The sequence below is a fragment of the Balaenoptera acutorostrata genome, chromosome 12 (assembly GCF_949987535.1).
Source record: "Balaenoptera acutorostrata chromosome 12, mBalAcu1.1, whole genome shotgun sequence".
NCBI lineage: Eukaryota > Metazoa > Chordata > Mammalia > Artiodactyla > Balaenopteridae > Balaenoptera > Balaenoptera acutorostrata.
This window is the reverse complement of record NC_080075.1, coordinates 6353284-6466119: the sequence shown is the minus strand read 5'-3', so window position 1 is coordinate 6466119 and position 112836 is coordinate 6353284. Positions and strand designations below refer to the sequence as shown.

Below are 112836 nucleotides of genomic sequence, written 5' to 3'. Positions count from 1 at the left end.
CATGCATTGGGAGCAAAAGGGGTGTGGTAATCTGTGACACAGAGCGGCCACAGGATTACTCAAGAGAGCACTGGTGGTAGTGTGATGGGCAGATAGAGGACAAGGCATGGAGGGCCGTTGCTGCTGTTAAACACTGATTGCTATGACAGTGATGTTAATTACAAAGAGTGTAGAGCGAGATGGCTGTTTCTGACTGCCTGAAGAGTTTTTTTTTTTTTAAATAAGCATGAAGTTTTAAATTTCAATCTCAAGATACAGATATGGTGACATTCAGAGAATCCTTTATAGGGTACAGCTGCAGGACACACAAGGGTCATCTTCAGATCCTAAATATAATTGTTCAGGTTACAAAGTTGTTGCAAAGTTGGGTTGTTGTTTTTTTTTACTGAAGTATAGTTGATTTATGATATTGTATTAGTTTCAGGTGTACAGCACAGTGATTCAGATAGATAGATATGTCCATTCTTTTTCAGATTCTTTTCCCTTTATTGCAAAGTTTAAGTGTTCAACCTCAGCAAATTCTCTTGCTAAGATTAGGACACTGACCAAGAAGGAGCAGGACCATAGATTGTGATGGGAATATTTGTGTGGACACAAAGTGATAATTATGCCAAAGTGATGCCATAGAGGTGTTAGCTAACGCTACAATGGCCATCATATTGCAGTATAAATGTATCACATCAGTATGTTGTACACCATAAGCTTACACAGTGTTTTATGTCAATTATATCTCAATTTTTTAAAAAGTTGAATGCAGAAACTCAAAGAAATGAAGAGGAGACAGAGAACAACAGAATTAGAGCATAAATTGACAAAATTATCCAAAACATTATCAACAAAAGTTATTAAAACAAATGTGTAACAGAGGGACTTCCATGGTGGTCCAGTGGGTAAGATTCTGCACGCCCAATGCAGGGGGCCTGGGTTCGATCCCTGGTCAGGGAACTAGATCCCGCGTGCATGCCGCAACTAAGAGTTTGCGTGACGCAACTAAGTAGTCCTCATGCCGCAACTAAAAGATCCCAGATGCCACAACTAAAGATCCTGCATGCTGCAACAAAGATCCCACATGCCTCAGTGAAGATCCCACATGCCGCAACTAAGACCCGGTGCAGCCAAAATAAATAAATATATATATATATATATATATATATTTTTTTTAATGTGTAATAGAGAAAACAGATAAACCCAAAAGTTGGATATTGAAAAATTAATACAGTCTCTAGAAAGACTGATGAATAGAAAGAGAAAGAAAGAGGGATGGGGGGAAGATTCAAAATAGAGCTTCATAAATGCAAATAAAAAACATAATTGTAGATTCTAGAGATGCTGAACAAACAATACTAATGTATTATTAAATTTTTTTAAAAAGCTGAGCTCCCGAACCCCAAGCTTCCCCTGCCTACAGAAGCAGCCCCTTTTCCCCTGTTTAAGGAAATTAGCAATCACTCACAAGAAGACCTTTCACCTGGGGCCTTTGTCTCCCATTTGGATGCCCATTCTCAAAACCTGCCCACACTGCACCTCATTGGCTCCAGGCCCATAGCAAGAATAAACTCCCAGCTGAGCCCAGAAGAAAACTGCAAGGTCTGCTGGGGACGAGGTGGAGGTAGATTATACACCAAGGAAGTTGGAATATCTTGCCCATGTGTATTGAGAGGAAGCTGAGGGTCATGTATGGGAATGGAATCTACAGTGTTACACCAAGAGGGATGAAATGTAAGGTTGGATTCAGCAAGATTTACGAATGTATATACACTCACTCGGGACTCCTGATGTAATGTGTTATATTCAGCACATCTGAGTGGCTCTAAGGTTTGATTCCTTGGTTTATTGAAGCCTGGATTTAACAATGGCCTAAATTCAATGAGGATGAGATGCTAAAACTTCTCTGGCATATTGTAGACTAAGGAAAGGGTTTGAAGGCTTAGGAGATTAGAATGTTTGAGTTGATATATTATATGCAACCTACTCAACCAACACCCCACAAGCATACCATACCCCTGGCCATCAAGACCACCACCCTACAACCACAACATGCATCTTCATCAAGACATTGAGAAATGTGGGAAACTTCTTCTAGTAATGGCAGTTAAAGACCAATCCTCCTGCCAAAAACCGCCATAAAAGCTGGACAAAGTATTGTTTTTAAATCTGTTTCTTCAAGTCATGAGAGAACTACTGTGGCAGCAAGGACTTGAGGTGGCAAGAATGTGAGGAGGTGAGCCAGACATATGATCAAGTTCTTCCCCTCTAAGTGTTTGCAGATTCCAAGTGGCAGCTTGGAGACTAAGAAGCCAAGCACACCTTCTGGACATTTACAGGGCCAGAGAGATAAAAACTGGAGTTAGGATCCCCAAAGCATTACATCCTCAGAGTAGAGAAGAGCCAGAAGAAGACAACCCTTCACAAAAACTAGACCTGCCCAGCCCACAAGCATCCCAATGCCTGATTCAAACGCCTCCCCCAACCCTAATGACCCACCAAGAGCAAAAGTAAATTCTCCCAACAGATGATAGCACCATCCAAAGACTCACTTTTTTTCCATGGTCTTTCATACTCCATATTCAGCATCAATACGTTACCAGGCATAAGAGGAAACAATGACTAAAAATCAAGAGAAAATAACAAAATCTATTAGTAACAAATTCACGAAATAGCCAGATATTGGAGTTACCAGATACAGAGTAGAATATATGTAAATAATAAGTTCAAGAATTGCAATGAAAATATAAATAATTTCAGCAAAGAAGTGGAGATATATATAGATAGATAGATAGATACACACACACACACACACACACACACACACAGGTCAAATAGAAATCCTAGAATGGAACAATACAATACCTGAAACTGAGAACTCCACACATGGGTATAACAGTAGATCACACAAAGTGCATTGGTGAACTGGAATATTAAAAGAAAACAGCCAGAGATTTCTCCCAAGAAGATGTGCAAATAGACAATAAGCACATGAAAAGATGCTTACCATCATTAGCCATCAGGGAAATGCACATCAAACTACAGTGAGATACCGCATTGCACTCACTAGGACGGCTGCAATTAAAAGAAGAAAAAACATAGACAATAACAAGTGTTGGTGACACAGGAACTGTCATACATTGCTGTTGAAAATGTAAATGGTGTAGCCACTTTGAGAAACAGTTTGAAAGTTCCTCAAAAAGTTAAACATGAAGTTACTATTGACCCAGCAATTCTACTCCTAGGTATATATACCCAAGAGAATGAAAACATTGAAGACCTATGTTCTGGATTCCCCGAGTGGTCCAGTGGTTAAGAATCCGTCTTGCAATGCAGGGGATGCCGGTTCAATCCCTGGTTGGGGAACTAAGATCCCCCATGCCACGGGGTATTACTAATCCCGCACGCCACAACTACTGAGCCCGTGCTCTGGAGCCCACTTAGCACAACTAGAGAGAAGCCTGCGCACCACAACGAAGAGCCCACTAAGACCCAACGCAGCCAATAAATAAATAAATAAATAATTTTTTAAAAAGAAAGAAAACCTATGTTCACACAAAAATTTACATGAAGGTTCATAGCAACATTACTCATAATAGTTAAAAAGTGGAAACAAACCAAATGTCCAACAGCTGATGAATAGGTACACAAAATCTGTTATATCCAAACAACAGAGTATTATTCAGCCATGAATGAAGTACTGGCATATGCCTCAATGCAACATGGATGAATCTTGAAAACCACTATACAAAATGAAAACCAGACACGAAGAAGCACATATTATATGATTCCATTTATATGAAATGTCCGGAATAGGCAAATCCATAGAAATGGAAAGTGGATTAGTGGCTGCCATGGGCTGAGGGGAGGGATGAATGGGAGAAATTAAGAGTAACTGCTTTATGGGTACAGGGTTTCCTTTGGAGTGATGAAAATGTTTTGGAAAATGGGGTGATGCTGGCCCAACATTGTGAATATACTGAAAACCACTGAATCGTACACTTTAAAAGACAACTTGTAGAAAATGGATAGTAATACAAACAATTCTTGTCCAAAGCAATGCAAATAAACTTCAGTCCATTGAGATATCCCCTCTAGGATATTAATCAGTTTTGCATGTTAGCAAATTCACTTCAGCATTCTTGACTAATATCTGCGTCTGTACCTATTTCAAATTCTCCTTTCAACTAGTCTTAACATCTTACTGGTTTCATCATTAATTAATGAGTTGAATAAAATTGTTGGTCTGTGTTCATTTTATGTTTGCAATAAGAAGTATGCTTTTAACTTTTTGAAAATTATACTTTAGCAATTAGAAGAAGGGGAACGTGATTGCTAGATGCTGAAATTATTTCCCTATAGTAGAAAGATGGAAAATGGAGAGAGACGTTAAGAGAAGAGGAACTTCAAAGATACTTGTGCTCCCCTACACAGGATACAAACACCCCACTAAATATACTCCCTGGCCTTAAGAAAAGATGCTAGTCCCTTAGTCTAACACCCTTGGCAAAGCATATCTGTAGATGCAGGCCTGGTCTCTGACACATGTCTCTGCTCTGAGAGCACCCAAACCCCAGTGGCCGTCCCCTCCGCTCTGACTGGCCATCTGACAAAACATGGGAACACCGGCACAGAAGCGTGCCCTGCTGTGCAATGATGGGCATTAAGAAATGAAAGCACACCACTCATCAAAACTTCATCACCACGATTTGCTTAGATTTAGGGTTAGGTTATGTTTAGAGCTAGGGTTTTGTCAGGTGGCTGACCAAATTGGCCACAGGTTTGCTAAGAAACACTAAAAGCCTCTTCTCCAGGAGTGGAGGGAAGCTGCATGTACAAGTCCGTCTATGTCATCATTGCTTGTACTTGGGGTTGGCTCTGGGCTGGGAATCCTCTCTAGACCCCCAGCCCTGACTCCTATGTCCCTGCCAAGACTGCCATGTCAGTTTCCTTCTGACCTCCTCTCTTTCCCCTTGATCTTCCCTTCACACATGCAATGGATAAATACTGAAAACGAAAGAGGAATTGGAAATGAAAAACTGAATATTTCAAGGCTTAGACCTGAAGCACTGAGGAAATCCTAAGAGAACATGTTTGGTTTCTGTTCACAACCATGCTATTTAATTCTTCATGAAATTGCCAGTTTTGTTATCTATAATCCTCCATTAGTTTCCTATTAGATACTAAATGTAATAGTTTAAAATTTTTAATCCTAAACAATATATGTTTGTGAAATTATTGATTTTCTTTTGAACAGTACTTCAGGTCCTCCTATTTGGCTTGACTGTTGGCTCACATATTTAGTTTTATGACTTCTCCAAATCACGACCTTGTTTCCTCTTAGATCAGGAATCCTGTGAAGGGTGGCCCTGTCCTTTAGGGCATGGATTCTGTTTCCACTCCTGACTGCCCATTTGATCTTAACATGCAGTGAAAGTGCCCCCTGTGCTTGTCCGCATATTCCTATACCACTGCCTTCCGCCCCGTGGGCTCAAAGCCCTGCTCACAATCAGTCACAGAACAAGTTCTAGATCAGTTAAGTCAAAAAACATTCAGTGAGAATGTTCAACAGGCTAGCGCTGTCTGAAATTCCTGGGATGCAAAGATGAATGAATTTAATATCTGCCTCCATATCTTACCAAGGGGACATTCCCCCAAGGGAGAAAGAACACAGAAGGAGGACCGCTATGCATTAAGTACAGTGCTTGCTGTATTTCCAATATCACTCATGTTTCACAATAAATTTGAAAAGAAAGTAAAATCAGTCCCATTTTACAGATGAGGAAAATCAGGCCCATAGAAAAATTTAGTACTTGCCAATAGCACGCATCTGGTAGATGGCAGAACCAGCATTTGTTCCTAGGCTTTTCTGAATCACAAACAAACACTTTCTCTGTTAATGTGCACTTAGTTGATTTCAGTCTGATTCATAGAAGAGTAACATCACTTTTTTTTCCTTACCATTACTTTCAATGAAGATTAGAGCCATCACCCGAGTTCCATGGGCTTCAAAGAAGGCAGACCTGGATTCCAAATTCTGCTTCCCCACTTCCCAGTCGTGAGACCACAGGCAAGTTCCTTAACCTCTTACAGTTTCCATTTCTTGATTAGAATATGCGCGTCTCACTGAGATGTTACAAGGCCTAAATGAGGTAAGCTAAGTCTCACACCTACCACAGGTCTTGCCCCATGTGCATCTTCCAAATGGCAAGTGTTATAATCACCTCTGGGTTAATCCCACCCTGGCCCTGGCCACACGGGCGACATCCCTTTTCTCTGCCTGCAGTTCTGAAGGTGCTTTCAGGTGGTGAAGACATTCTCTCAAGCACAGGGGAGCATAGAACAGCAGAGCCCACTGGACTCATTTTTCACTTTTAAATCCAGGAAAGGAGGTTAGTAAGTCACAAATCATGACCTATCCACACGAACAACTATTGAAAACAGACCTTAGTCAGCGTGGTCATACGTAACTGGTAGATTCTTTTTTGGTAAATGTCAGTAGCCACCACTGGTTTGTCAGGGCTGAAGGTCCCCCTACCCCCCACCCCCAGCCCCATACACTTAACAAAAGGTAATTTGTTTGAATGGAAGCAACTCACAGACCAAACGCAAACATGTATTGAACATAAAAAGAAAGCCCAATATAGTCCTACACCGTGTTTTGGGGTTTTTTTTGTTTTCTGGGTTTTTTTGGCTGTGTTGGGTCTTCGTTGCTGTGTGCAGGCTTTCTCTAGTTGTGGCGAGGGAGGGCTACTCTTCGTTGCGGTGCACGGGCTTCTCACCGCGATGGCTTCTCTTGTTGCGGAGCACGGGCTCCAGGCACTCGGGCTTCAGTAGTTGTGGCGCGCGGGCTCTAGAGCGCAGGCTCAGTAGTTGTGGCGCACGGGCTTAGTTGCCCTGCGGCATGTGGGATCTTCCCGGACCAGGGCTCGAACCCATGTCCCCTGCATTGGCAGGCGGATTCTTAACCACTGTGCCACCAGGGAAGCCCCTACACTGTGTTGTTTTTTGTTTTTTTTTTTTCTAAACTGAGCTGTCAGAATACTATCTGGTTTTGAAGGGTTATTATAGTGGCTTTGTGCATGTTTCCCTCTGTGAAGGGACAAACACTAGGTGTAAATATCCAAACTCTGTTGGCAGTTTTACATTTATGGGATCCCTATAATGGCATTTTACAAGTTTTATAGCTCTTCTATCAGTTTTTTTTTGTTTGTTTTTTATTTATGGCTGTGTTGGGTCTTCGTTTCTGTGCGAGGGCTTTCTCTAGTTGTGGCAAGTGGAGGCCACTCTTCATCATGGTGCGCAGGCCTCTCACTATCACGGCCTCTCTTGTTGCGGAACACAGGCTCCAGACGCGCAGGCTCAGTAGTTGTGGCTCACGGGCCTAGTTGCTCCGCGGCATGTGGGATCTTCCCAGACCAGGGCTCGAACCCGTGTCCCCTGCATTAGCAGGCAGATTCTCAACCACTGCGCCACCAGGGAAGCCCAACACTGTGTTTTTTAAGCTCCGTAAGTCTCAGGTCTCACCGCACCTGGCATTATATGTTAATGTCAAGACAAAAACACAACCATGTCCCAGAAGTAATTTCCTGGTTGGCATCAGGCAACCAGAATCCTCTGAGTCAGAAGTTGGACATAGGACCATTCAGTTCGAGCCTTAGATACCATTTCAGGGATGAGAGGTGAAGGGCTTGCTAAATTTTAGCCAACCCATCTCTCAAACGAAACGAATGTCAACAATAAAATCACTTTTCTAACACCCATTGGACCAATTAACAAATTCTCTGTTGTGGATTAGAGAGAAAGACAGCTGGAGTGCGGGCATTTGATTATATGCTCCCTAGCCACCCCTAGAGTGTGTATTTGTGCTTAGAATTAGGGTGTCTGATGCTGTATCTAGAGTGAGGATTAAAATATACATATATATATATATTTTCAAGGTAAGTTACTGCCAACACTACAACCACTGTCTGCCCTCCAAGAATCACAGGACTCTACGGATCTGTGGCTTAGTTAGAATACGGCCATCAGGACTTCGCTGGCGGTCCAGTGGTTAAGACTCCGTGCTTCCAATGCAGGGGGCTTGGGTTCGATCCCTGGTCGGGGAACTAAGATCCCTCATGCTGCGCTGCGTGGCCAAATAAATAAATAAATTAAATTAAATTAAAGCAGCAGTTAAAAAAAAAAAAAAGAATGTAGCCATTAAAAGCGCCCTCTTCAGGGACTGGTGCAGCGGGAGGGTCCTGGCATCCCCTTCTAGACTCTAGGACAGTTCATCTAACCTCTGCTTGCATTTTTCCCCCTATGTCTGTACTTACATAAAGAATGTTAACATGTTTGGAAAGAGTCCAACCAAATACAGCTCACGTCCATCTCGTTAGAAATTCCCCTCGTAGGGACTGTGCAGCCTCAACCAGATCAGACTCTTCTCCCTGGAAAAACAAGGCACAAGAATGAGGCCAAAAGAGACAGGAGAACTAGGGAGGGAAAAGTAAATCTTATGTTCTTAGCTCTTTTTGCATTTCAAAAAAAAAGTTATAATCGGAGAAATTGTATCAAATGGCAGTGCTTGTGAATCTGCACATGTGCCAACGAAAATTACACAGTTAGGAAGTGTACAAAGGAGCTATGTCCTGTTCCAGATTCTTTCCCTACTTTGCAACTGGTTTGTTTCATTTCTTTATGAGACAGAGAACCTATACTAATAACCCCCACAAAATAGATGGTCCTTTCATTTACACCACAATAGTATTAAATCAAAGGACAAAGCCTTGAAACACTCTAATGAGCTCTGAAAGATTGCTGATCTACATCTGATATATACTCTGTCTTCTATTTCAATAATAAGCTTCTTAGTAGAAAGAGGCTTTTGATAAATTAGAAGAATCTCCAAAAACTAGAATCCTCCCAAGGTACAAATTATACTGTTCTTGCTGAGTCCCCAGGATTTGGCTTAAAAATGTTTTCTTTGCATATTCATCCACCACTGGACCAATAAGAGTAGGGGTCCTTCTCATATCCTGGCATGATTTCTGATTGTTACTCACTAGATTACATTATGAATCCCCCTCTTTCACTTCATCACCACTATTGATGTTAACAAGGCCCCACTTTCAATGAAAGCTAAAATTTAAGGATTCCATTTAAAGGGAATAGGCCAACAAGCAAAAAAAGACCTTTGCTGAGGCACATAATCCTGCTATTTCAGAGGACCCAGGGTAAAAATAAGACCCTAAAACCTTCCAAGGAGGAGAAACAGATCACAAACAAAAGAGGAGGAATCAGAGCAACATTACACTCCTCAACCACAACACTGGAAGCTGGCAGACAGTGGAACAAAACCTTCAGAAATCTGAGAGAATGATTTTAGACTAGGAATATTATACCCAGCCAAACTATGAATCAAGTATAGTGTGTTAATCCAGTAAAGACATGCTCAGATATTTCAAAAGCTTTGCTTGCCAAATATACTTTATCAGGAAATACTGAAAATTGTGAAAAGAGGGAGGAAATGGGAGCCCGGAAGTAGAAAACTCAACAGAGGGGAGTCAAAGGGAACTCTCCGGACAAGGGTCAAGGTGGTCTCAGCACAGCAGTCCTGCATGGTGCAGGCAGCCTGAGGCAGCAGGACACTTACGAACCTAAGGACCGTCTGATTGAAAGGGACTGGGTTGAGTGGAACTTGATGACTCTGGCAGAGGGTTTGAGAAAGAATTTACATTGAACACCTAGAAAACTCAGCCAATTTCTTAAAATTAATTTGTATTGGAGTATAGTTGCTTTACAACGTTGTGTTAGTTTCTACTGTGCAGCAAAATGAATCAACTATACATATATCCCCTTTTTATTGGATTTCCTTCCCATTTATGTCACCACAGTGTGTTAGGTAGAGTTCCCTGTGCTATACAGCAGGTTCTCATTAGTTTCTATGTTATACATAGTATCAATAGTGTATATGTGCCAATCCCAATCTCCCAATTCCTCCCACCACCCTTTTCTCCTTAGGCTAATTTTTTAAATGAAGAAATGTTTAACACAAGGGGGATTAAGTTTTACAAAGAGAGAGATGTAATCATATATAATTATGGCTTGGCTGTGATTAATTTAATTAAAATAACATACTATATATAATAATATATAATATATATGATTAATATATTCTTGATTATATACATTTTTTTAAAAATTTTATTTATTTATTTTTGGCTGCGTTGGGTCTTTGTTGCTGTGCGCGGACTTCCTCTAGTTGCGGTGAGCGGGGTCTACTCTTCGTTGCAGTGCACGGGCTTCTCATTGCGGTGACTTCTCTTGTTATGGAGTATGGGCTCTAGGTGCACGGGCTTCAGTAGTTGTGGCTTGCGGGCTCCAGAGCGCAGGCTCAGTAGTTGTGGTGCACGGGCTTAGTTGCTCCACGGCATGTGGGATCTTCCCGGACCAGGGCTCGAACCCGTGTCCCCTGCATTGGCAGGCGGATTCTTAACCACTGCGCCACCAGGGAATTCCCTCTTGATTATATATTAAAATAACATGCTTATATTATACTTTAGTATTAATTTAATCAAAATAACATAATCACTGAGTGTTGATTTTAATGAAATATAATATGGCTGCGGTGGGAGGACGTGGGGCCAGTGTAGAGTATTGTGGAAAGGGAAGGGTAGAAAAACTTCTCATCTTTCATGATAGGAAGTGAATTGATAATATATACATTAAAAATAAAGAATTAGTAATATAAGCCTATTATTTAAAAATAGGGATGTCTGGGTGTCCACAGAGCTCATGGTCACCATCTCATTTTTGTTTCATAATATACACTGGATTCATACCACAGGAGTGCAGTTGTAACCTGAGATTAGAGACTACCAGAGGCGGGTGAACAAGTCTACCCTGGTGTAAAGGTCACCTTGTTTCAAGTAAATGAACTCATTGATTATTTCATGAAATCTTCAAACCCTGTTGAGCTGTACTCAATGTATATAATCTTAATTTATTTCTAGAGATTATCTGTTATTTTCATTTGTTGCCAGATTTATTTTCTCACATCATTTTTGTATTCCTTTACTCATCTGCAAATTTCACTGTGATCTTTTAAAAAATATGGAGGGGTTTCCCTGAGGAAATATCTGGGCTGTGTTTTTGTTTTGTTTTTATTTGAGGTTAGGAAATAAATTACAAATTATATTGCAAAAAAAATTAAAAATAAAATAAAAATTAAAATAGGGATGTAAATAGCAGAAGAAAGTGCAAAAAGAGTTGAAAGAGGTTGTCTCTGGGGAGTAGCCATGACGGGTGGGGGGATGGAGCATGGGGGGATGTTGTTATAAGTTTAAAGAAAGATATGTCTTATAAAATTATGTATTCTGTTAAATATAGTTTGTTTTAATTTTAAGGAATGAGCAGGAGTTAGAGAATGGGTAGAATGAATTTAGGAAAATCACATTTAGAGATAGGAATGATTAATTTAATTCCTGATGGCTGAGGCCAATAATATCCTCAGTTTACCAAGACAAATAGCCAACCTTAAATGATCTATTTCCATTGCTGAGAACATGGGAAGATAAGCAACCAAAATCCACAGATTCCTCCCCGTCACCTAGTAACGACAAGGAAGCACCTCTGGCAGCACTGATGCCCATTTCTTAAGTTAGTGCACCCACAAACCCTATCCCAAGGGACTGGGCATTGTTTTAGATGCTTGGAAATGAGCCAAAGACATTACCAGGGGTTCCTTCTTTTCAGCACACTAGCCTTGGCATTTCCTTGTTTTATAAGTCCATAGGAACAGAGGTTAACTTGTAGATTTTTCTCTAGTGGAAATGCAAATTAATTTCTCTCCCATGGAACAGACAACCCCAAAGGCTATGGCTTATGGCCCTGTTGGACATTATCCAGTTCTGTATCTAAACTAGCAATGTATTAACTTGCCGATATAGGCTTCGTTTGGCAAATGCTTGTAGCATCTGATTAGCCACAACAGCTTAATTGTTCCCTCATTAACTGAGTTGACTAAATCTTTGACATTTTCATTTTATATTTGCATGAGAGTAATGATGTTACCTTTCGGAAAATTATACTTTAGCAAAGACTAAAATGAAACCTATAGAAACATTTTAAAAGCTCCTCTTCTGAAATTATAAAGGATTAAGACACATGTTAAAAGACGCTCAACGTATTAGTAAAAAAGTGAAATGCAGATTAACTTGACATGTTTATTCCCATCAGATTGGCAAACATTCCCATGTGTCAACATCAAGTGTAGGGAGATAGGTCCTCTCATACATAGCTGGTGAGATTACAAATGGATGAAGTCACTTTGGAGACCAATTTGGCAATATCTATTAAAATTTAATATGGGAAAAATAAATAAATAAAAAATAAAATTCCTGTTCTTGGAACAAGCCCTTCAAACCCATACTTACAAAAATCAACATTTCTTTTAAAAGCAACTAAGTAGATAGAACTGATGGGGTTTTATCTTCTTTGGTCTTCTGATTGGAGGTAACTGCTAGACTCAGTCAACCAAACACAAGTATTTCCAGGGAGAGCCTTCTAGACTCATAGGGTGGGCCCAGTCTTCACAGACATGACAAAATAAATGGGACTAAGACAAAATCTTTTTCAAAATGAAGCTTGGAGGCAGTGATTTCTCTTAGAGTCTAGAGGAAGACAAAATTATGCTCTGGTTGGTAGGAGAAGCTTTTCCCCAAGCAGGTGCCCCTGGAGCTGGGACTTTGAAAGGCAGGATGGGGAGAGGAAGGCACAGAGTGGGCAGAGCCAGGAGGCCTGGCTGAGGAAGGCCTGTGGAGGAGGGAGAGCTTGAGGGCCGGAGAAGGAGATGGCTATTCCTCCATCCACTCACTTGCTCACTGGCAATGTATTACCTCATTCCGTTCATTCATTATCTTTTCGTGTATCTTAGTCTATTCGGGCTGCTCTAACAAAAATACCATAGACTGGGAGGCTAATTAACAACAGAAATGTTATTTCTCACAGCTCTGGAGGCTGGGCAGTCCAAGATGATGATGCCTACAGATTTGGAGGATTGGAGTCCTGCTTCGTAGATGGCAGTCTTTTCACTGTGTTCTCACTTGGCAGAAAGAGCAAGGGGGTTTCCTGGGGTCTCTTTTGTAAGGTCACTAATCCCATTCATGAGGGCTCTACCTTCATGACCTGATCACCTCCCAAAGGCCCCACCTCCTAAAAGCAACACATTGGGGAATAGGTGTCAACATATGAATAGGGGGGTGGGGGGGCAACAGAAACATTCAGTCTATAGCATTGTGTTTTTGAATTAGATTGCAAGTTCCTTTGTATTACCGTAATTATTCTTATGGGATAAACAAAGATTGAAAAAACATACAAAGCCCTGCTTTGCTAGGGCTGCCGTAACAAGATACCACAGACAGGTGGCTTTGAAACAGGAGCGAAGGGGTCAGAACACAACCTTTAAAAGAATGACATAGCCCTTGAGGATACAGCAAAAACTGGTTAGAACCAACTAGGTCCAAGATGGCGGGAGGTTCGACTTCCAGTAGACTATGAGCCTCACTATACGCTCACTCTAATATTATACATCAGCTAAATGACACACCCACAGGCGCCATGACAGCTCAGAGGCTGACCATAAAAGGCCAAAAAGTGGGCGGTGGCCCAATTCCTGGAAATCTCCACCCCTTCCCCAAAATAGTTGGAATAATCCCCCCCACTCATTAGCCTATGAAATTACCCAGTCCATAAGAACTAACCACCCCATATTTCAGGGCCTCTCGCCTTCTGAGACAGACCGCATTCTGTCTCTGGCATGTGTCTCTCTCTAAATAAATCCACTTCTTACCTATCACTTTGTCTCTCACTGAATTCTTTCTGCAATGAGACATCAAGAACCTGAGCTTCATTAAGTCCTGAGGCCAGGTGTGCGATCTCAATGAAAACACGGTGGGTTCAGGTCCCAATCTGGGTTCTGGCCAGGTTTGAGTCCCGGCCCATGGGTTCAAGTCACAATCTGAGTTGTGCGTTTTCAGCTTAACCAACATAAATTTTTTTTCTCACGGTTCTGGGGCTGGAAGTCCAAGATCAAGGTGCTTGGAAGTTTGGTTTCTGGTGAGATTTCTCCCTTGAGTTGCAGGTGGCCACCTTCCCGCTCTGTCCTCAGATGGCCCTTTCCCTGTGGGCTCGCATCCCTGGTGTCCCTTCCTTTTCTTATAAGGATGCCAGTCATATTGGGTTAGGGCCCAATCATATGATGTCATTTAACCTTAATTACCTCTTTAAAAGTGCTGTCTCCAAATACAGTCACATTCTGAGGTGTAGCAGGGGTCAGGACTTCAACATATGAATTTCGGGGGTACACACTTCCATCCATAACACATGGTAAAAACAGTACAAAAAGATACACATTGAAAAATACATCTCGCATCCACCCTGCCTTCAGTCCTGTGTCCTCAAATGCACGTTATCATTCAGATTTTACATGCCTCTGAATGTAAGTTTTTTTTGTTTGTTTGTTTTTCTTTTGGCTGCGTTGAGTCTTCGTTGCTGCGCGTGGGCTTTCTATAGTGGTGAGCGGGGGCTACTCTTCGTTGCGGTGCTCGGGCTTCTCATTGCGGTGGCTTCTCTTGTTGTGGAGCACAGGCTCTAGGTGCGCGGGCTTCAGTACTTGTGGCACACAGGCTCAGTAGTTGTGGCGCACGGGCTTAGTTGCTCCACAGCATGTGTGATCTTCCCCAACCAGGGATCGAACCTGTGTCCCCTGCATTGGCAGGCGGATTCTTAACCACTGCGCCACCAGGGAAGTCCCTGAATGTGAATTCTTTGAAGGCTGAGACCATGTGATGTAATCTCTACAAAAAGGAGCAGTGGGCCACATGCTCAGGCCTGCAGACGGAGGTGAGCATCAGACCTTATAGGCCAGCACCGCCCTCTGACCTCTGCCCTCTTCAGAACGCATGGAGGAGGGGAGAGAGGAGCACATGCTGTCTGCTGATAACACACCTCTGGGTGCAGTTCTAGACAAAGGAGAAAATTGGGAAGGAACCATCATCCTACAGAACTCACAGGGAAGGGGGAGAAAGACCAGTGAAGCAAAAACAACAACAACAACAACAACAAAAAACAAAAATGAAATTAACTGGCCTGGAGATTTTCCAAAGTATTTTAACCTGGACAAAATAATATGTTGGCTACTGTATTTACATTTTGAAAATTCCTTTAATTTATATGTCTGCATAAATGTTTTTAGTTTTTTTAAAACAGCTTTATGAGATGTAATTCACACATCATAACATTTACCTGTTAAAGTATACAATCCAGGGACTTCTCTAGTGGTCCAGTGGTTAAGACTCCGCACTCCCAATGCAGGGGGCCTGGATTTGATCCCTGGTTAGTGAACTAGATCTCGCACACGGCAACGAAGATCCCACGTGCCACAACTAAGACCCAGCGCAGCCAAATAAATAAATAGATAGATAGATAAATAAATATTTTAAAAAGCATACAATCCAGGGGACTTCCCTGGTAGTGCAGTGGTTAAGAATCCGCCTGCTAATGCAGGGGACACGGGTTCGATCCCTGGTTGGGGAAGATCCCACATGCCACGGAGCAACTAAGCCCGTGCACCGCAACTACTAAGCCTGTGCTCTAGAGCTCACGAGCCACAGCTACTGAAGCCCGTGAGCCCAGAGCCCGTGCTCTGCAAACAAGAGAAGCCACCACAATGAGAAGCCTGTGCACCGCAACGAAGAGTAGACCCCACTCGCCGCAACTAGGGAAAGCCCGCGCACAGCAACGAAGACCCAATACAGCCAAAAAATTAAAAAATAATAAATAAAATTAAATTTTTAAAAAAAGTATACAATCCAGGGACTTCCCTGGGTCCAGTGGTTAAGACTCCGTGCTTCCACTGCACAGGTTCGATCCCTGGTGGGGGAACTAAGATCCCACATGCCGTGTGGTGTGGCAAAAAAAAAAAAAAAAAAAAATTTAAAGTATACAATCCAGTGGTTTTTAGTAGATTCACAAGGTTGTACAACCTTCAGTGCTATCTAATTCCAGAACATTTTAATCAGATATGCTAAAAGAAAACCAGTACCCGTTAGAGTAATTCCCATTCCCCATTCCTCCCAGCCCCTGGCAAACACCAATCTGCTTTCTATAGATTTGCCTATTCCAGACATTTCATAAAAATGGAATCATACAATATGATGCCTTTTGTGTCTGGCTTCTTTCAATTAGCGTGATATTTCCAAGACTCATCCACGTTGCAGCACGTGTCAGTACTTCATTCCTTTCTATGGCTGAATGTTATTCCATTATATGGATTGACCACATTTTGTTTATGCATTCATCAGTTTATGGACATTTGGGTTGTTTCCGCTTTTTAGCTATCATGAATAGTGCTTCTGTGCACATTCACGTACAAGTTTTTTTCGTGGACATATGTTTTCAGTTCTCTTGGTATATACCTAGGAGTAGAAATGCTGGGTCAAATGGAAACTCTGTTTGACTTTTTCAGGAACTGCCAAACTGCTCAGCTGCATTATTTTACATCTCTACCAACAGTGTATGACGGTTCCAATTTCTCTGCATCTAACACTTATTCTCTTTTTCTTTTTAACATCTTTATTGGAGTATAATTGCTTTACAATGTTTTGTTAGTTTCTGCTGTATAACAAAGTGAATCAGCTATATGTATACATATATCCCCATATCCCCTCCCTCTTGCGTCTCCCTCCCACTCTCCCTATCCCACCCCTCTAGGTGGTCACACAGCACCGAGCTGATCTCCCTGTGCGATGCAGCTGCTTCCCACTAGCTATCTATTTTATTGTCTTTTTGATTGTAGCTATCCTAGTCATTGTGAAGTGGTATCTCCTGGTTTTGATTTACATTTTCCTAATGGCTAATGAGGTTGAGCCTCTTTTCAAGTGCTTCTTGGTCATTTGTATATTTTCTTTAGACAACTATCTATTCAGAGCCATTGCCCATTTTTAAATTAGGCTGTCTTTTTATTTCTTTCTTCTTTTTTTTTTTTTTTTGATGTGGACCTTTTTTTTTTTTAAGTCTTTATTGAATTTATTACAATATTGCTTCTGTTTTATGTTTTGGTTTTTTGGCCACAAGTCATGTGGGATCTTAGCTCCCCAACCAGGGATCGAACACGCACCCCTTGCATTGGAAGGCGAAGTCTTAACCACTGGACTGCCAGGGAAGTCCCTGTCTTTATATTTGAGTTGTAATCGTTCTATATACTCTAGGTCGAAGTCTGTTTTAGTCTGCTCAGGCGGCCAAAACAGGATACCGTAAAATGGGTGGCTTAAACAATAGGAATTTATTTTCGCACAGTTCTGGAGGCTGGGAGTCCAAGATCAGGATGCCAGCTGGGTTGGTTTCTGGTGAGACCTCTCTCCTTGGCTTGCAGACAGTGTCCTCACGTGCCCTTTCTTCTGTGGATACACATCTCTGGTGTCTCTTCCTCTTCTTATGAAAACATCAATCATGCTGGATTAGGGCCCACCCTTCTGATCTCATTTAACCATAATTACCTCTTTAAAGGCCCCATCTCAAATACAGTCACATTGGGGGTTTGGGCTTCAAAATACGAATTTTTGTGGGAGTTTGAGATTAGCAGAGGCAAACTATTATATATAGGATGGATAAACAACTGTCCATCTGTATATGGTCCTACTGTATATCACAGGGAACTATATCCTGTGATAAACCATAATTGAAAGGAATAAGAAAAAGTGTATATATATGTAGAACTGAGTCACCTTGCTGAACAGCAGAAATTAAACACAACATTGTAAATCAACTATGCTTTTTTTAAAATAAAATTTTTAAAAATATATGAAGTATTGGAGAACACAATTCAGTCCATGACAAAGTCCCTTATCAGAGGTATGATTTGCAAAAGTTTTCTCCCATTGTGAGTGCCTTTTCACTTTTTTCATGATGTCCTTTGAAGGACAAAAGTTTTTGGGGGATTTTTTAATGAATTTTTATTATGTCCAGTTTACCTATTTTCTCTTTTTTGTTGCTTATACTATTGGTGTCATATATAAGAAACCACTGCCTAATCAAAGGTCATAAAGATTTATACCTCTGTGGGCTTCTAAGAGTTCTATAATTTTAACACTTAGATTTATGGTTTGGCTCCATTTTTAGTTAATTTTTGCATATGGTGTGGGTTAGGTGTCCAGCTTCATTCTTTTGCATGTAGATATCCAATTGTCCCAGAACTAGTGGTGGTAAAGACTATTCTTTCCCCATTGAATTGTCTTGACACGCTTGTTGAAAATCAATTGACCATAAAAGTAAGAGTTTATTTTGGGACTTTCAGTTCTATTCCATGGATTTATATGGTTACTTTTACACGAGTACTACACAGTCTTGATCATTGTAGGTATGTAGTAGATCTTGAAATAGGAAAGTGTGAGTCCTCCAACTTTACTCTTTTTTTTTAAGATTGTTTTTGCTACTTTGGGTCTCTTGCATTTATGAAGGAATTTGAGATCAGCATGTCAATTTCTGCAGAAAAACAGCTGGGATTTTGATAGGAATTGCCTTGAATCAGTAGGTGACTTTGGGTACTATTGCCATCTTAATAGTAAGTTTTCCAATCCATAAACATGAGATGTCCTTCCCCTTATTTCCATCTTTAATTTCTTTGAACAATCTTTGTAGTTTTCAGTATACAAATCTTGCGCTTCTTTTGTGAAACTTATTCCTAAGTATTTTATTGTTTTAGATGCTATCCTAAATGGAATTTGCATAAACATTTTTTAATAGAGTTATATTGCTGAATGTTTATGAGAAACAGTTACAATTTTAAAAGAAAAACAGTTCCCTTATAGTGGTGATCATTAAAACTTCCCTACCAAATCTCCCCATTAGCTTTTCATCACTTCACTTTCATTTTCCTTTCCTTTCTGCCCACACCTTTGCCTGAATACCTTACTCAAGACACATATAAACAAGCTTGAACCAACCTCTCAAAAGTGAACAAAAGACAAGGGAAAAGGAATAAAGAAGGAGACCAGCTGTCTGTTTGCTTAACCACTGCTTCCAGTGGAGGCCTTTCCCCTTAGCTTTGTGCACACCAATTATGTTGCATCCCAAGCTTCTTTCTGGACAAAAAGATTATGGGAAAAATATTGCCTAAACACAGAAACATGCTTGCAGAAGTCAAGGACTTTCTGGGATTCGCATTAACGCTGGATTGTCCTGGTGATTGTTAATAACAGCCGAGGCTGACCTCAGGCATAGGAGAGAAGGCTGCCATCCATGTAGCCCGTTTTCAAGGACTTAAAGCAGGGCTCCCCAACCCTCGGGCCACAGACTGCTCCTGGTCTGTGGCCTGTTAGGAACCGGGCCGCACAGCAGGAGGTGAGCGGCCGGTGAGCGAGCGAAGCTTCATCTGTATTTACAGCCGCTCCCCATCGCTCGCATTACCACCTGAGCTCCGCCTCCTGTCAGCATTATGGTGAGTTGTATAATATAATTATTTCATTATATATTACTATGTAATAATAATAGAAATAAAGTGCACAATAAATGTAATGCGCTTGAATCATCCCAAAACCGTCCCCCCACCCCACCACAGTCTGTGGAAAAATTGTCTTCCATGAAGCCAGTCCCTGATGCCAAAAATGTTGGGGACCACTGACTTAAAGGACTCCCTCCTTGGTCATTTATACCCTTTCCCTGATAGAACTTGCTACATTCAGACCCCAACTGCTGGAATAAGAGGTTCATTCTTTTGGCTTGAGACATTAGGGTTAAAAAGCTATTACCTCAGGGATGGGTCATTTACTAAGTGCTTTATGCCCATGTGTATTTGCCCCTCAGATCAGGTCTCTAGAGCGTGATCTGATAGAGAGAAGGGCAGGAGGTATCCACCAGTGAGCAGGGCAAGGTGCACTGTGATAGAGCAAAAGCTCTTGTTTTCTCTGAAACACCTTGTCTGATCCTGGCTGTAACTCATGTATCAGATCAGGCTCAAGGTACAGAGGGCAGTGCAAGGACTCGATTTAAATCACTGGATCCAGCCTCCTCATCCTCATAATTCGCTATTGATGAGCAACACTTCTAATCAGAGCTGAGTGTCTGCAGTCTGGCCTTTCTTGGTCCCCATCCCTACCCCAGGTGTGTTGATTACAAAGAAACCACAAAACATCCTAACAAGGAGAGAGGAGAGAAACAAAGTTAGACAATCCACAACCTGGGCTTTCTTCTGATATATGAGGGCTGACTACCTTAAAAGAGTCAGGCTGGATTTACTGGAGTTTTATATTGGATCCCAGGTGTCGGTACTATAAATGCAGCCACTTACCCATATTCTAAACTGAAAGGTCACATGCCCCTCAATAATGTGCAATTTGGAAATAACATCTAGATGTGACCCCATGCCTGTCCAAGGTGTCATTATTTTGATACATTCACCAAAATTTTGGCACTCAAAATTTATCTCCAACAACTTTCCTTCAGGAAGAGGCCAGGCAAGCTTGTGGTTAAGGGAAAAGCAGAAACTCCCTTAAAAAAAATGCTCTAGGCTTGAAGTGTCAAGATTTTTTCCTAGTGCCACCTCAAATGAGATGTATGTGTTGGTCTTGTCCCCTGGCCCATCCCTCTAAGGAGTCCTGCCCAGGATGTTCCTGGGAACTCTTGTGTAGAGAGTATATTTGTAGTTTTCATTACCAGGAAGCCATCCTCTTTCATTACCACGAGGATATCCACGAGGCATTGTCTTCTTGGACAATCGCAAAAATAACATTTTAGTATTACTCATGGGAAAGCTATCTGTTGAGTGTTGTTTCTTTAACTGGACATTTAGCAAAATTGATCCCAACACCCTCACAGAAGAAGTACGTGGCTTTAAAAGCAGAGCCACAGGGCTTCCCTGGTGGCACAGTGGTTAAGAATCCACCTGCCAATGCAGGGGACATGGGTTCGATCCCTAGTACGGGAAGATCCCACATACCATGGAGCAACTAATCCCATGTGCCACAACTACTGAGCCTGCGCTCTAGAGCCCGTGAGCCACAACTGCTGAGCCTGTGTGCCACAACTACTGAAGCCCACGCACCTAGAGCCTGTGTTCCACAACAAGAGAAGCCACCGCAATGAGAAGCCCGCGCATTGCAACGAAGAGTAGCCCCCACTACTTGCTACACCTAGAGAAAGCCCGTGCAGCAACGAAGACCCAATGCAGCCAAAAATAAATAAATAAAATAAATAACTTTATTTTAAAAAATAAATAAAGTAGAGCCACAGACATATACCCAGAGAAAACTCTAATTGGAAAAGATAAATGCACCCCAATGTTCATAGCAGCACTATTTACAACAGCCAAGACATGGAAGCAACCTAGATATCCCTCAACGGATGAATGGATAAAGAAGATGTGATATATATACAATGGAATATTACTTAGCCATAAAAAAGAAGGAAATAATGCCATTTGCAGCAACTTGGGTAGACCTAGAGATTATCATACTAGCTGAAGTCAGAGAAAGATAAATATCATATGGTATCACTTATATGTGGAATCTTAAAAAATGATATAAATGAACTTATTTACAGAACAGAAACAGACATAGAAAACAAACTTATGGTTATCAAAGGGGAAAGGGGGTGGGGGAGGGATAAATTAGGAGCTTGGGATTAACAGATACGCACTACTGTATATAAGATAGATTAACAACAAGAACCTACTGTATAGCACAGGGAGCTATACAGTATATATACTGTATACATATATATACATATACATATGTATATATGTACATATGTATATGTATGTACATATGTACATATATATATGTATAACTGAATCACTGTGCTGTATACCTAACACGATATTGTACATCAACTGTATTTCAATTAAAAAAAAAAAATCAGTCTGAAAAAAAAAAAGCAGAGCCACAGGAAGCTCACAGTTGATCCAAAGAAATAAACTTCAAACATGGCCCCAGAGCTTTGATTCACTGCTCTAGCATCCCTGGGAGATGAGGCACGGGCAGTCCTCTCGGAGGTAAAGTCTGGTCCTCTAGGGAGGCTTGAGGAATCGGAGGGGTCCTGGACATGTGGGAGGTGAGCTGAACGCTGGGACCCGGTTTTCCTCTCAGATGCCCCTATTTTTCAAGCCGTCATCATCTCCAGGGGCAGAGACTGTTGGCTGTCCACCAAAATCCAGTCTTCTTTCCTCCTGGACTCAAGGCTAGAGCACCTTTCTCAGCCTCCCACGTAGCCTGGAGTGGCCATGAAACTAAGTGCTCACCAGCAGAAGTGAGAAGTGACAGCGCCACCCAGGCCTGGTCTGTAAAGCCGCCCTGAGCTCTTCTCCATGCCCTTTGCCCCCTGACCTCTAGCTGGATGGTACCACCCAGGGCCTCTTTGGAAGCCAGGTGGAAGTGGCAGGCGACCTCAGCCCAGGCCCCTGAGTGAGGCAGAGCCCCTGCTGACCCTGCGTAGGACTATTAGAGAGAAAGGCGTTTCTCCCCTGATCCACGGCATGTCAGGGCCCCTTGGTCACAGCAGGTTAGCCTTTTAGTCAAGTCAAGGGCATCCTCTTCGTCGCTCACTTCCGTGGTTTACCCTCCTCCTAACCCCCTCCCCTCTCTGCCATGTGAGGCCCTCGTCCTTTCTGATCTGGACTGTAACAGCGGCCTCCTCGCTGGGAGGTAAAGGCGGCGTGGAGGCCACACCGGGACGCGGAGGCCTGCACACACGGGCCGGCCGGCCCTCACCCTGCTGCTTCCTCAGCCAGAAATGCCCACCTCTCCCCAGCTGTGGCCAGAGCTGCTCCAGGTGTTTGCTCAAAACCCTCCACGCCCCACGCCCCACCTCTGTAGCGGGAGTGGACATAAATCTTTAAGTTAAAGGGTCCAGAGATAAGAAAGGAAGCTACAAACAAAAAAACAGATGGAAGCAGCTGGGACAAAGATGGTGATGAATCTGACCTCCAACAGACCCTGAGTCTCATTATACGCTGACTTTACCATATTTGCATATTAAATGACACACCTGCCAGCGGCCAGGACCAGACATTAAGGGCCAAGAAAGGATAAAAAGAGGGTGACACCCCACTCCCTCGGGAGAAGCCCCGCCCCTTCCCCATAGACTAATGCATAGGCCTCCCCATCATCAGCCTCACTCCTCCTCTCTTTGTCTTTAAAATTAAATCCCTCTCCCCACATGGGAGAGAAATTGATCTGGGAACTTAGTTCCCGCTTCTCCAGTCTTTGGCCACTGAATACAGCTTGTGCTGCGTTGATCTCAGCTTCGGCTTCGTTATTGGCTGCTCGAAGCCGAATGGAACAGGAACCAGAGAGCCTGGCCAGGCTGGGGGCCAAGCTGGGTCCATAGGACTTAATTCCGTAACCCAACCTTCATCTCCTCTACATCTGGCAAACTCCTACTCATCCTCGCGTTATGGACGCCTTCCCAGGTATCCCATAACTCTACCACGTGGCTCTCGCTGTTCTGTCAGCTCCAGAAGGCAGGTCTGTGTGCTGGACACTCCTCTCCCCGGTGCCTTGCCCAGTGGCCACCCACTGCGGGTGTTTGACACATGAACCAGTGAATGAGTGACAGTTTCTAAGCCCCCTGGGGCCCTCTCTCTCCCCCTATTGGATGCTGCCATCAGAAAAGCCAAGGTTCTTTCCCCCAGAGTCAAGTGCTCAGACACTGAGGCACAACAATAGGATTAGGAAAGCTTCACGGGCAGGGCTGTCAAGCCACCAAGTTCCCCCTCGGCGTCCTCCTCACTTCCCCCTCTGGTCTCAGTTCCCTTGGCTCCTGGTGCACTTGGAGAAACAAGAGGGAGGGAAGGGCAGCCTGACTTCCCAGAGGTCTGAAACATGGGGTACTTTCCACTCTGTCAGGGGTGGTGGTCTCCCTATGCAGGAAGCCATAAACCGTCAGGATGTCCCTCCTGTCCAACTGAAACAGGAGGGAAGGGGACAGGGCACAGCCTTTAAAAGATTGACATAGCTGTTGAGGACACAACAAATACTGGTTAGAACCTGCCAGGCCCAAGATGGTGGAAGGTTTGGCATCCAGTAGACTTTGAGCCTCATTATATGCTCATTGTAATACATTAGCTAGGGGGCTGCCCTGGTGGCGCAGTGGTTGAGAATCCACCTGCCAGTGCAGGGGACACGGGTTTGAGCCCTGGTTCGGGAAGATCCCACATGCTGCACAGCAACTAAGCCCATGCTCCACAACTACTGAGCCTGTGCTCTAGAGCCCACGAGCCACAGCTACTGAGCCCACGTGCCACAACTACTGAAGCCCGTGCACCACAACTACTGAGCCCGTGTGCCTAGAGCCCGTGCTCTGCAACAAGAGAAGCCACCGCAATGAGAAGCCCGCACACCGCAACAAAGAGTAGCCCCCACTCGCCACAACTAGAGAAAGCCCGCGTGCAGCAACGAAGACCCAACGCAGCCAAAAAAAAAAAAAAAAGGAACCTCCATACTGTTCTCCATAGTGGCTGTATCAATTTACATTCCCACCAACGGTGCAAGAGTGTTCCCTTTTCTCCACACCCTCTCCAGCATTTATTGTTTCTAGATTTTTTTATTATGGCCATTCTGACCGGTGTGAGATGATAACTCATTGTAGTTTTGATTTGCATTTCTCTAATGATTAATGATGTTGAGCATTCTTTCATGTGTTTGTTGGCAATCTGTATATCTTCTTTGGAGAAATGTCTGTTTAGGTCTTCTGCCCATTTTTGGATTGGATTGTTTGTTTTTTTGTTATTGAGCTGCATGAGCTGCTTGTAAATTTTGGAGATTAATCCTTTGTCAGTTGCTTCATTTGCAAATATTTTCTCCCATTCTGAGGGTTGTCTTTTCGTCTTGTTTATGGTTTCCTTTGCTGTGCAAAAGCTTCTAAGTTTCATTAGGTCCCATTTGTTTATTTTTGTTTTTATTTCCATTTCTCTAGGAGCTGGGCCAAAAAGGATCTTGCTGTGATTTATGTCATAGAGTGTTCAGCCTATGTTTTCCTCTAAGAGTTTGATAGTGTCTGGCCTTACATTTAGGTCTTTAATCCATTTTGAGTTTATTTTTGTGTATGGTGTTAGGGAGTGTTCTAATTTCATACTTTTATATGTACCTGTTCAGTTTTCCCAGCACCACTTATTGAAGAGGCTGTCTTTTCTCCACTGTATATGCTTGCCTCCTTTATCAAAGATAAGGTGACCATATGTGCATGGGTTTACCTCTGGGCTTTCTATCCTGTTCCATTGATCTATATTTCTGTTTTTGTGCCAGTACCATACTGTCTTGATTACTGTAGCTTTGTAGTATAGTCTGAAGTCAGGGAGCCTGATTCCTCCAGCTCCATTTTTCATTCTCAAGATTGCTTTGGCTATTTGGAGAACTACCATACGACCCAGCAATCCCACTACTGGGCATATACCCTGAGAAAACCATAATTCAAAAAGAGTCATGTACCAAAATGTTCATTGCAGCTCTATTTACAATAGCCAGGACATGGAAGCAACCTAAGTGTCCATCATCGGATGAATGGATAAAGAAGATGTGGCACATATATACAATGGAATATTACTCAGCCATAAAAAGAAACGAAATTGAGTTATTTGTAGTGAGGTGGATGGAGTTAGAGTCTGTCATACAGAGTGAAGTAAGTCAGAAAGAGAAAAACAAATACAGTATGCCAGCACATATATATGGAATCTAAGGAAAAAAAAAAAAAAAAGGTCATGAAGAACCTAGTGGTAAGATGGGAATAAAGACACAGACCTACTAGAGAATGGACTTGAGGATGTGGGGAGGGGGAAGGGTAAGCTGTGACAAAGTGAGAGAGTGGCATGGACATATATACACTACCAAACGTAAAATAGATAGCCAGTGGGAAGCAACCGCATAGCACAGGGAGATCAGCTCGGTGCTTTGTGACCACCTAGAGGGGTGGGATAGGGAGGGTGGGAGAGAGGGAGACGCAAGAGGAGGAGATATGGGGATATATGTATATGTATAGCTGATTCACTTTGTTATACAGCAGAAACTAACACACCATTGTAAAGCAATTACACTCCAATAAAGTTGTTAAAAAAACCAAAACAACAACAACAACAAAAATACACTAGCTAAACGACACACCCACAGGTGCCATGACAGCTCAGAGGCTGACCATAAAAGGCCAAAAAGTGGGCGGTGGCCCAATTCCTGGAAATTTCTGCCCCTTCCCCAAAATAGTTGGAATAATCCTCCCACTCATGAGCCTATCAAGTAACCCAGCCCATAAAAACTAGCCACCCCATGCTTCAGGACCTCTCGCCTTCTGAGATGGCCCACACTCTGCCTGTGGAGTGTGCTTCTCCCAGGGCCACTCTCTCTTTCCAAGATGACCCCATACCCTGGGGCTGCTCTCGCCTTTTGAGACGGTCTGCATTCTGTCTACGGAATGTGTATCTCTCTAAATAAATCCACTTCTTTTTTTTCTTTTTTTAAAATTTATTTTGGCTGCGCCAGGTCTTAGTTGAGGCATGTGGGATCTTTAGCTATGGCATGCGGGCTTCTTAGTTGCGGCATGCTTGTGGGATCTGGTTCCCTGACCAGGGATCGAACCCAGGCCCCCCCACCCCGCACTGGGAGCATGGAGTCTTTTACCCAGTGGACCACCAGGGAATCCCCTAAATAAATCCACTTCTTACCTATCACTTTGCCTCTTGCTGAATTCCTTCTGGGCTGAGACATCAAGAACCTGAACTTCACTAAGTCCTGAGACCAGGTGTGTGGTCTCAAAGACAGTGGGTTCAAGTCCCAGCCTGAGCTAGCTGTTCGGTTGCACAGCTGTTCAGCCCCACGGGCACAGGTGGGGCAGGTACTTCCCCAGCTCCGCCTCCAGCCTCTGCGGAGGTAACAGTACTGTGAGCTGAGGGGCTGCCATGGTGACCAGGAGTCTGAGAAGAGCCCCGTGGTCCTCACCACTGCACCTGTACGGGAGGCCACAGTGACAGGCTGCTGGGGCCGAGGAAGGACCAGACCCACCTTATTCCGGCAGCATCCCCCATGCTGAGCTGAGAAACTCCTGACCCCAGAGTCTCCACTCTGGGGAGGATGGTCAGTGATGGCTTTATCTGGGAGAGGAGGGGACACGATCTGGCCTGCTCAGGAAAGCAGTGGAGAGAAACAGGGAAGGCAGGCACTTCACGTGGCTCCAACCTACTGACCTACTCGTCAGAAACGCCCCCCCACCAGGATCATTGAGAGATGGAGGCCGTTCCCTCTTCTTTGACCTCACGGATTTTTTTTTCTGTTCTGTAATAGCGAGAAGTTTTGATGATGTGAAACTGCCCATAAGTCATTTTTTGCCAGGTCCCGTGGTTATGCTGATCATTTGTGGGTTTGCAACAAACGACCAGAAAGAAGTAGTTCAACAAACACAACTCACTGAACGTTAAGCTTTTCTTTTATGGAAAAGAAATACAGCAAAATCTAAGTACTAGCTTTCTAAACTATCCATGTGAGCGAGTCATTTACAAATAGGATTCAGATTGTAGAAATGACCTAGAGTTTTCCCCAGTGAGTCAGCTTATGTTTATGTAAAGGATGGGAAGGGCAGACTCGGGGCTGGGAATCCAGAAACGCGGGCTCCAGCTCAGCGCAGCTCTGCCACCTGTTCTGACTACCAGGAGCCTGTGTCTTCCGCCAGGTTGTTTGCTTCTCTGTTTATCTAGGGCCCTTCGGGTTCTGCAGCCTGTGTTGTCCCCTTGCAGGAGATGTGGGACCCCAGCCCAGTTGGGTACAGAAGGAGGCATCCAGCGATGCTGTCCAATGTCTTAAAATTACTGTCATAATGCGTTTAAATTCTTTGGGGGAAAAATATTTCTAAGACCTGGTCTTTGCACTCTGATTTCTTGTGAAAGTACTCCTGGACCTCCTTTCCCCATCTCCTGACCTTCAAGTATTTCAGTAGTTTCCCCAGCTCTCCTTTCCTCCGGAATTTTTCTGAAAAGTCTTAAATTTGAATTTCACGGTCAGTTGAAGGTTACGTGCAGGATTATCTTACGGCCTTTCTTTGGCTGGTGCTTAATTCTGTTTTGGAGAAAAACTACCCTTCCCCGTTTCCCCCGCCGCACAACACAGCAGACAAAAGCCATTTGCAGAATCATCAACTTTTAATGATTCTGCTGAAATTGGCCTCCTCAGAGGCGGCGATCATGGCGAATGCGTGTCTGCTTTGAGATTCCCAGCCGGGGCCCCAAGGCAGCTCGGGTTCTTACCTGGCCCCTTTATCAAATCTGGCCATCAGATACCATCGGATTGATTTCACCTGGGGCTCTCGAACGGAGGGAGGAAGCAATCAGAACGGCTTGGCTGAGGGTTTAGGGTGAGCTGAGAGGGGCAGGGCCTGCATGCGCTTCCAGGGCCATTGAAATGGTTTGAGTCCTAGAAAGAAATGTTAGGAGCTCCAAAATGTGAAGAGAAAATGACGGAGTCAGATCGATGTTAACGTTTCTAACACCAAATCGTAAAGTCTTTAACATTTTTTGTAGCAACGTGCACTTAGCGTGGAATATGGGCTACCCGACAGAATGTTCCGGATGTGGTGTGGCGGAGGGAACCCCGGCCTGGGCAGCGGGAAGGCAGCCAGGGCCCTGGAGGCGTCCAGGGCTGCTTTTGGCCCCTGGAGGAGGCTGAGCCAGGCCGGACTAGGGCGTGGCAGGCGAGGCGCCCAGGACTCACACACTAGACCAAGGTCTTCCTCCTGGGTGTGGCCCTGCTCTTCCACGAACCTGCTTGCCTCCTACAAGTGTGCACCCCAGGCACCCCCGTCTCAGTCCTGGGTCAGCTTGGGGTTCCGTGACACACGCCTGGATCCTTGGTATAAAGTCCCCCTTTGTGCTTAATCCAGCTTGAATTGGTTTTTGTTACTTGTAAACGAAACTCTGAAGGCAAGAATCCGGAGCCCCTTGGCCGCCCCCCTTTCCCTTTCCGCAACAGGGCAATCTAGTTTGTTGATTAAAGAGAGCAATAAAATATCAAAGCCTTTAAACCGACCTCCACAGGTTTAGGGTATCTACTTGAAGAGCGCTTTTGCTGTAATTATCCAAATAAGTAATTTGTTGCCTATTATATAAGTTTGTAGTTATTATGTTTGTCATTTAGGGTCTGTCTCTTTCTGCTGGGTTCCATGCAAGGTAGGGTAGGGATCTCTGTTTTCATCACTTTTCTATCAAGTGTCTGGCAGGGGCTCTATATATCTCAGAGGAATGATAAGCACCGTCTTGCTGCAAACACCCTTCATAGGAGTCCTGCTATTAGAAATAACCCTGCTAGGTCACTATCAATTCAATTCTTTACCTTACCTCCAAAGGGATGGATGAGGAAAAGCTAGGATGGATGAGGAAAAGCTAGGATGGATGAGGAAGAGTCTTCACAGGTCATTTGATCTGGTGTCATTTTATAGATGAAGGAAAACAGGCCCAATGGCCTGAACCAAGTCTCACAACCACAGAGCAACAGCCCAGGATTAGAGCTTGGGTCTCCCTGCTCGGCTATCTTTCTGCTACAGCAAATACCCTCTCATTCTTGGTCCTTGTGGGTGAGACATCGGCCAAGGGCTGCTTTTCCCTCTACTTCCTAATGATGAACATGCCACAGGGCACAAAGGTAACCAGATGGGAGACAGTTCAGCTTTCCTGCCCCCAAAGCACCAGCGAAACAGAAGCTGCAGACCCAAGAACTGTGGCAATCCGTTATCTTTCTACTCTAATCTTTAGAACAGGGGTTATTGGACTAGCCTGAAGTTGTATCTTGGACCCGAGAAGAGGGGACAGCCCAGGCAGTTTCTAAGATGAGTCACACTGTTTTTCTGAGCCCTGATTTTCCAGATTCAACCGCTTCCTTGATGAAATAATCAACCTCCAAATTGCTTTGCCCTGGCCATCAAGATAACGCCCAGGAGAAAACCGGATCCCCTTTTGACAGATAACAGAATAAATGACCATGAATATTCAGTGGTACACAGCATGCTGAAACCCCTGTGGTTTAGCACGGGAAAAATAAAAACAAATCCAGGAAATGCTGGTGGTATGTGTCCAACTCCTGAGGCTGCCCAGCAGATAGATCATTGGGAAGAATTCAGGAGTGGAGTGGTTAGGTGAATGTATCAGGACAATTCAGCCATGTGTCTCATTAACAGACCAAAGAGTGAGTCTGCTCACCAAGGCTGCAGTGAGAAAGTGCAATGCTCTGCTGAATTGTGATCAGCTCAGAGTATTTCCATTTTATTTCTCACCCATGATTTATAATAGCTGAAAGCATAGCAATGTACCTACGGTGGTCAAGGTATTAAAAGAAGTTAGAAATAAGGTGTAGCAATAAGATGAAAACTCTGATAATCTGGCATGAAATTAATTCTATACATGTATTTTTTTTCTTAATATCCAAAAACTGGGAAAAGCTAGATGCTTGGCATTTGGAGAACTCTGGAAATGGAGAAGAACCAGTCCCAGATGCCAGAAGACGGATGGTTACTCTGGAAATGTACAACTGGGGTACAGTTGGAGAGGTTTTGCTTTGAAAAACAAAAACTCCCTTGGTTTATCACTACCAGGGGGTGAATTTTCTTTCACAGAAGTCCGTTCCACAGTCCTTGTGATCTGAGATAGCTGGGCAAGACAAACGCTAGCTGTGGTTACCCTTGGCTGGCGAATAATTTGGCATCCCTTCAAACTGACATTCTTTAAATATTTTTTCAACATTTTCTTAGTTGGGGCAGAAAGAACAGATTGTCTACTAAGGAAACCTGTATACCTCTTTCTTTATGTTCAGAAGAAAGGATTTATTCTATGCCTGTGAAAGACAAAAACGCACCGGATAATTAAGGAGATGATTTTATTTGGGCTATTGCAAGAGAAAGAACATAATTAATGAGGAACGTCTCGATGTAAAGGAAGGGGGCCTGGTTTTATAGAGGCAGGAGGACCAGGAGGTAATCCACCAGGCCTCTAGCATCCAGAGAGCGGACAGCAGATCTTATCTAAGTCAAGTGGAGAAGCCAGGTTCTTTGCAATTAAGGTCAGCTGTTTCCCAGAGCACAAGAAAGTGGGGTGGGGGAGATTTCGGGATGCAAAGGGGTGGGTTTTTTTTTTCCATTGCTTTTTTTTCCAGGAGCACATGGCTCCGGTCAAGCCAAACATCACCATGGGGCTTCCCTGGTGGCGCAGTGGTTGAGAATCTGCCTGCCAACGCAGGGGACACAGGTTCGAGCCCTGGTCTGGGAAGATCCCACATGCCGCGGAGCAACTGAGCCCGTCAGCCACGATTACTGAGCCTGCGCGTCTGGAGCCTGTGCTCCACAACAAGAGAGGCCGCGATAATGAGAGGCCCGCGCACCATGATGAAGAGTGGCCCCCACTTGCCGCAACTGGAGAAAGCCCTCGCACAGAAACGAAGACCCAACACAGCCAAAAATAAATAAATAAATAAATAAATAAATAAATAAATAATAAATACATAAATAAAAACTAGTAAATTGGCCACATAAGATCTTTAAAAAAAAAAAAATCACCATGCCCTAAACGACAACATCTGAATTTTTTTAGAATTGTCTTTCATGTCACCGTTTTCCCTGATATTTATAACTGGGCAGCGTAAATCACTCACACTCACAAAGACCTGCTCAAATCATCTTTCATGTGCTTTCTTCTGGCTTGTGTGTGGCCAACCCTGCCCTACTTTTCTGAACTTCTTGTTCCCCAGTTTTCTTTTGCTATTTTCTCAATCTGGCAATTGTGTGGCGAAACTATTCAAGAGTTTACAATGTAGATAATAAAAGGAATCACTCGTGTCCAGTTACCAGCAGTGGACATTAGGCATTATCTTAGGTGACCATCATCCGGTTGGTGTGAGGTTCAGGGCTGGGTCTGTGCAGGTCTGTTCAGGACGATTGTATACAGCACGGTACAAAAGCGCTCTGTAGAAATATGTTGGCACTGCTGAGGAATGGTGGCTGTTTGATTGGTTTTTTTTGTTTGCTTTTTCCCCCAGTGAGGATATTTTACATTTTGCCAGTTATGTGAAGAGTCCTGTGTGCAAGCTGGCATTGATGGGCACCCTACTTCCCATTTATTCTAATGATTTCTTAAATTATTATTGAGATGTAATTCACCAATCATAAAATTCATCCTTCTAAAGTGTATAATTGAATGATTTTTAGTATATTCACAGGGCTGTACAACTACCACTACCATCTAATTCCAGAAGATTTTTAAATACCTCAAAAAGAAGCCCATGCCCATTTTTTAAAAAAATATTTACTTATTTATTTAGGCTGCGCCGGGTCTTAGTTGCGGCATGCGGAATCCTTAGTTGCGGCATGTGGGATCTAGTTCCTCAACCAGGGATCGAACCTGGGCCCCCTGCATTGGGAGCGTGGAGTCTTACCCACTGGACCACCAGGGAAGCCCTGAAGCCCATAGCCATTTACAGCCATTCCCCATTGCTCCCTGTCCCCAGCTCCTGGCAACCTTTAATCTATTTTCCGTCTCTATCCATTTGCCTCTTCTGGACATTTCATGTGAACGCAATCATAGAATATACGGCTTCTTTTTGTGTGTGTGACTTCTTTCACTTGCCATAACATTTCAAGTTTCATCCGTGTTGTGGCATGTATCAGTACTTCATTTCTTTTTATTGCTAAGTAATATTTCATTGTACGGATATACCACATTTTATTTATCCATTCATTGGTTGATGGACATTTGGATTGTTTCCAACTTTTAGCTATTATGAATAAGACTGTTATGAACATTTCTGTACAAGTGTTGGCTTAGACATATGTTTTCATTTCTCTTGGGTGTATACCTAGGAGTAGCATTTCTGAGTCATGTGGTAATTCTATGGTTAGCTTTTTGAGGAAGTGCCAAACTGTTTCCCAAAGCGGCTCTACTGTTTTACATTCCCATCAGCAATGCAGCAGGGCTCTGATTTCTCCACATCCTTGCCAACATTTGTCACTGTCCATCCTCTTTAGCACGGACACCCTAATGTGTGTGAAGTGGCATCTCACTGTGGTTTTGATTTGCATTTCCTCATGACTTGAGCATCTTTTTCTGTGCTTCTTGGCCATTTGTATATCTTCTTTGGAGAAAAACGATTCTCATTTCTTACTTGGGTTATCTTTTGACTGCTGAGTTGTAAGAGTTCTTTATGTATTCTGGATACTAATCCCTTATCAGATAGATAATTTGCAAATACTTTCTCTCATGCTGTGGGTTGTCTTTTCACTTTCTTGACAGTGTTCTTTGAAGCACAATAGATTTTAATGTGGATGAATTTCAGTTTATTTTTTGCTTTTCTTGCTTGTGCTTCAAATGATATTTTAGTACCACTTAGAGCTTCTTGCCCCAGGCAGCTGGCTGACTTGATCTGCTCCAGGCTAGGGCCTTGAAAACTTTAGAAAACACCATTATGCAATGTATATTGCTGTAATTACAGTGTTTCTCCTCAAAGATGGCATTGATGACAGCATCCAAATCCCTGAGCATCAGCTCAGAAACCTCCAAAAACACACACCGTGGGGCAAAGTGGTGCCAACTCTTCCTGTTTGAAATTTCCAAAGACCTTCACCATTTTCAATTCTCTAATTCAGTATTTCCCCAAGTGAATTTTTTGGAAAGTTCTTCCCACAAGACACCTGCAGAAAAAGGGCCCTAGGGTCCAAGAGGGCTTGCCAAGCCTCTCTGGAAGATTCACAATACGTGTTAGGAAAATAAAGTCTCTGAGAAGTTCGGCAATGAATAAACAAGTCTAAACCAACGTTCCTCAAATTATTTGAGCAAGATACTGTTACAGACAAGGAACTTAACACGTTTTTGAACAAGTGCACATTTGAATGGTCAGGAAAGGATAGGCTATCAGAGGGAACTCTAATGACCTAACACAATGCAAGTCTATTAGTAGTCATGTCAGAGTGCAATGTGGATCCCAGGGCCCTCCACCACACTACAGTCACACCATCTGGAACACGTCGCCTCCAAAATAGTCAGGGAAGAGAGAGAGTGTAGAAGCTGTGTGGGAGATGTTTATGGGCTGGACCTAGACGTTGCCCACACTCCCTTGGCCAGAATAGTCTCATTTCTCAAGATGCATTCTGGCCTCTCTGTGCACTTAGAAGGAAAAGTTTAGTGACACATCGTGTGGTACTGGCCACACATGCTTTTGGAAGCACTGCTTGACTGGCCTATGTGGCCTCAGAATGGGCATGATGTCGGTTGAGGGCACAAACCTCCAAAGCCCCGAGGGCACTTTGACCTTCACTGCTGGACCAGCTCCGTCTTGCCTCTGAGCTCCGCCCTCTTTGCAGAGCCAGGAAGAGCATCACCTACTCCCTCCCTGCACTTCCACTGCCATCATTCATGTGTCCTTCTAGAAAACACCGAGGGATGTTTGGAAGATCACATGCCAAAAACATTTTACGTTTTTATTTCATCAGAAACATTTGACAGTAGCCATTGAGCTGATGACTCTAGAAGGCTCCACTGAGAACCAGGCCAGCGGGTTACTAACATGGGCATCTGGCTCACGAACAGACCAGACGGGGTCCTGAAAAACTGACACAGCCGATGCATGAACACTGCCCACCTATAGCCTTTATCATTTAGACAGGCGATAAAAATGAGGAGGGGGAGGGCAGGTGATGCTAGTGGTAAATATTTGATGTTTTCCCAGAAAAAAAACCTAGGTCTTGGTGTGGCATCAGGAGACATCCGGAGCTCTGCGGTCTAAGGACATAAATAGCCTGAAAGACACGTTAATATTTTACACCAAAAAATCAATAACTCCCTACTGAGCGCACAGGATGCTATTATGCCTCATCAAAGTGTACTTAAAGTCTTTCCAACATCAAGTGGTGTGGCAAAGGCGAGTAAAACCCGCTGGGTGTGAGGCGAGGAAAAAGGAACCCGGGAATAGGTGATAAACCGGTTTAGAAAGATGCTGTGTGCGCCTGGCACCTGCAGTGTTCCGGAAGGCCTCCCGGGTGGGAAGCAGGCCTGGCGCAGCCTGTCTGTCCATCTGTCCGTCCGAGGCGGCTCGGCCTGCCCCGTGTCTCAGGCTGCGGCCAAGACCAGCCTGGGTCCTGCCCGATAGTGGGGGCTGCGGAGGGTGGACCCCCAAGGCTGGGTGGTCCTCGGCGCCCAGACATGAGGCAAAGCTGGTTTTGGGGCTTCCCTGGTGGCGCAGTGGTTAAGAATCCGCCTGCCAACGCAAGGCACACGGGTTCGAGCCCTGGTCCGGGAAGATCCCACATGCCATGGAGCAACCAAGCCCATGCACCACAACTACTGAGCCTGCGCGTCTGGAGCCCGTGAGCCACAACTACTGAGCCCTCGTGCCACAACTACTGAAGCCTGCGCCCCTAGAGCCCGTGCTCTGCAACAAGAGAAGCCACGACAATGAGAAGCCTGCCCACCACAAAGAAGAGTAGCCCCCGCTCGCCGCAACTAGAGAAAGCCCACGCGCAGCAACGAAGACCCAATGCAGCCAAAAATAAGTAAATAAATAAATAAAATAAGTTAAAAAAAAAAAATCTGGTTTTGGATGCAGCGTGGTAACTGGCAAAGAGCGCCCGCTTGGGAGCCAAAACCTGGTTTTGCCGCTGTGTGACCCTGTACAAGTCGCCTACTTCCCCTCCCCCATTCCCCCCGCCCCCCGCCCCCCGCGGGGCTGCTTCCTCCCCTCGGCCCAGGACGGCGGCGCCGCTGAGCCCGATGCACAGTGGGGGCTCCGGCGTGGTCGCCACCCTGTCTGCCGGTCCTTCTCCCTGAGCGTCCCCATCCCTCTCTGCCGGTCCTCGCTGCCCCGCGCTCCAGCCACGGCGTCAGGGGCGGCGCTGTTTCTCTCCGGGCTCCACCTTTGAGCAGCGGAGCAGCCTCTTCCTCTTCTGTCTCCACGGTTCCGCCCACTCACCTGAGAGTGAGAAGCGTCTCGTTTTCTACCCACCCGAGCGGCTGGGGGGATGAAGCATGGTCACGCATGTAAGTGTGAGCGCGCTGCTGGCCGCAAGCAGACGCTCGCAACATACCAGGGACTGGTGTTCGTTACTCATGTAACCGGTGGTCCCAAGGCAAACGGAAGAGGGAGCTTGCAAGAGCTGGTGACGGGGATTGTGTTCAGGGTTATGAGGAAGGAGAGAAAACATGCACCCCGTGGCACTGGTTAGTGCGGAAGGTATTCTGTCTGTCTACAGCAGAGGGCAGCTTCAGGACAGAAGGTGACCCTTCCGCATGCTTCTTTTCTCCCACAAATATTTCCCAAATAGCCCCTCCTTTGTTGCAGATACTCATGTTTCCTTGTTAGAGGCTGAGCGGTCTTTTCCAGAGTGTCTGCTCGGCGACCTGGTATTCCCCCTATCACTGCACAGTAGGATACTTCTGGGGTTCCAAAATAATTACTGTAACCCGATCTGACCGGTTCAGCTGTCACCCTATACCCTGAGGCCAAGGTTGTACAGCTGTACCTTTGTAAAAACCCCAAACCCACTGAAAAGCGTCCACAAATAATGTGGATAAAGTTTCAAGGAAAGGAAAAGGCAAAGGTTCCACTTACATCACACCTGAAAACATCAGAAAAATCTGCTGTTCACGTCTCTCACCCAAAGTTCCGCTTCCTAAGGCGGTCACGTACCTCTTCTGGTCCAGCTCCTCCCCTCCCTTTCTGCACACTCCTTGCCCCACTCCACCCACAGGCTCTCTCTACACCCTCATTTGCATCCCTGCTCAGAAAAACAAAGTTTATGCTTTGGGTTGTACCCACAGGAAAGCAGAAAAGGAGAGATTAATCAAGGGGTGATATTTTCCTAGTCACAAGGTAAATGTAAATCCATCTTTAATAGTTTTTAGTTTTTATACACTAAGATTTATTTTTCTCCCTTCTAGTAGCAAAATAGCAAGAAATGAAAGTCTCCTGTCTGGTTAGGGAAATGTAATTTACTTACTGTTTCTCTCCTGTAAGTTCCTAGTCTGGAGAAAATAGTCTCAGAATGTCTAAAGTGAAATTTAGTTTTTACTTCGCTTTGAGGATAAGTAACCTGGTAAAGAAATACAGAGGAGTTGAATTTTCTGTAAGATACATTTTCCTAAGGATCCCACTCAATTTAAAATGCACAGGGACTTCCCTGGTGGCGCAGCGGTTAAGAATCCGCCTGCCAATGCAGGGGACACGGGTTCGAGCCCTTGTCCGGGAAGATCCCACATGCCGCGGAGCAACTAAGCCCGTGCGCCACAACTACTGAGCCTGCGCTCTAGAGCCCGTGAGCCACAACTACTGAGCCTGCGTGCCACAACTACTGAAGCCCGCGCGCCTAGAGCCCGCGCTCCGCAACAAGAGAAGCCACCGCAATGAGAAGCCGCGCACTGCAACGAAGAATAGCCCCCGCTCACCGCAACTAGAGAAACCCGCCTGCAGCAACGAAGACCCAACGCAGCCAAAAAATTAGTAAAATTTTTTTTAAAAATCATTTAAAATGCACATAATTCAGAGCTAATAATAGAGGGTATTTTTATTTAGCAGCTAAAGTATGACACTTCTCCCCGAATCTTGTAGAGCAAGGCACTGACTACCTTTGTTCTGGGTCATCTTTCCAAGAATCTGAGTATAATGAACAGCGAGGGGAAAGGGTAGGTGTGACTAAAGCTGTCCCTCTCTGTAATAAAGGTCAGATACGCTTGTTGTCTATTATAAAAGATGTGGTTTTTCCATGAGCTCGGGGGCCTTCTCCTGCAGTGTAACCCACTGTGGTACAGGGGTCACCTGGCCGTCTCTGTGTGGCCCTGGGAGCTGGGGCTCTGGGAACTGGCACAGATGCTGCTACTATTGCTGTGAGTGGTAAACCATCCTCCAGCTCTGACCCAGGAGTCCCTTTCTCCACCAGAGCCATGAAACAGTGGGAGCTACCTTGTAAGGCAAAATCTCAGGCCCTTCACGGCTCTTGATCAGGTGATGCTCTCCCAGGGAACCTCGAGTAAACACGGTTCATGGTTCACCAGGCTCACCAGCTTGGAAATGGTGTGTCTGAGGTCCCCTCCCACCTGGACTCAGCGGCAGGGTCTCTGCCAGACACACAGTAAGTGATGGGCCATCTCCAGGCTCCGGTGGGTGCACTCCGAGCTGCTGTCGGCAACTTTGATGGACATTAACACTGCTTTTGTTTGCTGTATTTTGAAGGCCAGTGGACTGGTCTCTATTACATTCGGTACATTTTTCTGTTTAAAGGAATTCTGTGACTTAAATCTTCTCTACCTGAGGGCAGTAATGCACATCATTGTCTGCAGATGAGTTAGCTTGCCAAGGGCCTTCATTCCCAGAGTAATGGAAGGAAGGAGAACGAAAGAGATGGCGTTAAGCCTCTTATGATGGGAAACCTAAGATGCAGAGCTTGCTCTCCAGGAAGTACGGGGTTGCTCTGCCTTCCTCTGGCCCCTCCTGGCGTTTTCCATGTAGGAAGATGAGAACCAGGCAAATGCTGGGGAGAGATAAGACTTAAAAAATTGTTTTAAAATTAAAATAATAGACACACCATTTGTGAAACTTTCAAACAATACAGAACCTTATTAAGCATACCACTGAAGTTCTCCCCAGCTCCCAACAGCTTGCTAGCTGTTCCTTCAGGCCTTTTTCTTTGCCCATCTGGGGATGGGGAAAAAGTGTGTGTGAGGAAGGAGATTGATGGCTCACCAGGAAAGCCATAGAAGCAGGTGGGAGCTTCACACATGGTCAGTTTAGAGGGAGTCCGAGAACATCTCTGAAGAAGAGCCCAGAGCCCCTTATAGAAAGTAGACCCTAAAAGAGAAGGATTCCATAAGCAACAGTGTTGACTTGTACAGTTGAAGTGGGTGAATTGTATGGCATGTGAATTATATCTCAAACTGTTATTTTAAAAAAGGATTTCAAATCAAGTCAGGTTACTTGTACACTGTTGGTGGTGTTACCAAACCAAACTTGGGTCCACTTGCCCAAGCACAGCAAAGCCAATGTACTGACACCAGGTCGTGGTGAAGAAAAGTGCAACATTTATTGCAGGGCCAAGCAAGGAGTAAAGGCAGCTAGTGCTTAAAAGACCCAAACTCTCTGAAGGCTTTCAGGGAAAGGGTTTTAAAGACAAGATGAGAAAGGGGTGGTCATGGGGTGTGTGATCAGCTCGTGGACACTCTTCTGATTGGCTGGTGGTGAGGTCATCGGGAGTCGGCATCTTCAACCTTCTGGTTCCAATCAGTCTGGGGTCTGCGTGCTTGTGGGCAGCAGACAGTTAACTTCTCCCACCTGGTGGAGGTTTCAGTATCTGCAAAACAGGTGAAAGGACATGGCTCAGAATATTTCCTATAGCCCCTGAGGAGGAACTAAAGGTGCTTGACTGTGTTTAATGGCTAAACTATTATTATTTGTCTTGCTTGACTGGTTTTCTTTCTTTCTGCATGTTCTCACCTCTCTGATTAAATCTGTTCTTTGACTAAAGTTTTTCTAGTCTAGACAAAAGGCAGGCGAGGACACGGGAGGGTTGGGTCCTGTTCTGGGAAGGCCCACTAAGGTCCTGCTCGGTCACAGTGGGGATGGAAGTTGGTGGATAACAGTATGGAGGGTCCTCAGAAAACTAAAAGTAGAGCTACCATATGACCCAGCACTCCCACTCCTGGGTATTTATCCGAAAAATACAGAAACACCAATTTGAAAAGATACATGCACCCCAATGTTCATAGCAACATTATTTACAATTGCCAACATATGGAAGCAACCTAAGTGTCCATCAACAGGTGAATGGATAAAGAAGATGTGTGTGTGTGTGTGTGTGTGTGTGTATATATATATATATATATATATACGTATATATATATATACACACACACATATATACAATGGAATACTACTCAGCCATAAAAAAGGACAAAATTTTGCCATTTGCAGCAACGTGGATGGACTTGGAGGACATTATGCTAAGTCAGACAGACAAAGACAAATACTGTAATGATATCACTTATATGTGTAATCTAAAAAATACAACAAACTAGTGAATATAACTAAAAAGAAGCAGACTCACAGATACAGAGAACAAACTAGTGGTTACCAGTGGGGAGAGGGAAGGGGGAAGGGGGAAGATACAGATAGGGGAGTAAGAAGTACAAACTATTATGTATAAAGTAATCTACAAGGATATATTGTACAATACAGGGAATATAGCCAATAGCTTATAATAACTGTAAATTAAATATAACCTCAAAAAATTGTGAATTGCTACATTGTACACCTGTAACTTACATAATATTGTACATCAATTATACTTCAATAACATTTTTTTAAAAATCAAGTCAGTTTAGTAAAAAGAGAAGAGAGATTCTTTCAAAACCCGGATATAGGCTTACATTTTTTTGCTTTGTCTATGGCACTGAGAGATCCTAGGGATATATGAGCTTATTCATAAATTTAGCATGAATAGGAGAAGTAAGGTAGGGAAAGAAGAAACATACCCTGGGGGTGATAATTGTATTTATTTCTGATTTCTTAGCCTGGGTGACAGGCATATAGATACATAATATGGTAATGTTGTATAATTCTTTGTATGCCTGAAGTGTTTTATTTTTTTAAGGGAAAGTGATGAGAAATAGTTAAAATTCATTCAGAAAAATAATTTTACATACCATAGATTTATATTTGTTTCATCAGACTGGGGTTGGTGTTTATATTGGGAGTAATTCCATAACTCTTAATTGCACCGGATCTTCTGGGTTTGCTTCATTTTAAAATAAAAGGAAGTGAAATAATGGGTTCATCTAGCAAAGGGCCTGGGCTTTTGGGCTTGGTTGGTGACATCTGAATGGTTTCTGATGCCATCTAGTGGAAATGACATGTACTGCTTCAGTCATGACTGCTTTGGGAGCAGCGCTGACAGCCTTGGAAACACTCCAGGAACTTTTTTTTTTTTTTTTTTTTAAAGATTTATTTTTTTTTTATTGATTAATTGATTGATTGATTGATTGCTATGTTGGGTCTTCGTTTCTGTGCTAGGGCTTTCTCTAGTTGTGGCAAGTGGGGGCCACTCTTCATCACGGTGCGCGGGCCTCTCACCATCGCGGCCCCTCTTGTTGCGGAGCGCAGGCTCCAGACACGCAGGCTCAGTAATTGTGGCTCACGGGCCCAGCCGCTCTGCGGCATGTGGGATCTTCCCAGACCAGGGCTCGAACCCGTGTCCCCTGCATTAGCAGGCAGATTCTCAACCACTGCGCCACCAGGGAAGCCCTCCAGGAACTTTTTAAAAAAAATACTGATGCCTGGGCCCCACCCCCAGAGATTCTGACTTGATTGGGTCTTGGGTGCGGCTTGGGCGTCAGGACTTTTTAAAAGCTCCTCGGGTGATTCTAGTGCAAAGCCAAGATTGAGAACCACCAACCTAAAATGAATGAGAGAAACGTTTAACTCCTCGAGGGCTGTACTGACAAGTGCTGTTCATTCCTTCCTTCTGTCACTCAGCAAATATTTATTGAGCACATATTATATGCCAGATAATCTTCTAGGTCCTAGGAAAGTAAAGTAATTAAGACTTAATCAAAATCCCTGTTCTCATGGAACGTATACTCTCTTGAGAGGAGAAAGGCATGAATCAATAAATAAACAGTGAAGAACGCTATCAGGAATGATAAGTACTACGCACAGAATTAAAAGAGGGTGATGGTATGGAAACTGGTGGGGCGGCTGCTTTCCTCGGGGCCAGAGAAATCTCTGGGGAGAAGCTGAGGATGAAAGGACAAGAAGGAGCTAGTGCAAAGGCCCTGCGGTTGGAGTGAGTTTGGTCTCTCTAAAGAACAGAGGAAAGGCTGAGGTGAACAGAGCATGGGGGGCGGGGAGAGGGCCAAGTGATGCCAGGTCAGGTCCCAAAGCTGGACTTTGGAAACTAGGGAAACGAGTTGGGGTTTTGTTCCAACTGCACCAAGAAGCTACTGGGCTTTGAAGGAAGGTAGTAAATGATCTGTAAGCCTTGAATACCAGCAACATTCTTTCACATATCTAAAAAACTGAGGCTTGTTCATCAGATTTCTCTAAAGGGTATCATGTTCAAAGCTATTTCTATAAGAGGCAGTTAGACACACGTTCATTGTTTACTAAAGGTGGTTATTCTGCCTTTATTAAATGTTAACCTACAAGAAGAATTGCAATTCAGAGGTCTCCAAGACCACTCTCTGGTTCAATGGTTTGCTAGAAGGACTCACAGAACTCAGAAAAGCTGTTCTGCTCACAGTTATGGTTTCTTACAGAGAAAGGGTACAGATTAAAGTCAGCCAAGGAAAGAGGCACCGAGGGCCGTGTCCAGGAGACAGCGGGTGCAAGCTTGCAGTCGTCTCTGCTTCTGGAGCCGTGTGAACGCTCGCTTCCCCTCACACCTGTGTGTGGCAACACACGGAACATTGCCAACCAGGCACCTCGCATTTATTACCAAAAGTAATAAATCCAAAAGGGGCAGTGTACATGTATTATCTAGAAAGATAAGAGGTTACCGAATACCAGAAGGAACAGCTAAAAGAGTTGAACGTGGTTGTTTCTGGGAAGAACCTGTGGGAAGGAGCCAACCAGAGACTGCTGTCCTTCACCATGAGCCTGTTAGAACTGTCAGTCCTCTCGTGCAACTATCAGTTTGGTAAAACGAAAGGTAACTAATATTTTGTGTTTTTTTTTAATTTATTTATTTTATTTTTGGCTGTGTTGGATCTTTGTTGCTGCACGTGGGCTTTCTCTAGTTGCAGCGAGCGGGGGCTACTCTTTGTTGCTGTGCGCGGGCTTCTCATTGCGGTGGCTTCTTTTGTTGCGGAGCACGGGCTTTAGGTGCGTGGGCTTCAGTAGTTGTGGCACACGCACTCAGTAGTTGTGGCTCGCGGGCTTAGTTGCTCCGCGGCATGTGGGATCTTCTCGGACCAGGGCTCGAACCCCTGTCTCCTGCATTGGCAGGTGGATTCTTAACAACTGCGCCACCAGGGAAGCCCCTAACTAATGTTTTAAAAAATCAAAAAGAGGGCTGTAAAAAGAAAACGTATTCATGTTTTTAAACATTGTAAACGGCTGGTAAAAATAAAAGTTTTTTACTGTGTAAAATTTTTAAGAGGAAATGGAAGGTACATCAACTGTACCACAATTTTTATTTTATTTTATTTATTTTATTCTATTCTATTTTATTCTATTCTGTTCTGTTCTGTTGTATTCTCTTCTCTTCTATTCTATTCATTTGCCATACAGAGCAGCTTGATCTCAGTTCCCCCACCAGGGATTGAACCCAGGCCCTCGGCAGTGAAAGCGCCTCGGGTCCTAACCACTAGACTGCCAGGGAATTCCCTCAATTTTTTTAAAAAAGAAGAAAGGATGGGAGATGAAAGATATCCAGAAAATGTTCTAGGAAGGAAAAAATGACAAATGAAACAAATAGCATTTATTTATCTGACACAGAAGATTTTGGATTCTTTTGAGTGCTGTGTTTTAAACGTTATTTTTACGGACTTGTAAAAGCTACAAGGCTTTTCCTAGGTTCATTTGCAACATCAGTCCCCTCACTTTTTTGTAAAAGGCGGTGGGTTTCAACTTGTATTCCTCAGAGCCTGTGGGATTATGGGGAGGCACCTGCAGGGCACCTGGAGCTTCGTCCAGGGGACACAATGTGAACAGGGCTCTGGGTGCCCCTACTTCAACGAGAATCTCTCTCCTTCAGTCTGGTTTACGTGGTGATGTTCTCTAGGAAAGGGATCTTCTGCTGCTAAAACGAAGGCTGCAAACCGTGCCAGAGTCTTAGGTCCCGCAAGGGTCTTGGGTCTGAGGAAGGATTCCATACTTAGGTTCAGAAATATCTCAGGTCACAGCATCTAGGCACTGAGCTCTGTATTTGGACAAGGGGTGGTAGGTTTGGAGAAGGGGTTGGGGGTCTGGTCACTCAGCACTGGCTCAGGTGCTGGAAGCTGTGTTGTTGGTGGGGTCCTGTGTTGGCAGGTTCAGGTGATCAACTTACAGCTGAGTGATTCTCTCACCTGAAGACAAAGACAAGCTTGAGCTCCTCGACTCTGCAGGGCCTCCTGGTCATAACATAGGGACTTTCCTGCATTCTTTGTCAGCAGACCTTTACTGAACCCGACATCGGGCCGGGCACTGGGTAAGAGCTTGGATCCAGCTGTGAAGAAGGGCGGGCCCCTGGCTTCATGGTGGGTGGTCTAGTTGATGACACAGGCAATTGCAGGACATTGTTGGACCACTCATTTAGCATCTGTCCCCCTAGAGCCACTCTCCACATTCCTGTACCCTGCCGTCGACCACAGGAGGATGGTCATAGCCTGCTGTGGACCACATCACAGGCTCCCTAGGCCCCTGGCTTGCAACTGGGTTTGCCATTGCGTAGCTCCAGCAGGAGATCTGAGTGGCAGGAGACTACGGTGTTGAACGTAGTTCTTTCCCTAGCTCTGATGAAGGTCGCTGATCCTATATGACTCTTTCCTTCCAGGTTCTGACAATTCCTCCCTTCATTTGTCTCTTTGGGCTTAGAGGTGATAACTGCCCCACTAGGTTATTACACTAATCCTGTGACTGCCCACATCCACCCCTAGAGTTACATAATTTAAATGTGGCATCTGTTTCCTGTTGACCAGAGCAACTCTGACAAGTGCGGTGTTAGGATAGACACAGAGCCGAGCACTGAGTAGGGTGTAGCTTGTTATGAAGACGTGGGGAAGGGGTTGGGTGGGCAGGAATGGTGGGGTAACTTTTGTTGTGCCCTGATCTGATTGGCTACCATCTTGTGGTTTAAAAGCCATAATAAACAGTTTGGATTGTCTAAAGCAGGGGTCAGTAAATTACTACCTGGGCCAAATCCGCCTGTGTTTGTAAATAAAGTTTTATTGGAACCTAGCCACACCCCTTCATTTACATGTTGTCTCCAGCTGCTTTGGTGTTACAGCAGCAGTGTTACTGACCCAGGTCTTTGTACTGTTCCATCAATAGAGATTGATAAGAGACCGAAGAGAAATTCAGGCAAGGCTTTACTGGGGCTCGTGCTGCACCACCAGGGAACAAAAGCAAGTAACTGTTCCCTTGCTCACTCCATGAGCAGGGGTGAGCTGGTCCCTAAGATGGGGTGAGGATGGGGGCGGGTCTGTGGGTTGGGCAGAAGGAGTGGCTTAGGTGGTCTGCCCACCCCCTTGGTGGTGCTGTGTGCAGGGAGAATGTGCAGGACACTGCTTTTGTGTCTGGCACCTCAGAAATGGCAGTTGGTTTGTGGCCTTTTTGTATCTTGTTCATAATTGCCCTGACTGTGCATGTGTGTGGTTACTTTTAGTCCCTTATAGTTTCTTTGTATTCTGTTGCTCTAGGAGACGTTTGTCCAGGTGCAAGTGCAAGCACTCCGGTAGAGGGTCCCAGGTCCCAGCCTATCTCAGCAGGGCTGAGTAATCATGACAGATACTATGTATCTCATGACACCTAAAATATGTACTATCTGGCTGTTACAGAAAAAAGGTTGTTGATCCTTGATCTAAGGCAGCAGTTCTCAAAGTGTGGTCCATGGAAACTTGGAGGGTACCTGAGACACTTTCAGGAGTTTGGTGAGGTCCAAATTATTTTCATAATAAGTGAAAGACCTTTGCCTTTTTTTTTTTTTTTTTTTAATTGCATTGGCATTCGCACTGATGGTGCAATAGCGATGCTGGGTAAACTTGCTGGTCCTTTAGCAGGAATCAAGGCAGTGGCACTAAGATGTTCTATCAGTCATATTCTTCACTGCTATGTATGCACAGTTAAAAAGGAATAACGGTCAGTTTCACTTAAGAATGTCCTTGATGAAGCGGTAAACGTCATTGATTTTATTAACTCTAATCCCTTGAGCACATGCCTTTTTAATCCTCTGTCTGACAGAATGAGAAGTACCCATAAAGCACTCATGCTGCATCCATGGTTGTCTCCAAGAAAAGCACGTTGGGCTTCCCTGGTGGCGCAGTGGTTGGGAGTCTGCCTGCTAATGCAGGGGACGCGGGTTCGAGCCCTGGTCTGGGAAGATCCCACATGCCGCGGAGCGGCTGGGCCCGTGAGCCACAATTACTGAGCCTGCGCGTCTGGAGCTGTGCTCCGCAACAGGAGGGGCCGCGATGGTGAGAGGCCCGCGCACCGTGATGAGGAGTGGCCCCCGCTTGCCACAACTAGAGAAGGCCCTAGCACAGAAACGAAGACCCAACATAGCAATCAATCAATCAATCAATTAATCAATAAAAAAATAAATCTTAAAAAAAAAAAAAAAAAAAAAAAAAGAAAAGCATGTTGGCGACTGTTTGAATTATGAGCTGAATTAGCCACTTTTTTTCATGGAACACCATTTTTACTTGAAAGGATGATTAGCAGACAGACTGTAGTTGTTCAGGTTCAGGTACTTGGCAAACGTTTTCTTGAAAATGAACAAGGTGAGCCTGTCACTTCAAGGGTAGTGTTTGTTGCCAATGATAAAATGTGAGCATTTGCATGAAATTTGAGTTTTGGAAAACTTGTATCTGCCACTATGAGCTTCACAGCTTCACAATACTTAAAATACTTCTCTGTTGAGATCAGTGAGGATATAAATAAATGTGATTCTTGTAAGGTATAATGAAATGTATCAACATTTGGAAGATCTGCATATTGCTGTGTACAATATTTTTTCAAATAACTAATGTAAGATAATCTGAAAATCATCCCTGGTAAAATGTGCAAGATAGACCAATGGATTTTAATGTAATGGACTGTGAAAATTCGTTAGTATGGTTTCAATTTCACATCATAAAGAACCTTCAAGAGACTTCACTTGTTGAGTGTTGGTTTTGTATCAAAGAATTGCCACAATTATATAAAAAGGCTATTAAAGTACCCCTCCCTTTTCTTTTCAACTCAATATCTGAGTGAGGCTGGATTGTCTAATATATATCAACCAAAGGAACATATTCCAACAGATTAAGTACAGAAGTAAATATGAGTATGTATTGAGCTTTCTTCCATTAAGCCAGACGTTAAGACACTTGTAAAAACGTAATGCTACTCTTTTCACGAAATGTGTTTTATTTGAGAATATGTAGCCATTTTCATTGTTGTTTTTAAGAGAATAAATATTTTAACATTTTATCAGTTTTAATTTGTAATACGGTAAATCTCAACAGGTATAACCCGTATAGACAAAAGCTCTTTGGGGTCCTCAATAACTTTTTTTTTTTTTAATTTATTATTTATTTATTATTTTTATTTTTGGCTGTGTTGGGTCTTCGTTTCTGTGTGAGGGCTTTCTCCAGTTGCGGTGAGTGGGGGCCACTCTTCATCGCGGTGCGCAGGCCTCTCACTATCGCGGCCTCTCTTGTTGCGGAGCAGAGGCTCCAGACGCTCAGGCTCAGTAGTTGTGGCTCACGGGCCTAGTTGCTCCGCGGCATGTGGGATCTTCCCAGACCAGGGCTCGAACCCGTGTCCCCTGCATTGGCAGGCAGATTCTCAACCACTGTGCCACCAGGGAAGCCCTCAATAACTTTTTTTAAAAAATAAATTTATTTATTTTATTTATTTATTTTTGGCTGCGTTGGGTCTTCGTTGCTATGCGCAGGCTTTCTCTAGTTGTGGCGAGCGGGGGCTACTCTTTGTTGTGGTGCATGGGCTTCTTACTGCGGTGGCTTCTCTTGTTGCGGAGCACGGGCTCTAGGCGCGTGGGTTTCATAGTTGTGGCACACGGGCTCAGTAGTTGTGGCTCGCGGGCTCTAGAGCGCAGGCTCAGTAGTTGTGGTGCACAGGCTTAGTTGCTCTGCGGCATGTGGGATCTTCCAGGACCAGGGCTTGAACCCGTGTCCCCTGCATTGGCAGGCGGATTCTTAACCACTGTGCCACCAGGGAAGCCCTCTCAATACAATTTTTTCCATCCTAAAAGTAATACATTTTATTTAGAAGTCACATGGATGTAAAAAGAAAAAAATAACCTAGAGATCATCATATTAAGTGAAGTAAGTCAAAGACAAATATGGTATGATATCACTTATATGTGAAATCTAAAAAAATGATATTAATGAACTTGTTTACACAACAGAAGTAGACTCACAGACGTAGAAAACAAACTTATGGTTACCAGAGGGGAAAGGGTGGCGGAGGGATAAATTAGGAGTTTGGGATTAACATATACACACTCCTATATGTAAAATAAACAAACAACAAGGACCTACTATATAGCTCAGGGAAATATATTCAATATCATGTAATAACCTATAATGGAAATCTGAAAAAGAATATATGTATACATATATACATACACATATATATGTATAAAACTAAATCACTTTTCTGTACACCTGAGACTAACACAACATTGTAAATTAACTATACTTCAATAAAAAAAATTAAGAAAGGAAAAAGAAAAAGGTAAATTTCTAAAGACAACCACTGTTCACAGCTTTAAGTGTACACACACACACACACACACACACACACACACGGCACATTTATTTTGCTTTTTGCATTTAGCATTATGCCATAGGGAATGTTGCTATATTTTTAAAAACTTTTTATTTTGAAATAACTGCAGATTCACAGGAAATTGCAAAACAATGTAGGGAGAGTTCCCATGTACTCTTCACCCAGTTTCCCTCAATGGTAGCACCCTGGGTGACTCTAGTACACAATCAAGATTGGGAAACAAGCAGTGTTACAATGTATGTGTATAGTTCTGTGCAATTTTATCACATGTACACATGTGTGTAGCCACCATCGCAATGAAGATACAGAACTCTACCATCACCACAAAGCTCCTCATGCTACCCTTTTAGAGTCATACCCACCTCTCTGCCTCCCCCATCCCTAATCTCTGGAAACCATGAATCTATTTTTCATCTCCAAAATTTTGTCTTTTCAAAAATGTTATATAAATGGAATCAGAAGTATGTGATCTTTTGAGACTGGCTTTTTTTTCCACCCAGTGTAGTTTCCTTGAGATACATCCAAAATGTAACATATATCAATAGTCCATTCATTTTTTTTTTTTTTTTTTTAAGGATTTTCTTATTTATTTATTTATTTATTTATTTATTTTTGGCTGTGTTGGGTCTTCGGTTCGTGCGAGGGCTTTCTCCAGTTGCGGCAAGCGGGGGCCACTCTTCATCGCGGTGCGGGGACCGCTCTTCATCGCGGTGCGCGGGCCTTTCTCCATTGCGGCCCCTCCCGTTGCGGGGCACAGGCTCCAGACGCGCAGGCTCAGCAATTGTGGCTCACGGGCCCAGCTGCTCCGTGGCATGTGGGATCTTCCCAGACCAGGGCTCGAACCCGTGTCCCCCGCATTAGCAGGCAGACTCTCAACCACTGCGCCACCAGGGAAGCCCAGTCCATTCATTTTTAATTGCTGAGACGTATTCCGTGTATGGACTTACCATATACAGTTGACCCTTGAACAACAACATGGGTTTGAACTGCACTGGTCTGCTTATATGTGAGTGTTTTTTTTAATAACTATAGTACCTATATTTTCATTTTATAGATCTACACAGTGCGGGAAAAAGTTTGTGTTTTTTATTTTTTTTAAAGTTTGTGTTTGATTAGAGATCACAGTATGTGAAATCAAAAGAACTAGAATCTGAGTCTTCATTCTACCCAAATGTTTCAGATTCCTGTCCTTGGGTGAGTCATTTATCAATTCCTTTGTTTTTGAGGCAGAGATAGCAGTGCCTGGATTTTTTTTTTTTTTTTTTTTTTGGTTGTGCCGGCTCTTAGTTGTGTCAGGCAGGCTCCTTAGTTGTGGCTCGTGGGCTCCTTAGTTGCAGCAGTTGGGCTCCTTAGTTGCGGCATGCAAACTCTTAGTAGTGGCATGCATGTGGGATCTAGTTCCCTGACCAGGGATCGAACCCGGCTCCCCTGCATTGGGAGCGTGGAGTCTTATCCACTGTGCCACCAGGGAAGTCCCCAGTGCCTGGATTTTCAACTGTGTGGGGGGCTGACACCCCTCACCTACATTGTTCAAGGGTCAACTGTAATTTTAAATGGTTGGTAAACAACGTTTACAATGACTGATACAATATTCCTGCTGGTAGAGGTGCAATAGATTTCCTAGCTATTCCCTACTGTTGAACACTTAGGTGTTCCTGATGAAAATAAACGCTACTGACTATCTTGCCCAAAAAGGTTTTCCTGATTCTGATTTCTTTAAGATAGACTTTCAGAAGTGGAATTATTTACGCAAAGGATATTAATGTTTTTCAGACTCTTAATGCATGTTACCAAATTACTTTTCCAAAAGGTGTACTTGTCTATATAGCTCCCCCATAGCCATTTAGAGATTAAGATAAGAGGGTTTCCTAAATTACAGACTGAATAATAAATGTGTAACTTGCTTTCTGCCGAAGCCAACTCAGTGTTCATAGGAGAAGCTAATGAGCCCTGTTATGTCTGAGATGTACTTAGTTTGGTATGTGTGATCTAAACTTATCTGGGCATCATGCTGCCCACTGTGATCAACATGACTAGAGGCAAAATGTTGCACCCATGCTGCATCCAACAGTGGTCAGGAGGCCTGTGTATGCTTTGATCTGTGCCTCCTCTGGATTTTTGTTAGCTACCTCAGAGAGGCTGATCCCTGAAGAAGTAAAAGTGAGAGAATCAAAAAAGCTCAGATATATGGGACTTCCCTGGTGGTCCAGTGGTTAAGACTCTGCACTCCCAATGTGGGGGGCCTGGGTTCGATCCCTGGTCAGGGAACTAGATCCTGCATGCTGCAAATAAAAGATCCCACATGCCACAACTAAGATCCCGCACATGGCAATGAAGATCCTGCATGCTGCAACTAAGACCCAGCACAGCCAAATTAAAAAATAAAAAAGCTCAGATCTGAAAAGATAAAGCTGGAGGTATCACACTTCCTGATTTCAAACTATGCTACAAAGCTATACTAATCAAAACAGTGTGGTATTGGCATAAAAACAGACACCTAGATAAATGGAACAGAATAGAGGGTCCAGAAATAAACCCACATATATATGGTCAATTAATTTATGACAAAGGAGCCAAGAGTATACAATAGGGAAAGGACAGTCTCTTCAATAAATGGTGTTGGGAAAACTGGACAGCTGTGTGAAAGAAGAAACTAGACCACTATCTTACACTATACACAATTAACTCAAAACAGATTAAAGCCTTGAATATAAGACCTGAAACCATAAAACTCCTAGAAGAAAATATAGGCAGGAAGCTCCTTGACTTTGGTCTTGGCATTGAATTTTTGGATCTGGCACCAAAAGCAAAGGCAACAAAAGCAGAAACAAACAAGTGGGACTACATCAAACTAAAAAGCTTCTGCACAGCAAAGGAAACCATCAACAAAATGAACAGGCAACCTACAGAATGGGACAAAATATTTGCATATCATATATCTGATAAAGGGTTAATATAATATCCAAATTATATAAAGAACTCAACTCAATAGCAAAACAAACAAACAATGAGAAATATTTATTTGGTCTTGGTCCTCATTCCTGGCACAGAGCCCTTGGAATACAACCAATGCTCAACATTGCTTGGACCACACCGGGACTGAGGTGGTCCTAGTCCCCCCCTGAAGTAGCTGGGTTTTATACCATGTTGCAAACATCTTATAAAGTCTTGCGTGTGTTGGTACCACAGATTTGGCAACAAGAATTCAGGAACTTAGTCATAGGAAACCACTTATAAGTAAAAAGCAATCACAGAGTGGGAGAAAATATTCATAATACTTGTATCTGACAGGGGACTCATATACCAAATATACAAAGAACTCCTACAAATCAATATGAAAAAGTCAGACAGCTGAATGCAAAAATGGGCCAAAGGCTTTAATGGGAACTCTACAACAGAGAACACCGAACGTCCAATAGCGAAGAAAGAAGTGCTGAACTTCCTTAGTCATCGGGGAAGTGAGAATTAAGAGAACGATGTGATACCACCGCACACCCACTGGAATGGCTAGAAAAAAGACGGAAAATATTGATTGTTGGTGTAAGGAAAATCTCATTCACTGAATTCTTCTGTACTCCAAATGGGGAGCTTTTCTCCACACCAAGCAATTCTCCAGTTCTCTGGCAGACACCAGCTGGGTGTCCTACAATTTAAATCAGTTCTGACACTCTCTACCCGGAGTTAGCATCAAACCCCACTGGTTAAGGGCTCAGTCCCATGAGACTGCTCCCCACCCCCCCCACCCCCTAAACTACACACACTAAATGCAGGTCCTGGTTGTCACCCAAGCTTTTGACCAACTGGCTATAAATCGGAGGTTCCTATGACCCCGTCTTTGGGTTCAGTAATTTGCTGGGATGGCTCACAGAACTCAGGAAAGCAGTTTACTTACTACTTCTGATTTATTACGAAGGATATTTCAAAGGACACAACTGAACAGCCAGATGGAAGAGATGCTTAGGCCATAGGATGAAGGAAGGGGCACGGAGCTCCGGTGCCCTCTGCAGGGGTGCCATCCTTCCAGCACCTCCCCGCGTGCACCAACCTGGAAGCTCTCTGAGATCTGTGCTTTGGGGTTTTTATGGAGGCTTCATTACGTAGGCATCATTGATTAAATCATTGGCCATTGGTGATTAATTCCACCTCCAGTCCCTCTCCCCTCCCCTGAGCTTGGGGTGGGGGCTGAACGTTCCAACCCTCCAATCACCTGGTGGGTTCCCCTGGCAACAAGCCCCACCCTTCTGGGCTTTCCAAAAGTCAGCTCATTAACATAAACGCGGGTGTGGTTGTATTCCAAGGGCTCTGTGCCAGGAATGAGGACAAAGACCAAATAAATATTTCTCATTATAAATTGCCATATCACACTTGGTGACCATGTCATAGACAGCTGAGGGAAACGGAAGCTGGTACAATCAACTTTGGAAAACTGTTTGGCAGAATTTACTGAAACTGAACATGCACATAGACTGTGACCCAGGAATTCTACTCCTGGGTGTGCAGTCAAGAAAAGTCAGTGCTTATAGCCACAGCTTGAATGGTCATAGCTGCTCTATTCATTATAGTTTCCCGAACTGGAAACTATCTACCTGCCCACCAACAATAGAATCGGTAAAGAAATTCTTGTATAATATAGTTACACAATGGACTATTGTATTAATTGTACCACAAGCTGGATGGCTTAAAAGAACCCAGAAACTTATTTCCCCAGTTTTGGAGGCTAGATGTCTGAAACGAAGATATTACCCGAAAACTGGGTTCACCTCTTGGTAGGTGTTGAGCCAAAAGCTACAACCAAGCCAAAGATGGAGAGAAGGAAGGATTTATTACTTGCGACAAGTAAGGAGAACACCGGGGATCTTTCCCCAAGCAGTGTCTCCCCTAACAGCAAAATTGGGAAAGTTTTAAGCTAAGGCACATGCATATTCATGAAGGGGCTTGAGCAGAGGAGAACTCAGCATAGAATTAGGGCAAAGGAAGACAGAGTCCAAGCTTTAGTTGGTTGAAGTCAAGAGGGTCAACATCATTCTTCCATCCTCCACCAGGGGTTGGAGGGGGGCTTAGTTCCTGCAGAATTCAGAGACTGTATCAGGTTGTTATGTATATTCCTTGAGGAGGAACCAGGACTCAGTTTTATCGCTATACTATTGTTTCTTGACTGCTTTCCCTCTGTCCCTGTGTTCCCTCACTTTCCTTAAGATCAATGATTATTGAGACCTGTTACAAACATCTTATAAAGGGCAAGCATTGTGGCCAGGCTTAGATCACCTGTGGCTTAGACCAAAATGGTTTTTCTTACATCAAGAAAGCCTTGCCTGGTTCTCTTTCTCTGGCGACCCCTTGCCCTATCTGCTGACAAAGGCTTTGGCAGGGTCATGCTCCAGGATGCTTCCTCGCCTCTTCCAGCTTCTGGTGGCTCCAGATGTTCTCAGCTTGTGGCAACATCACTCCAGTCTCTGCCTCTCTCCTCCCTGTGTGTAACTTTGGTGAGAGCCACCTATTCAGTTGTCTCCCTTTTGTTTTGAGCTTCCTGGGATTCTTGCAGCCAACGAAGAGACAATGAAACAATTCCTTGCCTCATGCCAAAGTTACTGCTCCCTCTTTGTCACAGGTTGTGGTGTTGTCCCCTGCCTCCGCCTCCCTGCCCCCCAAATTCCTATGTTGAGTTGTAACCCCCAGTTAGAAAGTGATGGTATTTGTATAGGGTCTTTTTTTTTTTTTTTTAAAGGTGCAGAGTGCTGTGAAGATTTTTTTTTAAATTAATTAATTAATTAATTTTTATTTTTGGCTGTGTTGGGTCTTCGTTTCTGTGCGAGGGCTTTCTCTAGTTGCGGCAAGCGGGGGCCACTCTTCATCGTGGTGCGCAGGCCTCTCACTATCGTGGCCTCTCTTGTTGCGGAGCACAGGCTCCAGACGCGCAGGCTCAGTAGTTGTGGCTCATGGGCCTAGTTGCTCCGCGGCATGTGGGATCTTCCCAGACCAGGGCTCGAACCCGTGTCCCCTACATTAGCAGGCAGATTCTCAACCACTGCGCCACCAGGGAAGCCCTGTATAGGGTCTTTAAAGAAGTAATTGAGTTCAAGTGAGGTCATTAGGGTGGGCCCTAATCCACTATGATTGGTGTCTTTTTAAGAAGAGATTACGAGGGCTTCCCTGGCAGTCCAGCTGAAACCGTGCAACCCAGATTGGGACTTGAACCAACGTTCTTTTAACTGAGCTCACATACCTGGTCTCAGGACTTAATGAAAGTCAGGTTCTTGATGTCTCATGTAGAAAGAATTCAGTGAGAGACAAAGTGATAGGTAAGAAGTGGATTGATTTAGAGAAAGACACTCCACAGACAGAGTGTGGGCCATCTCAGAAGGTGAGAGCAGCCCCAGGGTATGGGGTTGTCAGTTTTTATAGGGGTGGGTAATTTCATAGGCTAATGAGTGGGAGGAATATTCCAGCTATTTTGGGGAAGGGGTGGGAATTTCCAGAAATTGGGCCACCACCCACTTTTTGACATTATGGTCGGCCTTGGAACTGTCCTGGCGCCTGTGGGTGTGTCATTTAGCTTGCTGATGTGTTACAGTAGCGTATACTGAGACTCAAGGTCTAGTGGAAGTTGACTTGTCTGCCATCTTGGACCTATTTGATTCTAATCAGTTTATGTCATGTCCTCAGGCTATGTTATTCTTTTAAATGTTGTGCCCTGCCCCCTTCCCTCCTGCTCCCTTGCCTCCTTCCCGCACTTCCACTGCAGGGGGCACGGGTTCAATCCCTGACTGGGGAACTAAGATCCCACATCCCACATGCCACTCGGTGTGGCCAAAAAAAAAAAAAAAAATAGGAGAGATAGAGAGATTAGGACACAGAAGGAAGACCTTGTGAAGATACAGGGAGAAGGTGGCCATGTACAAACCAAGGAGTGAGGTCTCAGAAGAAACTGACCCTGTGACACCTTAATCTCGACATTCTGACCTCCAGAATTGTGAGAAATCAGTTTCTGTTGTTCAAGCCACCCAATCTCTGGTACTTTGTTATGGCAACCCTAGCACAGCAATACACATTTCAAGCTGCCTTTGAAAGGAAAATCCCTTGCTGTGATGCCCAGAAGAGAGAGTGGTGGAAGAAAAGCATGGGAATTTCTACAAAAGGATGAAAACAGAATAAGGAAGCAAACATCTGGCAAGATTTTAGCTCAGGTTTGAAAGCCAAATATCCATCAACCTCAGCTCCCTGCCACTCAGCTAGGAAGCAGCAAATGACCAGGAGAGTTTCTAAAGCAGCATCACAAAATCAAGTTCCCAGCAACCACACACCCTCTCACCCACATCACTCTTGTGTGAGCCCCAACTGCAAGAGGCTCAATCTCATGGGAGAGTAACAACAACCCAACAGGGTGAAAGAAATAGAAAAACTGTAAAAGGCACAAGAATTAAAAGGTATAGCAGTTGGAGGACACTTTGTGTAGGGCGACTAGTTCTCTACGCCTCACTGGCCCTGGTGGTTACTGTCTGAGAACACCATTAGTCATAATGATAGCAAGGTGAGATGGTGTCTGTACACTTGGTCTAAAGAGAGAGGGAAACACGTGATCCATTTTAGAAAGAATTTAAAACAGTTTGAGCAGGATGTTTCAATTATACGGTAAAGTCAGTTATCAGGATAAGGCGGTTCTCCCGTGGAGGCTGCACTGAGAGTTACCATGGGGCTGACCAAGAGGCCGTCAAGCTCCTCCAAAGCAGGGCTTAAGCTCCTCTGCTCACTGCCTTCCAGCAATGCCTACAGCACTGCCCGGCATATAGGGAGGTGCTCAAAACAGTATCTGTTAAATGCACAAATGCTGGGGGAGAGTCTAAGGGCAGAGATGAGGTGGGTGTGAAGGGGAATGGCCAAGATGTATGCCCAGGAGAGCTTTGGGTCTCTACTGGTGGAATGGTGTCTCCTCAAAACTCATGTCCACCTCAGAATGTGACCTTATTTGGAAATGGGGTCTTTGCAGATGCAGTTAGTTAAGATGAGGACATACTAGATTAGGGTGGGCCCTAAACCCAATGACTGGTGTCCCCATAAGAAAGCCACATGAAGCACAGACACACGGGAAAGAAGGCCACGTGACTGCAGAGGCAGAGATAGGAATGGTGCAGCGTAAGCCAAGGGACGCCAGAGACCGCTGGGCATCACGGGAAGCTAGGAGGAGACAAGGAGGGATTCTTCCCCAGAACCTTTAGAGGGAGCGTGGCTCTGCTGACACCCTTATGTTGGACTTTTAGCCTCCAGAACTGTGAGAGGACAGATTTCTGTTTGCGGTTCTTTGTTACCAGGGCCTGAGAGTTGTTTTCGGGGAACACGTAGGAAACCCTGGATTACCATTGCTAAATAACGAAAAGTCAACTGTGTAAATTTTAAAGATTTAATTGGTTTTATTGAGCAGTTCATGAGTCGGGCAGCATCCCATCTAGCAAGTAGAGAGGAGCTCCCAAGGGCTACAGAAAAGAAAAGGTTTTCAAAGGCAAGACAAAGAAGTCTAAGCAAGGAAAATTTATTTCAGGCATAGGTAACCTACTTATGGGGGACGGAAGAAGTCTTTGTGGCAGGTTACTTCATCTTCCTTTGGGGCATGGTGACCGATTACCTCATTGGTGTTGACCAGAAAATTCCTGGTTAAGACTACATTTCTGGGGGAAGGTGAAGCTTCAGTTAGGTTAGTAGTGTGACCTCGCATAAGTGACTCCACCTGGGGCCTCTGGTTTTCTTTTTAACACCAAACTAATTTTGAAAATGCTCCTACAGAGAGAAAAATATTTAGTTTTTTGGGGTTGTGGGGCACATAACGTTCACATATTTTGAAACAACTTAAAAAAAAAACCCAGTAAAACCTATGCAGGTAAGCTCATTGCTGTAACAAACAGACCTCCCAAACACAATGAACTTTATTTACTATAGTAAATAAATAAGATGAGAGTACTTTCAAGATCATTCGAATCAGTTTCCCAGGAGTCCAAGCGTTAGCAAGTTATATCTGCTGCTGTTAGTTAACTGGCAGGACCCTTCTAGAGGGATATCTAACAGTCAAGTGAGGAAGCCTTCAGAATATGCATGCCCCTCGACCCAGCAGTTTCTCTTCCTTCAATATACTTTAGAATTAAGGTGGCGCGCAACTAGATAATTCTCGAGCTGCTGGCATGAGTTAGCGCAGACTGTATCTCCCAAACTTGCCTGCTGGGAATCGCTGGTGGAATCCCTGTGGGGTTTTGTAGGTCTAAGGGAGGAACCGGGGAAGTCTGGGACACGCCCCTCGGTGATTCCCAGCCCAGAGTACACACTAGGCACCTGGGCAGGTGTTTTTGCTTTCTGTTTGTTAATACCTGGCCACCAGGACCAGGCACTAGCATTTTTAAAGGCTCTCGGGGAACTTCCAATGCACAGCTAAGGCCCAGAATCAGCGCCCTTGGGCAGGCTGCGTAAAAAGTTGTACAACAATTTTGTAAACGAATGTTTATTGGAAACATTTTACGAAAATCTTGTTAAAGTAACTGTGTACAAAAGCTCGTGTGCAGTATGATTCCATTTCCTCAAATAGGAGTGTAAGACTGGAAATTAACTTTGGTTATGAGAAATGCGTGGTTTTTATAGCTATTAGCACTTAAAAAGGTTTCACCATGAACAGCCAGGTGTGTTATATTAAGAAAACCAGCTTTTTTTTTGGCTGCTTTGGGTCTTCGTTGTGGCGCTTGGGCTCAGTAGTTGTGGCTCGTGGGCTCTAGAGCGCAGGCTCAGTAGTTGTGGTGCGTGGGCTTAGTTGCTCCGTGGCATGCGGGATCTTCCCGGACCAGGGCTCGAACCCGTGTCCCCTACCTTGGCAGGCAGACTCTTAACCACTGTGCCACCAGGGAAGCCCCAACTTTTCAGATTATAAGATGCATTTTTCCAGACAATAACGTCACCCAAATTTCTTGGGACCTTCAATGCCTGGTACGACCCTCGGGGCGCCTCTGGGCGCGCACGTTGCTCGCCCATGAGCGGACTGCACCACAGCGTGGGGCTGTGACACCGCGAGACTTCCACAGCTCCACCCACACGCCCCGCCCCCATTTCCGGCCTTTCGCCCGCCCACTCGGCGTCTCGGGATCCTCTCCCTGGCCAGGCTCCAGCAGCCTCGCTCTGGGTCCGCGCCACACTCTCCTCTGCGGGTGGCTGGCTTCCCGGCGGGTTTTGTTTGCGACGCTGTCGTGCCAGAGCGCGCTTTACGGCCGCGGGACGGATCGAGCCGGTGCCAGGGCCCCTCCAGCCCGGAAACAGGACAGGCAAGCGAGGTTGATGCCCGGCGGTGGGGCGAGCGCGGCGTGTGGCCGTCTTCTTACCGCCGCGGAGCAAAGGGGGGCCCGGGAAGCGGCGGGGTCGGTGTCTAGGAGCGGGCCAGGAGGCTCCGGCTCCGGCGGCGGCGGCGGCGGCAGAGGCGGAGCGGGTGGCCCCGGGCCGGGTTGTGGAGGCCCGGGGGGCCCCGCGGGCAGGATGAGCCTGACCCCGAAGGAGCTCTCGAGCCTGCTGAGCATCATCTCGGAGGAGGCGGGCGGCGGCAGCACCTTCGAGGGCCTGTCCACCGCCTTCCACCACTACTTCAGCAAGGCCGACCACTTCCGTCTGGGCTCGGTGCTCGTCATGCTGCTGCAGCAGCCGGACCTGCTGCCCAGCGCGGCGCAACGCCTCACGGCGCTCTACCTGCTCTGGGAGATGTACCGCACCGAGCCGCTCGCCGCCAACCCCTTCGCCGCCAGCTTCGCGCACCTGCTCAACCCCGCGCCGCCCGCCCGCGGCGGCCAGGAGCCCGACCGGCCGCCGCTCTCAGGTAAGCCCGGGTCCTCCCGCCGGGAGCCCGGTGTGCGGCGCGGAGGGTGAGATCCGGCAGCTGCTGGGCCTTCACCCGCACGTGAAATGGATTGTGTCCTTTTGAAATCCCCTCCGCACCCCCTCCACCGAGTAGGGACAAGTCGCAGCTTCACGGCACCGAAAATTACTCCTCCCAGCAGTACGGGCCGTGAAACCGTGCCGCTTAGTGTGGGGCTTGACGCTTTAGTGCCTCGTGATGCAGTTCGTGCTCCTCACGCGCGTCTGAGGTGTGTGCAGTTGTAAGTAATGACACACAGGATCTGCCCTCCTACCCCCCGGCTTTAAGTCTCAGAGAAGTCACCGAGAAGTCGTTCAGAACCCGAATACGTTGTTGAGCGGAAATGCACATTCAGCAGCGTGTCAGGACTTCACAGCCGCCTTCTTGCTGTTCGGTGTCCTTGGTTAACGCGATGGGGGCAGAGAATAAAAGTAGTCTCAATTCACGGCCTAGGCTAGGAAGCGCAAGACTACTGGACCTTATGTAAAATGCATGCTCGTGCACCTTTGGTGAGATCACTGGGTTGGATGCGAGGCCGCTTTTGCTATTTTTGTTTGTTTGTTTGGCTTATAAACAGAAATTTATTTCTCATTGTTTTGGAGGCTGGGAAGTCCAAGGTCAAGGCCCCAGCAGACTGGGTGTCTGGTGAAGGCCTGCTTCCTGGTTCATCGACAGCTGTCTTCACGCTGTGTCCTCACGTGAAAGGGATGAGGGAGCTCTCTGGGGTCTCTCTTCTCAGGGCACTAATCGCATTTAGGAGGGCTGTGATTGGGGGTTAGGATCAACACTTTAACATTCAGCCTACAGCCCAGGCTTAGCACAGTAATGGCATAATAAAGGATGATTATTTGAACCTGAATTCAACTGAAATTGAAGTAGAGCAAAACGCAAAACCATATACTTACTCTGTAGTTTTAAAAAAACTGTTCACTGTTATCTCCTCTACTAGGGGGAATTAAAGCTGGCCTGATAAGTTGCCTGACAGGACCACTTACTGTCTAAATTGGGAATCGACTATATTCTATCCAGTTTAACCCTCTCTGTTAACACGGGGAAACAGAGGTCCAGGGAGTTTGAGAAACTTGCCCAGAGACAGACAACTACTTTTGGGCTGGGCCAAGTGTAAGACGGGGGTTCCTTTCATTAACACCAGCATCTTTTCATTTACGTGGCCTTTCACAATCTACCAAGCACCTCCTCAGCTCCGTGACCTCATTTATTATACTAGATCCAGGAGCTTACAGAGGTGGCTTTTGGGAGATTTTTTGCATTCTCAGACCAGTGTTGCAATAGCTTATTCTATACTGACCTTTAAATTAAAAAAAAATATATGTACACACACATGTAAATGTGTGTGTATGTATATATGCACATACGGAAGACACAACACCACATCTCCCTGTGTCACCGTATGCGGGCCATACCCTGGCAGTCACAAAGCACAAGGAGAAAATGGTCTTCGGTTTGAGAATTCCCGAGTTGCCACTGATGCTTCAATACTAAAGGACTTAGAAGTGTTTACACTTTCAAGAGGAGTAGGAATGTTTTTAGGCTTCCCTTTAATGAGTCTCATTTTGAGACAAGATGGCAAGGTTGGCCAGCCGCTCTTCATGCAGTCTTTGTAGTAAGTCTTTCAAAGAATGAATGGTGAAGCCAATTCGTTTCTCCTCCTGGAATTTGTCCTTCTTGTTTTCCTTTGTTGTGAGGTTATATATTAAAGGTATGGGCATACAGACATTACGTAAGATAAGGGCTGTCACGTGAGGGAGGAAGTCAGACAATAAATCCAAAGAAACCTGTGGAAATTAAAAATCTGAACTCAGGGGCAGGGCGGGAGGCGACACGGTCTTTTCACAGAGCTGTTACACATAACGCAACTGTCCTCAGAAGCAGGAATGGAAAAGCCATGAAATTTCAGCTGCAGAGCAAAGCTGGGGTCTTGGCTTTAGAGCTTTTAATATCTTTAGCATTAGGCTGGGCAGCAAGTGCCTTTTCCAGAGTAGGCCAGAGAAGATAAGTCCAGTTTGGTTTTTAAGGCTTGAGTCAGCTCTGTGGCCAGCAGCTCGTGGAGGGACACACCGTCAGGGAGTACACCCCGTTTCTCCCAGTCCAGTTGTAATGCTTGGGGCCACTGGATGGTGAAGATAACCAGATTTGCTTGTTTGGGGTCTGCTTGTTGACCATGTACGTTCCTAGATCTCCACCCAGTTTAATTGTTAAAACACCATTCCCAAAGGAGACATCATAGTCTTCAAGTATGTAAGGTTTGTCTGCAAGGTCTTCAAAAAACTCTGCTAAGGAATCCAGCGTCTCCTCGGCCAGTTTTTCGTAGGTGGTATCGTCCAGAGGGCCAGCGTCACCCAGAGTTCCCGTTGTCCTCAGATTCATCAAGCAGACGCTCTGCTTTTTGACATTCAGGATCTGGTTGAGGCAGCAGAGGCTCAGACTGGGCTGGCTGCCTGTGCAGGCCCTGGCAGCTGCAGAGCGGGGCGTCCTTCGTTGGCCGTGGGGCCCCGGCGTGGGCCTGGACGTAGCCCGGGGGCGCCGAGCAGGGCAGGAGGCTGGCAGCTGCGTGGCGCTCCAGCGTCCACATCTGTTCGTTTTTTAAACTCAAGAGATGCTTTATGAGAGTTGATTTTGGGAGAAGACCTGAAGCCAGGAGAGGAGAAGGGCACAGAGGAGATGGTGAGGAGTGATAAGGGTACCTGGGAGACTTCGAGGAGGACAGCGGTAGTGGGCGGAGCAGGTAGTGACAGGCGGGAAGCAGTTTGATCTTACAGGCCTTGAGCAGTGAGGAAACAGGCCGAGTGACCCCTGTAGGTAGGGACTGCTGGTCAGGGAGCCAGAAGGGAAAGGCAGCGGATTCTGAGGTAACGCCAGAGAATTTTTCCTTGCAGGAGAGGGCTTCTACCTTTAAGCTAGTCATTGTTCCTGCTGGCAACTCCTCTGGATCTAAAGCATCTTCTCGTTGATTTCCTGCACTGCCCTTACCGAAGAGGGGCAACCTGTGTATTCCATGAGATGTCTTTAGGGTACAGGTACTGAACCTGGTTTTCAGGAAGTTTGAGAATGCTGAGAAAGTCGCTGCAACGTGTGTGTGTGTGTGTGTGTGTGTGTGTGTGTGTGGTCACACCCACCACCGAGATGGATGGGGCAGTGTGGGACTTGGGTCGGAGAGCCCTTTGAATTCTGTAGGATGGGTTAGGCAAAGGAACCATGACTTATATAATGTCATTCTTGAATGTGATGACTTTAAACCTAGATGTAGGCCATAGACTGCATTGTAGACAGATTTGCCAGGGAAATCCATGGATTGGTTATTTTGCCTCTCTCTGCCTCAATTTCCTTGTCTGAAAATTGCAGATAATAAATTATGAGAAATAAAAGGATTTACAATAAGCTTTATACATTACTATCGTTACTAGGTAGGGATGGTGCTTAAATATACAACAGAGGGAATGTCAATGCCAAGGCTTAGTATACTGTGCGTCAAGGAGAGCATCTAATGGGTATATGTTTTGAAAGTTTTTCAGATGATTCTGCTGCAGAGCCAACGTTGAGAATGTATCTAGAAGTAAGTAGGATGGCTTCCTTGCACTCAAGAAGCTTTCAGTCTGGTTGAAGAGACATAAACATGATTGTAGCCCAGTGTGGTTAAGGGCCATACTAGATGTCGCATGCACAGCACCTCGTAGCACAGGAACTACAGCTGTGTAGCTGGAGGGACTTTCGGGGGGGTGACATTTTTGCTGGAAATTGATGAGAGATGGTGGGGAGAGAAGGGTGTGGCCCTGTCACGAATTCTTAAAGAGCTGCGTGTATTGGATGTTTTGAAATCAGGAATCAGAGGTGAGAGATTTTGTGCAACGGGAGTGTAGAACACATGGATTGGAGGGGAGTCAGGAGATGGGATTAGGAAAGTGGGTCAGGACCACGTTAGGAAGGTCTCATGAATGGTGCAGAAGTTTGGGTTTAATTCTGTGTAAACAGGTTAAGTGATGTGAGCAGATTTGTACCCAGAAATATAACTCAGTGGTGAGCATGTGGACTCTGGGCGGTGAATGGGTAGGAGTCCAAGCTGGGAGCTGGAACAGCATCTGGCCGTGGTGCTGCGGTAGGATGGACGCCGCCGGGTAAGCGGGTGGCTCTGGGATGAAAGGGAAGCATCATGTCCAGCAAGCACTCGGAATTGTAGCCGTGCTGTGGACTGAAACAGGTGTGTGAAGTGTATTTGCGGAGCTAGTGATTGCTTCCTTGTCTCTTTAACTTTTACACAGTTGCTGGTAGCAGTAGAGAAGAAAAGCATTTCTGAGCACTGTAGTTTTTTTTTATTTGTTTTTGCCTGCATATGTAAGCTTCAGCCTTTGCAGGAATTGAAGCAGGTTAGAAAACAAAGTTGGTTTTTTTGTTTTGTTTTGTTTTGGCCGTGCCGTGCGGCTTGCGGGATCTTAGTTCCCCTACCACCAGGGATCAAACCCGGGCCCGGCAGTGAGAGCGCCGAGTCCTAACCACTGGACTGCCAGAGAATTCCCCAAAACAAAGTTCTTAACAGTTACAAAAACCTTAAGTTTCATTGCCGCAAATCATAGAATTTCAGTTGACATACAGTTAATCTAGAGATTATTTGAAGTATAAGGGTGGATGTGTGTAGGGTACATGCAGATACTACACCATTTTATATAAGGGACCCAGGCATCCTTGGATTTTAGTATTCGCAGGGTGTCCTGGAACCAGTCCTCCTCAGCGACACTATTTAATTACATTTTGATGAATGTATCTATTTGGTTAAATGAATCTTCAATTGTAAGTTTGTCTTTAAAGATACATGGGTTGAGGTGACAAGCAGCAAATGCTAATTTTACCAGACTCAAGATAATTTTTAAAAATAACCGTTAGAGGAGCTGTCGCGCGTGTTTTTGTTCACAGGATTTTTACCCCCTGTGACTGCGCCGGAGAAGTTCTTTCTTTCCCAGCTGATGCTAGCACCTCCACGGGAGCTCTTCAAAAAGACACCGCGGCAGATCGCCCTGATGGACGTCGGAAGCGTGGGCCAGTCTGTGGACATCAGTGGGCTCCAGCTAGCCCTGGCTGGTAAGGAGGGATGCCACTTCAGGCATCTTCGTGTGCTAGCATTAGGCCTTTTTTCTTGAGGTACTCCATTTAAATGAAGGTCTTTGTAACCGTACTAAAAAGTTAGTATTTTCCGTGAAAAACATAGCTTCAGTACTGGATCCTTGCTCCTATGGGCTATAAATTTCATTTTGAGTTTTCACTTGAATTGATTGCTTTTCCAGTTTAAGAAGAATGCTGAGTAAAACTTGGTCCGTTTAAAATTTTCCTGATGTCACTTCTACTCAAAGCGATCTACAGATTCAATGCAATTCTTATCAAAATCCCAACAATGTGTTTTGCGGAAATAGAAAATTCATATGGAATCTCAAGGGACCCAGAATAGCTGAAACAGTGTCGTCTTGGCACCTTTATCGAAAATCATTTGAATATATATATATGGGAAGGTTTATTTCTGGGCTGTCTATTCTACGTCATTGGTCTACTTGTTTTTGTTTTTTTTTTTAATTTTTTATTTATTTATTTATTTTTGGCTGCATTGGGTCTTCGTTGCTGCACGCGGGCTTTCTCTGGTTGCGGCCAGCGGGGGCTACTCTTCTTCGCGGTGCGCGGGCTGCTCATTGCGGTGGCTTCTCTTCATTGCAGAGCATGGGCTGTAGGCATGCGGGCTTCAGTAGCTGTGGCGTGAGGGCTCAGTAATTGTGGCTTGCCGGCTCTAGAGCACAAGCTTAGTAGTTGTGGCGCACAGGCTTAGTTGCTCTGCGGCATGTGGGATCTTCCCGGACCAGGGCTCGAACCTGTGTCCCCTGCATTGGCAGGCGGATTCTTAACCACTGCACCACCAGGGAAGTCCCGGCAGGCGGATTCTTAACCACTGTGCCACCTGGGAAGCCCGGTCTATTTGTCCTTATTCTAGTACCACACTTTTGATTAGGGTGGCTTTTTTTTTTTTTTTTTTTCCCTTTCATGTAAAAAGGGTTTTATTTGCAGGGGAGCACTAATCCAAGTCATACAGTAGCTTTTGTGAAATCGAGAGGTGTGAGACCTCCACCCTGTTCTTCTGTTTCAAGGTTATTTGGGCACCTTCTGTTACACGTATAAGCAAGTGAATGGGTGGTCTTGAAGCAAACTCCTGTTGTGATAGAAAATAACGAGACCTTGAACAGGGAGGTCAGGGAGAGCCTCTCCATATAAGGATAAAGAGCAGCTTTTGCTAACCTGCTCTAAGCAAAAGTGCAGATGCATGGGTCTCATCACCTGAGAGCAATTCATTAGGGAAATTCTAATCTGTAGCCAGATTTGTGAACCCTTGACCTTGTGGTTAAGTGAGCTGCAGGGTTAATTTGACAGTGCCCCATCCTTAGACTTAATGCTCTGTGACATTTGGCATCTTATATAAGGTGACATCTTTCAATAATCTTCTCTTTCCTTGGGGCATTCTGAACCTTATTTTTAAACTACTAAATAGTAACAATATAACAATGGTTATTTTCTGAAACTAAGTCTTTTTCAGACTTTTAAGATTGAAGGTATACAAAAGTACTTATTAGCTACTAGTGCCAGATGCAATCTATTAACAGAAATAAAATAATTATTTTCTTGACCAAAGACGGTATGAAAACTGGTTGCCGAGGTGCAATTTCAGCCACCTTACCTTTAGAAGTGACGTATATTCTGAGGGTTCTAGCTTTGTATTCAATAAAATAAGAATCAGATCTAATTTCCTTTTCAACTTGTGATGACTTGAATCAGCCCATGAGAAAGTTTTAAAGTACATCAAGCTCAGGGACTTCCCTGGTGGTGCAGTGGTTAAGAATCTGCCGGCCAATGCAGGGCACACAGGTTCAAGCCCTGGTCTGGGAAGATCCCACATACCGCAGAGCAACTAAGCCCATGCGCCACAACTACTGAGCCCACGCTCCACAATTCCTGAAGCCCACGCGCCTAGAGCCCGTGCTCCACAACAAGAGAAGCCACCGCAATGAGAAGCCCGCGCACCACAATGAAGAGTAGCCCCTGCTCGCCGCAACTAGGGAAAGCCCGGGCACAGCAACGAAGACCCAACACAGCCAAAAATAAATAAATAAAATAAATTTATAAAGTACATCAAGCTCAGAAAGGAATATGTGACTAGGGTTAGGATTGAGAGGCTTGGCACAGTGGCTAAGCTGGCTGTCCCCTAGAGCTGTTTGCTGTCCTCTGCCCAGACTGAAGATGTCTTAATCATTTTCACAAGTGCTTAAGAAAAAAAGGGAAGTACACCTATCTTCTCTGGAGCTAGCCACATAGATCATCTGTACGGAGGCTGGCCTGAAATTCAGATGTCTTTACAGTGGGATCCAGGGACCAAAGGTTTATTGATGGATGATGCAGTTGCATTTTCCTAACTTTAAGGAAACAAGCAGACAAGTTAAACATCAGGAACCACAAGGGGCAGTTATAACTACAGTGTGTGTGCAATAGTATCTTGTTTTAACAGATTTTCCCCTGGTTCCTAATGGGGTTGAATATATTTTCAGATGCTTATCGGCCATACAAGCTTTTTTTTTCTTTTTTTAAAAATTTATTTATTTGTTTTTATTTTTGGCTGCATTGGGTCTTCGTTGCTGTGCGCAGGCTTATCTCTAGTTGCATCGAGCGGGGGTTACTCTTGCTTGCGGTGCGCAGGCTTCTCATTGCGGTGGCTTCTCTTGTTGCAGAACACAGGCTCTAGAGCGCAGGCTTCAGTAGTTGTGGCGTGTGGGCTTAGCTGCTTCGCGGCATGTGGGATCTTCCTGGGCCAGGGATCGAACCTGTGTCCCCTGCATTGACAGGCAGATTCGTAACCACTGTGCCACCAGGGAAGCCTCAAGCTTTTTAAAAATAAAACACTTGTTGAAGTCATTAGCCCATTTTTTCCTATTTTTTAAAATTGATAATATATCCTGAATCTGGCCCTTTGTTTATGTGTTGAAGGTAACTTTCTCCATTTAGTAGCTTCTCTTTTCACTCTCTTGTGGTGCCCTCAATTTTGAAATGTTTCCTATTTTCATCTATTTCAGAACGCCAGTCTGAATTGCCAACTCAAAGTAAGGCCAGCTTCCCTAGCATTCTCAGTGACCCAGACCCGGATTCTTCTAATTCTGGATTTGACAGCTCCGTTGCCTCTCAGATCACGGAAGCTTTAGTCAGTGGACCAAAGCCACCTATTGAAAGTAGGTATATCTAATTTTATATTCTTGGTTTTATTTTATCAGCATCCCCCTGACACTTTCTTGTTTTCTGAAACATCACGTTGTTTTCGTTGATACTTAAACGTGAATTTTTTAAAAATTTATTTTATTGAAGTACAGTTGATTTACAATGTGTTAATTTCTGCTGTACAGCAGAGTGATTCAGTTATACGTATATATATATATATATATATATATATGTACATTGTTTTTCATATTCTTTTCCATTGTGGTTTATCACAGGATATTAAATATAGTTCTCTGTGCTATGCAGTAGGACCTTGTTGTTTATCCATTCTCTATATAATAGTTTGCATCTGCTAATCCCAAACTCCCAATCCATCCCTCCCCAATCCCCGCTTCCCCTTGGCAACCACAAGTCTGTTCTCTATGTCTGTGAGTCTGTTTCTGTTTCATAGATAAGTTCCTTTGTGTCACATTTTAGACTCCACATATAAGTGATATATGATATTTGTCTTTCTCTGTCTGACCTCACATAGTATGATAATCTCTAGGTGCATCCATATTGCTGCAAATGGCATTATTTCATTCTTTTTTATGCCTTAGTAATATTCAGTTGTATAAATATACCACGTCTTCTTTATCTTTTCATCTGGCGATGGACATTTAGGTTATTTCCATGTCTTGCCTATTGTGAATAGTGCTGTTATGAACAAAGGGGTGCATGTATCTTTTTGACTTAGAGTTTTGTCTGGATATATGCACAGGAGTGGGATTGCTGGATCAGATGGTAACTCTGGAACCTCCATACTGTTTTCCATAGTGGCTGCACCAATTTACATTCCCGTCCATAATGTAGGAGGGTTCTAATTTTCTCCACACCCTCTCCAGCATGTTATTTGTAGATTTTTTAATGATGGCCATTCTGACTGGTGTGAGGTGGTACCTCAGTGAAGTTTTAATTTGATTTGCATTTCTCTAATAATTAGCAATGCTGAGCATCTTTTCATGTGCCTGTTGGTGATCTGTATGTCTTCTTTGAAGAAATGTCTCTTGAGGTCTTCTGCTCATTTTTTTAAAAATTTTTATTTATTTATTTATTTATTTATGGCTGTGTTGGGTCTTTGTTTCTGTGCGAGGGCTTTCTCTAGTTGCAGCAAGTGGGGGCCATTCTTCATCATGGTGCGCGGGCCTCTCACTATTGCGGTCTCTCTTGTTGCGGAGCACAGGCTCCAGACGCACAGGCTCAGTAGTTGTGGCTCACGGGCCTAGTCGCTCCACGGCATGTGGGATCTTCCCAGACCAGGGCTCGAACCCGTGTCCCGTGCATTGGCAGACAGATTCTCAACCACTTCTGCTCATTTTTTGATTGGGTTGTTTGTTTTTATCTGTTGTTGAGTTGTATGAGCTGTTTGTATGTTTTGGAAATTAAACCCTTGTTGGTCGTACCATTTGCAAATGTTGTCTCCCAGTCTGTAGGTTGTCTTTTCATTTTGTTTATGGTTTCCTTTGCTGTATAAAAGCTTGTAAGTTTGATTAGGTCCTACTTGTTTACTTTTGCTTTTACTTCTATTGCCTGGAACACTGACCTAAGAAAACATTGGTAGGATTTATGTCAGAGAATGTTAAACATGAATTTAGTAGAAACTTCCTAGTATAGTGTCTGGAACATAGTAGAGATGCTCAATAAAAGTTAGTTTCTTGGGCTTCCCTGGTGGCGCAGTGGTTAAGAATCCACCTGCCAGTGCAGGGGACACAGGTTCAAGCCCTGGTCTGGGAAGATCCCACATGCCGTGGAGCAACTAAGCCCGTGCGCCACAACTACTGAACCTGTGCTCTAGAGCCCGCGAGCCACAACTACTGAGCCTGTGCGCCTAGAGCCTGTGCTCCACAACAAGAGAAGCCGCTGCAATGAGAAGCCCGCGCACCGCAACGAAGAGTAGCCCCTGCTCACTGCAACTAGAGAAAGCCTGCACGGCAACGAAGACCCAATGCAGCCAAAAATAAATTTTAAAAACTTAAAGAAAAATAGTTTCTTTTTATATAAAAATACCAAGTTTTTGGGAATTCCCTGGTGGTCCAGTGGTTAGGATGCCGTGCTTCCACTGCAGGGGGTGCAGGTTCCATCCCTGGTCAGGGAACTAAGATCCCACATGCCTCGCAGCCAAAAAAATCCCACGTTTTTTGTATCACATACCTATCATCAGCATATCTGATATAGATTCTCTGATTTTACTGAAATGAGTTTATTTTTGTAGCTTATTACCTTTTTGTTTTATACGTCATTAATCTTATCATTCTCCATTGAAGTTTTACTGATCTTATACCTCTTACTTTAATTCAAAGAAAACTCCTATTGAACTTGAAATAATAGAGCAGCATTTTTAATTTTTTAAAATTTATTTTTGGCTGTGTTGGGTCTTTGTTGCTACGTGCGGGCTTTCTCTAGTTGCGGCGAGCAGGGGCTACTCTTCGTTGCAGTGCATGCACTTATTGCAGTGGCTTCTCTTGTTGCAGAGCACAGGCTCTAGGCACGCGGCCTCACTTCCTCCGCGGCATATGGGATCTTCCTGGACCAGGGCTTGAACCTGTGTCCCCTGCATTGGCAGGCGGATTCTTAACCACTGCACCACCAGGGAAGTCCTGCGTTTTTTGGTTTTATACGATTCTGTGTGGTTTTAATGATGAAGGCATGCTTTCTGCTTAGGGATAAGAACGTGTTCTCCAGACTATAGTGTCACCTTGAGTTTAAAACTTACACTGTGACTTTTAATGCCATTTACAGTAGGTCTTTGGAACAAGTAAGTCTCAGCTAATCAGTGTGTGGGAAGGTCCAAGGCACAGATGGGTTGTATTTAATACTTGCTCGGGCACATCTTTGACTTGAATGGGCCACTGGAAAGGTATGTAAGAAGCAAATCAGTCAGATATTAGGTCTGAGTCTAGCTGAACACCAGGCATCCTTACCTCATGGGAACTTGCTCTTTATCACATAGGTATAACTTCTCGTGAAATGTTAAAAACTTTTTGTAAATGGTGTGCAGAGATTCAGGTGCTAGTTCTGGTGATATATGTGAAGAGATGGTGTAGTTTAAGATAAAGGGATAATTCTTAGCCAGACACAAACATTTTCAGTAAACTAAAGGACCTAGTAATCTCAAATTTGGCCGGGGCTCGGTCCATGAGAGGAGTTAGCCATCTTAGGCCCTACGTGGGAACCAAAGTGAGGGGTGAAATTTGCTGGGAAGTCCCAGACAGACAGCATTTACTTTAGTGGGTTTATAACGTAGGGATCAGTCTTGTATTGTAAAGTAGTTGAGGTATTAAATTGAGTCACTTCACTGTTCTGTTGTATTTTTACTGTTTTAAGAAAATGATATAGCATTTGTGAATTTAGGGGTTTATGAAAGTCTCCAGATTCATTTGAGAATGTCAGTAGTCAACCATACCTTTCTCCTGCCATTTCATCTCCACATAATTTGCTACTTCAGGGTTATAAGATGCAAAAACAAAACCAGTACACATCATATGGTCTCTGAATAAAATAGTGCTGAGAATAGGATGAGTGAGATCAATTAGTATTTTGTTTTTCCCATCCAGACTTATCCATGGAGTAAGTTAGTTGTGTCCTTCTGCGATTGAGTGGTGATCATGCTTGAACTAGGACTTGTCAGGTGGTGGTAATGTTTTCCTCTCCTCCCCCAAAATAGATAGATTTGGTCTCTGACATAACAATGTTATGTCAGTGTTTCATTTTCTTGTTTGTGTTCTGAATAAAACCCTGCCTTTATGTCGTTTCTGCTTCTGATTTTCAAGTCAGAGTGTTGGTGTGTTGTCCTTATTAAGAGAGGTGTTATTGCAGTTCACTAAGCAGAGTCTGAGGTTTATAGAGACGTGTGGGGCGGTCAGCCGAGGGGCAGAAGCAGGCAGACATGCTCCTCTGATTACAGGCCATTTTCGGCCGGAGTTCATCCGTCCACCACCTCCGCTCCACGTGTGTGAGGACGAGCTGGCATGGCTCAATCCAACCGAGCCTGACCACGCGGTTCAGTGGGACAAGTCAATGTGTGTGAAGAACAGCACTGGCGTGGAGATCAAGCGAATAATGGCCAAAGCCTTCAAAAGCCCCTTATCCTCTCCTCAACAGACACAGGTATATCTTTATTGTAAACAGTTTCCTGTATTTAATTCACCAGGTGTTTTTGTTTTTCATAAAGTGATAAATGACCAGTAACATGATGTTGGCAGCATGAGCCAACAGTAGGAGGCGCGGTCCCTGAAGCTCTGTCCTGCCCTCCCACTTGGCTCACTTCACTCTGGTGGGGCACGAACTCTGGTGCCTGAAAACCTAGTGACTTCTGTTCGGGATCAGTTTGACTCCGGAGTGTAGGGTGGCGCTCACTCCTGCTCTGCGCTGCTGGGCGCTTTATGTACATTGTTACTAAGCTGGACAGGACTCCAGGAGGGTAAGCGGAATTAACATTTAACCAGGAAGGTAAACTAGCACCCATCACACAGCTGGTTAATGGTGGATTCAAAACAGCCCCCGCACCCAACTGTGATACTTCCCTGGGGGAAAGGCAGGACACTGTGGGCGGTTCTGGTTGGTGAACTTTATTATTCAGTTAGCACACTTTAACGTTAAAACTTGCCTGGAGATACATCTCCAACGTTTTGCTTACCAGGCCATCCTGAAACAGTACATGTGTGCATACCAGGAGACAGGGGAAGGAGCACAGGACATTTAGAAGAATGTACCAATTTGGCAGAAGAAATTGTCTTTGAGGACACCTATTTGAGTGAGAGTGTGCAGTGTGGTGGGCAGACAGACCCTCCCCGTCCCCCTCTCAGGCATCTGTTCCCCTGGGCGCTGGGTGGGGCTTTGGTTCCGGCTGTTCCCTGATGATCTCTGTGATCTGTGCTTTTCAGGAGTACTAGTTGGTAAGATTATTTTTAACAAATGACAGGGGAAAAAAACCTACAAAGGATTAAGGATGATATTGTTAAAATCCAGACAATATTGATTCTGGTTTAATGCCCAGGATGCATTAGTGTCGTTTTTAAACTGGTGTGAAGGTGCTTGATTTTAATATCTGACAATTCAAATGTAAATTTTAAAATATCAAAGAATGATGATCATGGATTTGAAGGAAGACATTTATAAAATTATCTGCACTGAACCAACTTTATAACTTTTCTTTATAAAATACCTGTTTTTTTGTATGCACGCAGGAAAGAGAATTTGATTTGATTCAGGAACCTCTCTTTTTCTCTTTCTAAAATTTTGATTATATTTAGCTCCTTGGAGAGTTGGAAAAGGACCCCAAACTTGTTTATCATATTGGCCTCACTCCAGCCAAGCTTCCTGACCTAGTGGAAAACAACCCTCTAGTCGCTATAGAAATGTTGCTGAAGTTAATGCAGTCAAGCCAGATCACTGAGTATTTTTCGGTTCTGGTCAATATGGACATGTCATTACATTCAATGGAAGTTGTAAACCGGTAAGTTTCTATACGCGATCAAATGCAGACAGGGGTGTGTAATATAAATCCGGATTAAATGACTAGAAGGGAAAAACCAGCAACAATTTTTTTCCCCCGATACTGTTAGTCTGAGAAAACCATAATCTGAGCCTTAGCGTTGACTGCATGTGAATTCAGCACCCACTAGTAAGAACCTGGAGGGCATTTCAAGTATTTAGCACTAGTAGCAGCATCAGTGAAACTTAATTGCTAAAATTTCCTATTATGGTTGTATATTCTTTACACAAATTACAGATACTGCATTATTTCTCGTTAGTGACTAACAGCTGTATCAGTATGGGTCTAGGAGCTGAGAAAATTCTGGGAATGCCTTCCTAGAATTTGTTGTTCCTTGCACTGTTCTCTGAAACTTTCTTTGGTCTCCTTGCTCCATTGTCATCAGCTGTCTGTCAGGGAACCAATACATTCCCTTCTCGATGTGCTCTGAGTAGTGGTTTCTTACTGTTATTTTGCTTACAAACATGTTTTAGGTAAATCACAAATTTCATAGGCTTGGGGGGTTGGCTTGGGAGCCTGCTGTTTATTCAGCTGTCCGTCTGTGGAGAGTGTAGCCGTATGTGCGGGCTTGCCTGATGTGGTCGTGGTTCAGGCTTCTCAGTCTCAGCTCCCCTCCATGGGGTGTCCTGTTTTGGGGGCTAAATTATATAGTTTTTCTGCTTATGGAGGTCCGTTCTGAGTGCTAGGCAACTGCACTTCAATTAGAGCACATCTTTTGAACACTCACTCGTTTGTAAGTTGGGGATTAATTGTTTTTTAACCTACTTAAAGCTGTACTAAAGAATATGTCCTGGGAATCCCTGGCAGTCCAGTGGTTAAGACTCTGCACTTTCACTGCCAAGGGCCCGGGTTCCATCCCTGGTGGGGGAACTAAGATCTTGCAAACCACTTGGTATAGCCAAAAAAAAAACCCCAAACCCCCCCCCCAAAAAAACAAAAAAAACCACAATGAAGTTAATCAGCTGGTGGGAAAAGCCTGGCTGGAAGCCAAGGGATCCCAAGTGTGTGTGTGTAGGAGAGCGCAGATTTGTGGGAGGGAAGCACAAGGTATCACCTTTTACTTTCTGTGACGGCAAAAACCGGCTGGCCGCTTGCTGACATGCGGCTTCATTTCTGCGCCCTCATCCAGGCCTTTGGCCTTTCCCCGTTGCTGCGACACACTCCTCTTTGGGGGCTGCCTCCTGCTCAGGGCCTCTGGGCCGACCATGCTCTAAGTGCCCACTTAACTGTCTAAACCAGCCATTAGGCACTTAGTCCAAGAATACCCGCATCTTTTTACCAGCAGTGCAGAAGTGATTTCAAGGACAAGGTCTGCTCTGTGTGCGCCCCTCCATCATGGTGCATCACCCCCAAGTGTGTCGCCGGTAGCCTATGGCTGCATTTCCTTGGAGCATGGGTTCCTCAGCCTTGTGGAAAAAAGTTCAATAATCAAATAAGTTTAGAAAATTTTTGGAAGTTCACACTGTATAGTCAGCATAGCACACACCTTTATCTGAGCATGAAATTCCTACTTTACCCTCCCCCCCCCCCCTTAAAACATTTCACAGAATCCTTTGGAAAATACCAGCCACCGGTCTTTCCCACCAGCTCCTGAGTGTGCCACGCCAGTCCGATTCCACAGTTCACTCAGGTTATTTACTTAGCTGGAAGGAACACTTCTCTCCTTGGGTTTCAATTTAAGTCATTTGCCCTGTTGACTTTTCCCGAGTCTTTCACTTACATCACTCTTTGTGCAAACGCCTCATGTTAGCACTTAGTTATACATTGTGCTGTTCAGTTACTACCACGCCTTTCTTCACATGCGTTCCTCGCGTAGCACTTGTGTGTAATCAGGTTAGTAAGCGTTACTTACGTGGACAGAGTAACTGCCCGGGTTGTTAGAGCTTGGACGATAACTATGAATTCTGACTCAGCCAAGAACACACAGGGACACGGTGCTCAACGCGTATTGCAGGTGCGATGCTGAGTGTAGACCTAAGAAACGGAAGTGTCACTTATTAATGGTGGGGCGGGGGGCGCCCTCTGAGGTTTACTTGCATAAACTTATTTAAAACTAGGTAAGTGGATCATATATCAGAATTTTTCACTAAATGACCAAAGGAAATTTTATATTTTATGGTTAACGGTGTTTTAAAATGTTATTAGCAAATAAAATTAACAGCCCTGACTTTCCTAACTTTATGAAACAGACTAACTACAGCTGTTGATCTACCTCCTGAATTTATTCACCTTTATATATCAAACTGCATTTCTACCTGTGAACAAATTAAGGATAAATATATGCAGGTAAGTAATAGAAATTTTTGTAAATTTTATAAATACCTGCCCAGAAAACACACACTAAAATTGGTTTCTTTTTCAGAATCGTCTGGTGCGTCTCGTGTGTGTCTTTCTCCAGTCCTTGATCCGTAACAAAATCATTAACGTGCAGGACTTGTTTATAGAAGTGCAGGCCTTCTGTATTGAGTTCAGCAGGATACGAGAAGCTGCAGGCCTCTTCCGGTTGTTGAAGACCTTGGACACTGGGGAGACACCTTCTGAGACCAAGATGTCCAAGTGATACCTCGTCGGGACCACCAGTTCATCGTTCAGCTGTGCTGTGCTTTTCATTTTTAAAACTGTTCAGACCCTGAGTGATTGCTTGGCTTAATGCGTATAAACACAACTTTATCCACTTAAAGCAAAGTTTTGCTTTCCTGGATGACTTTTTCTTTCAGATGAATTTTTGGTAAGAACTTGGAAGAATGTGTCTTGCTGATGATTTCCATAGGGGATGTCATCCCAAACGAAGTCACTGCACTAAGTAGATGAGGTCTTCAGCACTGAAGAGCAAGGTGCCTGTTTATGCTTAAGATGTAAGTGACGGGCTTCAGTAAGGCAAGAATACTGTTTTCCTGAGGTTCCAACGTTCAGAGTTTTTAGTGAGAGTAAATGAAGGCACTCTTAAGAACCTGCCTTACTGCCCCTGAGGTCTTGAGTCATCACATGATGGTATTCTGACCCTTGAACTTCTCACTGGGTGCAGTGTGAGCCTCGGACACCTGTGTAACCTTATCCTTTCTTGTCATGGGGACCTAAGAGACAACAGCGGGCTGCCTACAGCCGTGGGAATTCTTAGAAACCTTTCTCGAGACTGTAACAGCTGGTAGTTTTCTGGGCCGTCTCTCCTGTTAAGAGTCTAAGAGCGTCGGTACCCCAGGAGGAAGGACGGCGCCGGGGGCCGTGCTGCACGGCTGCTCGCCGAGTGGGCTTCATGCCCTTCCCGCGGCGTCCTGTGGGCTGTGTAAGCCCGCATTTAACTCTGGACAGCAGTGCCTTACATTAAAGTGTTCTATGAACTCTTATTATCTGACGTATTTTTCACTCATGAGAAACTCCCCATTTGCTGAGGTACTTTCAAAGCATATTCTTCATAGGAACAGGAATCACCTTCCAATCCAACTCTTAGCAAAAGGTAAAGGATACCAAGCCGAGGGGTTTTAAGATGAGTACAAATTCCCACCTTGTAATATTGGCAAAACAGTACTCTTAGATTTATGAGAAATTTTAGCTTAGTTATTCTTATGAAGGGCAGGGATTTATAAATATATTTGCTTCAAGGAAATAAGGACCCAAACTGGTGTAACAGGCACACCTTCAGGCATCTAAATGATGGCAACAGTTGACTTCTCTCAACACCTAATCGCTGGCATCACCGTTTTGCATGTTACCACTGGGCAAAGAAACAGTTCATTATTCAAATACTCTCTGGCGTGGCGAGGTTTCGACCGCGCTTTGCCGCAAGCCTCCCAACCTCAGGCTCCAGGCCCTGCCGGTTCCTGGCGAGGCTGAGCCTCCTGGCCGGCAGCCCCGGGGCGCACGCACGTCGCTCACCTCACACGAGTTTTCTCCAGGAGGCCCCTCGCCAGCGCTCAGGAGCAGCAGCCAGGGCGACAACACCGTGCCTGCGGTCCGTTCCAAACTGAAATCACCAACAAGAAGCACGAAATTTCGGAGACCACAAAAGGACGCCTGTTGACAGTCTGAGCTGAAACCAGCAGACAGCACCCTCCCGTCCAGCCCCACCTAGCAGCGCGCGTGGCAGCAGCTCAGCACGTCACTGCCCCCGGGGTGTCCACGCGCCGCCGCCGATGTGCTACCCACGCTGATTTGGAGCGGCAAGTGCGCGTCTGTGGGCAGATCTGCCAGCGTGGCCTGCGACTAAAGACAGACCACTGCACATCGTTTCCAGATTACAGTACTGGTGTTTACTTGACACAGGGAAGGTTTTCAAATTTATTTTAAATAAATAGCTTACAAAGAATAGTCATTATATTTAGAGAACATTAAAAAAAAAGTCAAGATACACAGTTTACACCACCAGGAAAAAGTTCATTAAACATATTTAAAAGTAGAAGAGTTTACCTGAAATAAAAGAAACAATAATCCTGGGATTCAATAAACTGCAGTCAACTTTTAAGTATCATCAAACGAGTTCAGTTTAACTGTCATGTTTTTTAAAAACCACACCTTGAATTCTCTGGACTTTTAGTTCCAATTTGTTGTAGCTTTAATATCTTCAAATAACCTGTTAAAAAGAAGACAGCAAAAAGACCTGTTAAGAAGATGACATCTTAGGGTAGAAAGTTCAAAAGTGTATTTGCAATCCTAAAATTTAACTATTTCAAATACCTCTCTTTAACAGTATTTTGTTAAATAACTTTAAGGAAATGGTATCACTCAATTTTTATTCTTACAGAATACAGATACACTTTCATAAATTTTAAGTAGCATGTACTATTGTATTATGCATTTTGTGATGATTCACATTCCCATGGTGAACAGTGGATCACATACCTATTTTAAATGATATTAGGGTGATATCCCTAAAATATTTTAAGGGTTAAAATGGAAAATTAACGCATGGGAAGAACTTTTTACATACTTGTTAAAATTCTTGTACCCTGTACCAAGAGATTTTGCTAATTTCCTTTTGTATCTGGTCTTTTCTTTTTATGCAATCACTACTGTTCTTATGAGGAAAATCCTTGAGGAAAGGACTTCCATAATCCTGGGATTCAACAACTGTAATCAGCCCAACAGAAAGTACTAGTGTTCCCAAGTTTCTCTTTAGCCCTTAATACACAAGCCTACAACTCATCAAAAAGAATGGATTGACTTTTCTTGTACTAATTTTAAACAAATGCAGTGCAAAATACTTTTTTTGATTTACAACTTATTTTGTACTTTGCTGTTAGAACAAGGGCAGATCTCTAGCTGCATGGCTGATGATGACATTGTAGACGTTTCACTTTCATAACCAGTAATACAAGTACTAGTATTTTTGATGAATGAAATGCTTAGAAGTGTTTTTAAAACTTCAAAAGCGAAATTAACTGGGAAAAGCGTAGGTGGCTTTTCTGGTTGGTTGTTGCGTCACAGAAGCACCGCGTGTGCCACACAAGACAAGCTCTGGTTCAGGCCAACGTCCCATGCTCTGTAAATCTCAAAGCAGGGCTTAACAGTGAGCCCAAAGAAATGCTTTTGACTAAAACATGTCATTACCTCAGGTTCTAGTTAGTAATGTATGCGTGCTGACTTAACCTCAGCCCTCACTGATCACATAAACTTTAATGTGCTCAAAAGGAGACTATAGCCAAACTAAGCTATCTTACTGGGGAATCTGGTTACGCTGGGTATTGTGTCCAAGTAAAAACACACCCGGTTCCTGAAGGTCTATTACTGTTGTTATTGTTTTCATGATTCTAGTGGTCTTTGATTCAGCAAGTATATCATAAAGCATGTCGAGAGGTGCTTACTGCATGTTCAAGCCCCGAAGTTGCCCCAAGGTTGCCCCAAGGTTCACTGATTATCTTTTCTTAAAAATATCTGAGCTCGCTGGAAAGGCCTATCTCGGAAACCTTGCCCTGACATTACTGAGGTCAGACCAGAGGTTCGCTTCAGGAGGTTTTGTCACCGTGCGCCCACAGAGAGCCAACTGCTGAGGGACACACTGCAATTCGGCCTTTTAGTGTCATCATTCCTCAGTAACTACAGGGAGAGAGCAGTCTTTCAGGAAACGCTCTGCGGATTCAACATCCCTAAAAGGACAGTATGCAAGGAGCTATTACCTGCGCCAGGTGCCCTGTGTACACCTCTCCTCTGGGCGTCGTGGCTTTCTGATGGGAAGCCCGGAAGCAGCATGGCAGGCAACAGCCTGCGGGGTGCTCACATCCATGGGTACACTGCCCTCCTCCACACGCTGCCTGAGGCTCTCAGTTAAGAAGAAAAAATACTGTCTCTACATTATTTGTGAAGAAATGGTCTTCATGACAACTGTCAGAAGGAAATTGATTACTGCCATAAATAATATAACCTTAACTACATCCCTCATTTACTAATCTTTTTTCATTGACATTCCCCAGATTCCCAGCATTTTATCAGCTTTATATTTCAGCAGAAATTCTAGTAATATTTGACCCATTATCATGTTTATTTCCACCTAAGAAAAGCGTATCAAAGGAAACATTTTCCTTTCAAAGTACTGAAGAGTTTTCTGTCTTCTCTTGCTTATTTCTTTATCTGCTGTTAAAGACTTGTGTTTCTAGAGATGAGTACTATAATTTTTCCAATCTCTTCTATTTATAACTTAGGGTTCAAACTTCTGAATTAAGGAAAGCTCTAGCTGACAGCCACTGATTAAGAACTCACTTCCATAATCATCAAAAACAATTTACCTTGATCTGCCACAGTATTCTTTTTAAAAGTCAGCTTCATTGGCTACTGGGAAGAATTAAAGCATCTTCCCCTACTGTGTGTGTTAAAATACAAAGAGCAAACAGTCTACTCTGTATAAAATCAAGGACATATTTTCCTATCCACAATGTACCACAGAAGGCAGATTTCAAAGATAACTGCTATTATCTTGGAAACCTACTGAGGCTGTCTGTTGAAATGAGAGCTCAAAGTAAGACACCTTCTATTCCAATAGCTCCTCACATGGAAACTGGCCTCAGTTTACTTCGTGCGGTAAACACTGTTTACTCACCTAGTATTTCACTGAGTGGCTGGAATCAAAGTGTAGTAAGTAGTTTGAAAAAAATAAGTATATAAACTTTACATCTTAGGTACAGCTATAAAATTATTTAAATTTTAAAAATTACATATTCTTAATAAACATTTATTTTTACCCACAAAGATACACACAGTAACTAGTTTGGAAACAACAAAGGACTACAATTTCAAGTTCTAAAAAAATCTCTTCCTCATCCTTGACTTCCGCCTCCAAGAAGTGAGAACAGACAGGGTGTGTGTGTCTGTTTAATCGCTTTATCAATTTAGAGAGCGGCCCCTGAAAGCTTGAACAGCCCACTCCCTCCACCTCCACTGCCAAGGAAGAACCGCAAACAAGAGTGAAGAGGAGAGATGATTAAACAAGGTCACCGCCATTAAGTTTGCTTTAAAATTAATCAAGAAAACTGGTTACTTGTTTATTTTGTTACAACGGCAATGAAAAGTCCCCATCTACCGCCCTTTATAATTGTAAAGATTAAACTGCAGTTGGAGTCAGTATATTCATCATTTACCCCCCAAAACGCCGTATCAGAGTCCATCAGAGTCTGTCTACTCCATTTCTTTAACAAGCAATGAAGAACTTCATGCTCGTGCGCAATATGGAATCGTAGCTTTTTTTATTTGTATAGAAAAAAATGGACAAAACTTCCCTCCCCATCAAGGTTGTTAGAAGAAATTAGGTAATGAAAGGGAGAAATGCAAATCCTAAAGTCAACCAGTGCTTTTCCCATAACTCCAAATAAAAAACAACAATGAAAGTGCTCTAAGGTTTGGAAATCTCTCTATAGTACAGAGGTGCAAGGAAGCGATCGATTTCTCTCATCACATTTACAAGTTCAATGTTCTAAAAAAGTCTTTCCTCCAGGGAAACTCATGTGATCAGTTACAGAATATAATCACACAACTCCATTTCAACTAGCCTGAATTCAATGTGCTTAGTCTAGAACCATCCTTAAGAAGAAAGAATCTTATGATACGTTTTAGTAGATAAATACATGAAGACTAATCAAAAATTCTCTTTAAGAATAAAGTATCTTAGCCCTTTGTACATCAAATCAGAACCTGAAAGGTAAAAGAATGTACATTATTTTCACATATACAAACTATGTCCTAAAGTAAAAAAAATAAAATGTCCTTTAATTCAAGCCCAGGCTCTGTCCGTGACACTGCCGGCAGGTTATACGCTAGGAGACAGGTCCTTCACGCTGAGGGTCACTCCTGCTTGTCTCTGCAACAAAGCAACAAAAGCCAGCCTTGGTTGTTATGTTCGGAACTTTTAATTACATAAACACTGTTAGATTTGGAGATCATAGTTCAAGAAACAAATTACAGAAAATTTTAAATAAAACTTACATGGAAAAACGACAACCTATTCCAGACAGTCAAGAAAACATATCAACACCGTCCTCACATAGAGCGTGAGAGGTTTTCTGGCATTAGCCTCACTAGTCTTCATGCGGTCAGCACGGGGCTACAGGAAAGACCCACGCTGAGCTGGTGGGATTAGTGAGAGTGTGTGTTCAAACACAGCGATGGGACCACCACCCATGAAAACCCATGAAAGCTAGCTCACTGGGCAATACAGACTCTGCGAGCTAGAGACAAGTCTGGTATTATCCCCCATCTAGAGACTGGAAATTGAGGCACAGAGGTTCAAACCGGCCTTCGAATCCAGTCGGATGTTACTAGGAAGAGGAGTACAAGATAATTTCAGCACAAAAGGTTTCTTACAGTGACAGGATACTTCCTCAATCAGACCTGAGGTCAAGCAGACAAAAGAGGAGCCCCCTCGGGCAGACCGTCCTCCAGGGAGTGGGCTACCGTAAATAACCCCCGCATCCGTTTCCTAGGCGCTCCTGAGCAAATGTTAGCTCAGCTGCGAGTAAAGCTACGTTACACTAATTATACTAATATAATTATAAGCAGACATTATACTAAAGTACTAACACTAAAGTACTAATGTCTGCTTAAAAGAATTGATTTTTTCCAATAGTTCTCAAACGATCCAATTATAGGCTAGAAAGAACATTAACATATAAATTACCTGTCAAATTACCTGAATGAATTATGAATTACCTGAACAAATACTTGGAAATTTAGTTTAGGAAAAGAGTTTTACCTGTCCTGAAATATCTCAAGGGTAGTCAAGTACTAAAGGAAACAAATTTCATTTCCTTTCTGGAGCCTGAAAGCAATGGTAAAAAAAAAAAAATAACAATGGTATGCACTTAGGCACAAAGCAATGGAATTCCTAAAAACAAGAACCATTTATAAACATTTATAAATGGAACTCTCTGCCTTACAAGGCAGAGTCCCAGCAGGAGAGCTGGTTAGGAGAACTCCTACACAATCCACCTTTCCACTTCCTCATTCTCTGAAATTCATTCTCCCTTTTTCTTACACAACGCATTCTTCCTTCCTCTGGTATTGCTTTAAAACTTAAGTTCTCATATTTCTGTCTTTGCCTCCCAGATTCTAAAAATGGGCAAAAAAGACAAACTGGGCTTCCCTGGTGGCGCAGTGGTTGAGAATCTGCCTGCCAAGGCAGGGGACACAGGTTCAAGCCCTGGTCTGGGAAGATCCCACATGCCGCGGAGCGACTAGGCCCGTGAGCCACACCTACTGAGCCTGCGCGTCTGGAGCCTGTGCTCCGCAACAAGAGAGGCCGGCGCACCGCGATGAAGAGTGGCCCCTGCTCGCCGCAACTAGAGAAAGCCCTCGCACAGAAACGAGGACCCAACACAGCCATAAATAAATAAATAAATAAAAGATGCTGTGAAGATTAATTTAAAAAAAAAGACAAACTGATTCAGTTTGAATACTACCAATTTGGAAAAATATGCTTCCTCTTCCAGGATGGCAAAATTCAAAATCAGAAGCATCAATTCTTCCCAGTTAAAATAACCTATAAATTAATTCAACTATAATCAAAATTCTCATGGGAGTTTCTTACAAATGGCAAGTTGATTTTAAGATTAATCTTAAAAAATGAAGAATAGTTCAGAATTCTTTTTTTAAAAAGAATAAAGATGAAGGAATTTGCCTTGCCTTTCAAATATCAAAACATGTTATTCACAAGTAATTATCACTAAACAATGGACAAGTGGTTAAACATTTGAGAAAAATAGGTTAAATCTCCCCTTAAACAATGCAGATTAAAGATTTAAATGTAAAATACAAAGCCACAAATGTCAGTAAAATTTAAATTAATAACGCTCAGATGAGACAGATTTTCCTAAGTTAGCATGCTGTCAAAGGCAGAAAGAATCATGAAAGAATGAGAAGGTAGACTAGATAAAAATCAAAGACCAAGAGCTCTTAGAATCAATATGAAAAATTAGTTTCTCCATAGAAAAAGAAGCTAAGGATGAAATAATGGGCAACTCAGAAAAGAAATATAAATAACCAACAAATATGAAAAGAAGATAATTGCATCAGTAATTTAAAACAATGCAATTCATTATTTTACAGACAGGTGGTAAATGTATACACAAAATGATTTCAGTGTTACTGACAACAAAAGTCCATCAGCAGGATGTGGTTTACAGAAATGACAGTGAATCCAAAATGTAGTACTACGCAGCTGTACCAAATCATGTGTCTTGTCTACTGATACAGAAAGAGCTTCACACATTAAGAGGAAAAAACAGGTCACCTGGGCTTCCCTGGTGGCACAGTGGTTAGGAATCCACCTGCCAATGCAGGGGACACGGGTTCGAGCCCTGGTCCTGGAAGATCCCACATGCCACGGAGCAACTAAGCCCGTGTGCCACAACTACTGAGCCCACGTGCCACAACTACTGAAGCCCACGCAACTAGAGCCCGTGCTCCGCAACAAGAGAAGCCACCGCAAAGAGAAGCCCACGCACCGCACAGAAGAGTAGCCCCTGCTCGCCGCAACTAGAGAAAAGCCCACGCACAGCAATGAAGACCCAAGGCAGCCAAAAATTAAAAAAAAAAACAAAAACAGGTCACCTAACAGCACATGAATGATATTCTCCCCATCCTTAAACACAGAAAAAACATCTGAAATATATTTATGGAAATGTTAAAATGGTATTTGCAGGTGTGAGGTCATGGTTATCATTCTTCCTTTACGCTTTTCTGCACCTTATGTATTTCTTCACCTTCCTTCAACCACTGATAACATCATTTTGTTTGAGAACCCGCAAAAGACTCACCCAGCAAGGCCGTGTTTTCACCTGCATCCTCTTTAAAACTGGCCTCGCAAGGCGGCGCGGAGTCGCTGGTGGTGGGCAGTGCTGAGCTGCCCGCGTCACTTCTGTCACCATCTGGTAAAGTAAGACTCAGATCTGCAGTCGAAACGCCCCCGGGGGGAGATTCTGGGGCGGGCGTCTCCTGCACGTCCTCAAGCTCTCCCTTGAGAGTCAGAGCAAAGAAAATACCTTTTCTCAGTAACACGATCAGGCTTATCTATCATCTTTTGCTCATAATTCATACAAAATATTTACTTTTATACACGAACATGGCAAAAAAGCACGTCAGTGTCTTCTTTATTTAGCATCACCAGAAAATGAGCCCTCTTCAATAAGCAGCTTTTCAAGACCTAAATCCTTTTCCTCTAAAAACCATTTTTCCCCTTGATACAAACGATGCCACCGTTTCACCTATTTATTGACAGAAAGCGGAGCTTCGCCACAAATGCACTTTCCTGCCTTTCTGAACAGCCTGGCTGGGCGCTCATCACTAAGGCTGGAGCCCTGACCTCGAATGACCGCCCTAATGGCTGCCAGGAGCCAGGGCTTCGGAGATGAGCAGGCTTCTGAACAGCAGAGGGCCGCAGACTGCACCTGCATTCACTGGAAGATAACCAGTTCCGCTCCTTCCTTACAGAAACGGTGTCTACCCGCTGCCAGTCTGCCTCGCTTCCCCATTTGCTGCTTCAAAGAAGAAAAGGAGATCACGAAAGTCAGAGCGGGAGACTCTACAAGCGTCACTACGTCGAAGTCTCAAAATTCAGGGGCCATCCAGAAACCTTTCTTGATTCATGCCAGGGTCAAAAGCTGTGTCGTGATGGCCGAAGCTCCTGCTAAGTGACCGACCGAAGGGGTGTGCGCTGGGGGGTGGTCCCGCGAACGCCGGCGCAGGCTGAGGACAGCGCACCGCCACGCCGCCCGCACTGCCGGCTCCGCACGCCTTCTGGAACCCTCTCCCCGCTCCCGGGCACCACATGGCTCCCGGCCTGCTCACAGGCAACCGAACACCCCCAGAACAGACTCGTGACGCCCCAACCGGCAAATCCTGTTGAGCCGCCGTAGCATCCGACCTGCCGCACAGCCCACCCTGGCCTGTTCTTCCAGGAACTTGTCTAAATACCTGCCAAACTGAACTACCTGCCCGTCCCAAACCCCACCTGGTCACTCCCTGCGATGATACACTAACCCTTGAACACGCAGCTCAGACGCGCCTCTAAAAGCCCCTCCCTGTCCCTTCCCACATGCAGCTGGCAGGGTCAAGGCCGCCTTCCTCTGTGCCCACACTCTTCAAACGGGCCTCCCTGGCCAGCGGGGTGGGCTGCAGGCCCGGCTCCCACCCACCAGCACAGAAAGCGGAGTCCCCCAGGAGCCTGCGAGCAGGAGGGCTGAGTCTTAGCCCTTCGTCTCCCTGGAGCCAAGTTCAGACCCAGCACCTTACACGTCCCTCCCCTGATGAACGCCTGCGCCCCATGAGCGAACACACACAGCAGGGACCAGAGGCATGTCAAAGCCGCTCTCACCGCGGTCATTTCTTGGAAATGAGAACTAGTTACCATTCGAGAGTCATAACTATCTCTACAATCCAACGCAGGAGGGGCCAATGGGCCCAAAGAAAATGGCCGATTTGTCAAAGGATTAAAAAAAAAAAAAGTTAAAGGCAAGAAAAATTAATTTCTTAAGTTTGATTTAAAGTTACTGTAGGTTTCTTCAAAAAAGCAAGCAAGCTTTCTGGGGACACATATTCTAGCTTTCTGAAATTAACATTCTGAAAGCAATCCAACCTGATATAAAAGGAAGAGTCTTGATTTTTAACACATGAAACATACACATAGATATATTTCCAAAAGCAAAACTCGCGAGGATTAAAGTCTCAACATTAAGGTCAGTGAAATGCGCCTTTTAGGTTTAGAAATGAAAAGAGGTTTAAAATGACTGACGAAAACAAAAGAAGCTTCAGAGTGTATCTAGGAGAGGAAAAGACTAAGAAGGAAAACTGCCAAGACGACACCTGTCTCGCTCCCCGGGTTCTACTGTCCCAAACGCGGCCCCAGGAAGGCGTGAGGCAGACGGGGTGAGCCTCCACGCTGGGGAGAGCCGTCACTTATCCAGAACTACGCACCAACGAATGTTAGAGATTCTACAGCAAAGGCACATTTTCCAGACATCCAGGCGGATGAGTTTCCAGTAAGACAGTCCTGCTGCCTCCCCCTCCGTGTGCCTACGGTGAGGCCTCTGGAACTCACACTTGAAAATTATAATTCACAGAAAATCACACTGGTTATTAAGGCAGTGTGTGGTCCCTCAGCTCTCTTTTGAAGATACGCTGAACTAGAAAATGAAAAATACTCCGAAGGGGGCCTGCAGCCTTGAAGGCTGTTATGGCTTTAAGTCACATAAAGTCATTATCATAATAAAAAACCTCTTTGTAGTTTCTACCTCTAATAAACACTGCAAAAACCTCTGTTCAGCAACAAGAAAAATATATTTGATACTTAAATTACTTCTTTCAGAGATCTCTGTTTCAAAACTATGTATATTTAATCAAGAGTATCTTGAGACATTAATAGATTATAGGAAGACTCTAAAAATATAACAATTTAGGAAGACCTGGGTTTTTTCCCCATCTATATCCCTCCCCTCTTTTGGGTAGGAGGGTAGTTTAGAGCTTGGACACTGGAATTAAGCAAGCTTGCACCTGAAAGCTGATTCCCTGTTACCTCACCATGTGACCTCAGGTGAGCTACTTCTCTCTGAGCTCGAGTTTCTAGTTAGTAAAATAAGGAGAGTCACAGCGCTTCCCTCCCATAGGGGCTGGAAGAGTCAATGTAATAACTCGTGTAAGGCATCAGCGCATGGCTACCATGACGCGCTCTCTATCACTCTGCCCTCCCGTCTCTATTTTCTGAGGAAGGTCTATGACCATCTCAGTATCACAAAGTGATGGAGCACGTTCGGTGCAGGATAAATTTCCCCACGGCATCTTGACTCTGAAACCCAAGTATCGGGAGAGCTGGGTGTCAAGAGGTATGGGCTTTAGCTTCCTCGTATGTAAAATGTGCACCTGTGCACGAGGCTCCTTCCGTTTCAAACATTTTATAATAATTCTTGTTTATATGACACTGACTAGCATCTATATACACCCTGCAATGTATCACACCAACATCTATCAAAAGATAGCACTCTAAGTACAAACTCTAAGGAAACACCTAGCATATTATTCTGTAATCACAAATTTAGTTCACTGATTTTGGGGAATGTCTTAGGAATTCACTTTTAATAAAGAGGAAAATTTCTTCAGGAACCACCAGGATGCTAGAAGGAGCATTTAGTCCACTCCTGCCTCTGGTCAGGAACAGAATCGAATCACTCAGGGAGAACGGGGGTGCAGAGATTGAATATAAACAAAAATGTAACAAACCCAATATCCCAGGGCTTTGATGACATCAAGTTTACACATTGGACACGTTCGGTGATCCAAAAGCCATGGGTCAATGCATATTCTATGAAAAATATGCCTAAAAAAATTAAGTATGTGTTAATGTTTTAAAATAAATGTTTATATCTTATAAAGGAAACAACACATTCCACCAACTCATCTTCTCATTACAAGTTAAATGCCATCAAATCAACATTCCAGTCTATCCATTTACCCTAGGTAGTCATCTATTCTATTTTTCCACATTAAATAGAATCTGGCATGTAGAGGGAAATTCCCCCTTCGCTGCAAAAAAAATAACATGGCTTATTTTCACATCATGCTAGGATGTATTTTTATTTGGGAATAAAAGTGGTCTAAGTAACCCAAGAGTGAACTAATAGTAACAAACTAATACTAAACTGATAGTATCTGATATAAGTCTATAAAATGACTCCGGTGGAAATACAACAAAATATTAACAAGTCATCTTCGGCTTGCAGGCTAAAAAAACTCTTATTTTTTTGTCTTATATATTTTCGTAGCATCTACATTTTTCTAGAATGAACATATCGCTTTCAGAATCAAAAAAAGAAAAACCACATATGAATTTTCTTCTTTTACTGACTGTCCTCACTGGCTAACTTCCCCTCCTGTGTGATGAATCTACATTCTCTACCTGTACTGCAGGTGAGCAGCGGTGGGTATCAGAGCCACACAGATCAGGCTCAGACACCGGCTGTACGTCCTGATGCTGTGACTCTGAACTAGATCCTGAGGCCACTCTGCACCTACCCTGCTGCTCTTCTGAGGAGTAAACATGTGACATGGTTACAAGGCACAAGAAATCCTCAGTAATTTTTCATTATCATTACTGTCGTCACTGTCTGAAGACCTTTCCTTCAAAGGGAAATCTGCCAGTGCAGTTAAAAATCACAGCATGTAAGGACATAACATGGTCCAGTCCAGCTTGTCTTGTGACCTTTCCATCCTCAAACTGAAACTGACCCACTGGAATCATTCTGAAAAAACAAAACCAACACGTGGGCTTTATTCGGAAATTTGTTGATATAAATCGTAGGAGAAAACGGGGGTGGACGGAATGAAACCCCATGAAGGAGACCAGGATATGTGCACATGTAAACTCGTCTGTTTATGAAGCTCCAGTGCAAATCCCAGCTCGGCCTTCAGGAGTATCTGGATTTCCTATAAAAGGAAATCGGCCTCAGGCTGCTCACTGTGTGGCATCCAAGTCACAAAGACGTGCCCTAAGCCCGCCTAGAGTGAAAATTCTTGTCTATCTTAATAATTTTCTACAGGACACCATCACCCGACACTGACCCCAGTTCATTAAGTATCCACCACACCAACCCATATAAATGCCTGTAGGTTGAAGTTCACCATCTTCATGCAGGAAAATTAATTTTGTTATTCTCATCCTCATTCCTTCATTTCCTCTACAGAACTCCTGAGAACTTAATCTGCTATAAAGTACTGGGATAGACACAAAAACACTTGGCAAACATACAGCAAGACATAATTATATTTTAACTTGTGACCTGCTTCTAACAGGTGGGAAGTATAATTAACATTGACCAGCTTTAAAACATAATCTTTGTACACCTTTCTGCTAACAAAGCAATTTTTAAAAGAAGTTAACGAAGTATCTCATTATTAAAAAAGAAACATAACTTCCTGTTGCTAAAGAAAATAAATTAATGAAATAAGGGAGGAATATTTATTTCACACAACCCCCAAAAGAACCCAAACCCAGGGTGCAAATAACAGCAGAGCCTAATCTAAGAAAAAAGGCATCTCGGTAGAAAATAATAGACAAAGATACATAACCAGGAAATGTCTTTATTTCTAATCAATGTCTGGGAAAATGCTCACTAGTTCAAAACATTAAGTATTAAAATATTTAAAAGTAAAAAAACCAGCGAAGCCGTAGCCACATTTGCTGGCTGCTCCTGGCCCTCACGCCCAGGGCCTTCACCCATCCCAATTCCTCAGTGTGTAGTATAGATTCCCAGGACCCTAATGAAGCCTTGCTTAGAGACTAAAAGCCAACCTATGACGAAAGGACATAATGGGTCTTAATGGTCACCTAAAGTCTCCAAGCAAAGCAATTTTAAGGTAAAACAATACAGGAGGAGCCTTGAAGACTTCCAGCTTCTTTTCTAAAAGGTGAGATGATCACAAGATATCACCTGATAGCAAGGTCTTCATATCATGAAAAACATGTTCACTCTTTGGTCAGAAACCTGAAACTTGCCAGTAATTTTTAACATCTCAGGAAGTAAGAGAACGTACTTGCATGGCAGGATTCTGATAACATCCTTTCCTTTAAAATTTTCAATACACACTGCACAACTTTCAGCATCAACATCAATTCCCTGTAGAAAGAAGAGGAAAAAATTTACTATATCCTTAGTATACAGTATACACTTGGTAAAACTCACTACAACAACAAAAACAAAACAAAACCAAAACTCACTAAAACCTGGGTAAAACAATGATGAATTCTACTCTACATTGGTACATCCTGAATTTAAACACAAATAATTTCTACTTGGTATTTATTTTTACCACTATCAAGGGATTTTTTTTAAAAGAATTTGGCTGAAAAAGAAAAAATTTCATCGTCTACCTAATCAGACACGAATTATGTTTAAGTTCTAGGCTACTGTTCATTTTTTTAAGTGATCATATTTTAAGGGCTGTAGAAATGCAAATCCCTGCTTTATTATAATAAAATAAATTATTTTTCAAATGTAAAACAAAGAGAATGAATATCTAATTAGCTACTTGTTTTCTGGAATCATTAAAAACACAAAACAAAAGCACTTTCATTAGAATTTGTGAAAGAACAGTTATAACTTACAGATGAGAAAATGCAAATAAGCTAAATATCTGAATGTATTCACCTCACTAGCAAAAAAAGAACGATAAATTAAAAGAAGTTATCTTTTTCATATATCAAGTTAATAAAGGTAAAAAGAAACAAAAATTGCTGGGGAAAAAGCAGTCTTGTGACAAAATTTCAACTTCTGAGAATCTGTGGGTCACAGACCTTTTTGGTGGTGTCAGCCCTTCCCCCACTTCCCTGGGTACCCCCTGGACATACCCACCTGGCTTCAGCCCATCAACCAGAGTAGGCATGGCCAGCCTGGTCACCTGACCCAAAACAGGCCAATAAGACTCACTCTCCCAGGACTCTGGGATGGGGATTCAGGAGCTACCAATCAGTGTCTGCAACTTTAGCAAGTTAATTTTATGGGACACAGCTTCACAGTCATCATGGAATTCTTTAAAAATATCTTTAGCCACATGGGTCACGTGTTAACAAGCAAGCAGTAAAAACTGATTTTACATGTAGATACTGCTATCAAAGATTGTATTAAAATTAACTTTGTAACAGCACTTAAAATTATATGTTGCAACTATACATTATCACCTTTTTTCACATGCCATGCAAGGATGATGAAATAATTATTTCCCTAATGGTTTACAAGCTTATACATTACCGTGATCAAGTCCACAAGAAAAGAAAAATTAGAAAACAAATACAGTCTTCAGAACTGGACAAGGTGTAGATTTAAGAAAAAACACAGTATTTTTCTGTACAAGTTTAAAATGTAAATTGCCAGAAAATCCACGTGTGTACCTCATGGACCATTTATGGATCCTTTTTTTTTAACCATTATTACTGACAACTTTCAAAAAACAGTCCATAGAAGCCTATTTTCAAAAATGTTCTGTACAGGAAGAGAACGATATCAATTAATTTATGTTCTCAAAGACTCCATGCAGTAAATTACACACATACAAATCTATGTCTTCTCATATTTAAGGACAGATTTCCTGCCCCAGAGAGTAGAAGACACATTTCAAGAGGAACATAAAACTCCATGCTTGTCACAGAACTGCCAGCTGAATGCACAGTTTGTCCCAGGTATTTGCTGGGCTCTCTCCCCAGGGACCCTCGTGATTTGTAAATCAGATGTTAATCTTCCCATGAGATGGGAATTTTTTTTTTTTTTTAACTTTTCCTGTTTAATACATCTACATGGAAAGAAAGCAGGACCTTGCACCAACTATGAAAATTCACTGTTATTACAACGTAAGGCATTCGGGCAAGAATGCAGCAAACAATACAATTCCAAGAGTAGAATATATAACACATTCCATGTGAACCATTAATATCAGATTCCAAAGTTTTAAAATCAAAGGTCTATAAATTTAATGAGTGTTATTCTGAAGCTTTAATCCTTTAAGTAGGTCAGAGGAGGAGATGTGGACCCAAATGCACTTACCGGGGAGTGGAGACTGGGGGGTCGGCATGGATGGACTACATCTCAACAACTCGGGGAGATAAAACGAAAATCCAAACAATGGAACCAACCCATAGCTATCTATGTCAACACAGCCACCAACATTTCCCAGCACAATAAACGGGCCATTAAGGGAATAACTATTCCTGCATTAGCAACTGTTTTCCTTTAAGGAATCTATCCTCTAAGAACCTGAGGTTCTGAGATTTCGTTGGGATTTGTCCTATTCCAAAAATGCTTCTGAACTCTGGTATGATTTTGGCCTTTTAAAAGTCTCAGGTTGGCCATGTGAAACGTTTCTTTTTTAAAAAGTTTTAAAAACATCTTTTCTCCCCTTCTCCACAAATCCCTGTATTTTCTCCCTGTAATTAAAGGAGTCTCAGAGAGAATGGACAGAGTGTGTGAGATTTAATGGAGATGGATTTAAGCTTCAGGGTCTCCAGTAGAGACCAGAGCTTCTTCAGAGTTACCTGTGTCTGACCGACAGGTGGAGGATGGACGTGTGGGCACTGTCCAGCCAGTGTGGCCACCTGAGCATCTGACATGTAGCCAGTGTGACTGAGGAACTGAGTTTTCAGTTTAATTTAATTCATTTAAATTCAGATAGTTCTATGTAGCTAGCGGTACCCTCCGGCAGCACAGGTCTGGAAGGCTCTCCACATATACAAGAGTGTTTCTGCCAACCCTTCTTTAAAATAAACACATACGTCATAGTCAACACTAACTCAGACTAGCCAAAACTCCATGATTGATAACTGAGTTTAGACACATAAACAGATTTGTATTTTAGTCTAAACAAACAAACAAAAAACTATGAAAATACTACCTTTTCTCCATGCTTTACAGTATGAAGAGGAAGCTGCCCAATAAGTTTCTTTGTTTCTTTTCTATGGCTCTTAGGAAGGAAAAACATTATTATTATTGAAAATTTTAAGTCACTATTTAAAAAATTCATATATTATAATATAAGCAAGCTATGGAAAAATTTCATTTAAAAAGCAAAGTTAGATGACTACAATGAAACTAATTTTAAGAAATTACCACTGAAGGGCTTCCCTGGTGGTGCAGTGGTTAAGAATCCGCCTGCCAATGCAGGGGACATGTATTCGAGCCCTGGTCCTGGAAGATCCCACATGCCGCCTAGCAACTAAGCCCATGCACCACAACTACTGAGCCTGTGCTCTAGAGCCCGCAAGCCACAACTACTGAGCCCACGTGCCTAGAGACCATGCTCTGCAACACGAGAAGCCACCGCAATGAGAAGCCCGCGCACCACAACAAAGAGTAGCCCCCGCTAGCCGCAACTAGAGAAAGCCCACACGCAGCAACGAAAACCCAACGCAGCCAAAAATAAATAAATAAAATAAATTTTAAAAAAAGAAATTACCACTTTAGTCCTAATGTACACAACAGCCACATGTTAACTTAAGGGCTGTTTTGCTGTTCAAGAATACTTATTTTCAACTCCATGTCTGAAGAAGAACCTTTTTTTTTTTTAACATCTTTATTGGAGTATAATTGCTTTACGATGGTGTGTTAGTTTCTGCTTTATAACAAAGTGAATCAGCTATACGTATACATATATTCCCACATCTCCTCCCTCCTGCATCTCCCTCCCACCTTCCCTCTCCCACCCCTCTAGGTGGTCACAAAGCACGGAGCTGATCTCCATGTGCTATGCGGCTGCTTCCCACTAGCTATCTATTTTACATTTGGTAGTGCATATATGTCCATGCCACTCTCTCACTTTGTCCCAGCTTACCCTTCCCTCTCCCCATGTCCTCAAGTCCATTCCCTATGTCTGCATCTTTATTCCTGTCCTGCCCCTAGGTTCTTCATGACTTTTTTTTTTTTAGATTCCATATATATGTGTTAGCATACAGTATTTGTTTTTCTCTTTCTGACTTACTTCACTCTGTATGACAGACTCTAACTCCATCCACCTCACTACAAGTAACTCAATTTCACTTCTTTTTATGGCTGAGTAATATTCCATTGTATACATGTGCCACATCTTCTTTATCCATTCATCTGTCGATGGACACCTAGGTTACTTCCATGTCCTGGCTATTGTAAATAGAGCTGCAGTGAACACTGTGGTACATGACTCTTTTTGAATTATGGTTTTCTCAGGGTATATGCCCAGTAGTGGGATTGCTGGGTCGTATGGTAGTTCTATTTTTAGTTTTTTAAGGAACCTCCATACTGTTCTCCACAGTGGCTGTATCAATTTACATTCTCACCAACTGTACAAGAGGGTTCCCTTTTAGAAGAAACCAATCTTATGTTTAATTACCGGTAAGAACGTCGTCAGCTGAGGAGGGGGCCCCATACGCTCATCGGCTAACGTCCCTAAAAGGGCAGAGGCTTCCTAGTCGGAGGTGGAAGATGACCCAGAAATGACCATCTACTGCCTGCAGAGCCAGGACGGGGGCGGTTCTCAAGACAACAGGTGAGTGGGGAACCCAGAGGGCCCTGCTCTCCCCGGTTACTGAACCAGTGTCTCTGCAGATAAATGGCTCTGAACACGCTCCACCATGGAGACAGGGAGGCCCGTTCCCTTTCGAAACACAGAACCAGGTCCCCCCACCTCATGCCTTGCTTTTTTGTCATCCCTTTACATCTGGGAAGCACAGAGGGTCTCTGCAGAAGTGAAACATGACCCGATTTCCCACAGAACAGAAAGTTTAATATATTCTAATTTAAAACTTATTTCAAAACCCCCCCTGGGCTTCCCTGGTGTGGTGGCGCAGTGGTTAAGAATCCGCCTGCCAATGCAGGGGACACGGGTTCAAGCCCTGGTCCAGGAAGATCCCACATGCCGCAGAGCAACTAAGCCCGTGCGCCACAACTACTGAGCCTGTGCTCTAGAGCCCGCGAGCCACAACTACTGAGCCTGCGTGCCACAACTACTGAAGCCCGCATGCCTAGAGACCGTGCCCCGCAACAAGAGAAGCCACCGCAATGAGAAGCCCGCGCATTGCAACGAAGAGTAGCCCCCGCTCGCCGCAACTAGAGAAAGCCCGTGCACAGCAACAAAGACCCAACGCAGCCAAAAATAAAAATAAATTTATTTTAAAAAATCCCATATTAATACTTAAATACTGTGAGTGATAATGAAATTAAGAATACTGTCCAATAATTTCAAGCAATATATATAGGAAGTATTTACAAACTATCTTTTTAAAAGCAAAGTTAAAGAGAGACAATTACCTGACTTCCAAACTGTGAGCCAGTGTATAGGAAGCGCTGTATATAGTAAAATATTAGCCAGGCTAACGAGATGATCATCATGGTGATGAAGGCGATGGCCACAAACACCACGGACTGACCGCTGATGAACTCCTGGACGTGCCGGGTGCCGAGCCCTATGGTCATTGCGACCGGAATGTCTTTCTGCACCAGATCCACAATTTCTCTTCCTTTTGGGTAGCTAACCATAATGACTACTGTATTTCCTGTTCCTGTAGGAAAGAACAAAGGAATCAATATGAGGAACACAAAATAAGATACAGAGAAAGTATGGCTCTGTGCACGTATAACCAAGAACTGTGATAAAACGGATAATTTTCTAGGAAAACCCAAGTTACCAACACTGGTCTCCAAGGAGAAAACAGACTGATTGCATAAGTAGAATAAATCACTAAGAACTACCCCCTAGAAAGCAAGAGCTGCCCCCGGCCCCCGTTCAGTTTCACAGGTGAGCTCTACCCCCAAAACCTTTAAAGAGCAAGTAACATCAATGACATTTAAAGTGCTCCACAGCAGATTGAAAAAAATAAAAAGAAGTCTTAAAATTATTTCTAAGGTAATAGAACCAAGCATGGTAGCAAAAAACCAACATAAGAACCACACAGACCAATTTCAACTTGTGACTATTAATACGAATGCCTAAGCACACCCAGTAACTCAGGGAGGCAATCGGAGAAGTTCCACTATGTTCGATATTTCATTCTGTTCTGAGGACATCAGCAGACATAAGACAAATAAATAAGAGAAATAAACAAGGAATAAAATGGCCAATTTTACATGAATCTATAAAATAATTTTTTAAATTATCAATGGGATTTCAAAAACCTTAAAAATTCTGCTTCTAAAGCTCATTTAGGGGAAAAATAATAAAGAACAATCAGGAAAACTTTGTAAACAGTAAAACCTGGACTAGCCTTTGTTGTCAAAGTAATTAAAACAGTGTGGTGGTAGCTTATGAAGACAACCAGAATGGTACAGAATAAGAAGCCCAGAAACTAGACCCAAATACATAAAAGAATTCAGTAAATGATGAAAGTGGAATTTCAAATAATGTGGTAAAATGGATTATTTTTTAAAAAAACAGTGTGGGCGCAACTGAGTACCACCTGAGGCTAAAACAGCTGCATCCCTTCTTTGCAACTTAAGCCAAAATAAATTCTAACCAAATCCAAGATTTAAATATATAAAAAAGAGAAAACATAAAAGAGCCAGAAGAAACATGGGAATTAAAACATAAGTAATATTGAAGGAAAACCTTTCCAAGTGTGAAAAATCACCTCGAAACTTCTTTAAAAAAAAGAAAAAGATCTGAGCAACTAACCAATTATATAAAAACAAAAATTTTCTGCACTGGCTAAAAGAGAGGAAAATCAAGGACTCAAGATCAAAAGAGCAACTGGTCAATGGGGAAAAAAATACACGGAACATAACAAAGACAAAAAGCTAATTTCCTATAAGAAAAAGAGCAGCAGAAAAACAAAGAAAATTAAGTCAGTTTGCAGAAAACACAAATGGGTTTAAAAAAAAAACAGCATCTTTAGTGACATATAATTCACATGCCATAAAATTCATTCTTTTAAATAAGTGTACAATTCAATGGTTTTTAGTATAGTCACAAAGGCTGTGCAACCATCACCACTACCTAATTCCACAACATTTTCATCACCCCCAAAAGAAATCCTGTACATATTAGCGATCACTCCCCCCAGAAAGGATTTAAACATATGAAAAGTCATGGTACAAATGAAAACACACCTAAAAGATTGGCAAACATCAAAAACTCTGATACACCATATCAGCAAGAGCAAGTACAAACGGGCACTCTTGCTGGGGGAGTGAATTATTACAACCTGATATGGAGAGCAACAGCTACTAAAAGTCTTTAAATTCACATGTCTCCCTGACCCGGCAATTCCAGATCCAAGAAACTAATTCCACAGATATACTTATGTATGTACACAGGAGGAATCCATAAAGATATTTATTGCCAGTGTTTTTTCTAAAATTTTGCTATCACAGCCTAAATGTCCATCAATGGGTCCTCCCTTGTGGTGCAGTGGTTAAGAACCCGTCTGCCAATGCAGGGGACAAGGGTTCAAGCTCTGGTCCAGGAAGATCCCACATGCCACGGAGCAACTAAGCCCGTGCGCCACAACTACTGAGCCTGCGCTCTAGAGCCCGTGAGCCACAACTACTGAGCCCACGTGCCACAACTACTGAAGCCCGCGCGCCTAGAGCCCGTGCTCCGCAACGAGAAGCCACTGCAATGAGAAGCCGCGCACCGCAACGAAGAGTAGCCCCCACTCGCCGCAACTAGAGAAAGCCTGCTCGCAGCAACGAAGACCCAACGCAGCCAAAAATAAATAAATAAATTTATTTATTTATTTATTAAAAAATAAAAATATAAATGTCCATCAATAATAGTTATATAATTTACAGTACATGTACACAGTCTGAGGCAGCAGCTCTGTTAATAGTGACGGCAGTCAAGACACAAGAGGAAAAAAGCCGCACGAAAAACTGTGTGGACAAGAGTTCTACGTGGCGATATCAGTACAGATCCCCCTGAAGGCTACCCCAGAGCCTGGGGACCTTGACTGCCTCCGGGCGGGGGGAGAGCTGGACACAGGAAAAATTCTCTATCAGGTGTACATATTACCTATTCAAAAACTAACTTACTTTTAATACATTTAAAGACTGTTCTCTGCCATTACACTGAAACCACATTCTAACACTATTTTATTATAGAGAGAAATTTAATCTGTAGCAAATCCGCCCCCGGCCGTGGGGATTTAGTTACTGAAACCCCAGAAGGGCACCCTTCTCAGGTGACTGCTGTCTGAAGCCCGATCCTAGGACCCAGCCCTAAAAGTGTTACTTGGCCAGCACCCTAGCTGTCTGAGCACTCACGCAGTCTACTACGTCATCACTGGGGAGACTTAATAAGGAGCAAGGCATTTCCTGCCTTCAGGGAAATAAACATCTTGTAGCCGAGAAAGACAAATACAGAAACAATTAGGATATTTATACCACTTATGATTACGTGGTGCTTTATAAGCTGAAAGCCCTTTTCATAAATTAAAAAAAGTTTCCTTTCGTGGAAAATTTCAAGCACATGCTAAAGTAGAAAGGAGAGTATAATGAAGCCCATGTACCTGTCTCACTTTTATACAGAAAACAAAATGTTGCTATGCTACAGTTACAGTTACAGTTTCTGGTACTGATGATAGAATGACCTTTGCGTGTTAATGGGGAAAACCAACTCTGAAGCACTTTCACATCTGTCTCTCACTTGAGGCAGAAAGAGGCGAGTAATCATTTTACAGACGAGGGCTAAAAACACTATCATGTGTAAAACAGCTAGCTAGTGGGAACCTGCTGTACCCACCAGGAGCTCAGCTCAGCTCGGTGCTCTGTGATGACCTAGATGGGTGGGATGAGGGGGGGAGGTCCAAGAGGGAGGGAATCTATGTATACGTATAGCTGATTCACTTCATAGTACAGCAGAAACTAATACAACATTGTAAAGCAATTCTACTCCAATTAAAAAAAAAAAAAAAAAGTTGCTCAATGTCACACACCACCTGGAAAAGCCAGTTCCAGGGTCCTGAAGCCCCAGCTCCTACGTGTACCTCTGCCCTGCCCCCTCATTCGGGGGGACACAGGCTTCAAGGCCACCGGGCTCACATCTCCCTCTGACAACCACTGCCTGGGTGCTCTGAAGAGTTTTTGTTCCGCTGTAAAACGGGGATGAGAATTTTTCTATCTGGGGCTGTCGCTTATTTAACGAGAACGTGGAATAACAAAAAAACTGCGGAAATGAACTGATCATTTTGTCTGGGGAGGGAGGGAACTTCTTCCCTGGGAAGTCAGTGCATCTTGACGGATAGGAAGAGTTCCCCAAGCAAAAGAAGGGAGACTTCTTGGCTGTGAAACCATCATAAGAGCATATTTGGAATGGTGACTGGCCCAGTTTGGTTAGTGACTAAATACACATAAAGGTATCCTGCTTATCTCATTAGCCCCAGTGCCTCAGGTAGAACCTGGCACATAGTAACTATTTAATAAATATTTGTTGTCTAAATGAGTGAGAGGTGGGGAATGAGCTGAGAACACCTGAAACCTCAAGGGAGGGGCTGCAGACAAGCAGTGATCAGAAGGACACCTGGGACAGAAAAGATCTCCAGTATCAATCTGAAATTTTTCACCTAGGAAATTCTTAGTTCATTAAGTTACAAGAAATTTTAAAAAATAAAATAAAATACTGAGTGCTAAATTTTGCTACACTCTAATTATAGCAGCAAGATTGCTTCTGGGAACTACTCTAAATTTAAAAACTCAGAATGAAGACTTCTTCAATCCCGTGATTGGCTCTTCCGGGACATGTGTGGGATGAACTGTTGGCCGGGCAGTCGAGTAAACATGCACCAGCTCAGGGTCACTGGGTGCACAACCCCAAGGGGTGCCGGGCACAGGCCCCACGTCTGGCCCTGCCCGCCCCTCCGGATGTACCGGGGGCCAGTCCTAGAGAGCCCTAGTGGCACGAGAGAGCAAGTCACGGCTGACTGCCAAACCAAACGTTTTGCCTGTGCCTTCTTCAGGCACAGACGCTCAGAGTCTTGGGACGGGGGAGAAAAAGCCCTTTGAATGTTTTTCTTCCCCAGGCCTCAGTGCTACCAATCACACTTGACCAAAAAAGGTCACCTTGTGCAATGCCCGCCCTTCCCCAAAAGAACCTACAGACCTCACCGCTAAACTCCTTGAAGGCAGTCTGTTGTATTTCTGTCTTAGACATCGGCATCGCATAAGGTCTCAAACAGAGCACACAATCATAAACCTACCTGAGAAATTATAGTTCCCCTTACCACCTTGTCAAAAACAAACAAAAAATGTAAAAAGAAAATCTGTTTTGGTCAATAGCTTCAACATTCTGGAGGGTCACATTTGAGTCTAGTGTACCATTCCTCCTCCCTAGGAAACTATTTAAAGTAGATTTCAACATTCTCTTGAAGGAGATGGGAACTACTAAAATATTTAAAGTAGTGGCTTAGATTTCTGTTCTAGAAGACTGATGCAGGCAGCGAGAAATACATTTTAAATCTCCAACGAAGAGAATCCCATGACCTTTCAGGTTTTCTTTTTTCCAATAACCTAACTTCCATATTCTCTCCATCCCTCCCACCCCCCTCCCCAAACCTGGAGAATTCCTGGTCAAATCTTTAAGATGCAGCAATGCCTCTGAAGTACACCTCTTTGTACCCTCCTGCTAGAACGTCTTCCTGGGCCCCTCCCCCTCACCAGACAAGGACTGCAGTTCTTATTTATTAGTTTTTGCACTCAGCATCACACAGTGATGGCCCAACAGAAGGGTTTCTGTACAAATGAATCAACCTGAAAAACTGGTTTACCTTCCGGTATTATCCTTGAACTGACCCAATAAGGAGAATTATCAGAGACTCCCTTTGCAGGGGAAATAGTACACCAAATATGAACGGAAACGTCTCCAAAATGTGAAGCTATCATGCGAACAGAAATGTCTTTATGGTTGGCTAGGATGAGTTAGGAGGACTCAAAAATATATGCAATTCTCTTCTTGGAATTTCACATTTTGTTTTGGATAATCTGGCTTGCTCAAGAATATTTTGTATTTGTTGAGTACAGTACTCAACCATCTTACTGCGAACTCTTTGCAGTTTTCCCGAAAGCCTCACTTTGTCACCTCAGGCCTTCAGTCCTTTCCGAGGCCACTCCCTTCACCCAGAAGGTTCTACAGCCCCACTCCACCCCGCATACCACACACACACTCAGATACCTTCATCAGCTTAAGCTGTGCTTCAACACTCCATCTGTCTGGGAACTGTCTGAGTTAATCCCACCTGCTATGAGGCCGTGAGGTACCATCTCTTCCTAGGGCACCAAAATACATTCTCATCTCAAATCTAAACGTTTAGATCATTTGTGAGAGTGCAGCGTTCAAGATCATCGAGCATCATTCACTCATAAAAGACTATTTACCATGCTCTGCAAACACAAAACGCACCTCTCTCCTGAGGTAAGGATTTCTTATCACCTGTGTCATCTCCCTCCACCCCAACTCTGGCCCCTTCCCCAAACACACCTCTAAGCCCTGCCGGTACTTGGCACTCAGTAAACTGCTGACAGAACTAAAGTGCCAGTCTAAACAGCCACTCAAGATGTCAGCTAAAGGATCAGCCTGGTGTTAACCAACCACCACCACATCGAGGCCGACCCTCTCCAAAAGCTTTCATTTCAATGGTTTGACTTACATCAATTTTTACTTTTCTTGGTCAGACTGACTTCTAATCATCTTTGCACTATCTCTGCATCAGATGCCCTTCCTTTATGCTTTCTAAGTACCTGTGCATATAATTCTGTCGAGGTCCAAACCACATTGCCTGGAAACGTCTGTTTATCGCTCCCACTAGGCTGGGAACTCCTCAAAGTCCGGCACACGTCTAGGCGTTTCTACCCCCAAGCAGGAGCCATACTTGGCCCAGACTGGCCGCTGTATATCCATCTGCCAAAGTAAAGGGAACCAACCTTGGGCATTAGGGTGACGGTCCTTACAGCTATCCTGATAGAATATTATCTTAAAGTCATGATTTATTTTAGAACCACAATAAAATACTGATTTAAATCCAAAATGTCTTGTACTGGATTCTAGTAGTCAAGCAACAGGTCTAAGAAAAACCGGTGAAATTCCCTCTGAGACTTGGGAGGAGACTATCGTGATTGGAGTTCACAAGCAGCCACCTCGACCTGTCCTGTGGAGCCCGGCACAGGCGCGCGGACCAGTGCTTTACAACGGCCCTGTCCACACTCCGACAAAACACGAGAAAGCAGTCTGAGCTGCCCTCAACGTTCTGTGTGACGTTTCAAATTCAAGTCTGTCAAAGCTGGCTCCTCTTCTGACTTAATTCCACTCACTCCACTCTTAAGTCTAGTCCATTCTCAAAAAGCCATGAAACATCTGTACCCTTGTCCCCAGTGGGGCCACCTTCTGAGAATGAGGGTCATTCTTTTCCATTTCTAGTGACCACTACAGTATAGGCCCTCACATTTCTACCTGGTCTAAGTGGATTCCCTGTTTCCAGCGTGTCCTCTGTATAACCCATTGGTCACACTGCACCAAATTCACCTCCCTTTAAGTCAGCGGTTCAAAACATCGGATGCTACTGTCATCCCCTCTGCCCCCGGACATCTGGCAATATCTGGAGACATTTTTGGTTGTCACAACTGGAATCTCGTGAGTAGAGACCAGGAAAGGCCCCTGCAACAAAGAATGATCTGGCCATAGATCACCGTGTTACCACGGGCCAGTCATTTAAGTTCTTTGGCATCGGTTTCCTCATCTGTAAAATGGGGTTAAAGTACCCGCCTCCAAGGGCTGTCGGGAGGAATAAGTGGAGAATACCGACTCTGCACTGGTAGCTTTCATACATTTTTTTAAAAATTCCTAATGCTGTTATTTTTGTCTTTTTTTCTCAAACAGAATTATTCTCACAGTAAAAAGGCTAGAACGGGGCTTCCCTGGTGGCGCAGTGGTTGGGAGTCTGCCTGCCAATGCAGGGGACACGGGTTCGAGCCCTGGCCTGGGAGGATCCCACGTGCCGCGGAGCGACTGGGCCCCTGTGCCACGATTGCTGGGCCTGTGCGTCTGGAGCCTGTGCTCCGTGACGGGAGGGGCTGCGGTAGCGAGGGGCCCGCGCACCGCGATGAAGAGCGGCCCCCGCTTGCCGCAGCTAGGGAGAGCCCTCGCACAGAAATGAAGGCCCAACACAGCCATAAATAAATAAATAATTAAAAAAAAAAAAAAAAGACTAGAACGGACACTGATAATGGCAACAGAAGCTCACAAGAAGAAGACGTAAAATACATACCAATTCGGTGTTTTCTGGGCCTGGAGAGATTATATGTCAATAATCTGGAGTGGAAGCTCTTTCCCAGGGCATTCTGGGCCTGGGTGTTTTCTGGGCCTGGATAGATTATATGTCAAAAATGTAAGCAAGCAAGGTTACTGAACCATGGTTAGAACAAGTGCAATTAGCCTGGAAGGACGTGAATGCCACTACCAAAAAATGCAGTGTTCAGATTTAGAAAACTGTAGGCTGATGGGCCTGCCATGGAAAAGAAAAAGTCCACATTAAGATGTCACTCAGAGGGACTGCAAGGACCCAGCACCAGAGAACCCTCACACACTGCCCTCTTTTCTTTGGCAGACGCCTGTCCACAGGATGCAGCTGGAACGCTGCGTGAACTCTGACAGAACTGCTCACGAGAGGCTTGTAGAGACATGACTTGGGTACAGTGACAACTGGAATAACTGCCCCAAAGGTGGTACATCGCCCAGTGCCACCACGGGGACGTCTGCTCCCGTTTCCTCCCCAAACCCACTTCCTCTCTGTTGCAACTGAGGAATTTCCCCTCTCCTATCTGAGGGCAACCCCTCCACGAGTATCCTGGACCTGGCCGCTGTCCTTCTCAAAAACCTGACTCTTTCTGTTACCTCTTCTCCATCCTACGCCTCTACCAGATCACTCCCATCCAACTTCAAGATGCCTCGCTGCCATCCAGCCCACCCTTCCCTGCCCTACGGTTTCCACCCACTTTTTAGCACCTCCCCAGCCCTTGCCGTCAACCATCTTGAAAGCGTGGTTCTAACAGTCTCACTTCCTCACCTCTCAACAAAATTCCGTTCCCTCGTTCTGCTAAAATAGGCCAAATCCAAAGTCACTCTTCTGTCCTCATTGTACAGGTGTTCTGAACTTACATTCAAGAAGCCAAAACAGAACAAAAACCAAAAGCACAGGAAAAAGGATGTCTGACTTGCAGCAGCAGCAGAAACTCTCTAAAGAGATTTTAATCCCAGTAAGTTCAGAATGAGTCGTGTTCTTAGAAGGCCTTCCGACTCTGCCGTGTATTGGTAGAATATCACTTGGAATTCAGTTCTGAGCATGATAACGCTGCAAAATGCACCTTTTAAACTTTCATGACTGCTTGACGATGCAACCCGTTGCCCCAGAGAGCAGTGTGTGGGAAGGGTCACCTGGCAAAGAGCAAGATTTCTTTTTTTTTTGGCCAAGCCATGTGTCTTGTGGGATCCTGGTTTCCTGACTAGGGGTCGAACCTGTGCCCTCTACAGCGGAAGGGCAGAGTCTTAACCACTGCACCACCAGGGAAGTCCCAAGAGAAAGATCTTTTCCTGCATGATCACAACTTTAAAATTTTCAACTAAACTCAAGTCTCAAGCAATCTGATTGGCAGTGGAGCCAGTATTATAAACTTCTATTTAGCAAGTGAGAAAACATACCCCAACTTAAAGCCAGGTTTTCTGACTCAGCTAAATCCAGACTGTCCCACTCAAAAGTTCAGAATATTGACATGTTTTATGAAAGTGAAGGCACCAGAGTGTCACCAAGCCACCACCTTACGTGGTGAAGGGAGAGCCAGACCCTGGAACGCCCTGGGAAAGAGCTTCCACTCCTGCCCCACCTGACTTTGGGGAACGCCGAATGGCAAGGGATCCATGATTAGGAATCATGAGACTTTCCGCCAACGAGAACCACAATCCTCCTCCTGCGAGCTTTAATTTCTTCCGTTCTCCCCATCACCCTCCTGCACCGCGCACCTCCCTCCACTTGGAAGGACCCAGGGAGATGATCTAATCTTGCCCTTAGGCTCGCCTCCCTCCTAAGAGCCCCCGGGGGTCACACCGAGCCAACCTAGCGCTTCCCTCGTAGTTCCCTTCGGCCAGAGCCCATCGCCGCCGCCCCTCGCGGTCCCGCCGGAGGGCCGGGCGGTCGGCCGGGACCTCGGCGCACGGACGCCCCGCCCGTCCCCGCGCCCCGGCGGCTCACCCGCGTGGGACATGGGCGCGGTGAGGTTCCCATGGCGCTCCTCGTTGTACAGGACCACGGCCGAGGCGTTCCGCCGCGCCGCCGCCAACACCTTGTCCTTGAAGGTGCAGCCCCCGCGCGCCACCAGCGCGACCCAGGGCGCGGCCCCCCGGCCGCCGGGCACGAGGAAGCGCGTGCGGGGCGCGCAGCCCTCGGGGTCGCGGTCCTCGGCGCGCGGGACGCCCACCAGGCCCCGCGCGCCCTCCTTGGGCGAGCTCTCGCCGAAGCGGCCGCTCTCCGAGACGCTCCGCACGCTCCGGTTGGTCTGCGGGTCCACGTACTCGGTGCTCACCACGGCCGAGTACCACTCGAGCGCCCGGCCCCGGGCCCCGGGCGCACACAGGGCCAGCGCTAGCAGCGCCAGCGCGCCGCGGGCCTCGGGCCGCCGCCGCCGCCACGCCATGGCCCCGCCGCCGGGCTGACCGGGAGAGGGCCGGGCGGGAGACGGAGGGTGCTGGCGTGCGAGGCCGCCGAAAAGCGCGGAGAAATCGACGCCAGCTGCCAAGCCCGGGAAGACCCAGTCCCGGCAGCGGGAGCGGCCGCGGCGCACGCGCACCTGGAGGAGCGGCGGGAGGGGCGGGGCGAGGGCGGGGCCGGCGGGCGGGGCCGTGGCGCACGCGCACCTGGCGGGGCGGCGGGGGAGGGGCCTTGACTGGCCCCGCCCCCCGCTCTGAGCCAGGCGCCACGCATGCGGGCTCGGGACCACCGAGTGTTTTTATAGAGTGTCGCCAGATTCCTGCGGCCCGGTGGTCCTGGGACCCCGGGACCCTGCGGTCCGAGGCGGGGATATGGGAAGTGACCGCCCGAGAAACGGGAAACTTCTCCGCGAGCCGGCCAAGAGGCGCGGGAGCCTGGTTGTGTAAAATCGCTGAACGGATGTTTATGAAGAATTCACTGTGCAAGGCCCGTGGCAAAGGCCTTGCTTGTCTAAAACATTGAAAAACAGCTTAAAAACTCCAAAGCTGCACAGATTTTCCAGATACTTTCTGTTACCGATTTTGTATGCTAATTGATTTTTGTATTTTGTGTATAGTCTGTAACATTGAAGTGAGTGCATCAAACTACTTGTATAGATGAGCATTGGAATGGTACAGCAGTAAACATATAAAAAGAGAAAATGTATTGTTTGGAAATAAAAACTGGGTGACAGTCCATATGAAACTGCCTTGGAAAGGAAGCCTTACTGCTACAGGAAAAGAAGTTTAGAACACTGATTTCTGAGTGATTCGTCTTCCTTCTTTGCAGGAAGTAGGTTGCTGTCACTCACACCAGGCGTTTTGTTGGGCCTGACACCCTCTTCTGTGTCCTCTTTGTTATGTCTTTCTTGGACTGCATTTTAAAGCTCTGCTCCAAAATGCAGCCCACAACCCGTAAGTTCTCCTTGAAGTTGGATCTCCTCTCCCTTTTCCATTAGGAAACTAATTTTAAAAGGCTGAAAGGACCCCAAGACTTGAGGCCTTCCCCTTGTCCCAAGCCTAGAATAAAGGAGATAAGTTATGGTGGTCATGGCAGGCTAGGGAACAGGTCCTAGGACCGCCCCCCCCCCCCCATGATATGCTCTACAAGCAAAACAAATACTTGTAGTTCCCAGAACAGGTGTTTGCCCTTTCATGCTACGTCTTGCACATTGATTTCTTTCTTCCTGAGATTCTCCTGCTCCTGGCTCTTGTCCTGGCAAATGCCATCTTCGCCTTCAAGGTTTAACTCAAAAGCTATTTCTTCTGTGGAACCTTCCCTGGTTCCTAAAAGCAAACTTGGGTGCCCCTAATTTCCCTGCTGCTTGTGTATGTTTTGCTTACTCATCAATGTTGTACCAGCAATACCGCTTTCCAAATACAGTTTTTTGTCTTCTAATAATACTGCGAGTTTCCTGAGGGCCAGGATTGTGTCTTTGCTGGTTTCATGAGCCTGCCTCCGCTAACACAGCATCATGTGTGTAATCCATGTTTGTTAAATAAGCAAAATAGCTCTTTTGTACTGTTTGAGTTAAAACTCTTATGATTACTTACAGGTTTGTTGCTCAGAGGAGTTCACAGACTAATAGGAACAGGCTTGCAGCTGTTGAGCCCTTAGACCCACCCCAGCTTCTTGGTTTTAATTTTCTCTCTCCCAGCTTCAGGCCTCAGCTAGTTCCCACCCCCAACCCCTAACCCCCAGCCCCGTCCAAAGCTGCAACCACGGGCAGCACCGGACATTTAGGTTATTATCAATCTTGTCATTGCAAACAATTTTGCACAGATGCCAGTTTGCACATTTATCTGTAGGATAGATTTCTAGAAGTAGAATTGGTGAGTGCAAAGGTCAGTACATTTGCAATTTTGGTAGAGGTTTTACCAAACTCCACAGAGGTTTTGCTGTGCTCCACAGAGGTTTTACCAAACTCCGTTCCACCAGCAGTGTCTGAGAGTACCCTTCGATGTAGTGTGTTAGCAAACTTTTTGAACTTTGCCAATAGGACAGGTAAATAATATCAGAAAGGTTGTGTTTGGGTATGCATCTTTTTACTACTTCAAATTGACACCCTGCTCCCTTTTTATTTTGCTGTTGATCATTACTGAGAATCAGATGAGGAATTTAAAAAAATAACAATCATGAGAAAGTTCTCAGTTAGTTTGTTCCTGATTCCTGGTTAAGTCAGTCGTTCTCAGCTTGGCTATTCCTATGAATCTCCTGGGGTGTTTTTTTTTAAAAAGTCCTGGGACTTCCCTGGTGGTCCAATGGGTAAGAGTCCGTGCTCCCAATGCAGGGGGCCCGGGTTCTATCCCTGGTCAGGAAACTAGATCCCACATGCATGCCACAACTAAGACCTGGTACAGCCTAAAGAAATAAATAAATAAAAATAAAATTTTAAAATACCAGAGCTGAAACCATTGTATGTGATACTGCAATGGCGGATATGTGACATTACACAATTGGCAAAACCACAGAATGTACAACACAGAGTGAACCCTAATGTACACTAATGACTTTAGTTAATAATAACATATCAGTATTCATCAATTCATCAATCATCAGTTGTAACAAATATACCACACCAATGCAAGGTATTACTACTAGGGGAATGGTGCAGGATGGGGGAGGGAGTATATGGGAACTCTTTGGACCTTCTGTTTAATTTTTCTGTAAACATACAAGTGCTATTCATTAAAAACAAAAACAAAACTCCAGACCCACTTCCCTTAGAGATTCTGATCACTGGGAGTGGAGCCAGGCCGAGGTAATTGTTTAAAATAATCTCAGGTGTTGCAAATACCCAGCATTGAGCCACTGCCTTAAAATGATAATTGAAGCTCCAACAAGCTTTTATCCAGGTCCCAGGCCAGACCAGTTAAATCAGATTCTCCAGAAATGGGGCCAAGGCATCCTTAGTTTACAAAAAGGTCCCTAGATGATTGTAATGTGCAGTCAGTTCTAGTTTGAAAGCAGCTGGGCAATGGTTCAACCCTGGCTTGAGCCCAGAAGACCTCTGAGGGGGGCATGTACTTCCTCTTTGCAAGTACATAGGTCAAGGCAAGCAACAGAGGGTAGCCACAGTTGGTTCTAGTGGTTCTCAAAGGTGGTCCTCGGACCAGCATTATTGGCATCACCTGAGAATTTGTTAGAAATGCAAAGTCTTGGGCTCCACCTACTGAATCCTAAACTGGGGAGTGGAGGGCGGTGAGCAAAGAGGGCCCAACTGTCTGTGTTTGGATAAGCCCTCCAGGTGACTGATGCACACCCACATTTGAGGACCACTGCCCTAATGTCATAAAACAGTTTTTTCTGGTACCTGGATTTTGACCTTGCCCCTTGGGAAATGATAAGCTGTAGCGTTATCCTTATACTATATGACATCCTTTCCAAGAGCCCCCATGTTAGCTGTAATATTATTCTTTTTTTTTTTCTTTAAAAACCATACATTTATTAGAAATGTAAAAGAAATTTTTTTCTGATGAACATGTGCTTATCAGTTTTTTTTTGTTTGTTTTTTGTTTTTTTTAAACATCTTTATTGAAGTATAATTACCTTACAATGGTGTGTTAGCTTCTGCTTTATAACAAAGTGAATCAGTTATACATATACAATATGTTCCCATTTCTCCTCCCTCTTGCATCTCCCTCCCTCCCACCCTCCCCATCCCACCCCTCTAGGTGGTCACAAAGCACCGAGCTGATCTCCCTGTGCTATGCGGCTGCTTCCCACTAGTTATCTGTTTTACATTTGGTAGTGTATATATGTCCATGACACTCTCTTACCCTGTCACATCTCACCCCACTCCCTCCCCATATCCTCAAGTCCATTCTCTAGTAGGTCTGTGTCTTTATTCCTGTCTTGTGTAATATTATTCTTAATAGAGTTCCAACTTCAAAGTTGTAATTAAGAAACACTTATTTAAATGTGTAATATACAAAAGTTAACTTTATTCACACCAGAGACTTCAGTTGTGTTACCTAGATAGCCCTTTTTTTTTTTGGCCTGTATCTGGATAAAGATTTTTTCACCTCTACAGATATTTTGACTTTTTCAAAATAGTATTAATCAGGAAAGTTGTAATTCTGCATAGGCCCCACTCAAATAACACTGTATAAATGAACCTAGTACTACCTATCAATGTGATTGAAGATTTTCTTTTTCAAAGTGTGCAAAAAAATCCCTAATGAAGAAATACCTTAGAGGGTGAGGTTGATAAAAGACAGAAAGTGTCAATCATTACCCCCATTAAAGAATTTTGTATTCATCGAGATGGTTCTTTTTCTCATTTTTTGACTTTATAATACATGTAGTGGGGAAGTGTCTCAGTTTACAATTTTACAATCTCAGGTATGCAAGAATTCTTCAGTTCTTTGTTCTTTTGGGTGGTGGTCTAATTAAACAATTGCTTGTCTAATTGCTCTAGCTAGGACTTCCAAATACTATGTTGAATAAAAGTGGCAAGAGTGGGCATCCTTGTCTTGTTCCTGATTTTAGAGGTAAAACTTTCAGCTTTTCAGCTTTCAGTATGATGTTAACTGTGGGCTTGCCATATATGGCCTTCACTGTGTTGAGGTACGTTCCCTCTATGCCTGTTCTGTTGAGAATTTTTATCATAAGTGAATGTTGAATTTTGTCAAAAGATATTTCTGCATCTCTTAAGATGATTATATGATTTTTATCCTTCATTTTGTTAATGCGGTGTATCACACTGACTGATTTGTGGATGTTAAAACAGCCTTGCATCCCCAGAATAAATGCCACTTGATCCTTTAATGTATTGTTGAATTTGGTTTGCTAATTTTTTTTTTTTTTTTTTTGGCTGCATTGGGTCTTCGTTGCTGTGCGCGGGCTTTAGTTGCAGCGAGTCGGGGCTACTCTTCGTTGAGGTGCGCAGGCTTCTCATTGCAGCGGCTTCTCTTGTTGCGGAGCACGGGATCTGGGCGCACGGGCTTCAGTAGTTGTGGCGCATGGGCTTAGTTGCTCCGTGGCTTGTGGGATCTTCCCTGACCAGGGCTCAAGCCCGTATCCCCTGCATTGGCAGACGGATTCTTAACCACTGCGCCACCAGGGAAGTCCCTAGTTTGCTAATGTTTGTTGAGGAATTTTGCATCTATGTTCATCAGGGTTATTGGCCTGTAATTTTCTTTTTTCTTAATGGAGTCCTTGTGTGGTTTTGGTATCAGGATAATGCTGGCCTTGTAAATGAGTTTGGAAGAGTTCCCTTCTCTTCTATTTTTTGGAAGAGTTCGAGAAGGATTGGTATTAATTCTTCTTTGAGTGTTGGATAGAATTCACCAGTGAAGCCGACTGGCCCTGGACTTTTGTTTGTTGGGAGAGGTTTGATTACTGATTCAATCTCCTTGGTAGGAATTGGTCTGTTCAGATTTTTTATTTCTTCATGATTCACTCTTGGTAGGTCATATGTTTTTAGGAATGCATTCATTTCTTCCAGGTTGTTCAATTGTTGGTGTATAACTGTTCCTGGTAGTCTCTTATGATCCTTTGTATTTCTGTGGTATCAGTTGTAATATCTTCTCTTTCATAGAAAACCCTAAAGACTCCATCCATCAAAAAACTTACAACTAATAAATGGATTCAGTAATGTTGTGGGATACAAAATAAATGCACAAGAAAACCATGCATTTCTAAAAATTAATAATGATCTATAAGAAAAAGTAATTAAGAAAAAAATTCCATTTACAATTGCATCAAACAGAATACAATTCCTAGGAGTAAATTTAAGCAAGGAGGTGAAAGATCTATATATTGAAAGCTAGAAGACATTAAGGAAAGAAATTGAAGAAGACACACAAAAAAGGAAAGATATTCATGCTCGTGGATTGGAAGAATTAATATTGCTAAAATGTCCATACTACCCAAAGCAATCTACACATTCAATGCAATCCCTATCAAAATACCAATGACATTTTTCACAGAACTAGAACAAAAGTTGTATGGAATCACAAAAGACAAATAGCCAAAACAATACTGAGAAAGAAGAACAAAGCTGGAGGTATCCCGCTCCCTGACTTCAGACTATATTACAAAGATACAGTAATGGTATGGTACTGGCACTAAAACACATGGTTCAATGGAACAGAATAGAGAGCCCAGAAATAAACCCACACACTTATGGTCAATTAATCTGCAACAAAGAAGGCAAGAATATACAATGGGGAAAGGACAGTTTCTTCAATAAATGGTGTTGGGAGAACTGGACAGCCACATGCAAAACAGTGAAACTGGACCACTATCTTATACCATACACAAAAATTAATTCAAGATGGGTTAAAGACTTGAACGTAAGACCTGAAACCTTAAAAATCCTAGAGGAAAACATAAGTGATAAGCTCTTTTACATAGGTCTTGGTGATTTTTTCGACTCTGATACCAAAAGTAAAAGCAACAAAAGCAAAAATAAACAAGTACGATTAAATCAAACTAAAAAGCTTGTACCCAGCAAAGGAAACCATCAACAAAATGAAAAAGCAACCTATGGAATGGGAGAAAGTATTTGCAAATCATATATCTGATAAGGTTAATATCCAATATATATAAAGAATGTATATAGCTCAAAAGAAAAACAATCAGATTAAGAAAAAATTCAGAAGTTCTGACCAGACATTTTCCCAAAGAAGACATATAGAAGGCCAACACGTACACAAAAAGATGCTCAACATCACTACTTATCCGGGAAATGCAAATCAAAATCACAATGAAATATCACCTCACACCTGTTAGAATAGCTATTACCAAAAAGACAACAAATAACAAGTTTTGATGAGGATATGGAGAAAAGGGAACCCTTGTGCACTGTTGGTGGGAATGTAAATTGGTGTAGCCACTATGGAAAATTGTATGGAGGTTCCTCAAAAAATTAAAAATAAAACTACCATATGGTCCAGCAATTCCACCTCTGGGTATTTATCCAAATAAAACAAAAATACTAATTTGAAAACATACAAGCACTCCTATGTTCATTGCAGCACTATTCACAATAGCTGGGATATAGAGACAACCTAAGTGTCCATTGATAGATGAATGGATAAAGAAGTCATGGTGTACATACACGATGGAATATTATTTAGCCATAAAA

At 44.0% G+C, this 112836-nt stretch overlaps 2 protein-coding genes, 1 long non-coding RNA gene, 1 other non-coding gene and 1 pseudogene across 4 annotated transcripts; 1 reads left to right on the top strand and 4 right to left on the bottom strand.

Moving 5' to 3' along the window:
• Positions 1-2544: 2544 nt before the first annotated feature.
• LOC103002641 (uncharacterized) lies at positions 2545-36645 on the bottom strand. Its single transcript, XR_452470.1, has 4 exons — positions 36576-36645; positions 8304-8417; positions 2993-3060; positions 2545-2607 (listed from the first exon to the last, which is right to left on the bottom strand). It is a non-coding gene; the product is annotated as an uncharacterized LOC103002641 (long non-coding RNA).
• Positions 36646-58628: 21983 nt separating this feature from the next.
• Positions 58629-78068, top strand: CNOT11 (CCR4-NOT transcription complex subunit 11). Its single transcript, XM_007197283.3, has 7 exons — positions 58629-59277; positions 64243-64407; positions 67428-67580; positions 71510-71712; positions 72858-73060; positions 75289-75385; positions 75462-78068. The coding sequence occupies exons 1-7, from the start codon at positions 58749-58751 to the stop codon at positions 75657-75659; spliced, it is 1548 nt and encodes a 515-aa protein (XP_007197345.2). The 5' UTR covers positions 58629-58748; the 3' UTR covers positions 75660-78068.
• Positions 61286-74391, bottom strand: LOC103013257 (frataxin, mitochondrial-like; annotated as a pseudogene).
• Positions 78069-79013: 945 nt separating the features above from the next.
• On the bottom strand, positions 79014-79127 carry LOC114235905 (small nucleolar RNA SNORD89). The gene has a single exon (XR_003621975.1). It is a non-coding gene; the product is annotated as a small nucleolar RNA SNORD89 (small nucleolar RNA).
• A 1620-nt stretch (positions 79128-80747) lies between these two features.
• RNF149 (ring finger protein 149) lies at positions 80748-105843 on the bottom strand. Its single transcript, XM_057557766.1, has 7 exons — positions 105249-105843; positions 95332-95582; positions 92945-93013; positions 90098-90180; positions 87788-87884; positions 84334-84532; positions 80748-81380 (listed from the first exon to the last, which is right to left on the bottom strand). Exons 1-7 carry the CDS (start codon positions 105688-105690, stop codon positions 81337-81339), a joined length of 1185 nt encoding a protein of 394 aa, XP_057413749.1. The 5' UTR covers positions 105691-105843; the 3' UTR covers positions 80748-81336.
• Positions 105844-112836: the final 6993 nt, after the last annotated feature.

What these genes read in the sequence shown, in the direction of transcription:
- CNOT11 (XM_007197283.3), top strand. Translation starts at nt 58,749, where the DNA reads ATGCCCGGCGGTGGGGCGAGCGCGGCGTGTGGCCGTCTTCTTACCGCC. An exon ending in ACCAAAGCCACCTATTGAAA is followed by an intron (nt 67,581 to 71,509) that starts GTAGGTATATCT and finishes CTCTGATTACAG; the next exon opens with GCCATTTTCGGCCGGAGTTC. An exon ending in TTAAGGATAAATATATGCAG is followed by an intron (nt 75,386 to 75,461) that starts GTAAGTAATAGA and finishes TTTCTTTTTCAG; the next exon opens with AATCGTCTGGTGCGTCTCGT.
- RNF149 (XM_057557766.1), bottom strand. Translation starts at nt 105,690, where the DNA reads ATGGCGTGGCGGCGGCGGCGGCCCGAGGCCCGCGGCGCGCTGGCGCTG. An exon ending in CGCGCCCATGTCCCACGCGG is followed by an intron (nt 95,583 to 105,248) that starts GTGAGCCGCCGG and finishes TCTTTCCTACAG; the next exon opens with GAACAGGAAATACAGTAGTC. An exon ending in CTGTAAAGCATGGAGAAAAG is followed by an intron (nt 90,181 to 92,944) that starts GTAGTATTTTCA and finishes TTCTTTCTACAG; the next exon opens with GGAATTGATGTTGATGCTGA.